The following is a 144,179-nucleotide window of genomic DNA, read 5'->3' as shown; positions in this document are numbered from 1 at the left end:
GTAGTCTGTTAAAATAAATCAAAAAAGTAATCCCATTTACAATAGCCACAAATAAAACTAAATAACTGGGAATTGACCAAAGAAGTGAAAGATCTCTATAATAAAGACTATAAAACACTCATGAAAGAAATTTGAAGAGGACACACAAAAAAACGGAAAGATAGTCCATGTTCATGGACTGGAAGAATCAATATTGTTAAAATGTCCACAACACTCAGTGCAATCTACAAATTCAATGCAATCTCTATTAAAATCCCAATGACATTCTTCACAGAAATAGAAAAAACAATCCTAAAATTAACACTGGACCACAGAAGACCCTGAATAGCTGAAGCTAGCCTGAGCAAAAAGAACAAAACTGGAGGAATCACTTTACCTGACTTCAAATTATGCTACAGAGCTATAGTAACCAAAACAGCATGGTACTGGCATAAAAACAGACACATAGACCAATAGAACAGAAAAGAGAACCTGGAAACAAATCCACACACCTACAGTAAACTTATTTTCGACAAAGGTACCAAAAATATACACTGGAGAAATGACAGTCTCTTCAATAAATAGTGCTGGGAAAACTGGATATCCACATGCAGAAGAATGAAATTAGATTCCTATCTCTCACCATATACAAAAATAAAATCAAAATGGGTTAAAGACTTAAATTTAAGACCTCAAACTATGAAACTACTAGAAGAAAACACTGGGGAAACTCTCCAAGACATTGATATGGGCACAAATTTCTTGACTACTACCCAACAAGGGCAGGTAACCAAAGCAAAAATGGACAGATGGGATCACATCAAGTTAAAAAGCTTCTGCACAGCAAAGGAAGCACTCAACAAAATGAAGAGACAACAACCCACAGAATGAGAGAAAATATTTGCAAACTACCCATCTGATATGATTTAGCTCTGTGTCCCCACCCAAATCTCATCTTGAATTGTAATTCCCATGTGTTGAGGGAGGGAGGTGATTTGATCATGGGGCAGGGGTTCCCCCATACTGTTCTCGTGATAGTGAGTGACTTCTTACGAGATCTGATGGTTTTATAAGGTGGTTTTCCCTGCTCTTGCTTGCTGTTTCTCACCTGCCACCATGTAAGATGTGCCTGCTTCCCCTTCTGCCATGATTGTAAGTTTCCTGCAGCCTCCTCAGCCATCTGGAACTGTAAGTCAATTAAGCCTCTTTCCTTTATAAATTACCCAGTCTCAGGGAAGTCCTTTATAGCAGGGTGAAAATGGGCTAATACACCATCTAATAAGGGATTAATAACCAGAATATATATGGAGCTGAAACAACTCTATAGGAAAAACTTCTAATTATCCAATTAAAAAATGGGCAAAAGACTGGAATAGACATTTCTCAAAAGAAGACATACGTATGGCAAACAGGCATATGAAAAGGTGCTCAACATCACTGATCATCAGAGAAATGCAAATCAAAACTACAATGAATATCATCTCACTCAGTTTACATGACTTTTAACCAAAAATCGGGCAAATACAAATGCTGGCAAGGATGCGGAGAAAAGGAAACCTTCGTACACGGTTGGTGGAAATGTAAGTTAGTACAACCACCATGGAGAACAGTTTGGAGGTTACTCAGAAAAATGAAAATTGAGCTACTATATGATCTAGCAGTCCCACTCCTGGATATATACCTATAAGAAAGCAAATCAGTATATTGAGGAGATATCTGCACCCCTATGTTTGTTGCAGCATTGTTCACAATAGCCAAGACTTAGAAGGAACCTAAGTGTCCTTCGACAGATGAATGAAGAAAATGTGATACTTATACACAATGGAGTACTAGTCAGCCATAAAAAAAAAGGGATCCTGTCATTTGCAACAACATGGATGGAACTGGAGGTCATTATGTTAAGTGAAATAATCCAGGCGCAGAAAGAAAACATCGCATTTTCTCACTTATTTGTGGGATCTAAAAATCAAAACAATTGAACTCATGGAGCTAGAGAGTAGACGGATGGTTCCCAGAGGCTGGGAAGGGTAGTGGGGGCTGGTGGGGAGGTGACGATGGTTAATGGGTTAAAAAATGTTAAAAAGAATGAATAAGACCTAATATTTGATAGCACAACAGGGTGACAATAGTCAATAATAATTTAATTGAAAATAACTAAAAGGATATAATTGGATTGTTTATAACACCAAGAATAAATGCTTGGGGGGGATGGATACCCAATTTTCCACGATGTGATTATGATACATTGCATGCTTGTACCAAAATGTCTCATGTATCCCATAAATATATATACCTACTATGTATCCACAAAAATTAAAAAAAAAATAATAGTGTGTTAACAAGGCTGCCTCATAAGACTGATTAAACAGAATAAAAATAGGTCTTGGAGTGAATGCAAGACCCTGAGACACTGACCCATCGACTTTTATCTTGTGTTAAAACATGATTTCACTGCTGTGGAAGGCCACTGAGACATTTAGGTGAGGGTTTCTAAGGATCTGAACCAGAAAAATTGGGGGAGCAGAGAGAGATATCTCCAACATCATAGAATTAGAGCCTTGCCATCACCTTGCCCTGCCCGCTGGCCTGCACTGCTCCTCTTCATCCGAGGAGGATTCCACCCGGCTCAGCTTCCTCCAGGTGGACCATGCAGGCTGCTCCTAGTGGCAGGAATTGGACTAAGACATGGTTCGAGGCCGGCGATGGGTAGGGATGGGGATCTTATTTATTTTAGTATCCCTTACACTTATCATGGGCCTTTTTCCTCCCTACGAGGACTTGGTGAGTCCATGCTGAATGGACAGGCATGATCCTCTGCTTCGTCATGGCTCTCGCTCCCAGGGCTGCAAGGCTGACAGACGAGGCTGGGGCAGATGTGGGCAGCTCTCACAGAACAGCTCCCACTGTCTCCTCCAACCCCTCCACAGCTGGCTAGGGAGGCTGAGAAAGGCGAGAACGCCAAACCAAAGTGAAATGGCTGCTCTTGTCCTCTTCCCGCTCTCTCTCCACCCACACTGTCTCTGTCTCCTCGGTTTCTTTGCAGCTCAGATGAGTGGCAGTAGGAAGAGGATCTTGCTTCCAACATGAAACCATTTTCACAGGCACAGCTGGTGCTGTGCTTTGCCCCCTCCTAATGTTGCTCCAGGAGCAAAGTGATTTCAGCTGTGGTATTAGAAACAGGCTGTTGAGTAGTAACAGCACATTAATCTTGAGCATGTGCAGAGGTACAAGTGGCAGTTGTGAGCTGAGACGTCTTATTTGTATAGAATTGAGGTTTGTGACAGCTTCCTCCCTCCATCACTCTTCACTCACCTTTGACATGTAGAGCAATGTGGGGCTGTGTTCAACAGCTTGGCAACTATGACAGACTCTATAAGACATAGGGTAGTGCAGGGTGGCAATGGTGTCTTGGAATCATCAAATCATGGACCCACAAGACTGTGATTTGATGAGGCTTTGGGTATGGGTCTATCCTGGAGCCACCTTTTATGGTGTGGCCCTGAAACCCAAAAGTAGAAAAACTCAGGAAGGGCATGGCACACACAGCACCAGGGCAAGGAGAATCCAGGGTTTCTGACCCCCCCACCGAGTGCTTCCCCCACCACCACTAGAATTTCTTCCCAGCACCTGTTGTAGTCTAGAATCTTTTCACCTGAAATCTATCTGCAGGAGGGATAGAGCCCAGCAAGTCAGCTCTTCCTGGGGCTGGGCTGCAATGAGTTTCCAGGAATCCAGGTCCAGAGGACTGGCCTGCTGTGGAGCATCTTGCGTGCAGCCTGTCCATGGGGCCTCACTCACTGGCTGGCAGGACCCCTTCTGTCTATTAACCCTATTCCCTCCTCACCTCTCCTCCAGTTCCCTCCTCTCCTCTCTGCCTTCAAGAAAGGACACAGCTCCACTCCTGATGGGCAGGACCGGGGCCCTGCCTCAAAAAGCAACCACTCTTAGAGCTGCAGGGAGCCTCAGAGATGATCCAGTCCAGTGATATGGGAGGTCACTGAAGCCCAGGGAGACCAGTATAAAAGCCACACAGCTCGGTAGCATCCAGGCTGAGATCAGAACCCAGGACTACTGACTCAAGTCTTAAAGGCCTTCCCTCCCTACCCCACAACCTCATGGAGAAGACATAGCATACTCTAGGCAGGGTTCCTCAGAGCAGGACCTATGGACCAGTTGGCTTCAGAATCCTCTGGGAAACTGTTTAGAACTCAGGTTTCTAAGGTCAATTTCAGACCAACTAGATCAGAACTGGTGAGGTGGGGGTCCAGGAAACCACTTCTTATCTACCACTTTCTTGGAGAACCATTGGGGCATATGTCACAAGTAGTGGTGAGTGGTGTTGCAAATAATTAGTTACTAATAATACTTAAAGCATCCAATTTGGGGAGTGATTTACTTTTTGAATAGAACAGATATAATAGCCTGGCTCTCACACACTTGAATAATGATCAGCTTCTTTGACCAGAAAAGGGAATGGCACGTGCCCCAAAGTCTGACTTTTCAATGCACCTGTAAATGTGTCTTGCCAGTGACCTGATACTTTGTGTTTAGGCCTCCCTTAAGTGAATATTTAGTGGGAGAAACTTGAGTGCACCAGCTTTGGAGACACGCAAATCTGGGTTTGGATCTAAGCTCTACCATTCACAAGCTGTTGATCAAATCTCTTGACTTTTCTCAGTTTCAGTTTCCTCATGTAAATTGGAAAGAATAGATCCTACCCCTTAGGGTTTCTATGAAGGTTAAATTAAAACATACTATTGTATGTGTTTTGGAACAAAATTAATGTGTAGGCATCCACAGCTCTCCTGTGGCCTGTGGCAGGGCATTTGGGCATTGCTTTCCCCCTTTCCTCTCTGAAGAGAAAGAACCCACATGGCTGGATTCTGGAAAGGAAGAACTGCATTCCCAGGGGTCTGTGCTTAACACAGTGCTTTCTTCTCAGTAAGCGCTCAATAAACAGAAGTGACAACATTATTCCCAGCCACTGCAATCTTGACCACCTCTCACCTTTCCACAGCAGCCTTCAGTGAAGCTGGGATCCTCTCTGCCCACCCCCCACCTTCCATCACAGAAGATTCTCCCCAGTCCTGAATCCACTTTAGTGAGAACACAGGTAGGGCAGGGTGTCAGGTGGAGGCCGGCTTCGGAATAGATAAGACACACCCCTGGCCTTTGAGAAGCTTATTTTTCAGGGGAGAAGGGCTGCTAGGCCCAAACACTTATGCATCATTACTTTAACGCAATTCCACGTCACTCACTGGTACATCGTCCGCTCTTCTCTAGTATGGATGGTAAAGAGATAGCAATTCCAGCAGCGTGTTTGTGGATTCCAGTGGGTTGGCAAATTTGATTCCCACAAATATTTCTCTTCTCCATTCGTGCCCCTCCAGCCTCATCTTACTCCAGAAGTGTGGTTACCTCCCGATCTAAGCCACTTAATGGGCAGCTCTTTGGCAATTCCAATGTATCGATGTAGGCGAGTGTTCACTGATAATGACTCACAGTGAGAAAAAAATTTTCCTATTCACTGCACATGGGCCTGGTTAAGGCCTTGTAGCGTCTGTGATATCTCTAGAGAACATAAGCCAGGCTGGGGGCCTTTCTCAGTATGTCAACTCCTCATAAATAATGGGTGGAGGCCCAGTGGGGGGCACTGTCCTTATTAACCCACTTCCCATTGTCACTCATGGCACAATAAAGAAACATATTCCAAACTAAGAAACTGAAATAATGAGAGATCTAAATATGAGATCGATATTCCTCAAAGCACTTGGGAAGAGAGAGGCAACAATGGCCTTGTGATTGGACCAAGAGATTGGGGAGTGCCTTGGTCATACGTAAGCCCCCAGTTTTGGTTTCTGACTGCAGACCTCAGAGAGAAGCCTTTTAAAAAGCAGGTGCCCCTTCTGCTCCCCATATTTTGCAGACAGTGCCTTTGACTCCTATCTGCAGCCCTCCCTCCACCTGTCAGCAAAGGAGTTCATTAGCACTTGCTTGCAAGACCCACATCAAAGATGGCTCTAGCTGCAGTTTGTAGGAATCAGGTTGCCTTTAATTATCCATGCCCTCAGGGTGGGTCCTTGGGACGTGGACAATTTTTTAAACTGCAGTTTATCTAGAAATGGCTGGATGACTACAGAAGACCTGTGAAATTATTAAAAACAATTTTGGTGATGGAAGTAGTGTTGGGATGAGGTTAAAGAAATGTTGAATTTTTAATCAGTCTTAGCTTATTTTTTTTTTTAATCCCTTGGATGTACAGAGACTCATAAGTAGGGGCGACTCAGATATGCACCTGATAACGGCAGGGAGTTGGATTTGGATTCACGTCTTGCAGAACTAACTTGTACATTTAACAGGAGACAGGGCCACCCTACTTCCAAGCAGTAAAACGACTTCACACGGGGCTTAATTAAGTTGTACTTTTTTTTTTTTTTTCTTGAGATGCCGTCTCACTCTGTCGCCCAGGCTAGAATGCAGTGGCGCGGTCTTGGCTCACTGCAACCTCCTCCTCCTGGGTTCAAGTGATGTGGTGGCTCAAGCCTGTAAGTTGTACATTTTTGTTGACATTTCCTCCTCCAAGAACCAACTATATGGCTGACCTGGCCCAGCCTGCCCCTGCTGTGTCTGGAGGGAGAGTTGGGGACACATTTCAGAGGAGCCAAAGCCCCCATCCACTTACCCCCACGCCTTTTCTAATAACATGTCACAAATGCCCCCTGGAGAACTCGCCCTTCTGTCCTCAGCAGCCTCCATCAGGTTAAAACTTCACAAACTCCAGGAAGCTTCCCTGCTGGTCCCCTACGCCTTGGAAGTCTGGGTTAGGTACCTCTCTTTGGTGTTTCCTTAGCACACTGAGTTCACTTTTAATGGTTTTATTTAACAAACACTTGCACTGCATAACACTTGCTAAGCACTTTTAGAAATGTTTACTCATTGAGGGGGGCGGTTCCAAGATGGCTGAATAGGAACAGCTCCGGTCTAGGGCTCCCAGCGTGAGCGACGCAGAAGATGGGTGATTTCTGCATTTCCAACTGAGCTTGGAAGAGAGTAGTGGTTCTCCCAGCACGGAGCTTGAGATCTGAGAACAGACAGACTGCCACCTCAAGTGGGTCCCTGACCCCCAAGTAGCTTAAGTGGGAGGCACCCCCAAATAGGGGCAGACTGACACCCCACAGGGCCGGGTACCCCTCTGAGACTAAAATTCCAGAGGAATGATCAGGCAGCGACATTTGCTGTTCACCAATATTCGCTGTTCTGCAGCCTCTGCTGCTGATACCCAGGCAAACAGGGTCTGGAGTGGACCACCAGCAAACTCCAACAGACCCGCAGCTGAGGATCCTGACTGTTAAAAGGAAAATTAACACACAGAAAGGACATCCACACCAAAACCCCAACTGTACATCACCATCATCAAAGACCAAAGGTAGATAAAACCACAAAGATGGGGAAAAAACAGAGCAGAAAAAAATGAAAATTCTAAAAATCAGAGTGCCTCTCCTCCTCCAAAGGAACGCAGCTTCTCACCAGCAATGGGACAAAGCTGGAAGGAGAATGACTTAGAAGAGTTGAGAGAAGAAGGCTTCAGATGATCAAACTTCTCAGAGCTAAAGGAGGAAGTTGGAACCCAACGCAAAGAAGTTAAAAACCTTGAAAAAAGATTAGACGAATGGCTAACTAGAATAGCCAATGCAGAGAAGTCCTTAAAGGACCTGATGCAGCTGAAAACCATGGCACAAGAACTCCGTGATGAATGCACAAGCTTCAGTAGCTGATTCGATCAAGTGGAAGAAAGGGTATCAGTGATGGAAGATCAAATCAATGAAATGAAGCAAGAAGAGAAGATTAGAGCAAAAAAGAATAAAAAGAAACGAACAAAGCCTCCAAGAAATATGGGACTATGTGAAAAGACCAAATCTACGTCTGATTGGTGTACCTGAAAGTGATGGGGAGAATGGAACCAAGTTGGAAAACACTCTGCAGGATATTATCCAGGAGAACTTCCCCAACCTAGCAAGGCAGGCCAACATTCAAATTCAGGAAATACAGAGAATGCCACAAAGATACTCCTCGAGAAGAGCAACTCCAAGACACATAATTGTCAGATTCACCAAAGTTGAAATGAAGGAAAAACTGTTAAGGGCAGCCAGAGAGAAAGGACGGGTTACCCACAAAGGGAAGCCCATCAGACTGAAAGCTGATATCTCGGCAGAAACTCTACAAGCCAGAAGAGAGTGGGGGCCAATATTCAACATTCTTAAAGAAAAGAATTTTCAACCCAGAATTTCATATCCAGCCAAACTAAGCTTCATAAGTGAAGGACAAATAAAATCCTTCACAGACAAGCAAATGCTGAGAGACTTTGTCACCACCAGGCCTGCCCTAAAAGAGCTCCTGAAGGAAGCACTAAACATGGAAAGGAACAACCGGTACCAGCCCCTGCAAAAACATGCCAAATTGTAAAGACCATCAGGGCTAGGAAGAAACGGCATCAACTAACGAGCAAAATAACCAGCTAACATCATAATGACAGGATCAAATTCACACATAACAATATTAACCTTAAATGTAAATGGACTAAATGCTCCAATTAAAAGACACAGACTGGCAAATTGGATAAAGAGTCAAGACCCATCAGTGTGCTGTATTCAGGAAACCCATCTCAAGTGCAGAGACACACATAGGCTCAAAATAAAGGGATGGAGGAAGATCTACCAAGCAAACGGAAAACAAAAAAAGGCAGGGGTTGCAATCCTAGTCTCTGATAAAACAGACTTTAAACCAACAAAGATCAAAAGAGACAAAGAAGGCCATTACATAATGGTAAAGGGATCAATTCAACAAGAAGAGCTAACTATCTTAAATATATATGCACCCAATACAGGAGCACCCAGATTCATAAAGCAAGTCCTGAGTGACCTACAAAGAGACTTAGACTCCAACACATTAATAATGGGAGACTTTAACACCCCACTGTCAACATTAGACAGATCAACGAGACAGAAAGTTAACAAGGATATCCAGGAATTGAACTCAGCTCTGCACCAAGCAGACCTAATAGACATCTACAGAACTCTCCACCCCAAATCAACAGAATATACATTCTTCTCAGCACCACACCACACTTATTCCAAAATTGACCACATAGTTGGAAGTAAAGCACTCCTCAGCAAATGTAAAACAACAGAAATTATAACAAACTGTCTCTCAGACCACAGTGCAATCAAACTAGAATTCAGGATTAAGAAACTCAAAACTGCTCAACTACATGGAAACTGAACAACCTGCTCCTGAATGACTACTGGGTACATAATGAAATGTAGGCAGAAATAAAGATGTTCTTTGAAACCAACGAGAACAAAGACACAACACACCAGAATCTCTGGGACACATTTAAAACAGTGTGTAGAGGGAAATTTATAGCACTAAATGCCCACAAGAGAAAGCAGGAAAGATCTAAAATTGACACCCTAACATTACAATTAAAAGAACTAGAGAAGCAAGAGCAAACACATTCAAAAGCTAGCAGAAGGCAAGAAATAACTAAGATCAGAGCAGAACTGAAGGAAATAGAGACACAAAAAACCCTTCAAAAAATTAATGAATCCAGGAGCTGGTTTTTTGAGAAGATCAACAAAATTGATAGACTGCTAGCAAGACTAATAAAGAAGAAAAGAGAGAAGAATCAAATAGACGCAATAAAAAATGATAAAGGGGTATCACCACCAATCCCACAGAAATACTAACTACCATCAGAGAATACTATAAACACCTCTACTCAAATAAACTAGAAAATCTAGAAGAAATGGATAAATTCCTCGACACATACAGTCTCCCAAGGCTAAACCAGGAAGAAGTTGAATCTCTGAATAGACCAATAACAGGCTCTGAAATTGAGGCAATAATTAATAGCTTATCAACCAAATGAAGTCCAGGACCAGACTGATTCACAGCTGAATTCTACCAGAGGTACAAGGAGGAGCTGGCACCATTCCTTCTGAAACTATTCCAATCAACAGAAAAAGAGGGAATCCTCCCTAACTCATTTTATGAGGCCAGCATCATCCTGATACTAAAGTCTGGCAGAGACACAACCAAAAAAGAGAATTTTAGACCAATATCCCTGATGAACATCGATGCAAAAATCTTCAATAAAATATTGGCAAACCAAATCCAGCAGCACATCAAAAAGCTTATCCGCCATGATCAAGTGGGCTTCGTCCCTGGGATGCAAGGCTGGTTCAACATACACGAATCAATAAATGTAATCCAGCATATAAACAGAACCAATAGCAAAAACCACAAGATTATCTCAATAGATGCAGAAAAGGCCTTTGACAAAATTCAACAGCCCTTCATGCTAAAAACTCTCAATAAATTAGGTATTGATGGGATGTATCTCAAAATAATAAGAGCTATTTATGACAAACCCACAGCCAATATCATACTGAATGGGCAAAAACTGGAAGCATTCCCTTTGAAAACTGGCACAAGACAGGGATGCCCTCTCTCACCGCTCCTATTCAACATAGTGTTGGAAGTTCTGGCCCGGGTGATCAGGCAGGAAAAAAGAAGTAAAGGGTATTCAATTAGGAAAAGAGGAAGTCAAATTGTCCCTGTTTGCAGATGACATGATTGTATATCTAGAAAACCGCATTGTCTCAGCCCAAAATCTCCTTAAGCTGATAAGCAACTTCAGCAAAGTCTCAGAACACAAAATCAATGTGCAAAAATCGCAAGCATTCTTATACACCAATAATAGACAAACACAGAGCCAAATCATGAGTGAACTCCCATTCAGAATTGCTTCAAAGAGAATAAAATACCTAGGAATCCAACTTACAAGGGATGTAAAGGACCTCTTGAAGGAGAACTACAAACCACTGCTCAATGAAATAAAAGAGGATACAAACAAATGGAAGAACATTCCATGCTCATGGGTAGGAAGAATCAATATCGTGAAAATGGCCAGACTGCCCAAGGTAATTTATAGATTCAATGCCATCCCCATCAAGCTACCAATGACTTTCTTCACAGAATTGGAAAAAACTGTTTTAAAGTTCATATGGAACCAAAAAAGAGCCCCCATTGCCAAGTCAATCCTAAGCCAAAAGAACAAAGCTGGAGGCATCACACTACCTGACTTCAAACTATACTACAAGGCTACAGTAACCAAAACAGCATGGTACTTGTACCAAAACAGAGATATAGACCAATGGAACAGAACAGAGCCCTCAAAAATAATACCACACATCTACAGCTATCTGACCTTTGACAAACCTGACAAAAACAAGAAATGGGGAAAGGATTCCCTATTTAACAAATGGTGCTGGGAAAACTGGGTAGCCGTATGTAAAAAGCTGAAACTGGATCCCTTCCTTACACCTTATACAAAAATTAATTCAAGATGGATTAAAGACTTAAATGTTAGACCTAAAACCATAAAAATGCTAGAAGAAAACCTAGGCAATACCGTTCAGGACATAGGCATGGGCAAGGACTTCATGTCTAAAACACCAAAAGCAATGGCAACAAAAGCCAAAATTGACAAATGGGATCTAATTAAACTAAAGAGCTTCTGCACAGCAAAAGAAACTACCATCAGAGTGAACAGGCAACCTACAGAATGGGAGAACATTTTTGCAATCTACTCATCTGACAAAGGGCTAATATCCAGAATCTACAAAGAACTCAAACAAATTTACAAGAAAAAAATCAAACAATCCCATCAACAAGTGGGCGAAGGATATGAACAGACACTTCTCAAAAGAAGACATTTATGCAGCCAAAAGACGCATGAAAAAATGCTCATCATCACTGGCCATCAGAGAAATGCAAATCAAAACCACAATGAGATACTATCTCACACCAGTTAGAATGGCCATCATTAAAAAGTCAGGAAACAACAGGTGCTGGAGAGGACGTGGAGAAATACGAACACTTTTACACTGTTGGTGGGACTGTAAACTGGTTCAACCATTGTGGAAGACAGTGTGGCGATTCCTCAGAGATCTAGAACTAGAAATACCATTTGACCCAGCCATCCCATTACTGGGTATATACCCAAAGGATTATAAATCATGCTACTATAAAGACACATGCACACATATGTTTATTGTGGCACTATTCACAATAGCAAAGACCTGGAACCAACCCAAATGTCCAACAATGATAGATTGGATTAAGAAAATGTGGCACATATACACCATGGAATACCATGCAGCCATAAAAAATGATGAGTTCATGTCCTTTGTAGGGACATGGATGAAGCTGGAAACCATCATTCTCAGCAAACTATCTCAAGGGACAAAAAACCAAACATCGCATGTTCTCACTCATAGGTGGGAATTGAACAATGAGAACACTTGGACACAGGAAGGGGGATATCACACACCAGAGCCTGTTGTGGGGTGGCGGGAGAGGGGAGGGATAGCATTAGGAGATATACCTAATGTAAATGATGAGTTAATGGGTGCAGCACACCAACATGGCACATGTATACATATGTAACAAACCTGCACATTGTGCACATGTACCCTAGAACTTAAAGTATAGTAAAAAAAATTATTCCAAAAATAAACAAATAAATAAACAAACCTAGCCTGCATTAAAAGAGCTGTAGCCTTCTGTGTAATTAAAGCCTTTAATAAATCAATTATTCTTTCTGAAAAAAAAAAGAAATGTTTACTCATTGAATCCTCATAACAAACAATGAGGTAGTTGCTATTATTATGCCTGTTTTATAGATGAGAAGACAAAGGCACACAGAAGCTAGGCAACTTGTCCAAGGTCACACAGCTTGTAAGTAGCAGGGCCAGAATTCAAACCGACCTATCTTGTCATAGATTCTGAGCTCTTAACCACTATGCCATACCATATCTACCATGGCGCCTAATGTTTTATAAAATACTCCTTTTATAAATTTTTCTCCCTCACAACCCTATGAGCCCTGCGAGGGCTGGTTTCAGTACCAAGTGCACAGTAGATTCTCCAAAGCTTCTGGGAATAACATGCCCCATGTGAAGTCCTACCCTGAGTCAGGAAGGAGCACACAGCAGCCGGTCATTTTCCCTTGGCACCAAGAAGGGAGCTGTTATGGATTGAACTGTATCTCCCCAAGATTCATGTGTTGAAATTCCAAGCCCTAGTACCTTAGAATGTGGCCATACTTGCAGACAAGGCTTTTATAAAACTAATAAAGTTAACTGAGATCATTATTGTGAGCCTTAATCAAATATGATCTGTCTTTATAAAAAGAGAAAATTTGGACCCAGACAGACACACATAGAGGAAAGTTGATGTGAAGGCACACAGGGAGAAGACGGCCATCTACAAGCCAAAGAGAGAGGTCTGAAACAGATCATTCCTCACAGGCCCCAGAAGGAATCTCCCAACACCTCAATTTCGGACATCTAGCCTTCAGAACTATGAAACAATCAATTTCAGTTGTTTAAGCCACCAAGTTTGTGTGGTACTTTGTTACTGCAGCCTTAGCAAACTAATACAAGGACTTAAAATGAGTAGAGGGGCGGTAGCCTCAGGTCAGGATCAGCAAGGTTGTCTGGTGGTAAGGACTGTCCTCCTTATCTTGTGCTGACTTGCCTGGCTCCTGCCTGCTGCCCTCTCCCCTCCCCCATCTGTAGGCTCAGCTCCATTCCTGTCCTGGGAAGAGAGAGCACAGGGACTCCTGAGATGGCCTCTCAACAGTGCTGCTGCTGGGCTTTCTCTGTCTATGTGCCTCCGTCACAGGCACTGGACTCTTGCCAGACGATGTGTTGTCCTTCAAAGGATAGCAGCTTCCGAACACCCTGGGTTCAAACTCCAGGGCCGGCACTTACTATCTATGCAAACACGGGGAAAGTTTTCGGGTCAGCCTGAGCCTCAGTTTCTTTTCTGATAAATGAGCATAACCCTACTTGCTCATAATGGTCAGGTACTGTTTCTCAACTGCACATTCCCATCAGCACTTTCAGTTCCTCTGAGGACACCACCTCTTTCCTATTGGAAACATTTTTGACAGGGTTATAAATGAAGGTGACCTGCCCTCCCCCAGCCAAAGGGGCCAAGAACCTTAAGTTAGGTCAACTGGACTCCCTTTTCCTGGACTTTGAATCTGGACTACAGTCACACATGGATGGAAATGACCAATGGATGGTGGCAGGTGGGTGCATGCCTGCTCCCTTTTGCCTGGTCTGAGCCCTGCCTGGATGTGTGGACTCTGTGAATGCCTTCTTCTCCCTGCCCAGTCGTCACCTCTGGACTTTGACCCAAGCCGACTTGGCACTGGGCCTCTTTGGTCTGGTTAGGTCTGACACCTTGTTTCCCGTGAACTTGTATCACTTTTCGTCTATACCACCAACCCCAAGGAGTGACCCTTACTGTGGATCCCTCTGCTCCCTGACTTGCTCTTGCTCCAGACCTCCAGTAGCCAGCATCCTGTTTTCTAGGCCTTCTCTATCCTCTCTTCCAGGAAGTATGTCCTGCTGTGTTCTCTGAGTTCAAGGATATATGAACCGAGGGGCCCAGGGGTCAGGGGAGAGGCTGAGCAGAGGAAAACTATTGGTGCCACGATTATGTGTCTTATACATTCAAAGAAAATACAACTTAAAAGGAAAAAAACTCCCCTACATTAAAAAAAAGTTTGAAACTGTCATCTTGGACCTTTCTGAAGCCATCAGATTGTTTCTGTAGCCCTCTAGCATTCAAGAGTTCTGGTTTGTTCAGAAGTCAGTTTACTTAATATTTCCTTAGTGCCTACTCTGGAAACTTTAAGCCCTACTACCTTGCAATGTGACCTTACTTGAAGATAAGTCTTCTGTGCCAGGCACTGTGTGGGGTGCTGGGGATTCCAGATAAGGAAACCGAGCCTTTGTCCTCAAAATGCTCAGGAGCTAGCATATTGCTCCTCAAATTTAGTGTGCATACAAATCACCCAGGGATCTTTTTAAAATGCAGATTTGTGTTGTGCAGATCTGAGTTATGGCCTGAAATTCTGCATTTCTAACAAGTTCTTAGATGATACTATTGCAAGGTTTTATAGTATTGTTCTCAAATGGAATCAGGAGCCCCAGGCTATTTCGGCCCATGCTTCAAACAATCTCAGTGCCTAGGCCGTGATGAAATCAGAGTCTCTCCTGGAAGGATCCAAGAATCTGTAATTTAAAAATAATCCTAATGATTCCAATTAAGAACAGATTCTCAATCTGTAGCCAAGATTAAGAACCACTGACCTATAGGAAGAGACAGACTATATTAGTTTTCCAGAGATAAAGTGACAAATTGCCACAAATGTAGTGACTTAAAACATCACAAATTTATTATGTTATAGTTCTGGAGCTCAGCAGTTCAGAATGGGTCTCACTAATTCACGCTCATTAAAATCATGCTGTTAGCAGGTCTGCATTCCCTTCTGAAGTCTCTATGGGAGAATCCATTTTCTTGCCTTTTTCAGCTTCTAGAGGCTACTGCATTCTTGGCTCATGGCCCCTTCCATCTACTCTGATGGAGCCTTTATCACATTGCATCACTCTGACTCTCCCACCTTTATTTTTGATTTATAAGGACCCCGGTGATTACATTCGAACCACCCAGATAATACAGGATAATCTCCGATCTGAAGATCAGCTGATCAGTAATGTAGTATAGCATGTTTACACATTCTGGGGATTAGGATGGGGACATCTTTGGTAAGGGTGGGGGCTATTCTGCCTACCACAGATATTGAATAAGTAGCACAATGTGGTTCTGCCTTGAAGAAGATATGTACAGGTGCTGTGGCTCTTCCCCAATATTGGGAAAGGGAGAGGAAGAGGGATGAGGAAGGACTTTCTGGAGGGCACGCAGTGATGGACATACTGGCTCTAGAAAACTGGTTGTCAAATTTCCAGGAATGCTACCTAAAATAACCATTTGTGGCTTGAAATCAGCCATGGGAGGAAGATTTATGGCATGGAAATTGACAAATGTGACAAATCGGGTTTTTTTTTCCCTTTCCCAGAGAGCCACTTGTTAAAAATTTATCAGCACACCACTGACGAGGTGGCCCCAGAACTGAGTCCTAAAAGAGTAAACATTAGCCAGATGGATAAGCCATTCACCTCTGAAATATGTCTGCCAGCACCAAATATAATGTAAGCTGCCACTGGACATATTCCAAATTTCAGTATCTCTAACACAGGGCTTTTCAGACCTTAATGGGCATGTGAATTACCTGGAGATCTTGTTAAAATGCAGATCTGATTCAAGAGGTCTGGGGCGGGGTCTGGTAATCACAAACTCCAAGGTGATGCCCATGATGCTGGTCCAAATACCACACTTGCTTGGAGCAGCAAGGCTCTAGAGCACTGGTCTCTAAAAGTGATCATAAAACAATTCATTTGGATTAAGACGAGAAGATTCTAAAATTTTTATTTACCATATTTTATCTACCAAAAATGCCACTAATTACCATTTTTTAATGTACATTAGGAAAAATGTTTAAAAGCTCCCAATTAAATTATGGCATGCTATGGTTGTAAAATGCATTCTAATTTCAGAGGTATTAAAACTAAAAAAAGAATGTCTTTGAATCAATAAAATTCAATGTTTATATTTTTATAATTACAAAAAATAAGAAAGAAATTGTACTTACCAATATTTAATATATGACCTGACACCTGAGCCCCTGCTTGTTCTATGTGTTGGATGGTTCCGAACCATGTATGATCTAGAGGGACACAGAGGCAGAAGTGGGAGACCTACACCCAGAAGGGTTAACATGGTGCTCTTTTCTATCAATGCATTTTTTCATATTCCCATAATTTTTAATTTTTATTGAGTTAGAGATTATGTGATTTAGCTGTAACTAAACTACTCTTCATAAAATGGAAAAATGGCTTAAAAGAATCCCTGTTGTTTGAGCTTAACACCAATAATAATAAGCCTGAGTGAACGATAGGAAAGAGGTAGAACTGACATTTCTACCCCAATATGAGCTCAGCATCTTTCACATTATGCAGTAAAAAAATGACGATCCAATCAAATCTGACAAGACACTGGCCAAAAAAAAATTAGAAATTATCAGAAACACCTTTTGAAATGTGAGTTTATTTTTCTTAGAGATGAATGTCACCCAAAGGACCTTGAAGAATGAGTTAATTATGGCAGTGCATGTATGTGGTTTATAAATAAATAAACACACATTGGGGAGTGGGTCTGCTCATCGTAGTCACCCTGGGGCCCATGGTAAGATGCTCGTGGAGCTGCCACCCGCTCTATGCTCTCACACCAGCAATTAAATGCTCCAGTCTGAAAGTTTCACTTTTTTTGTTTGTTTGTTTACAAGTTATTGGCCCAAACTAAACATATGGGCCCAAACACAAGGAGAACAGGAGTTGCCATCTTGGCAAACAGTATTAATAACCACGACTCCTGATTCTCACCAGGTCCCCTTTCTCCACCAATCGTGCTGTCTTCTGCCCATTTGGGGTCATGATTGTTGCAAAGCACAGACAGCCCTTGATTCTCCATGCCAGAGGAAGCTGCCTGGGTAAGCCTGTTTGGCCCAGAAAAATCTCGTCCAGGCTTTGAAATGCATTAAAATCTGAAGTTTTCTAATATTCAGAGAAATTGCTAAGCTCTAACCAGATAATAAAGCCAAACTATGAAGAAATAATCTACAAGGGTTTGAACATTTGCCCAACTCTCCCAGGTCAGCAGGTCAGCCCTATTCTGTGCTAGGAAATGTCAACATCCCCTGCTAACCTTATGCCAAGAACTGAACTAAGGAGGTCTTTTCTCATCCTTCCCATTGTGGCTGTAGTGAGCATGAAGAGTAAACAAAGCTGGTCATTATCACATGGAAGGATTATGCCAAGGAGAACCTGGAAAATAAGAACCTGAAAGCAAGGCTCATTCAGAAAAGTTCCCAGTGCTGATCATGCATCTGAAGAGAATCCAGAGTTACAGAGAACATTTTCCACCTACCAAGGTTATATATACATCTTGATTTTTTAAAAGAGCACCAAGTGGTGTAATAAGCACGATGAGAGAAATGATTTCTTGGTGACTCCGTAGGAATATGTCTGAGCTGACTTTTGCATGATGCAAACCTCATTCACATCTAATACTGAATAAATGAATGGAAAACAAAAGGCAGTGTTTAATTAGGGTGTAATTATTCATCCTTAGTGGGCTCCCAGCACCATGTCCTGTTTTCATTACAGGAACATCATCTCTTCATTAGCAGCAGAAGCTGTGTCCCAATTTTACCTGCCTGGGGGCCAGTACAGTTTAGAAGGATCAGCAGCTGTGGGAAATCACCGCCATATGTCCCAGGAGGAGATAGCAGGATGGGCAAGGAGAGGTGGGTTCTTGGAGTATCTACAGTGAGGCTACAGAGTGGCAGCCTCTGCAGCAGATGAACAAGGAAGCCTTTGCTGTGAGGAGTTGTGCTGTGCTGAGAATGCACCCAACTTGGCCTATTGAATTAGTACCACATCTGGTATTTTAAAATATTTTTAAAATCTAATATGAAACTTTTTCAGGGCTTAGCAACCACCTCTGAAAAGTCCTCCCAGAAACCGCCAAGGCTGAGTTAGGTGTCTCACTCCCGCACATGCTGTGTCCTTATCCCTATTATAGCACTGTCATTGTAAGAGTGTTTGTGTAAGCATAGTTGCTCCTGCTGTCTGCCCTAGGCCATGAGCTCCCTGAGAATGGAGACTGTGTCTTGTTCAGTGCCATACCCTTGGCGTGTGAGAAGTATAACACATACTTGGTATATTTGATTGAAAGGAGGGGTGAATTGAGTGAGTCTTTTTAAGCCCTCAATTGAAAACCCTTTGAAATATCATGGAGTACATAGTGCTGGGCTGTGTAGGCTTTGCTTATAGCAGGGATTCTTAGTTTGGATCCTTTGCACCCTGTGGAAGGGCAGTGCGGTTCATGAATGGGATTCAGGGTGGGATGTCTAAATTTGATGAAGTCAAATACAATATTTTATGTGTTTGTTCATATTTCTGAAGAGGGCACCCATAGCTTTTATCAGCTTTTCAAAGTGATTCATGATCCCCAAAGCATAAGAAATTCATATGCTTGTGTAATGTTTGGGCCTTGGCCCTGGTGGAAGAAAAGGAATGGTAGTGAATTCTCGTTTTGCAGGGCAGCATCAACCATCTGCTGGAGAGACTGGGTGGTAGATAGTCACTCCCAATCCCTTAGCCTCTGCAGATCATGTGTCACTCTGCTCAATGTTTCCTAAACACAGTGAGATAAAAGTATGTCTGAATTTGAGTAACAGCCTTGAAGTACGACCATTTTGGATTTTAGAAGGCGATTTGGCTGGAAAAGAGCCATCTGAATGCAACAATTCCAAAGAAGCAATCAGGGATGTTGAGCCCAAGGCAGACAGGAACGTTGTCTTGTGATACATTAAGAATTGTGTGCAGGAGTCTCTGGACGGTAGAACTGGGATCAATAGATGAACGTTTCCAGGAGTCAATTTCTACTCTTACAGAGAAAGAAATTTCTTCCAGCTAGACTGCTTTAAAATGGAATTGTGTGTCTTGGGAAGTAGTGAGTTCCTTGTCACTAGGGAAATTCAAGCAAAGGCTGAATGAACAGACATCAGGGATACAGTGTGGGTAAAAATTCTAAGGTTTTGAGTTTGCATTTCAGTTTCTGCTTTTCAAGTAATTCAGTTCATTTTGAAAGGCAGTTCACATTTATTAATTTGGTCCTGTAAGAGATCCCCTTTCACCAACCTCACCCATAGTTTCTACCCTTTTGTCTCCAAGTTGAAATCAAGGAAGGGCTTCTGTAGGCAAGTGGACTCAAAACACACTAATGAGATTCTGAGCAAAATCCCTCTGGATTATGTAGTGAAATATACTCTTCTAAAATATAAAACAGATAACGCAAAATAGCTTTTATTCTTTGTTTTCTTGAACATCCCAGAAGCAACCACTCTTGAAGATTGAGCTGTCGGAGTCAAAGGCTCTGAAATTAATGGAATGCAATTTTCTGCCATTTGTGATAAATTTCTGGCCCTTTTATGCATATGAAAGTCAGGCATGAACAGAAGCAAAACTACTAAACAGGAGGTTATTTTGACAAGCTTCCTCCAGCCATCCCTCTATTGTCTTTTTCCGATCACAGCTTTTTGTTTTGCACTGAATAACAATAAAATAAAAAACGAGAACAAGTGAGAGAGGAAACCAATGATGCAATTTTAATATTCAGCCAACATTGCAAGCAGAATAAAAATGTTCTTCATTTTGAGACAAAGGAAGAATAATTTGGTTAAGGGCAAAAAGTATTGTAGCACTTTATAGACAGCAGGTATTGGGAATACTGTAACTTTTCTGAGCCACACAAAGGGGTTCATCTAGAATGTTACTTTCACTTCCCATACCTCCTTAGGCATTGTTGACTAACAAGTCTGGTTCAGATCCTAGTTTCTTGGAGGCTTTGTTGAGGAAATTTCTCTTTCAGACTGGAGCGCTGTCCCTTAAGCCTAGAGGAATCCTATTCTTGCTTTTGAACTTGGCTTTATACTTCCTTTTCCCTCCGCCTGGGACTTCTGACTCCCACGCCCATCTTGTTCAGAGCACCTGAACGAAAGCAGCCCACCCCCACTCTCATGGCCAGATACCATCAAGAACATCCCTTTTTCATTTTCTTCATAACACTTTTCATTATCTGATACTATCTTGTGTACTTATTTATTTACTTCCTTAATCGAAATGTGATCTCTGTAAAATCAGGGTCCTTGTCTGTCCAGTTCCTAACTCACTCCCAGCACCAGGAATCACACACTACTTACCTTTCCTTGGACCTGGAGCTAGGGTCAGTGCTCTCATGCCTCTTTGCCACTCTCAGCCTATTTTTCTCCTCCTGCCCTGCAAGAATTGTTCAACTGCTTTGAAGCACAGGCTATCAGATTAGACACCAGGTGTTCTCCCTTTTTGCAATTATCTACAATCCTCCCAAACACCCCCACTTGCTGATTATTTCATCACCTGGTTTACCTGTCATGGATCTTGGTGACTTCTATAGCCATCTAAACATCCCTGGCCTTTCAGTCCCTTGGCCTGCTCACTGTCCAGTACTGTCCTCCTCCTCCTTAGCTGCTGGCTTCCATTCAGCTTTGCCTACGGTGTCATTATGCCCACAATCAGCACCTCCAAGCCACTCACTGTTACCCATTCACTCTCCATTCCTCTGCTCATGCCCACCTCCCTCTTTACCCAGCATACGCTCCCACATCCATCAATATAATCACTGCCCTGCATCATTATCATCAACTCTGTTGCCCCTGTCTCATTCTTGGCAAAATTCCAATCCTGATTAAATCTAACTCTCTGCCTGCTCTTCACCTACAATCATGTCTGGAAAAAATACACACCCACATTGATTTGTCTCACTTTAAATTCATGACCACAGACCGCAAGTGAGCCCTTGGTGCTGTCGGGCAATGCTCCTACATTCACTCAGTTAATTCACTCTCCTGCTCTCCAAGAGGACTATCGCTTACTTTCTCCTCTCTCCTTAAACCCCCGTACCTGTGATGCTCTTCTCACTCTCAGCTGATGGTCTAGCATATTATTTCACTGAGAAAATAGAAACTCCCACTGCCATATCCATCAACCTGCTGATACATTGAATCCACACAGGCTGCCTTCCTCTTGTTGCAAGGAACAAAGTGTCCATGTCTCCATCAAAGACCCAAACCTTCGCCTGGGCAATGGATTTCTCCCTTCTCCTATTCAAGGCCATCGATCCTGAACTAACTCCTCTTTCTTTTGCCTCATTACTTTGCCCTTCCTGTTGGATCATCCTTATCAGCATACAAACATGCTGTATCATCTGCCATATTAAAAACAAAGTTATCCCTAGACCCCACAATTGTCTCCAGTAACTGCCTGGCAGCACTGAGAGTTGCCCCTTTATAGCAAAACTCCTTGAAAAACTTGACTTTATGCTTGCTATCTCTACAACCTCACCTACTACTCTCTCTTGCATGCTCTCTAGTCACATTTTTCTCCCAATCTCTCTGTGGATAGAGTCATCATCAAGGTTCCCCCATGGTCTCTATGTTGTCATATTCAGTGGTTAACTCTCAGGTTCCCTGTTACTAAACCTCTTAGCTGCTTTGGGTATGACTGGTCCTTCTTGAAACAATCATTCTACTTGGCTGCCAGGCACCAAACTCTCCTGCTCTCCCACCTAATGGGCTGCTCCTTCATAGTTATTTTGTGGATCCTCTTCTCCAGCATTTAAATTGTGCCGGTGCCAGGCTCTGTTTGTAGACCTTTTCTTCTCTCTCTCTCTCTCTCTCTCTCTCTCTCTCTCTCTCTCTCTCTCTCTCTCTCTCTGTGTGTGTGTGTGTGTGTGTGTGTGTGTGTGTGTGTCTTAGTCCTTTTGGGCTACTATAACAGAACATCATTAACTAGATCACTTATAAACAACAATAATTTGTTTCTCATAGTTCTAGAGGCTGGGAAGTCCAAGATCATGGGCTGGCAGATTCAGTGCTGGATGAGGGCTGATTTTTCATAGATGGCACCTTCTTGCTACAACCTAATATGATAAAAAGGTCTAGCTCTCTGGAACCTTTTCTATAAGGGCACTAATTCCATTCATGAAAGTGAAGCCCTTATGACCTCATCGCCTCTCAAAGGCCCCACCTCTTCACCTTGGGGTTAGGATTTCAACGTATGAATTTGGTGCGTGGTGGGAGGAGACACAAACATTCAGACCGTAGCACCCTGGATGAGCTCATTCAGTCTTACAGATTTAAAGATCACCTCCCAGATTTTTGGCTTCAGCCCTGACCTCTTCCCTGAATTCCAAACTTGAATATAACTTGTATCTCTGCATGGATGTCTAATAGACATCTCACACTTGACACATACAAACTGGATGCATGATTTCCATGCCACCTTCACTCCCACCAAAACCTCTCTTCCCCAGCAATCTCTAGCTCAGTGATTGGTGCCACACAATTCATCCACTTTCTCAGATCAAAAACCTGTGAGTCATTGTTGATTCCTTTGTCTCACATACACCCCACATCTAACCTATTGGCAAATTCTTTTCAGTTCTGTCTTTAAAATATACACTCAAATCCACTAAATCTCACCACCTCTACCACCACCATCTGATCCTGCCCACTATCATCTGTCTTGGATTATTGTAGCAGTCTCCTAGTTGGTCTCTTCACTTCCACCCTTGGCCCCCTAAAAAGTATTCTCCACACAGCCAGAATGATCCTTTAAAATGTAAATCAGACCCCTCCCAGAGTTTTCCATCTCTCTTAGAATAAAATCCTAAGTCCTCACTGAGGTCTACAAGGCTCTATACCAACTCTGTCCAATAGAGCTTTCTGCAGTGGCATCCAATATCTGTGCTGTCCAATATGGTAGCCACTGGCCATGTGTGGCTATGAGCACTTAAAATGAGGCTACACCAACTGAGAAATTAAATTTCAAATTGTAACCCATTCTAATTAATTTAAATTTAAATAGTCACATGTGGCAACTCCCACACTGGACAACACAGCCTACATAACCTCTCCGACTTTGCCTTCTACCCCTTTCCCTTCTCTCACTTGGCTCAAGCCACATTGGTCATCCAGATGCTCCTTGAACATTTCAAGCACATTCTCATCTCATAGCCTTTGAATTTGTTCTTCTCTCTATCTAGAATTCACTTCCTCTAGGTATTCAAATGTATCACTCCTTCACTTTATTCTGGTCAAAGGCCAAAAATTTTGCCCTGTCTCTGTCTCAGGGAATGTTACCATTGTTACCAATGATACCAATGATACCATTGGTACCAATGATACCAATGATACCATTGGTACCATTGGTACCATTGGTATCATTGGATACCAATAAAGGCATCACCTGTTACTCTCTCTTTCCTTTGCTTATGTTTTTGTTGTTGTTGACAGTTATTGCTACCTGATTGATATGGTTTGGCTCTGTGTCCCCACCCAAATCTCATCTTGAATTGTAATCCCTCTGTGTCAAGGGAGGAAACTGTAATCCCCATGTGTTGAGGGAAGGAGGTGATTGGATCATGGGGGCGATTTCCCCCATGCTGTTCTTGTGATAGTGAGTGAGTTCCCTCAAAATCTCATGGTTTTACAAGTGTTTGACAGTTCCTTCTTCACACACTCATGCTCTCTCACCACCTTGTGAAGAAGGTGCCTGCTTCCCCTTCCGCCATGATTGTAAGTTTACTGAGGCCTCCAAAGCCATGTGGAAGTGTGAGTCAATTAAACCTCCTTTGTTTATCAATTACCCATTCCTGGGTAGTATCTTTATAGCAGTGTGAGAATGAACTAATACACTGACATCATATTATACACTTGTTTTTTTGTTCATTATCCACCTCTCTCATTGGTTTATAAGCTTCATGAAGACAGGGAGCCTGTTTTTGCTCAGTGCTATATCTCCTGTGCTTAGTTGGTGATTCAGTTATTAGTTGAATGAATGAATTAATGAGACAGGCTCTGGCCAAGGGTAAACACCTTTGCAAAGCACTGTGGGGATACAAAAGAAACCCCAGGGCAGGGACAGCCATCTAGAAGTTCACAAGAGATGACTTAACATTAGCAACAAGAATTTATGTCATGTGAAAGGGTCTGTATGAAAGGCTAGAGGCTCAATGCCAGGAGATCAAGTGTGTTGTCAGGGGGTAGACTTTGAGAGTGGTGTGGATGGGCAGGTCTGCAAAGGTTGACATTGGAGAACAAGAGGTAATGAAAGAGAAGACTTCCTGAAGAAGAGCATGCGAGGGACATGATTTGCCTGAAGAGATTCGAGCAGGGTCCCCAGGCCAGGAGAACACCTCGAGCAAGGACTTGGAGGCCACAGGCTGAACAGGAAGCCTTCTTCTGTACATACATGAGGCCTCCCTGAACAGACCCACAGATTCTCCTGGCTTACTTCGTAACACTGTCCAGCATCCACACTAGTGAAGGTTTGACCTGTTCACATAACATTTTACAAATGGTGTGGTATTTTTTTAAAGTTCTTGTGGGCCAGGCAGGTTGGTTTCACACCTGTAATCTCAGCACTTTGGGAGACCGAAGCAGGCAGATCACCTGAGGTCAGGAGTTTGAGACCAGCCTGGCCAACATGGTGAAACCCTGTCTCTACTAAAAATATAAAAATTAGCTGGGTGTGGTGGCATGCACCTGTAATCCCAGCTACTCGGGAGGCTGAAGCAGGAGAATCGCTTGAACCTGGGAGGCAGAGGTTGAAGTGAACCGAGATTGCACCACTGCACTCCAGTCTGGGTGAAAGAACGAGAATCTGTCTCAAAATAAATAAATAAACTTTCATTGTTTTGGCTGCATCCCCATCCCTTCTCCCATGGCTTTTAATTTAAAATCACCCCTGACTGATGAGGAGCAGGGAGCTCTTTTGGGCCTTGGATCTAAGTTGTTTTCCCCAGTTCAACAGATATTTTATCTCATTTTTATTTCCATGTCTGCTTCTGCTTTAGAATCGGGAGATGTGACTCATTGGCCCCCTCAGCAACCTCAACACCCCCAGAATCAGTTCAAAATGTCACCTTTTCTGAACCTTCCTTGATTCTCAGCATATTCATGGGTTCCTCCTCTGGCTTCTGCAGCTCTTTGCACACACTTGACATGAGCTTAAGACACTGTCTCTGGACTATCACGGTACCAGACAGGAAACTTGTAGCATCTGACCTGTCTGTTCCTTGCTGGCTCCCCCAACTCTCAGCGCAGAACAGGTGCCTAATAAGCGTTTAGTCAATCCGTGATGAACAGATAGCCACAGCTACTGAGACAGGGGCAGCAGAAAGGCATTGGCAGAGCCCCAAGCCAGCTTGGTAGTGATCATGAAAGGCCTATCCCATAGGATGGCTGTTATAATATCCCAAAGAGATATCTCTGTCCCCAAGGCTCCAAGCCACATCTCCAAGAAGCCTGGGCTTAAAACAGAATTTTCTGGGGCCCAGGCCCTGTCTTGGGAAAATGTAGGTTTTTCCCTCCTGTCCCCATCCCCACTCTAATGACTGCCCGTGTCTGGCTGCTGTCTAGGTTATCCCATTCGGTTACCAACTTTGGAGAGCAGAAATTAGAAGCTGCTATTAAAAACCAACCACTTTGGATCCTAATAAAAAAATGCACCAACTATAAAAAGACATTCTCAAATAACTGCACAATTTCAGTGTGGACAGGGTAATATTAGAGAATTATTGTTTTGCTGGTTTTGTCAGGGGTGATGAGTACTTGTATATAGGTAAGGCCACGTATATTTAGAGTCATACTCATTTAAAGTTTTTATCAGAAGTATGTGCAGAAGAATAGACAAGTGAAATGATATAATGTCTGGAATTTGTTTTAAAATACTTTAGGAAAATAAAGAGGTGAGAAAGACATGAAACAAGATAGGGATAATGTTGACAATTTTTGAATCTAAGCGACAGTTATATGGGATTTCATTTTATTATTCTGTGTATATTTGAAAATATTTTATTAAAAAAAAGTCATCCTCTTGGTCTCTCCCATCTTGAGGCTGTAAACAAACAGCAGCCTCTCAGGCCCCAGAGCGTCACCCCCTCATGGAGAGCCCTGTGTTCTTTTTGTCTGAATGTGATTGTTTCTATGTATCAGTTCGATTAGAACCCACAGATCTACTAGTGTGACAGCTTTATTAATACAGTCAGATTCAGCTTTAAAAAAAAAAGATGGATGATGTCAACAAGCTTTGAAGAATAATAAGGTGTTCTGCAAAGTCAAAGGGATTAGGGGAGCCCAGAGCAGGCCTGCCCCCTAGACTAGAGCATGACCTTCATCACAGTGAGAAAATTTTCCTGCCACAGAAATAGCCACACGAACCAGGGGCGATGAAAGCAAAAGCACCAGGCCCTGGGCTTTGCCGGCTGCGAGCAGAATTTGCCCCCTACCGGGGCTAGTGCTAGAGCACAGACCACCCAGCAGTGGGAGTAATTAAACTAGCAAAGGTCACTGATTCATAATTTATGTCCCAAGGGCTCAGTTTAACCATCAGCCCCTCCTCGCCCACTAGGCCCACCTCAGCTTCGAAGTGAAGGGGACCATCTGAAGGTTTCTAGGGCACAGCAACACCTGTTTACCTTACCTAGAGGCAGACTGCTCTCTGGAGCTGAGGGCAATTTCTGTTCTCTTGTGGTTCAGTTGGTGACCCGTAATGGGGGATTTTATCAAGGTCATACTTTTAGATTAGAGGCCACTCGGTAAGGACTTATCAAGTTCAAATAATAATCACAGAGCTATCAGTTATTGAGCATTTACTGTATGCTAGGCCTTTTACGAGTACTATCACATTCAATTCTCCTGGCAATTCTAACAGGTGCTTGTATTATCCCCATTCTACAGTTGATGAAATGGAGGTTTGGAAGCACTGTATACAGAGAGAGAGAATAAATTACACAGACACGATTTACGTCCACCTTTTTCTAACTCCAAGACCCATACTCCTAACTTCCTCTGTGTCTTGCCAATTGGAATTGTGTTGGGCTAAAAATGAGGGTCATCCAACTTTCTGAGTGAGAGTTGACTGTGGTCTTCTCTTAAGTTTAAAGACTAGCTGTGGCTAGAAAGAAGGGAAGCTCTCTTTCTTGCCCCAAAATCCTTTATTCTTGCTCAAGCCACTCAGCCACAGAGCACACCAGAAACATCCCCCAAAGGTAAGCTCTGAACATCCTCAAGTGTCTGTGGTGGTTGCCCTGGGACCTGACCAGCTTTGTGTTGGCCCCACCCCTAGCAGTCCCTGACATTCTGGGTTGGCAGGTGGAGTCTCAGCTCCTGTCTCTGGTGCGGGTGGCCTTTAGCTTTTGTTTCTCTGGTATTGCACAAGTGACCTCTTGGCTGCTGCTGCAGAGCTTGTGGTAAATGTCAGGATGCCTCGTTCCTGCTGCTCAGTTGGGGACCTCTGAGAACTAGCTCCAGCCCCTGCCCGACAGGGCCAGGACCCAAGCAAGATGCCTGCGATGTGGCACCTGCTCTTTCTGTCTAGAGTGTGACGATTCTTGGATATCCAAAAACTATTTATATGAAAGGTAATTCATTCCTCAGTCATTCTTAAGGTTCTTTTTCAATTGCCAGCCTGCCATGGCATCCGAGGAGAAATGAAGAAGAGGATTTTGTCTTCACTTGGGTGGGAGCAGCAAGAGAGGTAGCAATGCCCTGGAAGAACATGGAGGAGGCAGCAGGAGTAGTCAGCTGCTCCCCGGCGAACGGGAGGGAGTGAGGCCACTGGTTCAAGAAAGAGGATTTCCAGAGCATGGAGTCAATCAGGCAGCGCCTGCCTGGAGGTTCTCTGGAGGCGCCGAGTACCAGAACCGCAGAGGTCAGAGAAAGGAGAGCAAGAGGTCAGAGAAAGGAGAGCAAGGCCTCCCAGGAGGGTGGCCCCTGGTGCAGGAGATTGAGCTCTATGGGAAGATCTTGAAGCTTTACCTGGTAGATCTTTACAGCAGTTGTTCTCACCCTGCGGCCCAGGTTTTAGGAATTCCAGGTGAGAAGGAAGACATGCCCCTCTCCTCCTCTGTGGTCAGCAAACCTTCTCTTTGCTTTGAGACACTTTGTGGTTTTTCCCTCCTCTCCTTGCAAGCAGGAATTGATCTACCTAAAAATGATTCCCCAACTCCCAAACTTTGAAACTCCTATCTCAGCTAATTCACCCAGTTAAACTATCTTGAGCACCTACTAGGTAACAGACAATATAGCAAGGACTGGGAATACCAAAGTGAACAAAACAGTACTTGTGGTCTAGTCCCCGACATATCTGTCTAGGAGATGGAGAAGTAAATTAGCAATTACCGTAAAACCTGAGGGCAGTGACAACAGCAGAAATGGAGGTCTCAGGGGGCAGCTAACCCAGATTAGGAAGATGGGACCCTCTCCTAAAGGAGATGCTCAAAACAAGGCAAGGCTCAATGTCGGTATCTCTGGGCCTAGCCTGTGTGGGAATGAGAGGCTCTTCAGAATTGAGGGAAGTCACCGAGGTACTTTCTTGTCTGCATGAGGGTGACAGAGGAAAGCATTGTCGAAGTTCCGCTCACAAACCCGAAGGCAGAGTGAAGCCACTGTGAGCCTCCCAGGACACCTCACTCACCAGCTCAGTTAACAATTAGAATGGCTTTCAGAGAAAACAATGGACTTCCATTTGCTGTGCTGTTTGGCTCTAGCAGTTTAATCCAATGAATAATGAAAAGCCTTTGCCATCCTCCCTACCGCCCCCCACCCTAGGTTAGCACAGCTGTGAGGAAAGTGATTGGTTTTTGTCAATTTTCATGCGCAAGAATCATAAAGAATTGGATAAGAGGCAAGCCAGGCCATCCAATCCAATCCAATCCCTACTGGGGCTGAGGCATTCATGCTCTGTGCTGTCCGTGGCTTCCCTGAGCCATGGAGCTGTGACGCTGCGGTCATGCCCATGCCTGTTCTCCTTGCAAGCATCCTGTGCATACAAGCCCCACTTCAGCAACCTCCTGCCCCTGAGCCCTCCTCCTGAAGCCACAGGCTTCACTATTGCCCCTCCTTCCTTGTCCTCCTTCCCTCATGGGCCTCTTCTGCCCACCCTCTTCCCCAGGCTGGGGAGGTTGGGCCCCATCAGCCACAGCTGACTTCTGCTCACCAGGTCAGTGGGCAACTCTACAGCCCACCATGTAGACGCCTACTCAGGAACAGAGGCCTCAGTGAGCTTCTGGCCTCCCCTACATAATTTTCTCAGCAGTTTTTAAACTCTCCATCTTACAAAGGCTGCTGAGGTGTCCGAAAAGCTCAACAGCCACCTGGGAGGAGGAGAGCCTGTCAGAGAACCTGTCAGGTGCTTCCAGGAGCAAGGCTGAAAAATCCCCCTTTTTTCAGAGGTGTGTGTCTGAATGTGGTCTATGTATGTGTGTCTAAGAGTGTGTGTGTAGGGAAAATAATTACTCAGAATGAAACGAAATATGTTCCCATCAAGCTTAGCTGCTGTTCCCACCAGCAGCCTAAACAAACACAGCATCACCCTCCCACAGCTCTGTTACCTAGCCCTGGCACTGGGCTGTCTCCCCACTGCCGGAGAAAATTCCATTATTACCAGGGCATTAGACAAAGTCTCTAGGGTGACAGATCACTGCTGCATACCCTGAAGGGTAAGTTGCCACCCCCCACCTCCCCTGGCTACTGCCGCCGCCCTTATTTAACTTTCTTTCTTTCTTCTTATTTTTTTAGAGACAGGTCTTGCTCTGTCACTTAGGCTAGAGTACAGTGGTGAGATCATAGCTCATTGCAACCTTGAACTCCTGACCTCAGGTGATCCTCCTGCCTTAGCCTCTTAAAGCGCTGAGATTACAGGCAGGAGCCACTGCTCCCAGCCCCTTGTTAACTTCCTGGTGCCCAGGTCAAGGCCAGCCTCTCCCTCCTCTTCATTGGCACCCCTTGGTTCTCTGCCCTCTCCCAGCTACCTGGGCACTTTGCTAATTTGGGAGGCTTGAGAGTCGAAATCCAATGTCTGACAGCCTCACCTGGGGCCCTCCTGTCTCCCACTACCAGCTCTGTGGTTGGGAGGGAGGGGTGTGAGAAGAATGTGTGTGAACTGGGGAGAAAAGAGCAGAGAGAGGTAGAAAGGGCAGGGAAGGAGTGGGAAGCAAACTTTGCCTACCTCATTAGCAGCACTAATTGTGCAGTAATGACTTGGTGTTATTATCAGAAATTTATCCTGGAAAACAGTCAGCTGCCCCAGAAGACACATGCATGCTTTACAGCGGTGGCTTGACATGAGAAAAATCAGCAATTTCTTTAAAAAAATTTGTGAATACATTTTTCTCCTCAATCAACACTTTTGGTAAGCAATTTATTCTAAAAAAGAAACTTTTCATGACCCCAACTCTGGAGAGCTTGCAGAGGAATATTGACTGGGTGCTTCCTGGCTTCCTGTGGCTTCACTGGAATCTCCTTGAGGGCTGGGGTTGGGCCTCCCTCTGCCTTGGCCTCTGAGGCTGGAACAAGCCCAGCTCTTGATAACAACCCAGCTGAGTAAGATGAGCATCAGAGCAGTGAACTGGGATTCCTGAGGGTCCAGGGTCCTCTCTCGCCCCTTGTCCTTTGCTCACTCCTTCCTGTGAAATGCTTATTTTTGCCTGAGCTCCCTGTGTCACAGGTATCCTGCAGCCTAGAATGAATGTGCTCCCCCATTCCTTCCAGTTCCAGACGAACTACTCTTACTCTACTCACAACTCTGCTCTTCCAAGAAGCCTTCCCTGACTTGGCCCGTGGAACTGTCCTCTGGGATTCCTCCTGCACTCACACACTCACTTTGCATCGCATTACACTCACACATTCAGCCTTCTTCAAAGTGATAGACATTTGCTGTGTGTGGATCAGGTGTGAGGCGCTGAGGGTATAAAGATCAATGAGAGATAGATGCAGCCCAGCAGCTCATGGCCTAGTAATAGTCAAGAGTATGGTTTGTTAAACTCTGTGACAAAGAAAACCATTGGGTGCCATGGCTGTCAAGAAAGGGAATATCTGAGTCAGCTCTGGAAATCAGAGAACAGGATATTCTGAGTGCTTCGTTCATATCAACTCATTTAAACCACCCAGTAAACTAATGAGAGAGGTACTACTATTATCATCTCCATTTTATGGATAAGAAAACAGAGGCGCAGAAAGGTTTAGTAACTTGCCCAAGGTCACACAGCTACTATGTCATTCATTCAATCGGATGGCAGATCCAAAATTTGAAACAAGCAATCTAGCTGCAAAGCCTACACATTTTTTTTTTCCTCCAACTTTTGTTTTAGGTTCGAGGGGTACATACACTGGTTTATTGCGTGGGTAAATTGAGTGCCTCAGGGGTTTAGTGTACAGATGATTTTATCACCCAGTTAATCAGCATAATACCCGATGTGTTGTTTTTCACTTGTCACCCTCCTCCCACTCTTTACCCTCAAATAGACCCCCGTGTCTATTGTTCCCTTCTTTGTGTCCATGTGTATTCAATGTTCGGTTTCCACTTATAAGTGAGAACACGTGGTATTTGGTTTTCTCTTCCTGTGATAATTCGCTTAGGATTATGGCCTCCAGTTCCATCCATGTTGCTACAAAGGCCATGATCTCATTTTGTATAGCTGTGTAGTATTCCATGGTATATATGTTCCATATTTTCTTTATCCAGTCCACTGTTGATGGGAATCTAGGTTGATTCCATGTGTTCGCTTTGTGAATAGTGCATACACATGCATGTGTCTTTACAGTAGAACAATTTATATTTCTTTGGGTATATACCCAGTAATGGAATTGCTGTGTCAAATGGCAGTTCTATTTTAAGTTCTTCGAGAAATCTCCAGACTGTTTTCCACAGTGGCTAAAGTAATTTATGTTCCTACCAGCAGTGTATAAATGTTCCCTTTTCTCTGCAACCTCACCAGCATCTGTTACTTTTTGACTTTTTAATGATTGTCATTCTGACTCGCGAGAGATGGTATCTCATTGTGGTTTTTATTTGCATTTCCCTAATGATTAGTAATATTGAGTGCTTTTTTCATATGCCTGTTGGCCACCTGTATGTCTTTTGAGAAGGGTCTGTTCATATTCTTTGCCCATTTTTTAATGAGATCGTTTTTTGCTCGTTGATTTATTTGAATTCCTTATGAATTCTGGATACTAGACCTTTGTCAGATGCATAATTTGCAAATATTTTCTCCCATTCTGTAGGTTTTCTGCTCATTCTATTGATAGTTTCTTTTACTGTGCAGAAACTCTTTAGTTTAATTAGGGTCCCAGTTGCCAATTTTTGTTTTTGTTGCAATTGCTTTTGGAGCATTTGTCATGAAGTGTTTGCCAGGGCCAATGTCTAGAATGGGTATTGCCTAGACTTTCTTTCGGGTCTTTACAGTTTTAGGTTTTACATTTAAGTCTTTAATCTACCTTGAGTTGATTTTTGTAAATGGTGAAAGAGAAGGGTCCAGTTTCAATCTTCTGCATAAAGCTAGCCAGTTATCCCAGTACCATTTATTGAATAGGGAGTCCTTTCCCCATTGCTTGTTTATCTTGGCTTTGTCAAACATCAGATGGTTGTAGGTGTGCAGCTTTATTTCTGGGTTCTCTAACCTGATCCGTTGGTCTTTGTGTCTGTTTTTGTACCAGTACCATGCTGTTTTAATTACTGTGGCCTTGTAGTATAGCTTCGTTGGGCAGTGTGATGCCTCCAACTTCGTACTCTTTGCTTATGATTGATCTGGCTATTCAGGCTCTTTTTTTGGTTCCAAATGAATTTTATATATATTTTTAATTCTGTGAGAAATGTCATTAGTAGTTTGATAGGAATAGCATTGAATCTGTAAATGGCTTTAGGCAGTGTGACCATTTTAACAATATTAATTCTTCCTATCCAGGGGCATGAAATGTTTTTCCATTTGTTTGTGTCAACTCTGATTTCTTTGTGCAGTATTTTGTAATTCTCCTTGTAAAGATCTTTCACCTCCCTGGTTAGCTCTGTTCCTAGGTATTTTACTGTTTTTATGGCTATTGTGAATGTGATTGCATTCCTGATTTGACTCTCTGGTTAGATGTTATTTGTGTACAGAAATGCTACTAATTTTGGTACATTGATCTTGTATCCTGAAACTGTTAAAATTGTTTATCAGATATAGGTGCCTTTGGGCAGAGACTATGAGGTTTTCTAGGTATCGTATCATATTGTCTGTGAAGAGAGATAGTTTGACTTCCCATCTTTTTATTTTGATGCCTTTTATTTCACTCTCTCGCCTGATTGTTCTGGCTAGGACTTCCAGTACTATGTTGAATAAGAGTGATGTGTATGGGCATCCTTGTCTTGTCCTGGTTCTCAACGGGAATGCTTCCAGCTTTTGCCCATTCAGTATAATGTTCAAAGCCTACAGTCTTAACCTGCATGTGCCACTGCATCCAGTAGGAACAAGCTGGGTGATGAGGAAAAGAGGGAAGGTGTTTGGGGCAGAGGGACAAGCAGTCACAAAGTTCTAGACTCTAGAATGGAAGAGAAGAGGAACTGCAGGAACAAAATGAGCAAAAGTGCAGAAGGTGGGGTGGAGAGTGAGGACAAGGGACAGGGATTACCACTCTGTGACCACCGCATAGGTGGCCCGCAGAGGATATCCAGGAGTGTCTAGAGAGAAGGCTACATAGGTGGACAAAGGCCAGATCTGGAAGGGCTTTGTTTGCCATACTGGAGGGTTTCAACTTCATCTCAAAGGCCCCAAGAATTCTATGAAGGATTTTAACGGAGAGGGTGACATATTCATATTATCCCATAACATAACTGCCATGATCTGGAAGAGCGCTATTGGGTGCTGGAGCTAGGGCAAGGACAGTGATTCCAAGGATGAGGGTATCTTTATGTATGTTATCTCATTACATACAACAAGGGGGACAAGGGTTCAAAACACTTGAGAAATAGAAACAACAGAATTCAGTCATGGATGAATGCAGATGAATAAGGGAGAGGGAAGCATCAAAGAAGCCTCTGAGATTTTTAGTTTGAGCCACTAATTTGGTTTGGTTATAGCCTTCTTTAAGGAGAGAGGTGGAGCAGGTTTGTGAAGGAAAATATAATTTCTGTCTTATATGTATTGGATTCAGAAGGTCTAGGGTCAAGTTGTTCAGAACAGGAATTTATAAATGCACATGGAGAAGCAAGGAGAGATAGATGAGTCAGAGATGCAGAATTGGAAATCCTTAGGGTGGGCGCTGGAGTGAGACTGCATGGGTTTAAATTCTGGCTCTATCATTTGGTACCTGCAAATTGAAGGCAATAATAGAATTGTTGTGAGGATTAAATTATGCAATCCATATTAAGCAAGCAGCATGGATCCCGGAAAAGAGTAAGTGCTCAGTAAATGTTTACCATTACTATTAATGTTGGCATTGTTTGGTATCTGAAGCCCTGTAAATGGATAAGACCATTCAGAGAACACTGAGATAGGAGAAAGAAAAGCTGAGAGCTGAACTCTGGAGAAAGCAGAGGGTTGACAGGAGGCAAAGGAGAAAGTAAAAGAAACAGAAAGGGAGGGAAATCCAGGGAGAATCATGTCAGAAGAGAATTTCACAGTTCATGTGGGTTGTGCAACTGCGCATCAAGGAGGTCAAAGAACTCATTTTCAGACAATTTCACACACAGCCTCTTTACACAACTGATGGTGTGCACTCCCTCAGGACAGAGCCCATATGCTCAGGGCTCTGTATGTGGTGTGGCTGAAGGCCATTGTATACAGGAAACAGCACAGGATTGCATCCCATGTGCCTGGCACAGACTGGGTCTTAGTAGGACCTCAATAAATGTTGAATGAGTGAACGAGTGGCATGAAAAGACAGACTTGAGCTCTGGCTCGGCCACTCGCTAGCTGTGAATCCTGAGCCAGTTATTTCTAGCCTCTCTGGGACCTCACCAGTGAAATGAGAATAATACTGTCCAATCTTGGGGTTGTTGTATGAAATGAGATAACATACGTAAGACTGTTGTGTAAACTGTGCCATGCTTTACAAAGGTAGAGAAGTATTAATAAAGGTTGGGGGCTGACTCATTAAAACCATTACTATGGCTCTAGCAAACAGCAGAAATGTATATAAGGCTTGGGGGCTGGGATAGAAAAGGATTTTTATTCTACCAAATGGATGGAAGCTGGAATTTGGTAAACAGATTTGTTCTCTCCAGGGACTCCAACACCTCAGTTCTGTAGGAGGCTTCAGTCCACTGACCCAAAGCATGCTCTGTTGATTCTTCCTACCTGAATTCTGTTGAAATCAAGAATTAAGACTTCCTAGTTTTGACAGGGCATTTTCAGGTTTGTTGTTTTAATTAGTTTTGGCATTTTATCTGGTTTCCTTTCATTAGTGGAACAGCCAGAGACCTAAGATTGCAAACTCTCTCCAGGCTCTTTGGGGAGAGCTCCAATCTTTGGAGTCCTGGTCTTACAAGAATCTTGGCTTGGCCCTTTCCTGGAAGCAGGGCTCTGACCACAGGACACAGTCCAGGCACAGAGACACCCCAAGCTGCTCTCTGAGGAGTCCTACCTCTGTCAAGAGTGAAGCAACCAAGCACGTATGGAGCCATGAAGCTGTCTGGCCCCAACCCCGTATTTTATCAATGACACCATCTTTCCTCTAGACCAGTAACTGGGTCCAAGAGGCAACTGAAATGGCTAAGGTCAAAGAGCCAAGAGCATTGCAAAGAGGCACAGGAAAAAATCTTTCACTGCATTGTAATTTATTTCTAAATTTTTATTTATTGTAAAGGCAATTTTAAAATATTGTAACCTTTTGTAAGAAAATAAGAAAAAGTATTCACATCCCCACCATCTTTCTGCAGCATGGTGAAGAAGGAAGGAGCACTGATCTGCTGTCTGAAGGCCTGAATTCCAGTTCTCTGCCATCTCCTCGCTTGTGGACTAGGAACCAGTCACTTAATCTCCTCATCTACTAGATGGACAATTAGGATCCACCCATTGTGCCTCTCAGTATTTTTGTAAGAATTAAATGAGATAAATTCCTTCTGGACAATTTGCAGAGACTTGCCCCATGGAAGAATACAGGTTAACCTCTGAATAGTGTACCTGCTAAATTTTCCTCTACATTCTGAAAAAAGGAAGAAAGGGGACAGGAACCATCATTTATTTAACACTTGCCATGGATCAGTCACAGTACCTTCACCATTTAACCCAACTCATGTAATCCTTGCCTTGTACACTGTGAAGCAGGCCCTATATGTCCCGTTTTACAAATGAGGAAGCTGAAGTTCAGAGAGCTAAAGTATAGCACCTAAAGCAATCCAGTTGGTAAATAACAGACCCAGGATTTGAATGCAGATCTGTCCAACTCCAAAGCCGTGCTGTTTCTTCTGTACAAGGTCAGTAAGAAGAGGACTATTTGGCTCCCTTCCTAGCCCTTCCACTCTGACATCATCTTCACTTCTCAGTAATGAAGACAGACCTCGACCCACCATGGTTAGGCCTAGCTCTAAAGTTGTTTGAAGGATGATACTGCCTTCTGACCTTCAACCTGTCTCTGCTTCCCCGAACTCCAGCCTGCTTTTGTCCACAAAGCCAGGCTGGATGCAGAAAACATTGTCCAGTCTTCCCAAGTCTGATGTGGAATATTGTGTGCTTGAGCAGAGAGCACAGAACAGAGATGAGACTGCTGAAATAGGGGAGGAATGGGAGAGAGGCAAATATACCCTGGTTCGGGATGTTTGAACTGCCAAGCATATTTCTTGGAATAAAAGCAAGTATGGACGCTTTCAAAAAGCACCTAGGCATTGACCTTGAGCTCTGCAACGTCTTCTGCATCTTCTCAGGTAAGGAGGAATCCCTGAAAACTCTGATGATGGCTTGGGACAGCATGATTTGCAGAAGTCATCCAGCTTTGGCTAGATTTGCTACCTTGGCATGGGGGCTGGGGGAAAGAGTGTCATCTGCAGGAAATACTGATAAAGCTGTTCTGGCTGAAACCCCATAGGGAATCCATAGTACAGTTTATTCCAAATAATGATATGAAGTTATACCCTCAAATACAGGACCTCAACTTGATTCTCCATTGGCAGTAGACTAGGTTCAACTGATGTTTGTTTTTTTGAGTAAATTAACACTTCTGCAGAAGGCAGCTACATGCCTCAGTAAGCAGAGGATGGGGGAGGTGGGGAGAAGAGACCAGGGGCCCTCAGGGTTGGGTCAGAGCCTCCTTAGCTTCTATCCACGTGGCAAAGCTGTAGGTGTGCTTGTGTGTCTATTCCTCTGTGTCTCTCCCTGCACGTCAGACAATCCAGCTACAATCGTCAGACTGCTCCCTTTACATTTCTGCTGGGGACTTGGAGGGAGGAGGGAATGGGGAAAGGGCTCCCTATTTAGAAATTGCATTGAGATGGAAAGACAATATGACACATCGGCTCATGTCAAAGGAGCTCATTCTTCCCGCCTACAGCATTAGCAATTTCCTACCAAGGTTCAATTTTTTTAAAGAAATTATTATTTGGTTTTAATTTATTTTATTTGCAACATAACTCAACAAGACATTGCTGCTCAGAGCAGAGTGGGAGCCTGCCCAAGGGCAGGGACTTAAGTTGGGGGCAGGAGATGAGCACACTGGCTATTTCCGAAGAGAGGAGGGCATAGGAGTGGGAGGCCTCTTGTTTCTGTCTCAAACCTCCTCTCATTCTGCCTCCCATTCCACCCCAGCTCCTCTTCCTGCATCTGAGAAGTCTGGTCTGGAGGTGCCCAGACTCGGGATGCTCCATGCATGGCTGTAGGCGCAATGAGAACGATGGGGGAGGGGGAGCTGAAAGTGAGTTGGCCTCTGTAAAACCACCCTCAGCTTCAGAGCCAGGAAAGGCTGCCTCCCTCCTCCCTTTGCCCCAGCCTCCTCTTTTCTCCCTCATGTAAAATCCTAGAGTGCTGTTGCTGGAAGGAGCCTCAAAGAGCTCCTAATCCAACTTCAGATAGGCACACTGAGCCCCAGATAGGGGATGTGACAGCCTCATGGCTGCTTTGGTGCACCAGCCCTCAATCCCAGCCCTCCAGGCCCTGTCCAATGTACTTATTTGCCACCACTCCATGCTTAACTGTCTCTGCTCCTGCTTCTCTCCTCCCCACCCCTAAACCCAAACTCAGAATGGGATTTCTCTGAGAGATAGAATTGAAGGGCAACAATTCCACTTCTTTCCACCTCTTTCCCTCTCTGGGTTTGAGTGGGGCCCTGGATCCTCCCTACCAGCTCTTGGTGGGACCCTGGGACTCTGAATTTTATCTCTTCATACGGGAAGAGGCAAAGGTGTGTTTGGGGGTTGGGTTTGCAGGGCAAAGGGGTTTGAGAGACAAAAAAGTTTCCATCGTTACATGAAGAATTTTTCTGCTTTGTGGCTTGTTATGTGACCACAGTGGTATCAGCAATTGACCTGGGGGCAGGGGGAGGTAGCGGGCTAAAGAGGACAACTAGGGTGAGGCTTTATCTTAATGTCTCCTTCTGAATGTGTGTTTCTTTACCTGTACATCTGTCTCCCTGTCTGTTTCTCCGTTCTCTATTTCCTATAACTGTCTCTCTGTATCTCTGTCTCATCCTCTGTCTCTCATTTGTATCTGTCTCTTGCCTCTATTTCTGTCTCTGTTTCTTTCTCTCTGTCTCTCTCATCTCTGTCTCTCTCACACCTAACTCCTACAATCCAACTTCAATAGCTATTGACTGACCCAGGGGCCCTAACCTGTTTCTGCAGCCCTATCAGGGCAGCAGCTCCTTCACACTGCTAGATTGAGAAATGCCAGGTCCAGAGCTGGGGCGCCAGAGACGCTGCAGAAGCGCCTGCCGAGTGTGGAGGCTGAATCCGGGAACAATGAGAAATTATCTGTTATTTCTCGGCTCCTGCCACCTGCTCTGCTCCAAACAAGCTCCTTTGCCTTCAGTTTAGATGCAAATTCCCCCACTCGATGTAAGCAAAATATTGATTTCCCTGCATCACAGGTCTGGGCCCTTGGAATGGTCCTGTGTTTTTTCATTCTCTGCAAAGGCAAAACAAGGCGCTTTGTTCTGTGAATTTCCCCCAGGAACTCGCGAAGGGGAGGGAGAAATAGCAGGGGAGTGACAGAGTTGCCATAAACACGGGCAAAGAGCAGTTCTCCATTTGTATTTTACATAAACACAAACCTGCCACTTGGGAAACTGCTAATAAGCGTGTAGCCAGAGGCTCTTCTGGGTGCTGAGATCTGCATCGGGTGATGGAAAAGAAGTTAATGGGGCCTCTAGGCTCCTCAGGTGGGTTTTCAGAAGCACCAGGAAGGCGAATAGGGATGCCAGAGCCCCACTTGTTCTTGGAACAGCAACCAAACACCTCCAGCAGGAAGGCAGCCAGGATTGCACAGTATCGCCTGCGTCGTGTCTGCTTGGTCCCTGCCTGAGTTCCTAGCCTTCTGCTATCACAGGCACAGGGGTCAGGGTGGAAGCTGCAAACCTTCAACAATTGCCTCTCCCTCGTCCCCTAAGCTTATGCCCACGCGATGGTAGCACCAACTGGGTCGTCAGCACCGTGGACAGAGCCAGGGAGCGCCTCACGGTGGAAAAGCCGCCTGGCTGGGCCAGGGTCCTCACAGGCCTTGCCTTAGCCCTTGGTGCCCAAGGCACTAGCTGCTAGGGGATCGCAAGTCCAAGGGCCGGTTGGCACAGATGACGCGCAGTGGAGACCGCCAGGAGCTAAGGCTCCGAATCTCCTCCCTCCGGAACGTGAGTCACTGCCCGAGTCACTTCCAATAAGCGTGTTAATTAAGAGGCAAGACCCTTCTCCCTCGCCAGCCACTCGGGCATACACCAACCCAGCAGCTTCCAGGGGCTGCAGCTAAAGTTTCCTTCCCAGCTCCGGGAGAGCAAATGGACCTGAGTCTGGGGCTTCAGGCGAGCCCCACACAGAAGGGGCCCCACCGCCGACAGGTGTAGATCAAGAGACTCCCGAGATAGGCCCCTGCAGGGCGCTGGTCCCCCGGCCTCCCTGACCATGGCTCACAGACTTCCAGCGCTGAGTGAGGCAGCTCGAAGCCTCTCAGCCAATCTGTTCCTGGGCCTCACTCCACAGTTTCTGAGGGGATCTCTACTTTAAGTCTAGCCTCAATCCTCCCGTTGAGCTTTCTGTCTTTCTTGTTATGCTTAGCAGAAAGATACATGATCTCTGGTGCTGTTTCACCGAAGCAAGGAGGTGGGTCGGCGGAACTGAGCGCCCTGCGCCCTCTTGAAATGAACCCCCCATTCCTGTTCGCCAGAAACTTTCCCCTCCCGTTGCCATGGAGAGAGACGGCCGCTGCCTCCCGTCGCCATAGCAACATGCGGGTACCGCGGACCGCAGGATTGCGGAGCTCGGAAAGTCTTGCAGTTCGCATCGCCCGCCTGTCTTGGGGTCTTCTACCTCCGAAGCTGGGACTCGGGGGCCAGTCTAACTGCTCCCGTCAGGAACCTCGGCCAAGGTCCTCCCAGACCCTGCCTGACCGTCGCTCTTTCTGTTACGGGGTTATCTATTTCCCTGTCATTCGTGTGGCATGTGGCAGTTTACCCAGTGTTTTCACAAACACGATCTTTCTATCCCCAGAGAGTCCGTGAAGTACTTAAAATCATTACACCTCCTTTACGGAGAGGAAAATTGAGGCTCAGAGACGCCCAAGGTCACACCAGGCAGTGAATGCGGAGTGGGAACCCGGACTCTTTCCTGGCCTTGCACCCTCCGAGATTCGGGACGGCCCGGCTTCCCGCCTCGAAGCCCCCACCCCCCCGGACTCAGGCCAGTCCCTGAGTGTAGAGGGGGCGGCCGCGAGGCGCCAGACTTGCCAGCTGCCGCGGGATGCCACGTGAGGGGCGGGGACCCTGCGGGGAAGTGATTAAAAGCAGAGCGGAGCCGCAGGGGGCCGCTGCAGGGAGGGTCTTCTTGGGGCCGTCGTGCCCCGCCCCAGTGCGGCCGGGGCGCGGGTTCGAGCTGCTGCTCGGCAAGCCTGGGTGTCTAGGGCATGAGCGGAGTGTGGGGGGCCGGCGGGCCTCGGTGCCAGGAGGCGCTCGCGGTCCTCGCCTCGCTGTGCCGGGCCCGGCCGCCCCCTCTCGGGCTGGACGTGGAGACTTGTCGGAGCTTCGAGCTGCAGCCCCCAGAGCGGAGTCCCAGCGCGGCAGGCGCAGGTAACGGGAGACCCAGGGCCCCCTCCCTTCCTGGATATCCGTCCTGCGGTCTCCCTTCCCCAAAACCCCGGTCCCAGGAGCCCCAGAACCTAGAGAGAACTCCCCAGCTCGGGATTCTGGATTGGGAGCCAGCCTCGTCCAGCCCTCTGGCCCATCGCTTGCACAGCCAGGAGAGACCCGAAGGGGAGCGGGGGTGGGGGTAGAAGCCCCCGGCCCTCCTGTATTACTACTGCGGAATGCGGGGGACCCCGCAGACAGCCAGGCTCCCAGGACGGGGCATCCTCGGGGCTTCAGTTTCCCTCGCATCTCCAAGCTCGCTCTGCGGGCGATTTGCCAGGAGAGGGGTCCATGGAGAGAGCGGAAGACGAGGGGCGCCCGGCTGAGGAATAGAGCTTGCCTCCTAGCGAGTGTCGAGGTCCCCGGGTCCGTGCGTCGGTCTGTCCGTCCGTTTGTGTGTTCTCGCTGTGAACGCGGGCGGACCCCCAGTCTCTCCGGGAGAAACTTGGGTCTGCGGCTGGCACGAGGTCTTTGTGTCCGGGTGTCTCTCCGGCTGCGAGTGGTTTTCCGCGTCTCCGCTGGGGGGCGGGGGACAGGGGGCGGGGTGGGGGAGGGTATGAGGGTGTTGCGGCGTCCTTCCCCCACCCCTCTCGCCCCTATAACTCGCTCCCTCCGTCCCTCTCGGACTCGGACTCGGGGCCGGTGCGCGACTGAGCTGGCGCCTCTAGCCGACTTTGCCAAGAGGGCGCCTCCTGCCCGAGCCGCGCTGACCCTGCGCGGGACGCAGCCCCAGGCGGCTGCCTATCCGAGGCGGGAGCCCGAGCTGAGTCGAGCTCGCCGGAGCGGGTGAGTCCCGAGCCCGATCCCCGCCGGGCTGGACCCTGGCGCGCAGCTGCGGCGTCTCCCGGGAGTCGCGGCAGGGGGAATGGCGTGTCGCGCCCTGGCGGCGGGAGCTGCGGGAGGGTCGGCGACGTGGCGGCCGGCCCAGGGTATTTACCTGCTGCACCAGTGCCGGGCAGCCACTCTCGCCGGCTGCCGCGGGGCTTCTTTGTCCCGATATCTGGAGGGTCCGGGGCGGGAGGGAGTACTGGGTCGCGTCCCCTCCATGGGGGAGGGGCTGGGGGAGTGAGAGGCCTGGAGATAATGCGGAGTGGGGGTGGGGAGATCCTGCAAGGACCAGGGGGCAGGGGTTCCAGGAGGCTCTGCAGGCTCCATCCCTCCTTATTCCCCCACCCCGACCCCAGTAGCGCTGGGCCTAGGAGCACTCGCGAGTTGCTCAGTGGCTCCGCACCGCTGGCGCGGGAAGGGGAGAAAGGGGCTGCCAGAGGCGGGAATTTGGTCCCCAGGCGCTGCTCCAGGGACGAGAAGCCAGGGACCGGCGGTTCTGGGAGCAGGTACAGGTGGGGTAAACTCCCCAGCGGCTGCAGGTCCCAGGGTCCTGTTTTCTTTCACTTGAGGTTAAAGGTCGTATATAGAGGTAGATACCCGTGAGGAGCAGTTCGGGGGAGGGGGCGGTGAGCCAAGGGGAGGCTTGTGTGTGTGAGGGGGCTGTATCCAGCCTTGGGGTGAGCGGAGCCCACCTGAGCCCTGTGAGGGTCGTAGGAGGCGCTGCTGTCCCTAGTTGTGGCAATGTTTAGTCAATGGTTTGATCACTGCAGCAGAAGGGACTGAGGTTAGACATAAAGAACTTTTAGACGGTGGTACAGAGATGGAGGTTGGGGAAGTTGATTCCCTGCCTTGGAGATTCGCAGAACACATTAGGCCTAGCAAGTTATTATTATAAGACTCCGGTTCTCTGGTGCCATCCCCTCCTACACCACGCATACACACCAGACACAGAATTTTCCCTATCAGGGAGTCTCTTCCTGCCTCTCCCTACTCCCCAGCTCCCTTCCATCTTTTCCACCAATGATCCATCTCCAGTGGAGCCTTAATGCTGGTCCTGACCCTCAGAGCCTAGAGGTTGAGAACATACCTGTGGAGTTCCATCTGGGATGGAAGCTGACTCTCCTGTCTGTTCAGGGCAGAAATGCTGGGGGTGACGGTGGAAGTTGCTGGAAGTGGGGCAGGGCTGTATGTGTGCAGCACATCTTGGTAGGGGGAGGCACAGGTGTTCTGACTCCACAGAGATACCCATAATCTGGAATGACAGGTGCCTGGATGGCCAGGTTGAGGGTGAGAAAAGCCTGAGGGGTGAGAGTCGGCAGGCCCAGATGAATTACTATGCCTTCTCTGCAGGCTGCATCAGAAGATGAGTTCGAGTTGTTAGCTCAGGAAAACTTTAACTTTGGCTGCTGAGTCACAACTCCCAGGAAGCCCAGGGTCCAAGCTGGGAGGCTGAAAGGGATATGGGGAGGCAGGAGCAGACCCTTTGATCATAGCAAGAGAAAGATAGTGGTTGAGAGTGGCCTTGGGATTTTGAGAATTTAGGTGACCAGAGGGTCTGGGGAGATGCCATAGAGTTCAGGACCAGGCCCCAGCTGTTCCGCCTCCCAGCCTGCTCTCTGGGTCCAGATTCTCCAACCAGCACAATGCTAGAGCTTTTCATTTGTTGCAGTTTTATGAAAAATGCAAGTGGCTAGAGCATGCCCAGCTCTGTTTACCATTTTATGTTTTCCCTTGACTTCTTCCTGTTCTAAGTCTCTAGCTTACAGATTTCTAGTAACACCCTGAGATTGAGATTCAGACTCCACTGTCATTTGCTGAGACTCCTCTATAGGCTAGAGTCTGTGCTAGGAATTGCACAGGAAGTCTCAGTTAATCAGACCCTGACTTGGAAACACCTGTACACAAACTGTCCAAACTAAAAGCAAGTTTCCCCTTTTTCTTTAAAAACTCTGAAGCCATAGGCCTGCTATTCTCCTTAATACACCCCAAGTGAACACTAACAAGCAGTTCTCCACTTTTCATTGTGTCATTTGCCTTGTGGAAATGAATGAACTTTTTCCATAAGCCAAGTTGCAGAGGTTTAGGTATGGTCAGCATGGGTTCTGGACTTAAGGTAGCAAGCAGAGGTCCAGAAGTGCTCCAGAAAATGCAGAAACCTGACAGGAGACCTCAAGCTTCCCTGTTTTTCTTAGGCCGGCAGCCGGGAGTGGTTAACTCCAGTTTACTTGTGGCCATGAAATTTATGTGATGTTTGTCCTTCTCACTGGAAGGATGAAATTCTGCAGATTTTGCCCTTTTTGAGGAAAGGTACAATGCACAATCCTTTAGAACCCAAGGAGATGATATTCTGACTAGTGTGTTTTGAGCTTTAGAGTTCTAGAAGCAGGGTCCAGTATCTAGGAGTTGTAGAGCCCTTAGATTTATAGTTCTAGAAGTTTTCTTCTCCCTCTGACTTTGATGAGAACGTCAAGTAGGGATGGTGGTTTCGGTATGTGTCATCCCTCTAAGCTCTGTACAAAAGACATGTTCTCTTCTAACTGTCTGAAGTTTATCTTCCCTGTCCACAGAGTTAGGGGTATAACATGTGGCTGCAAATAGTGAGGAGTGGCATTGAGGCATCTGGATCAAACCAGGTTTCTTTATGGTCTGTATAGGGTTGTCTGGAGTGGGGAAAGCAAGCTAAGACAAAGTCCCGACTAAACTGGGTGGCACACTTTCTATTCTTGCTTAGGAAAAGAAGCCTCTAAGGACTGAGTCACACTTAGGAACTGAAATCAGAGGAGTCTCTGAAAGTAGAAATAAACAGGGGCATCCAGATCTGGACCCTCCAAGTATAATGACACAACCTCATCCCTCCCTTCTTTCTTCTAGGAGCACTGAACTCTTTCTTGCTCCCCGAGGACCCAGGCAGACCCCTCCTCTCACTAGTTGCAGGTACAAACAGGGAGAGAAGCATAGAGGGAAAAGAATTTCTGGCTGTCTGCCCTCCACCTCCATCACTCCAGCCTTGATCCCACATTCAGAAGGGCCACATGCCCTGACCCCTCAGGCAGAAAGGTACAGTTACCATCCACCAAACTAATAATATTAATAATTGTTAAATTAGTGCCAATGTTCTGTTAGCTGTAACACTCCACATTAGTCTCCGATTTAGCTCTGAATCCCCTAATGATGGTGGAAGTGAGCGCCCAGTCATAAAGCTTGGTGCGGCCGTAATTAGCTTGGCATTGTCTCTCCTCATCACAGCTTTTTCAGGAGCATTAATTCCTTCTCTGTTTGGACTCTGCTAATTATCCCCATTGGTAGCTCAGGCTGGATCTCTGAAAGAAGGAAAGGAAGCAAAAGCCCTCTGCTCCCCTCCCCCCAGCCCTGAATTTTAATTACACCGGTTCTCCTAATAAACTTACAAGCCCTGGCAGAGCTTATTATTAATGGGCCATGTCTGAGCCTCAGTACAGAATAGCTCTGTTCTCCCAACACACACACACACACACACACACAATCTCTCTCTCTCTCTCTCTCTCTCAGATATTCCTCAGGTACACCTTTTCCAGAGGCCACTGGTTACTTGCCTGGTGGCTGGTGGGCAACCTGAAGTGTCAGCTTTCCAGGGAAGAAGATGTGGCAGGTGGTCACCAGGCTGGTCATAATCTGAGTCTCTGGGGCTCTGTCCAGGTTCATAGGGTCAGGCCAAAAAGTGGGAGTATCCCTCCCATCCTCTCCTGAGTACAACTAAGAAATGCCTGCCCCCACTCCAACTTCTCTGTCCAGCCTGGGACTCCACAGCTCAATCTGTAGTCCTCCCAGATACCTGATTCAAGAGCCCAGATTTGGGCATCAGAAAGTCCTAGATTCAAATCCCAGCTCTTCTCTTTAATGCACTGTACCCTTGAACAAGTTACCTGGTTAACATCTCTATGCTTAGTTTCTTTATCTTTAAGGGTGTATACCAATTTCTTAGGGAGGCTAGAAAGGTTAAATTAGATAATGTAAAGGGCCTAATGCTCTCTATGTATTAATAAATAAATAAATAAATAAATAATATTATTAGTATTTTATGAGTGGTTCTGCCCAGAATCTCTTCTCTTCCCAGGCTAAACACTCTTCTTCCAAGCTGCTGGGCCTCTGCGTCACTTGCTCCCTGGCCTCTGGGCTGTGCTTTGTCTATGTCTCTGTCTGTGTTTGCATGAGAGCTCCTTGGCCGAGGCAGCTCCTGCTCTCCCCAGCCTGAGCACTGACCATTTCTGAGGGTCCACCACCAATTCCAGGCCCTGAAGCCAGCCTTCTTTGGCTTTGGGGTGAGTGGGGAAAATGGTTCTTTCTTTTTGCTTCCCCTTCCCAGTTTATCCCTTCAATTACAATCTGTTAGCAAGAACGCCTGTTACTGTTACAAAATGGATTTTTCTGACGTGGGAGCCCATTAGAAAAATGGGAACAATAGCAAGCAATAAGAATTGCTGATGAATTCTAACACTAGGGGTGGAGAAGAGGGGAGGGGGCACTAGGGCTGTCTTTGGAGAAAGAAGTGTCAGTGGGGGAAGATAAGAAAGCCCTGAGCTGCTAATTAATAACCCAGCATTTTCTGGAAGAGGAGGGAGACCATGGGCCATCACCCCAACCAGACAGTCTCATTTAAGGTGACAAGCAGATCCTACCCTGATGGCCTTGAAGGGGATCTCAACTTCCCAGGAGAGAAGAGGGGCCTGACGTCCCTCAGATTCTTTGTCCTCTGATCGGGAGTCTCCCTTCCCTGCCTCAAAGACTTAGCTTAGCTTTGTGTCTGTTCTGTATACACAGTCAACTGTTATCCTCCACCAAAAAACAAAACATGAAGAATAACAGCAGCTTACATTTTGGGGACATTCACTGTGTACCAGGGCCTGTGCTCAAAGTCTTAGCTTATTTAATATTTACAATGATTCTGCAAAGTAGGAATAATTCAAATCCTGACTAAATAAAAGAGAAAACTCAGATTTGGACAGGTTAAATAACTTGCTCAAGGTCACGCAATTAGAAAGCAATGAAGATGATACATGCTGTGCTGTCAGTCATTCTGGCACTGCCGCCCACCTGAGATGTCCATCCTGTGTCTGAGCACCTGTGAGTTCAGTTTCACAGCCAGGGCTAGAAGCCATGTGCCCCTGTACAAGGCTATGTCACTGGGGTGTGATCCCAAAGCCTAGTTCCATAGCTGTTTTCTCTCCCATGGGACTGCTGGAGAGTTGGCTACTATGGTCTACCAAATCAGGTGCCCATGAAATACTAGAGCTCCTCTGATGCCTGAATGAAAACATTTCACAATGAATATTGAGCAATAGGCTTCTTTTCCCCAAATTTCAAGAAATTTTTCAAGAACATAGGATGTTCTCAATTATAGGTTTTTCTTCCATGATCTTCTTCTTACTTCTTTGGAATTCATTGCTGTTCACCAGCTGGCTGGTGATGGTAACAACAAAACAACTGAGGAGGCAGCAAGCAAATGAGTATTAGCAGGAAAAGCCTGGAGATGTGTGATCTGAACCATAGTTTGTGTTACGTCTCAAGATACAGACAGACCTGGCTATGTCCAAAACCATTATATTATTTCTGCTAGTAAGATTGTTCTTGGTTTGTAAAGACAAGGTTAAAGCTATCTCTGTTGATTAATGTTCAATGGTTTTCAGGTGTTCTGCCCATTAAACAAATTTCAAAACTAAGGACTGTTTCAAATTGGGCTGGGCATAACTAATTCTAATAAAAATAGGTAATATTTATTATATTGCTTATTACATCTTAGGCACTATCCTCAACAGTTTTGGTCTCATTTAAACCTCACAATGACCCTATAAGGTAGATACTATTATTACCTCCAATTTATAGATGAGGAAACTGAGGCTGAGAAGTGTTACATAGTTTGCCAAGGTCACAGTTTAAAACTAGTAGAGGTAGACTGTTAGTGAGGCCAGTCTGACTTCAGGGCAATGCTTCCTTCTCTCTAAGCTGAAGAGGAAGTAAAGAAGAAGACAGGGAAGAAGAATCCAAATACCTAGGAAGTACTTTCTCTTTTTCAGTGCTGGGCTGAGCCCTCTCTCCCTTACTGGAGGCTTACTTCTAGCTTTTCCTGAAGTGAATGTGTGGTGTAAATTGGAAGAGCACTGGATCAGGACTCAGAAACTGGGAGAGTTGCCCATCAAAGTTCTAGCTGCCTCAAGGGGTCAAATTTCAAACAAGATGTGAATGGGAAAAGGGTTTTGAAGGCTATTTGTGCACCTGTGATTTCCTAGGGGACATGTCCCAGTGGGTTGGCCCCAGCAAGCCCAGAGTGGGAAGGCACACAGCTTAGGTTATCTGGGCCTTTATGCAGCCCTTAGGCTGTACAGAAGCCTACAGCCCTTTCTAATCTCAATGTAACTTAAACTAGGAGATGAGGGATGTCTGAGTTCAAGGCCACATACAGTGATTTTAAATGAGCTGAATCTTCTACAGTCACCTCCTCCCTGCTGCCTGCTTCTGGTCTTACTAGCCTTGCTCACCAACCTTGCATCTCCTGTGAAGATGAACCCACTCAGTGTTTGAGACCTAATTCTCCTTGCACTGCCTGCCAGTGAGATGTCAAAAGCCCAGGCTCCTCTAGTCCTGCAATAAGATTCTTCAGGCATAGGACTGGCCTCCTGGTCTCATATAACCAGTATTGAGCGCTGGGTGCTGATTCCAAAAAACCATGCCCTCTGCCTCCCCTAATCACAGCTCTGAGGGAACAGCAGCTGGGGGTCACATGGAGAGGCAATCTAAATAGCAACCACACCGAGGAAAACCTCATTGTCCTGCCCCACCCCCTTCTCCTACCTCTCTTTTCATTTACGAATTCAATTATTTGTCAGGCTGAACATTTAAATGCACTCTATGCTCTCTAGATTCCCCCTACTCCCCTTCTCATTAAAATTCTAATTATTACCAGAACAAGTAAGATGTATGATCAAAGGAAAGCAAAGCCCTAGAAACACCTTTTGTTTTGAGGTGACTCATATTGCAGAGAATGCATCCAGAACAGCTATAACAGAGAACAGATGTGAAGGGCTAGAGATGGCCAGATATGTAGAATAAGGACACATATAGCTGTGGTGACTTTCCCGGTGAGCCCACTAGGATAAAGACCTGAAGAAAGAGTCTCCAAATTATTTAGATCATGAACTCATAACAGGTAAAAAAAAAAACTTAGTACCTCCAATATATGTTTTTTTGTTCCCAAGTTACATACATGTTCCACAGAGGTGATACTTCAGAACCAGACTGGCTGGGTTGCAGCCCAGTTTCACCACTCACTAGTTGTGTGACCTGGGAAATCTATTTAACCTTCTGTGCCTCAGTTTCCACATCTGCAAAATGAGGATAATAATCATACCTTTTTCATTGGAGAGGATTAAATGAGTGAATAGATATAAAGCTCTTTGAACCTTAGACATAGTAATGTTGAATAAATTGCCTAAATCTAATAACATGCTATTATTCCTATCAACCTGTATATTAAAAATTTGATTTCTTTTAAAGATTATAAATATTAAAATGGCTTGGTTTTTTTCTCTTGTGTCCACCTGCCCCGAGCTTCACCCCATTGGAGACACCACCACATTGGAGACCTTTAGTATAGAAGTTGACTTAGAATGAGCTTTCCCGGTGTCTGGCAGTCTCCAGGTGAAGGATTACCTCCATCTCCTTTGGCCAGGGAAAGGCTCTAATGTCCCTGTGCAGGGAGCCAGGCGTTGGGAAGGCTTGGGAAGGGGGTGGTGGTAGGTGGCTCAGGACTTGAGGATTCTCTGCTATTATTACCTATTCTCGGATGTGATAACTGATCTAGGCAAGTAACTTGCAGCAAAGGAATCAAAAGGCAGTGCTGGCTTCCCAGAGAGAGTGGCTGATATCCTCAACTCCTTCTTGGCCCCTGATGTGGGATCTCTTTCCCTGGAGCCTATGTGCTGTGGGAGTACCTGGATCCCCTTAGCAGGGGCCTGGGCATTCAAGCCTCGCTCAGAACTTGGCACATGGCAAGTACTCAGTAAATGTTGCTTGAACTTAATTGAAATGAGAGCTAATTACAGCCTTCTCATACATCATTCTTTCAGTCACTCATTCATTCCATGTGCCAGTTTCTATGTGAGGCCCTGAATCAGACAAAGAGGAAAAACACGTGTCATAGTAGCCTACAGTTTAACCAGAGACAGACAGGTCAGGGCAGAGGAAAGAGCGCCAGCCTGGGTGGTGGACATCTGGACCCTAGTCCAGGTTCTGTGTCTGACCAACCTGTGACTCCAAGCAAGTCCCTTCTGTGGACCACTGCTGCCATCTTTAAAGGCACAGCCTGGCCTCAGTACTTGTGGGGTCATTTCTTACCTTAAATAGTAAGATTTTTAAGGCATTTGGACAGGCTAATACAGAGGCTTCAAACTTACAAGATTTCAGGGGCCAGACAGGGAACAGGAAGTGGAGGGTTGAGCTGGTGAGGACATATCCTTACAAAGAGAGTCACCAGTTCCCACCATGTGGGAGCCCATGTTCAATTACCAAGTCATTGGTCTTTTCCAGTGAATTCAGAAGTCTAGGGTGATGATGATGATGGAGTTTCTTAACGTTTCAATCATTAAGCAAGCCAAACAAAACTCTTCTGCTAGTTTGTCCACAGTAACCTTTTTGCAAACCCTGCAAAGTATGCCCTTGGTTCAGAGCCTTCTAACTTCTCTACTCCGAGCAAGAAGAGGCCTTGGGCTCAAAGGTTCATTCCCAAATTTGGAGAGAGAAGTGGGATGGGAGGTCTGCTTAATAATTTCTCACAAAGAGGGGCATCCCTCATAGGGGCATACCCCTTTCTTGGGATAATGGGCATCCCTGGGGTCAGGGGTGGGCTGGGGGTGGGGGAGTGAGAGCCCACCTCCAAACCAATCACAACATTTAAAATACCAGTTTTACAGCAAAGCTCTTGAATAGCCACAGGAATGGAGGAGGACAGCTCTAGGAATCATTTGTACACGAATACCTTGGAGATATTGTAGGTTCAGTTACAGACTACTGCAATAAAGCACATATCAAAATAAAGCAAGTCACACAAATTTTTTGGTTTCCCAGTGCATATAAAAGTTATATATATATACACACACACACACATGCACATAAGTTATATATAACTTATATGTATATATACACATATAAGTTATATATAACTTATACATATATACATATGTATGTATGTATATATAGATATATATAACTTTTAAACTATGCTACTTTTATACTATATATGTATATATACACACATAACTTTTATACTATACTACTTTTATACTATATATACATATATGTATCTAAAACTTTTATACATATAAGTATATGTAATTTATATATATACACATGTAAACATATATATAACTTTGTGTAATTCTATTGTACACTTAATAGACTAAAGTATATTTTATAAAAAGAAATAGAATTATTAGAATAGCACAATAGAATTAAATAAAATATATATAGTATAAAATATACTGTAGTCTATTAAGTGTATACAGTATATACATATATGTATATATACATATATGTGAATATATACGTATACACACAGTATAAAATATACTGTAATATACTGTAAATATAATGGCATCAAGAATGGTGAATCCTATTCATATGGTTTTCAATTTACTTTGCCCAGATCCATCAGAGGAATCACTATCCATGGCAGCTAAAGCCTTACAAAACGTATACATTGTAATATATATACCTATATATACACACATATACAGTGTAAAATATACTGTAGCCTATTAAGTATGCAATAGAATTACACCCAAAAACAATATATACACCTTAATTTTAAAAGCTTGATTGCTAAAAAATGCTAAATTGCTAAAAATGAGCCTTCAGTAAGTCTTAATCTCTTTTTGCTGGTGGAGGGTCTTGCTTCAATGTTGATGGCTGCTGACTGATCAGTTTGGTGGTTGCTGGTGGCTGGAGTGGCTGTGGCAATTTCTTAAAATAAGACAACAGTGAGTTTGCTGCGTCGATGGACTTTTCCTTTCACTAAAGATATCTCTGTAGCATGCACCACTGTCTGATAGCATTTTATCCATAGTAGAACTTCTTTCACAATTGGAATCAATCCTCTCAACCCCTGCCACTGCTTTATCAACTAAGGTTATGTAATATTCTAAGTCCTTTGTCGTCATTTCAGCAATGTTCACAGCATCCTTACCTGGAGTATATTTTTTCTCAAGAAGATAAAATATTTACTCATCCACAATTTATTTACTCATCCACAAGAAGCAACTCCTCATCCATTCTTCAGGCTCCACTTCTAATTCTGGTTCTCTTGCTATTTCCACCACATCTGCAGTTACTTCCTTCACTGAGGTCTTGAACCCCTCAAAGCCATTCACGATGTTTGGAATCAACTTCTTTTAAATTTCAGTTAATGTTGATATCTTGACCTTTTCCCCTGAATTATGAATGTTCTTAATGGCATCAAGAATGGTGAATCCTATTCAGACAGTTTTCAATTTACTTTGCCCAGATCCATCAGAGGAATCACTATCTATGACAGCTAAAGCCTAAGATTTGAAAGTTGAAATTACTCCTTGATCCATGGGCTGCAGAATGGACGTTGTTTTAGCTGGCGTGAAAACAACATTTATCTCCTTGTACATCTGCATCAGAGCCTTTGGGTGACTAGGTGCATAGTCAATGAGCAGTAATATTTTGAAAGGAATCATTTCTTCTGAGCAGTAAGTCTCAACAGTGGGCTTAAAATATTCAGTAAACCATTCTTAAACAGATATGCTATTATCCAGGTTTTGTTTTTCCATTTTTAGAGCATAGGCAGAGTAGATTGAGCATAATTCTTAAGGGCCGTAGGATTTTTGGAATGGTAAATAAGCACTGGGTTCATCTTAAAGTCATCAGCTGTGTTAGCCCCTAAAAAGAGAGTCAGCCTGTCCTTTGAAATTTTGAAGCCAGGCATTGACTTCCCCTTTCTAGCTGTGAAAGCCCTAGACGGCATCTTCTTCCAATATAAGGCTATTTCTTCTACTCTGAAAATCTGTTGTTTAGTGTAGTCACCTTCATCAATTATCTTAATTAGATCTTCTGAATCACTTACTGCAGTTTCTACATCAGCACTTGCTGCTTCATCTTTGAACTTTTGCATTATGGAGAGGACTTCTTTCCTTAAACCTCAAGAACCAACCTCTGCTAGATTCAAACTTTTCTTCTGCAGCTTCCTCTCCTCTTTCAGTCTTCATAGAATGAAAGAAAGGTACTGTCTTGCTCTGGATTAGGCTTTGGCTTAAGAGAATGTTGGGGCTGGTTTGATCTTCTGTCCAGACCACTAAAGCTCTCTCCACATCAGCAATAAGACTGTTTTGCTTTCTTATCATTTGTGTGTTTGCTGGAGTAACACTTCTGATTTCCTTTAAGATATTTTTCTTTGCATTCACAACTTGGCTGTGAGGCACAAAATGACTCGCTTTTGGCCTCTCTTGGCTTTTGATATGCCATCCTCACTAAGCTTCATTATTTCTAGCTTTTGATTTAAAATGAGAGTCATGTGACACTTTCTTTGACCTGAACACTTAGAAGTCAAAGTAAGGTTATTAATTGGCCTAATTTCAATATTGTTGTGCCTCAGCAAATAGAGAGGCCCAAGGAGAGGAATGGCCAGCCAGGGGAGCAGCCAGAACACACACAACATTTATCAATTAGGTTGGCCATCTTACATGGATGCAGCTCAGGACGCCTCAAAACAATGACGATAGGAATATCCAAGATCACTGATCACAGATCATGTGACAGACAGACACAAAATGTGCACATGCTGTTGGAAAACTGGCACCGAAAGACTTGTTCAAGGCAGGGTGGCCACAAATCTTCAATTTGTAAAAAATACAGGATCTGTGAAGCACAATAAAGTGAAGCATAGCAAAATGAAGTGTGCCTGTATTTAGCTTTGAAGTGCACTGTGTAGATCAGATTCCAACTTAATAGAAGTATTTATTGAGCCTACTATGCACAGAGTTCTGGGAGTACAGAAGAACATAATCCTTGCCCTTAAAGAGATTATGCTCAATCTCATTCACTTGAAGTCAACTCAATGTTTATTGAGTTCCTGTCTTGGGCTCAGTGGGGATGGGATAAAGAAGAAAAGAGGATGAGTTAGCCAGCCTCTGCCCCGCAAGGTATCACAGCCTGTTAAGGAAGTGGGCTGTAGACAAAAATGACTCTAAGTCTGGCCATAGTAGCAGCTTTAATAGAAACTCAAACAGCATCTCAACATGAATCCTTCACGAATTTGCACATTTGCTTAGGCTGATATTTAAATTATTTTCCTTTCCCTGTGCACGTGCCAATAGCCAGTAGAGACGACAGCCCAGGTGCTCCCCAAGCTGACTGGGGGGATAGGGGTGGGGGCGGGAGAGAGGATGATGCTGGAAGAATCAGATTGAGGTGAACACAAGGCTGTAGATACTCCACCAAGTGGACAATCAAGAGTCAACCCTGAAACCACCTCTCCCTCTGACCTGGCAGCTTTCTCATGACCATTCTTCTCTCTTCTTCCGTCTTTGTCCCTTCCGTGTGCCCCCTCCTCCAACACCCTCACCCGCTTCTCCCCGCCTCTGTCTGTCTGTCCCTCCCTGCCTGGCTCATGCCGAGGGCAGGCACCTCTGTCAGCCTCCTCGCAGTTGTAGTTATTGTGTGTGGCGTGGCCCTGGTGGCAGTTTTTCTCTTTCTCTTTTGGAAGCTGTGCTGGATGCCCTGGAGGAACAAGGAGGCCTCCAGTCCCTCTTCTGCTAATCCCCCCTTGGAAGCCCTCCAGAGCCCCAGCTTCAGAGGCAACATGGCGGACAAGCTGAAGGACCCCAGCACCCTGGGCTTCCTGGAGGCGGCCGTGAAGATCAGCCACACGTCCCCAGATATCCCAGCTGAGGTGCAGATGTCGGTCAAGGAGCACATCATGCGTCACACGCGGCTGCAGCGGCAAACTACAGAGCCAGCGTCATCCACCAGGTGAGGAGTGGACCACTCCCTTCCCTGACCCCCACACCTCCACACTCCCTTAATACATATATGGGATTCCAGCCTGTGGGGATCACAGACCAGAAATAATAACACATATCCTTTGATTGAGAAATACGTCAGATGATGTGAGCCATGATGGGTGATCAATGAGGAGGTGGGCACCAGGAAAGACTTCATGAAAGGGAAACCTTTGAGGCGGATTGCTGTATATGTGGTGTGCACTTGGGGTGTGTGTGGGTGTGAGGGGAATGGAACAGTGGAATAGGGGAGTGTTGGATGTTTGGAAGGAAAGGCTTCAGGCAGAAGGAAGAGAACAGTAAAGGCCTAGAGATGTAAGAGTTCATGGTGTGTTTAGGGATATGTCAGTAAAGCCTGAAAGCTACAGTCTGCAGTGCATGGCAGATAAGGCAAGGGAATCTTAATAGTTTGAGAATCAGGATTCCTTTAAAGCCTTTCAGAGTTCCCTGCATGACAACAACTGTAAATACATACAGCATCCTTTAACTGAAAATAGCAACAAGAGAAACATAACGACAAAAACCTACCCGAAATTCAGAAGCACTTTTAAAAGATGTGGTGCAAGCATGCGTAAGGCATTGTATTTACTCAAAACTTAGGGCTCTGATGGACTCCTAGGTCCCTGCAATGGCTCTCCAGGCCCTCAGGGGACCAACCAAAGAGAATGAGGACTGGTCTTCAGACTGGAGGCCAGGAATGAACATGCTAGGGGGTCACACTGACAGTTTGTCATATGGCCTTGGGCAAGTTCCTCACCTTCCCTTAGACTCACTTTTTCCAACTGTAAAATAAGGCTGATGACTTTTATATGGCAGTTGTGAGGAGCCAATGGAAGAATCAATGTGATCGATAAGGAGAGCTAACACATATATTGCTTATGATTATGCTTGGCTCTATTCTAAGCACTTTACATGTAATCAATTCATTTCACAGCAATCCTATGCAGTTGTTACTTTTATTATCCTCGTTTTTATGGCACAGAGAGGTTAAATAACTTTCCCAAGATCTCAGCTAGAAAGTGACAGAGCCAAAATTAACCTATGCAGGCTAACTCCAAAGCCCATGCTTTTACCACTCTGCTGCCTGCCGTATAGCAAATGCTTAACAAATGGTGATGGTGATGATGGTGATGAAGTGCGTGCCACATTGAGGATAAGAAGGGATGGTCCTTCTCTTAAGGGATCTCATGATTTAATAAGGAAACCAGAGTCATGTCTACTAGGAAGTAAACCTAGAAAGCAGGTAACAGAAAAGCAGGAAAAAGTGATTATGATAGCAATGGCTAACGTTTATTGAGCTTACTATATATCAGGCACCATTCCAACTACTTTACATATATTAAGACATGTAATGCTCACCACAACCTTGCACACAAAGTGTGTGCAGAGCAAAAGTGGGGTCAAGAAGAGGAAGGAAAAGGGGGCTCAACAAGGGATACGATGAGCCAGGGCCTCCAGGCTCGTGTTTGCCTTCATCCCGCTTCCCCTGAGCCCTGACCACACTCCCTCTGCCCCCTCCTGCCCTCTACCAGGCACACATCCTTCAAGCGCCACCTGCCAAGGCAGATGCATGTCTCCAGTGTAGACTATGGCAATGAGCTTCCACCAGCAGCAGAGCAGCCCACCAGCATTGGCCGCATCAAGCCTGAGCTCTACAAGCAGAAGTCGGTGGATGGGGAGGATGCCAAGTCTGAGGCCACCAAGAGCTGCGGGAAGATCAACTTCAGCCTACGCTACGATTACGAGACCGAGACCCTGATTGTGCATATCCTGAAGGCTTTTGACCTCCCTGCCAAGGACTTTTGTGGAAGCTCTGACCCTTATGTCAAGATCTACCTCCTGCCTGACCGCAAATGCAAGCTGCAGACCCGGGTGCACCGCAAGACCCTGAACCCCACCTTTGATGAGAACTTCCACTTCCCTGTGCCCTACGAGGAGCTGGCTGACCGCAAGCTGCATCTCAGTGTCTTCGACTTTGACCGCTTCTCCCGCCATGACATGATTGGTGAGGTCATCCTGGACAACCTCTTTGAGGCCTCTGACCTGTCTCGGGAAACCTCCATCTGGAAGGATATCCAATATGCCACAAGTGTAAGTACAGCCCTGTTCCTTGGCTTCTTGAGGATTTGTGGTTCTGGGTTGGGTGGGACATGTCCCCAAACCCTCACTTCCTAGAGACAAATGGGCCTTTGCCATTTGGGATGTGAAGAGGGACTCTGGAAACTGCCCAGTGGCCCAGTCTACCCTTGCACTCTGCCCCAGGTTGGGATGGCAGAGAGCAGAGTCCCCATGTAGCTAGGAAGGGAAGGGAATTTTTATCTATGGCTTCTGGTTGCATGTTCTGGGGTGGTTCTTTCTACTGAGAGTACTGATGTGCATTAGAAACTTGGCATAGGCAATTGAAACAGGCCATATCAATCAGACTGAACTAGGCTATGCTGCAGCAGCAAACAGTCCAAGGATTTTGTGGCTTTAGACAACCAAAGTTTATGCCTTGTTCATGTTTCATGTGCTTTGCAGCTGGACTGGGGACTCTACTCCACCTTGTTACCTGGGGACCCAAGCCAACAGAGGCTGCATTTAGACACGGGCCCCCACAGTTAAACATCAGGAGGAAGAGGAAGTGGCAAATCATGCACTGTTTATTAAAACTTCCACGCAGAAGTGACACATGTCACTTCCACTCCCATTAGAACAAGACACGTGGTAACTCCTAATATCAAGGGAGAAGGGGCAAAGTAATCCTACCGAGTGCCCAGAAGGAGAGCTGGACATATGTAATGAACAGCACGAATGACGACACACAGCAGAGTCCCTTTGCTTGGGCATTGTTTTCCCAGTCAGGTACGGGAGATGGGGGAGGCCAGCCCAAAAGGAGACCTGACTAACCCCTACACAGGAAGTGGGTGCTGTGCTGTTTGCAACCAGCTGGAATTAACCAGGGAAGGTTTCAAGGAGCTGGGGCTCAAGTTGGCTTTTAAGAGAAGGGAGCACAGGTTTGGCACAGAGAACTGGAGAGGACACATCTGGAGCCCTTCGGTCTGGCATAGCCCTTCGCTCCAGTCCCCTGGGTTGAGGAAGCTGTGTAGCTGCATCCTGCAGGTATAGCTAGTGTCCTCTCTCTAAGCACCCCCAGGCAGCTGAAAGCTCAGTGGGGGCGTTCCCTCCAAGCTCCAGTGGCCTTGCATCTGCTGTCTTGAGTGCTAACAGGTTGAGCGGCAACCTGGATATTTCCTCCACTATATCCCTGAGGAGGGGCAACCCCACTCTGTCTGCAGACTCCCGCTTGGATAGTCAATACTCAATATCTCTGTGTTGAGCCTGTGAAGAGAGGGGCTGGGAAAATCAGCCCTGCTCTGGTGTGCAAAGGGTATAAATCTTGATTTGTTCAAAGAGAGAAAGCTTAGTGGGCTCTGCTTACGCCCCAGGAAGGGTCTGGGGGACACCCTATTCTCATAGCTTGTGCTGACTTTGACCAGTCCAGCCCAATGGCTCAGTACCTCCCCCACCTTTGCTTTCCTGAAATGTCATCCCTAAGAAGAACATAAGTAGCTGGCTGGCCAGCAGGCAGACGGGGTGGGCAGACAGGGCGGATTGGAACAGCAGCTCTGTGGCAGCCCCAGGCCCGAGTGCTCCACTCCATAAATCACTCTGAAGTTTACATTTGGTGCAGCTCTTCCCTGTGGTCTCCTTAGGCTGTGGCTTCATTATGATAACTGGACAGGTAGAGAAAAGCAGCTCAGTCCTCCTCACAGTGAGGTTGCCACCCAGGGAGAGGGGTGAGGGCCAGGGGCTGCAGGAAGCAGAGCTCAGCCCAGCCCTTCTAGGAGCCTCCTTTGCTCCTTGCCAGAGCCCACCATCTGGTGTCTTTGGCTCCAGGCATGAATGGAAGCCTCATGCCTGGGGCAGGCAGTCTGTGCCCAAGCACACTCCTCACCTGGATGCACCTTTCCATATCCGAGAACCCCGTGGCTGTCCTGCCCTTGTCCCATCCCCACTTCCCCCGCCTGGCTTCTGAAAAGGGCAGATCAACCAAAGAGCATAGGACAAATCACCATCATCCTCATCATCCTCAGCTAGTATCATTATAGCCCTCCTCCATCTCCTCCTCCTAAGAACACTGTGCCAGGCATGGGGTTGAGGGTGGGGCTGGGGTAGAAAACAGCTTCTTTGACCCACAGAAACTTGTCATGTAATTACAGAGACAGGAAAAGTCCATGCAGTAGCTGGTAGTGCAAAGCAGCAAATACGATCCTCTGTGTATGGTTGCAGGATCCTTAGAGTTAGGACAGCTGGTGAAGGTCTCCTTGATGAGGAGAACTAAATCAGGTGGGGAAGGACGGTTATAAATAACTCGACAGGACAAGAGGAAGGGGGAGCATTCCAGCCAGTTGCAGAGGGAGTCCAGTTGCAGGAGTTTCCCAAGCTGCAGAGCCCCACCCATGCTCAGACAGCCTGTCTTACCGTTTGTCTGAGCTGGATGTTCCTTCTCAAGTGAGTCCCCTGCCACCCTCCAACCCACAGCCCCACCAGCAGGTAGAGTTCTCAGGAGCAGGCTCATTACCCTGCCAGGTAAGGACTCAAGCAAAAGAGGGGGAAGAGGTGCAAGAAGGCTGATGCTTGTACCTGTATGTGGTGCTGTCAAATTTTAATTATTTGGGGGCCAAGGAGACCCAAGTCATCACAGTCACCAGGAATGACAGAGCACTGAGTGTATATGAATTCCTATACCAGCACAATGGGGGACAGTACTGATGAGCTGAGCGCAGCCAACAGCCAGCTCCCATCTCTCCCATGTGTCTGATTCCATTCCCAGAGCTGCCCTTTGGACCGGAGCTCAGGAATGCGGCAGCTTCTGAAAAACACCTGACATTTCTGCCTCTTGCCTTTGCCAACAAGGTTCTCCATGTCAGGCAGATCTGTTCCCACCTCTCTGCCTGGTGCAAACCAATCCACCTTTCAGAGCCTACCTGCCGTCATCCTCCATGTGGCCTCCTGGTCTCACAGCAGCTGCCTCTCCCGTGTGTACTCTGTATCCCCGAGTTATATCCTGAGTCATATTCTATCTTGTAAAGTCCTCCCAATGGCTCAGGAGTGGCTTGTGACCCACATTTGACTTTCTCTTGTATTTCCCTCAGGGCTGAGTGTAAGAACCCAGTACTTTCTTGTTAAATGACCAGTGGCTTACTTAATTCAATTAAAACTATATATGGGTACCCAAGGAAAAGACTATTAAAGAAGCAGTTGGAATTGAATGGAGTTAACCTAGGAAGGCTTCTTGGAGGAGAAGCAGCTCAAGTAGTATTTAGAAAATGGCTTAGAGCCAGGCTTGGTGGGGAGAGACCCAGCCTGTGCATGCGTTCAGAGGTGAATGGGATGGTTTGTGTCTGGGGTAACCAGCCAGATCAGGTAGTCTGGACCAAAGCAGAGAGCCTGTGACCCGCATGCTGAGCAGAAGGAAAGGCACCGTGAGAAAGGGGACTTGGAGGCTGCTCTGTGCTCACCAAAGTGATGTGAATGCTGCCTGTGTTGCTCCTTGAGTTTGTGCAGGACAGTCGGATTCGGCCCTGGCAGGTGGCACCAGGCAGGTCCCTTGTTCCCACCCCCACCCTGGTGCTTGACTTGAAGTACCAAAGCCTGAAACATTTGCATTGTTTTCTCACAGCCACAGAACCCTGAGCTCAAGGCTAGTGGAGGGGAGGTACACATCCGAGGAGTCTAGCTAGCTCTTTGTTAATTGCAAATCTTAAGCCTCAAGGGACACTCACCTCCCCAGCCCAGATTGTTCCAGAGGGAAGTCTGGGCAGCACAGCAGCTAATATGCCCCACTGGCTGGAGAGCCAGAGCAAACCAGGCCTGCAGGGCAGTCAGAGGCCTCGTGCATTGCATGGAATTAAGAAACTCAGGCCTGGGATGGAAATTTTGGGAGTTCACTGCACCCATTCCAGCCCTGGGAAGCACTGCCCTGCTGTTTCCCCCATCTCTTCTTCTGCCTGGCTTGCCCAAGGGCCCCTGATAGTCTCCTGGGCATTCCCAGAGGTTTGCCACTGTCTCTCCAACCAGAGCTTCAACTGGCTAAAATCACCATGCTCTTCCCTCCTAGCGTCTTCTGCCCCCAGTCTCATTATTTCTAAATAAAGCTGTAGATTTATCATTATAATAGAGCTGCCGTCACCCGGGTTTGCTAACATCTCTAATCTTGTAGTTATTGCTTCAGAGGACTCAGACCCCACCGCACGCAACTATTCCTGTCGCTATTCCCTCTCCTTCACTGTGGCAGGAGACGAAGGCTGTAATTGGGTCCATAAATATGTGCTGTGCTTGGTCATGCTAATGGATTCGGCCATCTTCCTGCCTTACCAGGTCCCTACTAGTTTAGAGTATGCGTGTGTGTGTGTGCATGTGTGTTGTTTTTGCACTAGGATAGAGTGTGTGTGTGTGCATGCATGTGTATGTGCATGGGCGTGCATTTGTGTGTGTGTGTGTTTTAGGGGTGATGAAGTGTTCCATATACTTCCAGAGAGCCTGGACTGAGGGTATGCAGGGAGGAAGGGAGGCCTTAAATGGTAGAATAGCCTCTGGCCTGGAAATGAGCAGAGTTGTGCAGAAGGAATGCAGGCTTTATTGTCAACCCAACCTGAATTGCATTCTTGCTTCCTTACTTTCTAGCTTCAAAACCTTGGGACATTATCTAAACTGTGCCTCAGGTTTGACATCAGCAAGATGGGGATTAATAATGGCTTCTAGTCCTATTGTTATTATATGTAGTAAATGAAACAGAGTACACAGCCACCCAGGACAGCACTGTCACAGAGCAGCTTGCTGAGCCCTATTCCTTTGGTGCCCTTCCTGCTGGCTTAGCCCATGTGTCACTTCTGTACCACTCCCAGGCCTGACCTTCCCCTTCAGTCCAGGTCACCTGTTCTGACTGGTTGTTGGATATTATTATTCATTTTTTATTTCTTGTCTTGGCTATGCCATGTGTTTTCTGTGTGACCTTGAAAAAGTGACTTTCCATCTCTGGGCTGCATTTTCCTCAGTATTAAACCATCTCTAGAATCCTGTAATTCTCAGCTTCTCCCATAGAGAAGTTCTTGGCTCTCATGCTTTCACAGAACAGAGCTACCCATTCTCCAGGAGTGTGGTCTCCATAGCAGAGGCCGAAACCCCACAGTGATAAGCCACTGGGCAGAATTTCCAGACATCCCCACTCTTTCCTTAAATGTCAGTAAGAGTCAGGCCTCTCTTCAAGCCCGTGGGGAATGTCCTCTAGGAGGTTTCTGCCACAGGGGAGGCCCCATCAACAACCCTTCCTCCTCTTTTTCCCATGAGCCACATTCCTATGCCGGCACTCAGCTCCCTCCCTTCCATCTCCTTTCTGATCCCCATTTACTGGGATGCGCCGGTCATTACTTATTGAGCTCCTGCTAGCTACCAAGGGCATAACCTGCTTTGCCATGTTTCATCCTCACCACAACACTTATGGTCATCCCCTATATGTAAATAAACAAAAGAAGGTTTGAGGTTAGGTGACTTACCCATTGTCACCCAAACAGAAATAATAAAGCCAAGATTTGAACTCATGATCCTTGCACCGCCAGAGGGAAGCATGGTTACATTGTTTCTTGGGACAGAAAATAAACACTGAAATTGTGCAGCTCATCAGGGGATCCAGAAGAGTGTTTTGTTCTGTTTTTTCTTTGTAGACTGGTTAGGTTCTCTCACTCATCTCAAAATCTGGTCATTTCCGGGAGTGGGTTTGGTGCTGACATTGGATTCCTTTACCCTTTCCCCCATTTCCTTTCTGTGAGCAGTGGGTTTGACATTGTTTATTTTTAGTTTAATAGCTATTCATTGAATGCTGACTATGTGCCGGTCAGTGCATCATTGGGCGCTTGTTGAATGCAGAGCCATGGGCTGGGCTATGGAAAGGAAGGTAAAGCAAGAGCCCTCCATATCAGGGTGCCCAGGCTGACAAGGACTGTAGGAGATGCCCTGTGCCCCCAAGTCCCCAAGCCCCTCATACACAAGGCACACACCTGGGGACAGACCAGTTCAGGATGCTTACAACACAATTATGCAAGCTGCTGCACTGCAAGAGATGTGCAGAGGTGTTAGGAGACATGAAGAAAAGAAATCAGAGTCAGATGAGATTGCTCTAGAAAAGCTGCTTCTAGAAAAGAAAAGTTTTAGGCCAGGCTATGTTGATGACAGTGAAGGACAGAGCATGATAAAAGAGGAAGTCAGAGGAGGGCGAGTATATTCCTCTGTTCTCTTTGGACTTGGGGAAGGATCTAGAGAGAATTTCTCTCACATAAGATTGGGTTTCTTTTCTTTGTATAATAACTACTTGCAGAGTAATTACTATGTACCAGGCACCAGGCTGGGAATATGACTTCAACTCCAGTCCTGCCCTCAAGACCTCTCAGTCTGATGGGGGAGGCAGGAAACCAGTTTTGTTGTCTTGGGGACATGCAGGTCCCTCACTGGCCCAGCATGTTGGGGGAAGGCAGGCCTCCTGAAATGAAATTGCTTGCTTGCCTGAAAAAAATTTCAGTTGCATCCTCTTCTCACGCCCACACACTCAAGTCGAATGAGATCCCAGAGTGGCCACAAAAGGCTTTTTCAAGTAGAGCCAAAGAATCAGCTAATTGATCCACTGTGACTCATTAAATCACCCGGGGGTGAAGCCTCCCAAAGCCTCATTGACTAGCAGTTTGATGCAATGCCTTCAAAGTGTCCATCTTGGATCTCAGGTTTCTAGGTCTGTCCTGGGCAGGAGTAAGAGGTAAGCATATTGAATCTTCATCCACTAAGCAGGTCTTCAACGAGCCCTCAAAGAACATACTTGGGTCCTAGAACAACTAACTGGGTATTGAAGGGGCAAACATAGTCCTTGCTTTCAAGGAATTCACAGTTGAACAGAGGTTTCGGAGCAAGTAAAAAGCTAATGAAAGGAACACAATTATTTGCATTACATTAAAAGAAAAAAGGGGAGATAGAGGTGAGTATTGAAGCGAGGAGAGTGAGTGAGTGGGATGAGGGATACAGATGGCAGAAGGAGAATTCAGGAACAAGAACCAAGCTTTGGGGAACGCCCACAGCCAGGATGAAGGAGAAAGAGGGTCAGGCAGCAAAGAGCACCTAGCAGGAGCAGATCAAGAGAAAGGGAACAGAGGAAGTCAAAGGAGGAATCACTCGGGAATTATTCATTCAGCAATGACCTGTTTGAGCATCTGCTAAGTGCCAGGCGTGGTCCTAGATGCTGAGGATGAGGCAGTCAACAAAATCCCTGCTCTTGTGGAGCTTATGCTCTAGTGGAGGAAGGCAAATGACTAAGATAAATAGTATGTCTGAGAGTCATAAATGGCATGGAGAAGATGAAGCAGGGAAGCGTGATAGGAAAGTTGGGTTGGGGAGGGTGGGTTGAAGGGAGGACAGCAGGGCAAAACAGGGTGGGCAGGAGAGACCTCCCTGAGAGGGTGCCTTTTGAGTAGACCTGAAATATGGGAGAGAACCCTGCAGATATTTGCAGGAAGAGAGGTCCAGGCAGAGAGAAAAGACCGTGCAGTGGGATGGCATCTGGCATGATCAAAGAACAGGAAAGAGGCCAGGCACAGTGGCTCACTCCTGTACTCCTAGCACTTCGGGAGGCCGAGGCAGGAGGATCATGTGAGGCCAGGATTTTGAGACCAGCCCCTGGCAAAACAAGGAGACCTCGTCTCTACAAAAAATTAAAAAAAAAAAAAAAAAAAAAAAAAAAGCCAGGTGTTGTGGTGCATGCCTGTAATTCCAGCAACTCAGAGGCTGAGGTGGGACAATCGCTTGAGCCTGGGAGATCAAGGCTGCAGTGAGCCATGATTACACCACTGCACTGTGATCCATCAGACTGGCCAACAGAGCAAGACTCTGTCAAGAAAGAAAGAAAAAGAAAGAAAGAAAGAAAAAGAAAGAAAGAAAGAAGAAAGAAAGAAAGAAGAAAGAAAGAAAAAAGAAAGAAAGAAAGAGAAAAACAAAGAACAGCAAGAGGACCAGTGTGGCAGAAGCAGAAACAGGGCTGGGGAGGGGAAAGAGTGAAAGATGAAGTGGGAGAGGTAAGAGGCAGGAGAGGTTAATATGGTTCCACAACCAAAAGTTTAAAAGGATCACTGCAGCTGATGGGCGGGGACTAGACTACTGTACACAGTCAGAGGAAAGGCAGGGAAGTCAGTGGGGATGTGTCTTAAAAAAGAGATGAAAATAGGTTGAACAAGTATGGTGGTAGATATGTAAGATGTGGCTAGTCTCTGAATATATTTTGAAAGCACAGCCAGCAGTATTTGATGACAGACTGGGTGGAGGGTCTAAGGTGTAGAGAAAGAGAAGAATCAAGATTTTCAGTGCGAGCAACTTGGGATGCTGAGTTGGGAAATCTTGGAGGAAGAACCCATATGGGGAGGAAGATTAGGAGCTCAGATTTGGACATGTCATATTTGAGATACCTTTTGGACATCCAAGTGGCGATGCTACATAGGAAGCTGGATATAAAAAGTCTGGAGTCCAGGAGTGAGGTCTTGGCTAAAGAAACAGATTTTGGAGATGTCAGCATATAAATGGTGTCAAGAGGCATGAAACTAATTGAGATCCCAGTGGAATAAGTTTAGATAGAAGGAGGAAAGGAACAGGATTTAACCATGAGGTACTCTAACAATTTATGTGGGGCTGTGAAGAAAACCCAGCAAAGGAGACTAACAGCAGGGGAAAAGAGGAAAGCCAGGAGGGTACAGTGTCTCAGGAAACAAAGGAAGTGTTTCCAGAAGGATGGGGGTAAGGCTCAGCTGTATTAGATGCTATTACCAATCAAGTAAGATGCAGACTGAGAACTGGCCAGTTTGTTCAGCATCAAGGAGCTTATCATCGGCCTTGACAAGGGCCGCTTTGGTGGAACCCGAGTGGGGAAGATCAACTGTGGAACGGGGACACGGGCCATGTTATTCTGGGGGAATTTTCTGGAGGGTGCAACTCTTGAAATGGGTTTTTAAAGGTCTAGGAAGGTTGGTTTGGCAGTATGCCAACAGGCTGGTTCCATATATGGGCCATAGCTTAGGGAAAAGTTGGGGCTGGGACAGGGAGGTAGAGTGAGCAGCCCTGACTGAGAGCAACTCAGAACAATTCAGGCCAAGACCACCCTTTCCATCAGAAATTTGCAGAAAGGCTCAGTATCTGTAGAATTCTGCCTTAAATTCCCAAGTGTCTGGACTCCCACATGCAGGTCCAAGCCAGGATGGAAGCAGAGAGGGAGAGTTTTCTGAAAGAGGCCAGCAGGGCAAATCAGGGTTACACAGAAGCCCCAGTGTGTGTAAAGGTATGCCTGAGTCTGGGGGCCTGGGTGGCCTGCCCAAACCCATGAAGACTGCTCCCCAGGCCAAACCCTGCAGCCGGAGCACTGTGAATAATGCATGAAGATGGCCAGTCCTGTGGCCCTCTTTGAGCAGTCCAAGTGAGCCCAGCAGTGGCCCTCCCAGCTGCCTGGCCCCCACCCACCTGAGTCAGAAGCCACCGGGTCCTTGGTAGGGCTGCAAGGCTCCCTTGTGTGTTTGCCGCTCAACGGGAGCTGTGCAGCTCCCCGGTTGTCTTTGCTGGATGTTCATTTGCCCCCATGCTCCCCTGGGCCTGGTCTCATCATCCTTGTTATTCTTTGGCACCCCCTCCCTTGGGCCAATGGCTGGAAATGTCCAGTGCATCCTACTCACAGTTTATTCCTTCCACTCCTGCCAATGCAGAGATGGGTGGGACCTCTCCTTTGTACCTCTCACCAAAGAGGGGAGGAGGTGAAGAGCTGGGTTGCCTCCCTGGAAGGATTTCTTGGTCAGATGGGAACATCAAGCAAGGAGCAGCTTTTCCTGCTCCAGAATAGTAACAGCAGCCCTAACCTCAGACCTCATGTCCTATAGTGACTAGGAGGAAATTGGGGGTTGGAGGGTGCAGGGAGGGGTCCCTCCATGCTCAAAGCTCAGATACTGAGAATGTGCCTCACTGTGTCCAGCCCCAGGTTCTAAAGCCAACAGGACCTTGACTTTTCTGGGACTGCCCAAGGGGCCAAGGCTCCTCTAGAGAAGGATTGCTGAAAATCCACCAAGAACCCAGAAAGGAAAGAGGAGAGGTGTGGGTTCCACCCTCCAACCCACGGGCAGCCTTCACTAGGGCCTCCATGGTCAATCCAGGAGTCAAGTCACACACTCCCACAGCTGAGCAGCAGCAGGCCCCTTCCACCACAGGTGAGGACTCCAAGTCCACAAACTGTTCCTGCTGCAGAAGTGACCCTTCCACACACTCTCACTTGAGCCAAAATTAGGACCTGTAGCTGTTCTTGGCTCCAGGGGGCTAAAGGTTTCCCATGTGATGCTGGAAAACAAAGCTAATGGTCCAGACAGGGCTCTGACCTGCAGTAAGCAGAGCTACTCAGCTCTGCTGGCCTTGGGTGTTCTTATTTAAGTTGTTTCTAAACTTGGCCTTTCACAAAAGATCCTTCTCTGCTGCTTCAGAAGGAATGGCCTTACAAAGCTGCCGGAGGCCCAGACAGTGGAGACAGTTCCACTTTCACTCTTGATGAGTTCCCTAGCCTCCAGACAGCCCCACTGCCCACTCAGGCCAGCTTCCTGTAGGGTACGGCTCTCACTGGCAACCAGACCGCAGCCCTGTCTTCCCTCCCTCCCTCTGCTCGCAGCCTGCTTCAGCACAGAGCTGGTGGGCAAGCCGAACCTGCCCCCGGCCAAATGTGCCCCTCATTAGTATGCTGTGCCTCTGGATGGAATAAATATCTAATCTTTCCCTTACAAGAGGATGAATGGGAAATCATTAGGCAACAAGCTCATGCATCAACAAAAAGCGATTTCTCCAACACAGATGTACTTCCCATGCTTCCCCCCACCTTGCTCCCAGAGCATATGCACTTGCTTAGTGCTTCCACCACCTAATAACACACAGTGACATTTTCTCCTGGAGAGAGACTATTTGGTCGCAAGGAAAGCAACAGCCAAAATCCCCTCTGGGTACTGTCACAGACTTTTGAACTCCAGGATTCATCCAGGAGGAAGGGAATGCAGTTTTCTAGATCAGCAGCAATTCAGAGAGACTAGGGTCATGGGGTGTAACTATGACCAGAATAGCAACCAACTCGGGAGAATTGGAGCAGTCCCTGAGGGACTTCACATTTTCCCGCGGACCATGGTGTTATGACTCCATATTTTCATGGACTTGGGGGTGGTCAGAGCTAGAAAGAGCCTCGGAGATGACCTGGCTCAACCTCCTCCTGCCATAGATGAGCAATTTCAGACCAAAGAAGTCTCACACCTTGCTTGGGGTGGTTGGGAGTCAATGCAAATCTGGGCTCCAAATCAGGTTTCATGAGACCCAGCCCATGCCCTTCCTACTGCCTTCCTAGTCTCTGGGTTTTTATAGGAAATTCTCTTGCCTTGTTTTTACTCTTTCCTTCCCAGGCCCCTGCCTACTCACTGCCTTCATCCTGTGCCTGTGAGCCTCTCTACACTGTAGGGAAGAGGTGAAAGACAGAATTTGGAGTTAAAGGCATTAAATGTCAAAGGGCACAGAGCAAAGACCCCCTCCCCTCTCCCAAAAGTTAGTCTTTTCCATGCAAGGAAGATCTAAGACCAGAAACAGGCAAACCAACAAGCAACATCAGCAGGAAAACCAGGGAAAAAAGAGGCCATTTATCAAAGTGTTTTGATCCTGAGCCAATTAACCCCCACCCAAAATCTCCCCATGGTACATAAATATTTCTATCTTAGAGGAGGAAGGAGACAAGGTGAGCTGTAGAATATAGGTCAGCCTTGTCCAGTTGCTAGCATATGTTTATGGTGTTTTAGTGTCAGCAGCAATACAGAAAAATTTGGTCTCTACAGCAGCCATCCTCCCCCTCCCTCCAGCCCCCACGCCACTGCCAACCCTGAGCCCATCTGGCCCTCATTCATCCTCATCAGCCGTCCACTGTAGCCACATTTTCCTCTCATGTCTGAATTGACACCTACTCATTCTCCATGAATATTTAATATCTTCCTTTCTGGATAAAGTCCCTGAGACCTTGAGGGCCTCTCTAGGGCTGCACTGAAATCTGAGTAGAGAGCTTTCCATGGAGTCCACTTGGCCTTGGGATGAGGGAATTAGAGTAGAGAGACAGCCCCTGGGACAGGATGAGCCACAGCAAGATGTTCATCCATGTCTGGCCAGCACAGGCTGGCATTGCCCTCCATCTTGATGGCCTGAAAAACACCAATAATTGCTTCAAAAGACTGTCATTTTAGAGTCCTACCCTGCTGATCGTCTGGATTTGAGACAACTTGGAGTTCACCAACATCCTTGACCATGGGTCGGGTTTCCCTAGGAGCTATTTTATGTTTTCTTCACAAAACCTGTGTCTGATGTACTTGAGGTGGGAGGGAACAGAGGTGAGATCAGGAATGGGTGCAAAAACAGGCCTCAGATGACAATTTATGTGCAGAATTCCAACTGCACGTTAAGCAGGGTGTCCACCAGAGCTTCTTGGCCTCCTGCGTGCCAGGCTGTAAGTGCATTGTTTATTCATTCATCACCCCTGCCTTGCAGGGTAGGTACTGGTGTTATCCCCAGTTTCCAGACGAAGCAACTCAGGCAATCTGCTCAAGGTCACCAGGCCAGTGAGCAGCAGTCCACCTGGGCCAGCCGGTTGCATGTGCTCCGAGCCCTCCCCCATGTTGCCACTCAGGAACTGGCTAACAGGGGCTCTCTCCATGCGTCCTGCCTCTTCCTGGGTTGGGGAGAGCATATATGATCATAGTCCCTTCTGCCACCAACGTTCCACCTCTTCTGAAATGTCATCCTCCTCTTGGTCTCCGATGGCTCTTCCTTCATTGACCCAGTCATGGAACACGGGCCTAGCTCCACCACACTCCAAGCAACACAAAGTGAGGAGCAGCACTTAACTGCAGGTCTGTTGTGATGGAAAGTGCCACTTCCCAGTGGCACAGCAGACTGCTGGTGGGCATCTGCCCCCAGCTCCCCACCACTCCCATCATTCTGTCGTCTTCCCTCTCCCTTCCCCACAAGTTCTAGGCCTCAAATCCAAACAACCACACGTCCCTCTTTAAATTGCCTAACTTCTGTCCAGCCCCAGCCCCATCCCCAGGTGTAGCTCAGTTCCGGCCCCATCTTCTCACATTTAAAACCCAACAAGATTTCTAACTGAATAACTGGCCATCATTTCCAGGAGCAGTGGGGACCCTAAGATTGTTGTATTGCCTTTACCAGGCTCCACCCTCCATAGAAGGCTTTTATGGTTTCAAATGGCATTTGCTTTCTCTGTTTCCTAAGAATTGCTATGGCCATTGGCATTTCTGTGGGGCTTGTAAAGCCATTTTCCTATATATGCAGAGAGGGGCCCCTCCTTAGGGCTTGGGTGGAGTTGCCACCTGAGATAGGAAGGGGGAAGCCACTTCTATCTCAACCCTCCCAGTTCTGCAAGTCTCCTGAGAATGAACCAGTCCTTCCATTCAAAATGAGGCCTTCCATTCAAAATGAGAAGGAGGCCCCAGCCAGGTGGAAGAATTGGATGGGGTCTCAGCCAGAAAAGAGACAGAGTGTTAGAGGTAAATGTCCATAAAAGAGAGGATGCCAATCCACAGGGACAGGCAGAGAGCTGCCAGGGAAAGAGCTGGGGAGGGGCCTGTGCAAGTGTCCTGGCCACCTGGGGCTGGAGACCCTGAGGCAGTGTTGTTTGCTTTGTCTGTGGTTATTTCCTTTTGCTCACCCTTAGTATTTGAAGAAGTTCTTTTTTATATTACCAGGCTCTTTCAGGGATGTGATGGGAACCAGGAGCAGGGTTGGGTCTACACTTGAGTTGGAGCTTTAAAGAGAATGCAGGGACAGAACATGAGGGAGCACCTAGAACCAGAAAGAAAACCCAAAAGGAAAGACGGAGAATGTCCAGGGGGAGAGACAGAGGGTCCAGCTTCAGCCACCCTGGCCACCTGCCAGCCTTCTCCAGGGCTCCTCTCTGCTGCCCTCAAAAGGCTTTGCACTTTGTTTGAATAAAAGAGGTCACTGCTTTGTAGAAGGAGAGGGGAGAGGACAGCCTGTTGCGCCACCCCTGCACCCACATGCACGGGAACAGCACTGGCCTGGGGCTCTTTCCCAGGGTGAGTCCATCCCTCCTCGAGCCTTTGGTTGACTCACATCTCTGTAGTGACACATTGGACCATGTGCTAGGAACAGTCCAACTTCCAGAGAGAAAAAAACAGCTCTGGTGGTGTGTCATGACAACATGATAAGCATTTCCCTTCTTGAGAAGTTGGGGACAGGGCTAGCTTTGTGACTTGAGGCACCTGCTTGAAAATGCCTCCTCCACATTGTCAGAGCCATCTCCAGCTGAGTCACTCCTGCAGGGCCCTGTGAGACACTGCCGGGAGCCCTGCCCAGCCCCTCCCAGGATCAATACATCAGAGGAACTAGCTGAAAGTCAGCTGGAAGCAAAAAGGCAGGAAGGAGAGCACGCGGAACAGCCAAGCTCAGAGTGCCTCGAGGGCCCTGGAGAAAAGGAGGTGTGAGTCAGGATTCTAACGCTGACAAGCTGTGCTGGGCGGGCAGGGCCCGGACAGGCATTTTGAAAGTAGGGGATTAGGGCTCAAGGTGACTTTGATGGGGGAAATTATGAGAACCAACCTTTCTTGGTGCTGCTGGGCCTTTTTGGTAGGTTTGTGGAGAAAAAGAGGCCAGGGGGAAAGGCTGGCAGTGAAGGCCTTTGTAACTCCAATTCCTGCTGAAAGGGCATTTTTAGTGAATCCTATCCAAGTGCAGGCAGCCATCCAGCTCTTTTTAGGGAGTGGGTGTTCCCTAGGAAAGTATTCCCCCAACCCTATTTGGAGAATTTTTACCAGAGAAACTCTGGCTGCGCTCATCTCTGCCTCCTGCAAGAGATAGGGAAGTAGAATCTCAGCAGAGCCCTCTGCCACCCACCCTGAGTCTGGCCAGACCCCAGGCAGCCCCATGTGTGTGTGTGCATATGCTCAGGTGCGCGCACACACACACACACACACACACACACACGAATGCACATGCTGTGTCCATCACACACCAGGGAAGCAGCAAAGGGCTCATTCCTGTTCCATCTTGTTTGATTGGCTTTCTGTCAACCCTCCTCCCCCTAGAGGACTCCAGTCCCCAAGAGAGGGACATTTTTTGGTTCCGCTAAGAAATTCTGTTTGGAAAAGAATTTCGAGGAGACCTTGCAGCCTGAAGATGATGCGCTTAGGAATAACCTTAAGTGTGATTATAGTAAAACCCAAACCACTTCCATGTCAGGTTGCATCTCTCATGTGTTGAGAAGGGAGAACAAAGATTTCATTCACAGGGAAGCTGAGGTCCTGATAATGGTGTAGCACCTTCAAGGCCACGCAGTCAGCTCTGCGCTGTCAGTCAGGATCCATGAGACCCTGCAAGGGGCATGGATCCAACGGCAGACTCGGTTCCAGGCCCCAAGAGCCTGCAGGTAAGCAAGAGTTGGAGTCAGGAGGCTGTGCCTTGAAGGTGGCTCCACTGTGTGGCCTGTCAAACCACTTCACCTCTCGCTTTCCCCCTTAGCCAAATGTGGACAAGAATCTCTACCACAGGGCTGTGACTAGGGTGCAATACAATTTCAATGAGACAAGGGCCTTCCTAGGTTCTTGCCGTGGTTTATTGCTCTTGAATCTAACAACAACAATAACTAATGTGTTTATAAATAAATTTCCAAAGACATGTTCTCATTTAACCTCAATATAGGAAGATATCAGTATTTCCATTTTATAGATGGGGAAACTGAGGCAATTCCTTGAAGTCACACAGTTTTAAAATGATAGAGCAGAGAACCAAAGCTGATATCATTTTCCTTACACACTATATAACTAACATATTTTACCCTTCTTTGCCTCAAGGTAAAGTTTTACATTCTTATTTTAGATAATTTAGAAAATACAGAAAGCCACAAAAAATACGTTTCACTATAAGCCCATTCTCCCAAGAATACTGCAACTCCCATTTCGATGAGCCCCAGAGTCCTCCTGTTGCTTAGAAAACAATGTGAATGCAGTGAAGGGAGAGGACTACCATGGAGGCTGTGAGGGGTTGATGCACTGGCTGGGTTGGGCCTGCAAATGTTCAGGATTAAGGCATTTTGGAGGAATGCTGGAAAGAAGGGAAGATGTGGAGTGAAGAACAGGAGGGAGGAGAGTGTGAGGTGTGCAGGGCCAAGGCTCCAAGGAGGGATAGTGAGGACAGGCCTGAAGATCTGGCAGGCCCCAAGCCAGCCTTCTCACCAAAGACCAAGGCCACTGCCCATCTCGTATCAGCAAGTCCCTGAGCATTCTGAGATGTTAGGAGTAGGAGGGGCCATGGTCTTCTCAGATGATGAGGTTGAGATCCTAGAAGACTCTCTGGAGAGTCCTACAACCTCACAGGGACTGCCAACCTCCCCCTGGGGGCCTTGGTGGCTATGGAGACATCGCCTGTCCCTCTCTGGCCAGTTAGCTGCCCAGTGGGCAGGGCGGTAGGGACAGCTTCAATGAAGGCCCTGCCTCTAGGCACGGACAGCGTGAGGTTTGATGCAGCTCTGTTCTCCAGCCAGGGCAGCATCAGCAGCTCCTTCAAGCCACACAACCCTGAGTGTCTTTCCAGTGATGTAGGAGGGAGTCCTAGCCAGCCACACCCTCTTTACCAATCCCTGAGTGCAGGTGCCCCAGGGGCAGGGACCCCATCTTGTTACTAATAACAACAATATTGGTAACAAGTCACCTTGCCTTTATATAGCACTATTGAATTTACAGAGCCTTTTTGCACACATTGTCTCATTTAATCCTCAGCAGGTAGGAGGAATTATCCTAATTCTGTAGATAGAGAAAATTAAGCTAAGAGAGACTAAGTGAATTATCTGAGGTTGCACAGCAAGTAATAAAAACATTTATTTATTTTGCTTGTCACTTTGTGTTGCTCCAGAAAAGATTTAGCTAGCTCATAGGACATGCGACAAGATTAAAAATAAGTTTAAAACATCATTAAAGAGTAGCAAAAAAATAAGTGAAAGAATGTGAAATTCTGGAGTCCAGCGAGTCCCCTACACAATGTGCACGCCCTGCCCTCCAAACCTGCCACACGATTGACTTGAAGCATTCTGGCAGATAACACAATAGGGGAAAGATAGTCACAGAATTCAGTGTCCATTAAGTAAAGACAAATCAGAGGCTTAGGAAACACAAAGCTATTCCTGGTTCTAGGACAAGAGGAAATTTTCTACCGAGGGCATCACATAGTGAACACCATCACAAGGAGAGATCATAGTGTGGTCTTTGAATTCTGAGACCTCATCAACACCTCTGTGCCTTTGGTTTTTCAGCTGCAAAGTGGGGGTAATTATAAAACCTAGCTCACAAATTTGTTGTGACAAATACATGAGAATCTTTAAAAGAGATTTTTTTTTTTTTTTTTTTGAGACAGAGTCTTTCTCTGTCGCCCAGGCTGGAGTGCAGTGGTGTGATCTCGGCTTGCTGCAAGTTCCGCCTCCCAGGTTCATGCCATTCTCCTGCCTCAGCCTCCCGAGTAGCTGGGACTACAGGTGCCCGCCACCATGCCTGGCTAATTTTTTGTATTTTTAGTAGAGACAGCGTTCCACTGTGCTAGCCAGGATGGTCTCGATCTCCTGACCTCGTGATCCGCCCGCCTCCGCCTCCCAAAGTGCTGGGATTACAGGCGTAAGCCACCGTGCCCGGCCTGAGAGAGGTTTTTAAAAACAAGTTACTGAGAGAATGTGTAAAGCCCCGTCAAACCCTGCTCAGTCAGAGCTCTAGAAGCATTGGGTGAACAATTCTCAGGGACAACCTTTCAGAAAACCAAGCTGGCTTGGCATGGTGGCTGAGGTAGACCCTGGGGTCTGGCTGCCTGGGTTCAAGCCATATCTCCCCACTCTTTAACGTAATATCTCCATGCTTGTTCTCTCATCTGTAAAGTGTGGGTAAAAATAACCCTTTTCCATAAGGTTGTTGTGAGGATTAAAGAAGAGAATTCACACAAATCTCAGCCAAGTGTCCATCGGCACACAGCAAGTGCTCAATGAATGCCAGCTATGTGTAGTATCTTTAAAGTTCTTCCTTATCGTCATCCAGTGTTAGAGGTAGGTAGTTCCTGGAATTTGGGACTGTCCATGTGCCCTGGAGCCCTGAACCCTGGCCTTGCATCCAGTAGGTACTCAATTTATACTTGTGGGATGGAATTGGAAAGTAAGAGAAAGGGATTCCAGCTTAGCCTGGGAGCTGGAAAACTCCAAGTAGAATCACCAGGGGCACACAGCCCTTCCAAGCCTCTGTTTTCTGATATGTGAAATGAACAGGGGTCTGTAATCTCTTGGGACCCTTGAGTTCTCACAGTGATCACCAGAGAGGGCTTTACACTTCAACTACTAACTGCAGAAGGGGCTTGGCTGGGAATTCTTTAAAGAGAGACGTCAGGCCGACCCGATTCCCACCTTTATCTCTAGGAAGGACTGGGCTGGGACTGAGTTGCTGGATGCCCTGCAGAACAATGGTGTGCACGGAGGGCAGTGATCACAGAGACATAGGAGCCATCCCAGGTCCAGGAATCTGTGATTTCCCGCTGCTGGACCTGGAAGAAAGGGGCCTGGGTATGCCTGGGAATGGGCTATTTCCACTCCCGTTTGGGACCCTGCCCCCTTGAGGAAGCGTTGCCTCAGCTGACACCAACAGGAGGTGGCTCTGTCTGGTGTGAGAGGAGAGGCAGATGGGGGTGGGGGAGGATGGAAGAGGTGAGAGAGGAAATGCTGACTGCTGTGTGGGAAGCCAGAGAAAGCTGGGCATCGCCTGGGAGAAGGAACCTGAGCCGCGGGGACAGCCGGGGAGCAGCAGGCCCCTCTGCAGCAGCAGCAGGAGCCCCAGGGACACCCCGCCGGAGGGCCTGGCATGGCCTGTGGGCTGTGGCCTCCCCAGATGCCAGGCAGCACCATTCCTGAGCAGGGAGGTTTCCAGGTTCATACAGTGCAAAGAGGCAGTTTCTCCAAGCCAAAGGGAGGATCTGCAAACTTCTGCTGTGGCACTCAGGCGACCCCTGGCACCAGGGCCGTCCAGTGCCTCGGCTTCTCCCTGGGCCTCCCTCCTCCCAGCCTGAGCCTCACTCTGTTTCTGCCACTCTGCACTTGGTGCCTGGAAGGGAGGAAATAACTATTAGTGTCACCTGCTTACCAATGAGAGACATTAGCTGGCTCTGGCAGAACATGCGGCCTGTAATTTTTGGAGGAGTTACAATAATGGAGCTAATTTGGCACTTCATCATCGTGCTCCTGGGTGAGCAGGGGGAAGGGAGGCCTGGGGCCTGGTTTATAGCAACCTCCCAGCAAAGAGCTGTGTACTTCCTGGGGAATCTCTGGGATCCTGGCCCCATGCTCCCTCCTTCCTCTCCCCCTCTCCCACACCGCTTGCTTCTCCTTCCAGTGAGGCATTGTCAGGATGCAGTTTGGAGATGGCTGAAGCCAACCCACTAGCGGCCAGAGGCAGCTCCACAGCAGGATGGAATAGGAAGGGGCCCGAAAGTGTCTGAAGAGTTTGCTCTGCACTAGATCCCTGCGAGGTGTCTTCAGTGCATACACTCATTGGGCTTCACGGTTCACCCTATTTTACTAATGAGGAGGCGAGGTCATCTGGTACAATGCTCTCATTTTACGGCTGAGGATGCACAGCTCAGGGAGTCACAGTGACTTGCCCCATATCATTCTACTGATTCGCAGCAGAACCGGGATTTGAACCCAGGCCTCTGAGAGCCAGCTTAATTTTTCCCTTCAGTTCTCTTACTGGGAACATCTGAACTGGAGCCTGAGAAGACACAGGATGTCCTCCCCAATCCTACTGATTGAAGGCGCTGCTGGGTAGGGAAGCCCAGGGCTGGGAGGGAAGAAAGAGCCAGCAAATCAGCTCAGCTTCCATGGGGCCCTGCAGGCAGGAGCTGGGGCCTCTGAAATCCAGGCTAGAAGATGTGTGATTCCCACCCTCTACCCAGGAACAACTCCAAGGCAGCTGCCTCTTCCTCCAACTTTTGCTGACTTAGACATCCATGGGGCACACCTGGCCCCTCAGCCCACCAGGCAGGCAGTGGGGACTGCACACCCAGTGGGCTTAGTGCCACCACCTGCCTCCATGTGGCAGGAGAATGAAAGGCTTACAAACAGATTGTATTCTTGCTATATGCACGTCTCGGTTTTCCTACTAGCAGCTGGCCATGCTCTCCCCATGGTTTCCTCTTATGCCTGTAAATCAGGGCGAAAGGCACCTGCCTCACAGGTAGCCACCTCAAGCATGACAATACTGCCCATCATCAGAAAGGGTCAGAGACGTTCAGTGAGTTTTACAGTCACACAGCTGCAAAGCAGCAGAGCAGGGATTCGAACCCCAGGTTCTGTGCCCAACTCCGTGCATCGCTCCTTGGAACTGTTTATACTAAAACTCCTGTAGCAGACTCATGGTTCTTCCCTTCTGGAATCATGAATCAGGAGTTCTTCACTGATGATTAGTCGTGGGTCTAGATGAAGGCCACCAAAATGCCTAAAACATTATGAGGCCAAGGGAAGGTTCTTGGTTTTGGTGAAGAGAAGGTGGAGTCAAAACTGATACAGTCTTAGAAGGCATAACCTCTAAATTATGATGTAATAGTAGGTGGGAACTAGGAGGGAAGGCATAGATGCCCCAGGAACTGGGTCAGCCATTTGGGAGGACTTCCTGAGTTCCGGGCAGGGGTGGAACACTGGAAAAGAGGCATTGATTGTTAAGCTGAATGTGGTCTTGCTGGGAAGCTGGGACTGGATAAGTTGGCTGATCACTTGGGGCCTCTTGCTTCCTAGTGGCATGTGATGGGAGTTGCTTTGCTCTGATCCTTAAATATCCTGCACCAAGGGAATGAATTTTGAGATCTGACACCTTCAACTCTCCCAAGAAGCCTGTAGAGATCACAGACCATCTCCTCACCCCTCCTCAAGACCTAAGGAAGCAAGGAAATAACAGTGAGGAATATAACTACACCTTTACAGGAGACAGGGGAAACACTTCACTGGCTCAAAACTTTTTCATATATGGGTTTCCTCCTCCCAGTCCTGGTGGCTGCGCCCCAGAGACCTCAGGTACAAAGATCTGTGCAGAGAGGGCCCGGGGTTCTTCCGCTGAACTGCCACATTGGGGACAAGAGTTTTGGCCCAGGGGTTCTGCCCCTGCTGGCCTAGCTTCTCCCCCTCCCTCCTTCCCCTGAGGCAGTGTCTGCTGCAGCAGTTTGGCACTTGGTGAGAGAATGACTTAACAGGTGACTTTCATGAGAAATGATGGGCTGAGGCCAGGGTGCTGCACTAGCAGGTTTAAGTGAGCAGGATGTATCCTCTCATAGTCTGTAATGCAGGGTGACACCATCCATTCATCTTCTTTCAAGAGAGGCAGGTGGGGGCAGGCAGAAGGGAGGTAAATATTCTAAGTCTCAGAGCTTCCTCTCTCATGCTTCTTGCTTCCAGAACACCAAGAAATTTCACCTTCAAAACCTACACGGTCCTCGGCAGCCCTAACCCTCAATAACCAGGGACAGAAGGTGGGGTGGAGTGGGGTGGAGCATGGACAGTCCCAGAGGAGGCTGGGTGGGATAGAGGAGAAGAGCAACACCTTCAGAGTCAACACACCTGAGTCCAAAGCCAAGCTTAGCACATGAGACCCTAGGCAAGTTATTTAACCTCTATGAGTTTCAGTACAATGTAGAGATAATTATGCGCTCCTCCCAGGCATAGACTATGAGTAAAATGAATGTAATATGTGTTAAGAGCTGGGTGCAGTGGCTCATGCCTGCAATCCCAGCACTTTGGGAGGCCGAGGCGGGCAGATCATGAGGTCGGGAGTTTGAGACCAGCCTGGCCAATATGATGAAACCCCGTCTCTACCAAAAATACAAAAATTAGCCCGGCATGGTGGCATGCACCTGTAATCCCAGCTACTCGGGAGGCTGAGGCAGGAGAATTGCTTGAATCCAGGAAGCCGAGGTTGCAGTGAGCCGAGATCGCACCACTGCAGTCCAGCCTGGGCAACAGAGCGAGACACTCAAAAAAAAAAAAAAAAGTGTTAAGTACCCAACATAGTGCCTACAAACTAGTAGATGCTCCATAACTATTAGTCTCCTCCTCTCTTGACTTTGGCTTTAATCACCAAAATAAATAGATTCAAAGAAGTGGAAGAAACTTCAAAATCCTGTCCAGAGTATGCGTGTTCAATTGGTTCTTCCAACTAGACAAAAGCAATGGTTGTCAGTTCCTGAGACTTCCCTGGGGCTTGTTAAACACAGATTATTGGCCCTGCCTTCTGGTGAGGGTAGGGCCCAAGAATTTGTGTTTCTGATTAGTTCCAAGTGATGCTGATCTTATTGGTCAGGAACACATCCTTGGAGATCTATGGCAATAAGGAATATTTACAGAGTGGTGTCAGATATCTTTGAAACACTGTCTTTGCTTAATACCTAATTTTCTTAAACCCTGCAAATTTGGACAAGGCAGCTTCTTTCTAAAATACAGCTACCCAGTGTGCCATGTGGTGCACAGGAAAAAGGCAAAGGGAAGTAAGTGGTGAGGGCCAGGACCAGTCCAGCAGCCCACATGGCTTCAATCCTTCAGAACCCTTGCTTGTGCCTAAAAAAAGAGAAGAGGCCTTTTATGCCTTAACTTTTGCTTGGCCTGATATTTAATGACTTCAGTTGCATTAGGACATGTTCCATGTCACAGAGATTCTAATAGGGTCTGACCTGGGGCAACCTCAGAATCTCTCGCCTTATATCACGAACTGAGGCTATGTAACACTCACCTGGGAAGCCTGTCAATAATGCAAACATCCAGGCCCCCCCTCCAGAGATGATGACTCAGTAGATCTTGGGCGCAGCTCAGGAATCAAGTCTCCACCTCCCAAGCTTCTAATGCAGGGAATATTCAGCCCACCCCCTGAGGAACACCTATGAGGCTCCACCCTGACACCATCTCAATAACCACAGCTACCCTCCTGGGGAGACCAGAGGCTTAGGTTAAGCAAGGGCCTACTCTTGTCCCCCTTTCATTTTGCCACCTTAACCAGGTGAGCCCCACAAAGCTGAGTTGCTCATTAATTCAACAAATACTTGTCAGCATCTGTTATACACCAGGCACTGTGCTCAGTACTGAGAATACAGTGGTGAGTAAAATATGGGGTTGAGATTAGGGTGAGGCGAGTGAAGTACCCAGGGGGCAGAATGGAAGGGGACACTCACTCTTGGATACATGCATGAACCTGACAGTGAGCACTTCCTTCACTTTTGTACCTGGGCACCTGCTTTGCCTCACCCTTGTCCTGGCCCTGGCAAAACAGACCCAGATCTGTCCTTCGGGAACACAGTTGGCAGCAGAGGGAGGCGCTGGAGGAAGTGGCCTGAGATGAGTGGATCTCTGCCATGTGAAGAGCTGGGGAAAGAACGGTCAATCAGAGGAAGAGAAAGTGCAAAGTCATGGGGCAGGAAGAGCCTGGGGCATTTGAGGAAGCCTGTGAGGAGAGCCCTGGCACGGGGGAGGCTGAAGAGTCAGCCCCGTTTGTGGAGGGCCCTGTAGATCTTGATAAGTGCTTTTGTTTTTATTCCTAGTGAAAGGGGATGCCATTGGAGGTTTTAAACAAGGAGTGGTACAATCCATTTTCCATCTGGGGAAGAGCACTCTGGCTGTTGTGTGGAGAATGGGGCGGGAGAGCAAGGGAAGCAGGGAAGGCAGATAGGAGGCGGCTGTATGCTGGCAGGGGGGTAGGCTTTGGCCTCCGTGTGGCACTGGAGATGGAGAGAGGTGGGTGGACTTGAGATGGAATTTGGAGTTAGAATTATCAGGGCTTGATGATGATCTAAATCCAAAAGAGGAAGGCAGATGTCCACAAAGATGTCTCATTTCTGGCTTGAGCAACTGGGTGGATGGATGGGCCAGGTTGGGGAAAATTAGAGGAGAATGTAAACAGAAAAGGGCAACTTTGAGCCTCTGAGAAGTTTTAGATTTCCAGCCACATGGCCATGTCATTTGGGATATATGAGTCTGGAGTCTAGAAGAGATGTCTGCGGAGGGGCCATAAACTCAGGAGCCATGAGTGAGGAGATGGATATTAACATTATGGCTGAGTGAGGAGAGGAAAAGCTTGACAAACTTCACTGTTTAGAGGCAGGGATGGGAGAAGAGGCTGGCACAGGAGACCTGAAAGAGGCAGCCAGAGAGGTGGGAGAAGAACCGGAAGGAAGTGGAGTTGTCAAGAGCAGGGCAGTCAACTCTGTGAAAGGCTGGAAAGAGCTTCTCTACGGAGCACCTTGCCGTGGCAAGACCCAGAGATTCTGGAGTGTGGGGAGCAGGAGGTGGGGAAAGATCTTAATCTTCAGGGTGACTGTCCCCAAAGAGATGATGGCAAGACCCAGAGATTCTGGAGTGTGGGGAGCAGGAGGTGGGGAAAGATCTTAATCTTCAGGGTGACTGTCCCCAAAGAGATGATGACGCTAAAGCCACTGTCACGCAGTGCAGGCATGTGCCTTTGGCTGAGACCAAAGCCCTGCCTATTTGGCATCCCCCTCAGGGCACTTGTTTGCAAGAAACATTCCTCAGCTGCCCCAGGAGACTCATCAGGAAACCAGGACCAAGGTATCTTCCCTCCTGCTGAGAGTCCCAGCCCCCACAGCCCTGCGAGGGGCAGAGAGCAGATCTCTCACCATGGAGATGTCTGCCCTCTCCCCAGGAGAAACTGGCAGCTGTTTGACAGCCACTCAGCAAGACAACTTGTGACAAGAAATTAAGATGGATTTTCATCATTAACTTCATTAATGTACCCTTTACTACCCCCACCACCCCTGTGGTTAATGAAGATGACAGTGGAAGGACCAGATCTGAAGTGAGGTCTTCGGCTCTGGGCTCTCAGGCACAAGCACTCTACGGCACAGACTTCCTGGCTTGACCAGGCATTGCTGCCATCTCTTCTAAAACTTCTCCAAACTCCACTCCTCTCAAGCTCCTTTCCACCCTCGCAGCCCCTCTTCTTCTCCACCCTCCTTTTAAAAAGTCATTAGGAAGAGATCTGCACCTCCCAGTGTGTTCTGACTCACGGATATTTGCCCAAAAGTAATGGTGCATGTGAAATACTAAGCCTCTTTTCAAGGGCAGGTTCACGAAGCGGAGGCTGAGAAAAAGTTTCCTAAATAAGACCATCTGTTTCTCTGAAGATGCTCAGATGCTGAAACATTTGCTTCCCGCTGATGTGCTTTAGTCTCAATGGGTCCCTAGGACAAACCCAGACTCAAGGATCTCACCCACGTCCTCCGTGCACCGCTGCTCCACACCGGCTTGGGGGTGCCCGCTTCTCCATGGGGCAGTCTTTAGCTCTGTGTCCACACTGCAGGGTGAAGCTGGAGTATACTGAGTTCGTATAAGGAGCCTCAATTCTGGTTGATCATTTATTCATAATGCTGCAAGGCCCTTGGGGCAGAGAAGCACTTGAGAGTAAAAGCAGGCATGGAACTCAGAACAAACAGAACCTGCCCCAGCACCCAGCAGGAAGCCCTGAGCGTCACAACAGACACATCCCACCCTGCCACCCCAGACACCCCCAGCATTCTTGCTGAAGCCCTAGGAGCCCGGGCCTGAGGCGGAGCAGGGAATCAACTCACGTCACCCAGGCCGGTGTTCACAGCAGGGGCCCCCTCTCGGCATCCCAGGAAGGAGTGCCCACTCCCACAGCTCCTCTCTCCCAGGCGAGAGCTGAGCCAGCTGTGGGAATGTGGGGCAGGCAGAGCGTCAGTCTCCACTCTCCTCCTGCAGCCCCTCACCCGGCAGTTTAGCACATCCTACTGGGTTCCTCTTGGAAGTCCTGACTTTGCCTTGGGGCAGTTGTAAGATTTCTCCCTTGGCCTTTACCACCCAAGGGCAATGGGAGCACAACCCCAGGCCAGACCAAGGGAGTCAGAGGAGGTGACCCAAGAGGGGGTGATGGGACAGCTGGCCTGGAAAGATAAGAGTTGTCCAGGATGGTCAGAGGGATGGAGAGGTTATTTCAGGTGGTACAAAGAACAAGATGAAGTCATGAAGGTGGGAAAGATCTTGGAGCATTTAGTGAGGAGGTGTCATCAAGAGGCAGGATGGTGTCATGGCTGAAAGTGGGGGCTCTCAAGCTTCCGTCCACATCCTGGCTGTGCCATTTAGTAGCTGTGTGCCCTTGGGCCACTTGCATAACCTCTCCGTACTTCAGTGTCCCCAGGTAAAAAGTGGTAATAATAATAGTAGCCATCTCACAAGGCTTTTGTGAAGATTATATGACATCATACATATAAGCACTTAGGGCAGGACAGCACATAGTAAACACTCAATGTTATGGTTATTATGGCTGGAGTGTAGGGCACCTGGGGCAGAACAGTGGAAGGTGAGGCTGGCTAGAAAGGCGAGGGCCACCCGGTGAAGAAGCTTGAATGCCATGTGATTCTGTGGATTAGTGATTTTTCGAGCCAACTCCTAAAAGTTCCAAGGAGGGAGCCCGAGGGGTTGAAGGTACTCTGGGTGCCCTGTTTCTGAGCCACTCTTCAGCTGCTGTATATGATTGGGCTTTTGGATGATACTTCATTTGAAGAAGAGGCTTTCCAACTACAAAACAAGTGTGAAATGAGAAGCCACTGAAGAATTCTGAGCAGGAGACCAACCACCTGGTTACAGCAAGGAGGATGGATTGGAGGGGGTCACAGGGGGAGTTAGAAAACTGCAGGGATCTGGCAGAGATGGTGCAGGCCAGAGCTGAGGTAGTGCAGCGAGGATGGGAGGAGAGGGCCTCAGAGTTTGGGGACACTCAGAAGGGAGAAGCTGTGCAGCTTGGGAACTGAGTAGCTGTGGAGGCCGTAGCATCTGAACTCATGCTCACTTTCTCCCGGCCCCTGCCACCCATTCTTTACAAGCTGCTGAAGTCCCAAACTGCTGCAAGTCCTCAAAGGGCTCTGCTTTTCACAGGAAGCAAAATCCAAGCACTCCCAAGTCCTCCCTTAACCTCCCTCTTACCCTTTGCTTACTCTGGTATCACAGCCACCATCCGATTCCCCCAGCCAGACCCACAGCACTCTTTGCTAGCCTCTCTGCTGAGAGCTCTCCTTCCACTCTTGGCTGCTCCTCCCCATCTTTCAGGACCACTATGAGTAAAGCGGCCGCACACCCACTCACTACCCTTGGTCAGGTCCCTGGCTCCCTCGCTGCCCTTGGGTACCATCTTGCTTAGTGTACTTTTGTCTTCCTCCCTTAGAATACAAGTTTCTGGAGGGCTGGGACTTTGTCTTATCATTACTGTCTCTCCAGATCCTCCAACATTTAGTGGGTGTGTGACAAATGAATGACACACATGAAAATGGTCTCTGGTGTGGGTGTCTGGGTTGAAGGTGACACAGTGGACTGAGTAGGAAGTAAAGAAGGAAGGGCAGGGGTAGAGCCAGTCTCCCATTGTCTGCAGAATCAAGGACAAACTCTCAAGTGTGGGCTACGAGGCAGGCAAGGCTGGCCCTTGCCTGGGGCCCTGTTTCTAGCCTCATCTGGGAGCTCTCCGCCCCTGTCATCACCATGCTCTCAGCCACAGGGAACCTCTCATGCGCCCCGAACACTCCCTGCCCCTTCTGTGTCTTTAGGCACTGTTGATCCCTCTCCAGAGAAAAAAAGCAAAAGCCCTTGCTTACTTTTTTCTGCCAGAAATCTACTTTTACTCACCTTTCTAGATCCTATCAAATATCACCCTCTTTGGGAAGCCTAGCTTGAAATCTGGGGCTGAGTTCCTTCTTCCTTGCTCTGCACGCCCACATCTTGTCCACACCTCTATTACTGCACCGATCAAACCAAACAGTACTACCTACTGACATGCCTTTCTCTTCCCTGCCCCTGTTCCAAGACCGTGAGATCTTTATAACAGTAGTAATAATTATAATAGTTGCCAATACTTACTAAGCACCTACTCTGTGCCAGCCGCTGTGCTAAGTAAGCACTTTGCACAAATTACCTCATTTAATCTCTGTGGCAACCCTAAGAGGTGGGTCCTATATTCATCCCACTGTACAGGTTAGGAAGCCAAGATTATGAAAGGTTAAGTAAGCCATACTACTCTCTTAGGAGTACTTAAGCTTTCATAGTCTTAAGAGCTGGAAGCTGGATCTGCCTGACCCCAAATCCACATTCTCAACCATTTGTTCATTAGCCAGTATTTGCTGAGCACTTACTACACATCAGGCACTGGGCTACACATGAGAGGTATAAGGATGAATAAAACCAGACCCCATTTGTGCCTTCAAAGAGCATACAATCTGGTGAGAAACACAGGCATTCATCATGTAGTCCCCAGATCAACTTAAAAGTTAGAGTTGTAGTGTGTGCTACGAAGAGGAGGCCTGTGTTGCTATGGGAGGAGATATCACAGGGGCTGGCTCAGCTCCAGGTATCTGGCTTCCACATCTGACTCATCTCTGTACCCCCAATACAGAGCCCCAGGCCTACAATGCAGGGTTGCTCAGTGAATGTTTCTTTAGCCATTGGAGTCCAATTGGCTTCTACCTCATCTCTCTTCCAACCCCCCCTACCCTCCCACAACCCCTGGGGAACTTAACAGCACTTCCTGCCCAGTGCTTCTGAGATCTTTTTAGGTCTCCTATGGCTTTCCTGAAAGTATAGCGGATGCTTCTCTGCTGATGATGAGAGATTCAGACAAGCCACTTAATGACTAAGAGACTAGAAGTGTTCTGTAAGAAATGGGGAAGCATTGTTCTTGCTTTGCTTAGCCTGCATTCCCAAGATGGACTCAGAGGCACTGACGCCACTCGCTGCTTATTCAGGAGGAAACATGACTGGCCTTGGAGAAGAACAAAACATTTGAGGGGCAATGGGAACTAAAAAAATGGGAGCATTTGGATTTCAAAACAAAATTGCTAGATTCCCTGAGGCAGGCGATAGACACCACTTAAGCATCCTTGGGTCGTCTCAGTTGGTGATGGCTGATAGATTTTCCAGTTGGAATCTTGGGTTCTCATGGCTGACAGGGACCTTGAGGATAGAGCATCTCATCTAGAACAACCCCTTCATTTTATAGCCCAAGGACCAGAGATGGGAAACGATTTGCTCAAGGTCTCACAGCTAATTGGGGGGCAGAGGGTCTAAAGTCCAGGTCTCCTGCTTCATGGTTCACTGCTCTTTCATGGGCAGCCCACAAACAGGATCTCTTTTTCTACGCCCAGGACTATGTGACTGCATCAAGGAGAGAGAAGTGCTTTAATCAGTTGTTGCAGATGGGCCTCTGAGAAGCCAGGGAGCACAGTGTTGTGCTATAGATAGGTGAGCCTTTAAGAATCTTACTCTCCAGATGCCGTGTGCACTGCAGCCAAGGAGAATGCTACTAATATGGGCAGCGACATCAGGTGGACAAGTTGCACTAAAGGACAGATTTCTCCAGAAGCCAACATCCTGGCTTCCCCTCCCCTGCCAGCAGGTCCACCTCCTGCAAGCACTAGCCAAGACTTTCAGCCAGTTGCTACTGAGCTCAGATCTACCCTATCAGCTCCTAGGTTGGAAGTCTAGAGGGCTACGCTGGTTTCTGCTGCTTTCTGGACAGCAGTGACCTCTCCTGCACCAGAGAGCTCATTACCAGTCAGGGGCCCTGAGGCAGCCTTTCCTGACAGCAGGTGAAGATGAAAGCAATAATGTGCTAGCTGTTCTGAAGCCCCTGGTCACCCCTTGTTTTATTGAAGTCCAATGTCTCAAACACCTCTAACGAGGATAAAAGGCTGGTAAGCCATGTGGGATCTGACTGAAACCTCCTGAGACAGGGTAGTGCAGAGAGAGGACCTGGTGAGGGCCGAGCTGGGGCCTGGCTTTCCAGAGAGAGAGAGTGACTGCCAGGAGATGCTGACCCTCTCTGTTTGCTTAGCTCTCATCTCTTATTTACTCAAAATTAACCTGTTTATTTTCCCTTATTAAATAATCCAGTCCTCCGCTGCTTGTGTGTGCAGGGGAACAGTGAACCAAGAGCTGCTGACTTGCCACCAGGCACAGTGAGGGCCAGCCACTCCCCCGTGCGAAGCCTGGAGCCAGGCTTTTGTCTTCTGGCCCTGGTTTCCTCCCTGCCTCCAGGTCGTAGTGGGATCTTGAGCCAGTCCTTTCACCTGGCTGTGCCCACGGATGGAGGGTGCAGTTCACTTTTGGGTGCACGGGCCACACCACACTGCAGACCCAGCACCTGCATGTCGCCAGCTGCCACGGTCCTATGAGAAAGAGCAGGGGTCCTGCAAAAACCAGGGAGGTCCGCGGGTCACTGCTCCCCTGGAGGGAGCCATCCTGACAGCAGTTCATAGAGCCTGGGGCAATGCTGTTTACCCCAAGGGACCCCTCATATCCCCAGGCAAGCCTCCCAGGTCCATAACAAATCAACTCAGACTCCCCAAAAAGAGACAGCCTGTGAAAGCGCAGGCAACTCCACATCTGTAGGACTTGGTGGTGGGGAAATGGTGACAGCGGCCTTTTGTTTGCTCCCTCTCAGAGGGGCCACAGGAGCTTCCAGAATTCTTCCCAGGGCCCTAACTTGATCATAACACTGCGTGAAGAACCACTCCTTCCAGAGTTCTTTTACTAAAATGTGAGCACCCCTTTCTGCAAGCATTTCTGTAGCTGCTTTTGTGTCCTGCTGGGCATGCTGAAGCACAAGCAGGTGCAAGGCAAGGACCCTGTCCCAAAAGGGGCTCTCGTCACTAGATGCTGGGGGGCACAGCTGCAGGGCAAAGGGGACTTGGTGACTCCTGTGAGCTGTTCGAGGACAGAAAGCCCTGCAGGGGTGTTGGGGAGAGATGCTTACTGTGGTCTGGACCCTGGGCAAGGGTCCATGGGGGTGTGGTGTGGGGGCGTGATGTAGGTATAGGAGTATCCAAGCAAAGAGGAGAAGGGGAGGCATTTTGACAAAAAGGACCAACAATATACCAGCCATGTGGAGCAGAGGGTTGGCACAGAGAAGGGAGAGAGCAGCAGGTGAGGAGGTAGGACAGGGCCCAGTTGCTGAAAGCCCCAAGTGCAAGCTAAGAAGATGAGCCTTGATCCCAGAAGCCAAACAAGGGGAACCACTGAAGGTGTTTGAGCAGTGGCACAGATATATGAAAATCTGGCACCAAAGCACTCACTAGTCGCACAGCCTTGGGCCAGTTATTTAACTTCACCAAACGCTAATTTTCTCCTGTGTGCAATAGGGATGATGAGAGAGAGAGAGCACCTACCTCGCAGGGCTGAGGTAAGACTCACCGAGATAATCTAGCAAAGTACTTAGCAGAGGCCTGGCACACAGTCCACGTGCAATGGGTTGGTTCCTAGTACTGTGCTCACTGAATCTAAAGAGTTTCAGTAACTTGGGGCTTGAAGGGTTATTAAGGGAAGTAAAGGGGCTTCTCTTTATACCTCAGTGCCTCTGTGAGACATGGAATATTTAGCCAGACGTGATGCTGATCTGCCCCCTGCCGCAGGACCCATGCCAGGGCACAGGGCACTTGCTATGTGTCTCTCTCTTGACTAGGGGACTAGGGAGCCAGGAGATGCACCTGAGTGAGAAGGGGACTCCAGCACCTTCTTTTAACTGGTTACGCCCCACTAGACCATCTGCATGTCTAGGGTGGGGACTGCATACTCTCCGCAAAGCATGGTGCCTCTGGCAGGCACTCTGTAAATACGAATGGAAACACAAATGAACAAGTGGATGGAGTGTAAGCCAAGGTGCAGAAGGGTGAGGGTTCCCTTGAGCAGCTTCCTAGGTGAGTTGGAAGGGCACTGCTCAAAAGCGGAGTGCAAGGACCACTCTCTCGAGAGTCACAAGTCCAAGCAGTTGGCAAGGCTTGTAAACCTGAGCAAGTTATTCGTCCATGAAATGGAGGGGAAAATGCCAACAAGCCTGCCTCGCAGAGTTGCTGAGAGCCTCACAGCTGGAAGTGATCTTCATGGAGGTGCTTCACAGGGGCTGGTGTGGGATGGCTGGCTCTGTGGAGGTCACGGGGTTCTGTGTGCAGGAGGGGTGGCTGTCTCCACAGTGTGCCCAGCCCTGGCCCCAGCCAGGCCCTTCCTGGGAAGCTGGGGGTATTCACCTTCTGCTGTTCCTAGAATTTGATTTGGGGGGTGACTTTATTTCGGGGGCCTGGACAAAAAGACAAATCTAGGGCTAGGAAAAAGTGGGCGGTGTCAGGGCCGCCTAGAGGAGAGTGCGGTGAGCGCAGGCTCTGGAGGTAGGGGGAGATAGGGCTTTGGCTTATTCTCCAGGGGGGAACAGGGCTGTAGGAGTCTCCAGGAGAGGGTGGCTCTTTGCAAGGAGAATGGACAAAAACCCTGGTGTCACCCTCGACTCTTCTCTTTCCCAGAAGTCATTATCTCCTTAGAGAGGTCTTCTCTAGCTAAACATTCAACAACTGTAGCCTCCTGCTGGTCATTTTATATTCCACTTCTCTGCCTTTTGTTCTCCTTGATACTTTTGACTATCTAACTTATATACTTACCTCATTTATTGTCCTTCGCCCTAATAAAATGTAAGCTCCACTCGTAAAGATGGCAACAATAGACACTGGGGACTACTAGAGTCGGGAGGGAGGGAGGGGGCAAGGTTTGAAAAACTAACTGTTGGGTGCTATGCTCACTACCTGGGTGGCAGGATCATCTGTACCCCAAACCTCAGCATCATGCAATATACCCATGTTACAAACCTCTATATGTACCCTCTGAATCTGAACCTAAAATAAAAGGTGGAATTTTAAGTTGAAATTTATCTTTTAAGTTCCACGAAGGCAGGGATTTTTGTCTGTTTTGTTCTCTCCTATATCCTTAGCACTCAGATCAACACTTAGCACATAACAGGTGCTCAACAAATAGTTGTTAACTGACTGAATTACTGAATGGATGGATGGATGGAGCGCCTCATCTGAAATCACCCTAAACGCTGACCTCTTCCTCCTGAAACCTGACTCTGGAAGCCCTATGGGAGGAAATGTCTCCATATCTTGGAGTCCCTCCTCAAACTTGTGGGAGGAGGCTTCACCATGACAGCGCCCTCCTTCATCAAATGGAGGAAGCAACCTGGCAAGGCACTGTTTAATGCCACAGATGGGTGTGCTTACTGTCTTTGAGGTTGTCCTATTCTCTCAGAAACTCCCAGGAATCCCTGGCCATGACAATTCTGGGGTCAGGAGAGGCAGCAGAGCATGTGCTCTGGTGCTGGGTTTATTTTTAAAGGATGACCACATTTAAGGAGAAAAGAGAAAGTGGACCTGAGGCCTGGCATCAAACACTTGCCATCAGATGGGATGGAAAGTGTTTGTCTCCTTGGTTGGCTGTGATTGACAAAGAACAACTGCACTGAGGGGCAGAAGCAGAAAAGAATCATGGACCTGCTGGGAGAGGGGACAGCTGAAGTCTAGAGCATGTGTCTTGTCCAGGACGCTGTCATGACCACATGCCTGGATGGGCAGGAAGTCAAGGGGGTCAGTGACTGAGAAGGGTGGGCTGGAGGAGAACAGGAAGAGACCACAAAGGGGCTGGTGGTTTGAGGCTGCAGCCAAGGGACGCATGGAGAGCAAGTCAGGCCAAAAGCAGAACAGCAAGGACCAGGGTCAGAATGTGGTTGACATTGAGAGGGAATATTGGAAGGGGAAAATTGTACTGAAGAGGCAATATTGTTTCCATTGCCTTTTATACCCTGTTACTTGCAGCATGGAGGCCAGTCCCTTAGTCTTAAAAACACAGCACTGTGTCTCCAGGAGCCTCCTGCTGACCCCAGAGCACCCCAGCAGATGCTGCACAGGACATGAGGCCCATGGTCTGCAAGCCCCTCATCTGCCCTCTTGTGTGCTTCTTTGCAGGAAAGCGTGGACTTGGGAGAGATCATGTTCTCCCTCTGCTACCTGCCCACAGCAGGCAGGCTCACCCTCACAGTGATCAAGTGTCGGAACCTCAAGGCGATGGACATCACAGGCTATTCAGGTACCTCTCTTAACCCAAGTGGGCTGCCAGCAGCCCAGACATTAGGATTTGGAAGGGTGTTCGGGGAGAAGGAGAAAGAATCGTCAGCATTCTTAGAATAGAAGCACCAGCTCTGGACACAAACTGCCTGGATTCGAATTCCAGTTCTGCCACTTCTTTGCTGTGTAAATGATTTGGTTTTCTAGTCTGAAAAGTGGGAGTAATAATATCTTACATGGGTTGCTTTCAGGAGAAATGAGTTAATTCATGTAAATGTTCAGAATGGTGCCTTACACATATAAGCACTCAGTAGATATCATCTGTTGCTGTCATTCTTTCTCTTAGAAGAGATAACAAGAAGTAAATATATAGGATTTAAAAATTAAGGATAAGTTTTCTTATTTATGTGAGGCCCCAGGACTTCCGGAAGGGTTATGTCAGGTTTGAGTGTGTAAATATTTGCCGGTCTATGCAGGCTTATGGCAGCAATTCTGTGCACTGAGCCAAGGAAACAAATCCACTGAAAAGCAAAATGCATTTGTATTTGAGGCTTTGCTGCAGGCCTCCTGGCCTCAGCCTCAGCACCAAGAGAGCTGCTAGGTACAGCAGGAACATAGAAATATAGTCTTATTCTAGCAACAGAGGAAATGCTTGTTTGGGGGCAGCTGCACAGAGACCTGCAGGATGGGCGTAGTGTCAGAGGTTTGAGTCTTTCCCCACAATTCTGCAAGTTGTGGAAGGAGGTATTTGAGTTTGGAAATAACAGAGGAGTAGCTTGAGTCTTGGGAGCCTCCTTCCCTCATCAGCTCAGACTGCTCTGAGGAGTGAAATGGGGTGAAGCCTCTTGGTCTGGGCTGCACTCAGAATTGCAAATGTGGAAAAAAGCTCAGTTTGTTTCCCTAGATCCCCTGTCCTCCTGCTCAAGAGACTCTCGATGATTCAGATTACCAACGTAAAACCACTCAGGAGGTGCTTCTGAACTTACCTGGGAATATATTAAAGATTTTTCCTCATATTTGCTTTGTATTCTTTATTTATTTGCTGGAAACCCCCTAAGTTGTGGAAGAAGGTATTTGAGTTTGGAAATAACAGAGGAGTAGCTTGAGTCTTGGGTATAATCAGTTGCTGGAAAGAGGTGATGGCCCACCCGAAAACACCTGGGCTCAGGTGTAACCTGGTGCAGCTGGAAGAAGAGGAGGTATCAGGCCTTGAAAACTGAAGTTTCAGGACAAGGTGGTCAGGAAACCCTAGAGTAACATGTGTTTGTTGCAGCTCTGAGTCCCTCAGAGCTACCCACACACATCAGGATGTGGGGAAGAGATTAACGGACCTCTTCTGGCCTAGGAAAAGCTTAGGCAGCAGCAAGTCAGCTTCCCCTAAAATACAGCCAATGTAGATTTCATTTTAATACCAAAATAAGTGCATAACAGGGAATAAAATTCACTGAAGACTCTCAAGGCTGCTGAGGGAAATAGGATTTTGCTGCCTAAGTCCCCACACTATCTTCTCTGGTGTAATTAAATTGATGTGCTGGAGAGAAAGCCTATGGTGAAGCTGCTGAGGTCATCACAATAGCTGCTCTGAATCAGAGGGTTTGGGGTGTGAGATGTTGTTCATGCTAAGTTCTAACCTCCCTTTCACAATTGCCCCTCTTTTTGACCTGGGTTTGGAACCTGTTATTAAACCTTGGCTTGATTCTGAAGATCCAGGGGTCTTCTTTTCATTACAGGTTTCTGTCTATTTTGTTCATTGATGTAAGCAAGTATCTGGAACAGTGGATAAAACACAGTAAGCATTCAATAAATAGATATCGAATGAATGGATGGTTTAATTTACAGCATGAGGAACCTGGCCCAAGGGTGAAGCAGTGGGGGTGTACTTGCTAGGAGCCTCTCGAACTAGATCTCCTGTTCCTGAGGATGAATTTGAGGTTTCCCTCAGCCCAGACTTATTCGATGTTGGACTAAGCTAGGGATTGAATGGAGCTTATTAATTGCCTATTCTTGAATTGTGTGGCATTGATGTCTAAAACCCAGGATCTTCCTATTCTCAGTGATCTAAACTAGCCCTGGATCAATTCTCTAAGCCTATCTGCTAGAACCATGACACTAAAAATAGCACAAAATAATAATAAGGACCAGTATGCTACAAAGGGGTGGTGAGCGCATTCTAAATGCTGGATTTTGATTGCTCCCATGACAATGAGGCTGAAATACACTGCTGGTCTTTGTGTCCCCTCCCTCAGCTGCATAGAGCATCATAGGCTGTTAGAGAGGAAAGGACCTCCAAGATCATCTGGGGCCAGGATTCCACTAGAAACCGCAGACTTTTGCCCCAGAAAAGCCTAGGGAACGGTCATCTGTCTGCTTGGCTTCATGGATGCTGGTGAAAGTGCTGGTTCCTGCAAGGGAAATATGTCCACTGAATTTTATAAATTTCATATCAGCCAGGCACAGTGGCTCATGCCTGTAATCCCACCTACTCGGGAGGGTGAGGTGGAAGAATCACTTGAGCCCAGAAGTTCAAGACCAGACTGGGCAAAACAGCAAGACCTTGTCTCTTAAAAAAAAATGGATATGCCTTGTAGGGATGAACAGAGTTGGGGAAGGTTGCTAAGACATTTGCTCAGTGGCCCATGGGACAAGTGGCTCTGCCTCTATTTTTCCAAGCCTCATGATATGGAAATCTGCCCTGATGTGGGAGTGTATGGAAATAGGTAGAGCAGGGGAATGAGGCAGCACCTGAGCAACCTCAAGTCTGGAGCCACTTTGCAAGGAAAGGTACATCCTTATGGATTTTGCAAGCTGCTGTGTTAAAGACACGTATTGGGGCTAGCTCTGCCCATCTGTCTACCTGAACCTGAATAATGTCCTGGGGCATATCCATAGAGAATGGAATCTGTGGAAACCAGAGCCTCATGCCGGTTCTCAAAACCCTTACTTCCTTTTTACTGAAAATCCCTAAGAGAGGGTCCTTTCAAATGTGTAATTAGAGACAGCAGGTTGATTAAGCACCTCATGGTCTCTCCATAAACCCAACCTCATGTCCCCATAGTTAAGGCATAGCTACTGCTGCCACATGGATTAGTCGGCAGCTCATTTAGGTGTCTACAAAAATGCCTTTCAGGCTTGGAGTTTCTGATCAGGTGTCACAGTTCTCCCTAATTTCCACCAGGGATGTGTGCCTCATCTGCCATCTAAATGATGCCAGGGAGTACAGGGCCCTAGTGGGTGCTCGATGTCCAAGAGATAGAACCATATGCCTATGAATCACAGAGCTGGGGCACAGCTGCTTGGCTGGCACCTCCTGACGGATTCACAGGAGCCCTGGCTTCTGGGCAACAAGGTGTCTCAGCACATCAGCGTCTCAAAAGCTATTATTACCTGTGAGCCGCCCTCCCATTTCTTGAGCTGTGCAGCATAAATAACAATTATGATGGTGGCCGAGACACCTGTGCTATGAGATACACTAGGTTTCACTTCACTTGGGTGAGTAGAAAATTTCAGGGTAGAAAGATGACCATGAAATACCCATTCAGAAAACTAAAGAAAACAAAAGGATGGAAGGCACAAGGAAGTTCAATAAAAGCATCTCTTTGCAGGATGGAGAGAATCCAAGATCCCACTGAGAAAGGAAATGTCAACCAGCTGCCCTGAGTCTCCCCGGGCCACAGCTCCCTCATTCTCCACTGCCCAGAAGTGGGCAGGAAATGGCTTCCAGGGAAGCAGAGAGCAGGGCCGCTTCACGCCTTCTAGATGCCAAATGGAAATGGGATTATTGAGACAATGGGACCCAAAATTATGTTGTCAGGTGGGGAGGACATGAACAGCATTGTGATTGTTGCTGTTCATTTCACTGTGACACATTGTGTCTCCCTGGCCATTGTTGAGTCCTATTTTTACCCCGCCCCAAAACCTTTATCCTTTGGTTTATAATTCTGGTAAAACAAAAAAGCCACTCAAAGAATAGTACTCCACATAGGTAAAAGAAATAGTGTTATTGTTCAGCCTCATCACCTTTTTGAGTCAGCCAGCGATTGACGAGCTGAGATTTAGGGCTGTGAACTGCATACCTATCGGCAGGTGTCATGTCTGATATGGGGCCAGCTTCCCCATTAGTAAAAGTCCATTAGGCGCTCTCCCAAGAATACTGAGGTAGCTAAAGACTCTGCATTTATTAAGCACAGAGTGTCCTCAGAGACAGGTGTGCTACATAAATACAAGGTGGTTTAATTATTTTAACAACCCACTGATACCATCTGATGAGCAGCAGTAGGTCTAGGGCTTCGGTCCCTTTGCTGCAAATGATGTTTGCAGACATCTGTTTAACATACTCCATTCCCTTTTCTCTGTCCCCATTGGCACAGATCCCTATGTGAAAGTGTCCTTGCTCTGTGATGGGCGGAGGCTGAAGAAGAAGAAAACAACCATAAAGAAAAACACTCTCAATCCTGTCTACAATGAGGCCATCATCTTTGACATTCCCCCGGAAAACATGGATCAAGTCAGCCTGCTCATCTCAGTCATGGATTATGATCGGTAGGTAGGCGTCCTAGAGGGACGTAATTCCACCCCTCACTCCCACTCCAGCACCAGCACAGGGCTTCTTGACCTTAGACCTTGTGATTCAGGGCTCAGCTTTAGGGTTCAGGCCTCAAATCTATCTGTACCCAAGAAGGGTGAGGAGTTTGAGGAAGAGCATAGATTCTCCCTTAGCAAAGGTTCAAAGTTCTTTTCCCAACTGGCCTATCTCTGTCAGGGGCAGCTCTGTCCATCAGTTGCCCTGAATTCACCCCTTGCTATTCCCATTCTTCCATCTGGCACCAAGTCCTATTATCTGGCCTTTGAAATGCCCCTCTATCCTATTTCTGCTCTTGCTACTACTGTCACCCTGGGATGGCTGTGCAGCCTCCTAGCTGACCCCTGCCTCCATCAATTCCTGCCCCAATTCGGTCAACATATAAGGACACATCTTCCTAAATGACAGCTTTCTTCCTGAACCTGCCCTTCTCAAGAACCATCAATGGCTCCTGTGATCCAGGCTTTTCCCTTGAACTCTGATGGCCTTCCCTAATCTGGACCCAGCATATCCGTCCAATCGGATCTCCCCTTCCTCAGATATTTTTCGTCTCTTCCACACATCCTGCTCTTCCATCTAGGCTGGCTCAAAAACATTTTTCAACTACTCTGGTTCCCATAACTTCTTCTCTCCACTTGTCACTTTAGCTAAAGGAGAAAGAAACCATGCAATAAAGCCTCAATACAGGACTTTTAGCCCAAGTTCTCAGGCATAGTATTGGCGAACATACTTAAGAGATAATTGATGTTCTTACCGAGTGAATAAATCACATTCCAGCCACTGGGGTTTTGGAGAAATGGTGCTCAGAGACTGTCGATTTATTTGCAAATACTGATGTCTCAGTGAGGTTGTAATGTGTTGGCGGGGTCAAATAAGTGAAGAGACTTAGACTGTCTCACCTCCCATACTCAGGCTATCTGCCCACCACTTCTTGAGATTCCAAACAAGTTTATAATCTTTACTCATCTGCCTGTGTCCAGTATCCACTGAAGGGGACTAGGCAAAGGCTTCACCACCACTGACACCCAGAAGCCCTGCCAAGCATCTGTTTTCAGAGCTCAGAGCTCTGAGTTAGACCCATCGGGCAGAGTCCTACCACCCCCCACGCTGGACCTCCTTTTCTGAGGGCATGTCTGGTAGCCAGTGCTGGGACTTTTGTTTCTCCCTCAGAGTGGGCCACAATGAGATCATAGGAGTCTGTCGTGTGGGGATCACTGCTGAAGGCCTGGGCAGGGACCACTGGAACGAGATGCTGGCATACCCCCGGAAGCCCATCGCACACTGGCACTCCTTGGTGGAGGTAAAGAAATCCTTCAAAGAGGTGGGTGAGGTCACCTGGCCCTTGGCATGTTTGCTGCATGGCAGTGTGGGCTGGAGAATGGCAGTCAGCTGCAGTGACACCCTCGGCCTTTTGTGGAAAGGTGGGCATGAGGGCCACATGCTTCTTACCCAGTGTGTAATAGGCCAAAAGGAAATGGAGGAGGAAGGTGGAGGCTGCCAACACAAAGCCCCTGGTGTTGGGCATTTTGAAAGCAACACTGAGTTCTTAATGGAAAGCAAGAACTTTGAAGAAGACTTCCCAGCAGACCACTGTGCCAGGTCTGAAATGCTTTCACAAAGCCCTTGGCCAAGTCTGACCTTTAGGAGAAAGCCCCAAGGGGGTGAGATCAGAGCTTGGCAAGACATCCTACCCCTGTCAGAACAGTAAGTTCCCTGAGGCTCAAGCAAGGCAGTCACTTGGCAGTTTTCACTGCTTGGATAGAGATGCCAAAGAGCAGATTCCTCCTCTTACGAATGTTGGTTCTTGCCCTTGTTGGGGAAGGGAGCATGGCCTCAAGGTGTCACGCTTTCTGGCTAAAGCTGTGGAGCTGGGTTGCGTTGGGTTCTAACAGAGACGTAATGGAGACAGCACTGGGCTGGGAGTCCGAAGACTTGGGCTGCAATCTTGGCCCCTCCTGACTTGCTGTATAATCTTGACCCTGTCACTTCTCCCTCAACTGCAAAGAAAATATCCCTTTGAGTAATATCTGCAAACTTCTCCACCCTCCACTGAATCCCACCGACTTAGGATCCTGTATTCTATCACCCTGGTGGTCCCCAGGCCTGCTTTTTCTCAAATGGATTGGAAGTGTGTGGGTGACCAAACAAGGCTTAAACCTCACTCACAATATCTCATACCTCGGTCTGTATCCTAGAAAGCTGGGTGAATATTCTGTCATCTTAACAGGCTTCAAACCTAACAAGTCTAGAGAGCTGTATAAATTGGAAATTCTACTAATACAAAATAAAGCTTTATCCCTTTCACTGCATGGCCCCTCAGCTTAAAATTGGAGTCACCTTCAAAACAGAGTCATCCCCTCCCCACACTCTATGATGCAGAGAAGTGAGGTCTGCAAACTCATAGAACCTGCCGGCTCCCTGCCCTCTCATGGAGGACAAGCCCATTTCCACCTGTTTCTGGCAGGCTGAGGTGTCTCAGGAGAGCCTGAGAGCCAAGGGGATTGGACCCATGGAAACATAGGTGATAAGGACCTCAGTTGTTGGGGGACGGGGGACAGGCTAATTGAATCACCTCCCCAGACAGGCAGCATGGTGCTCTGTGGAGCTCCTGCCCTGTGACCTTTGGGGCGGCATCAAGCGATAAAAAGAAGCAAAGTTTCTGGCAACTGAGGCTTCATATTTCTGTCTTGTGGGTGCCTTGATTGTCCCATAGCTGTGGAGCTTTAATGAGTGAGGCCAGTCCCTCATCTCTCAGCTCCCCCAGGGGAGCCCCTGCCCCTCTTTTCCAGAAAGACCTTTCTGCAGAGTGTGGGTGAGGAGCCCACAATACAGGAGGCACTGCTGGGCAGAACGCTAGACAACCTGCAGACAGCATCCAGCACCTCACTGAAGGCTGTGTTGGTTCAACCCAGGGAGAGGTTATGACAGCCCCATCCACCCCACCACCCCTCCTCCCCCGCTTATCATCCTTTGGAGATATTTAAGAATAGAACAAGTATACTAAACTGTTTAGGGTGGCTTAGGGGAAGGGCATGGAATGAGAGCTAAGAGGCCTCTGGTCGGCTGTAGGGCCTTAGAAAACTCACTGCCCAGCCGGGCACAGTGGCTCATGCCTGTAATCCCAGCACTTTGGGAGGCCGAGGTGGATGGATCATGAGGTCAGGAGATTGAGACCATCCTGGCTAACACGGTGAAACCCCGTCTCTACTAAAAATACAAAAAATTAGCCAGGTGTGGTAGCGGGCACCTGTAGTGCCAGCTACTCGGGAGGCTGAGGCAGGAGAATAGCGTGAACCCGGGAGGGGGAGCTTGCAGTGAGCTGAGATCGCGCCACTGCACTCCAGCCTGGACGACAGAGCGAGACTCCATCTCAAAAAAAAAAAAGAAAAGAAAACTCACTGCCCCACTCTGGTCTTTGGGTTCCTTGGTAAAATGAGGGGATAAGCCCTTCCCATCTTCTTTTCTAGGAAACTCTGACACTAAACAATGGCTGGGCCCATGAGCCCCCATCTTGTGCTGTGACTGCCTTTCTAATCTTCAATCTGCAATAACCCATCCCTGTTACCAGGCTGGGCCTGCCTGTGGAAAATGGAAAGTGACAGAGCAGCGGCTACAGCTGGGGGTGGGGTGTTGAGTACCACAGATGGGCCAGGACTTGGCCCCAGAATCACTCTCTTTCATGATGAATATAACCTAATTAAGCCAAATAATTGATTCCAAGTCCCTGTTTCTTTGAGAACTCTAACTCACTGGTTCAGACTACAAAAGAAAGATAAAATAGAATCAAGCCCTTGAAAATGAATATTTGATGAGACAGTAATGGGAAAGTAACAGTATATGGAAAACAAAAAGAGAATAAATTGATATCCTTTGGGTTTACTTTTTTCCTGACCTTGCAGGCCAAGCTCCCAGGAATGCCCCCTCCCCCACGCACGATCCTGCCATTTTCTGCTCAGCTGATCATTCTCTATATCAAGAAGCTAAAAATGACACTCGTCTCAGCAACCTGGGATTTCCATAGTTCACGTTTATTTAAAATTGTCACTGACACATTTAGCGCCCACAGTTTAAATATCTTTATTAAAATGCGTGTAAACCCCCACAGGGCTGACATTAAGTAAGCACCTTGTGTCCACGCGATGCATTGTGCTTGGAGGCAATCCTCCCGCTCATCCTCAGAGCTCACATCCTCCCTTCTTTTCGTTCCCGTTCTGAATATTGAGCAAGAACTTTGCTCCTGAAATTTGTATCTCCCATTTGTATAATCATAAAGAAATCTCCTCCAGCTCCTGGGAAGATAAATGGCATCATATCTGCAAAGCGCTCTGTATTTATCTTGCACCTTTCTTAAGGGATTTTCAAGTGCTGTGATCATTTCTTTTTTATTAATGAGAACAGAGGGCATTATACTTGCTCACTTGTTTGGGGCTCAAAATAAGGCTGAGGGGAACAAATTAACTGAAAAAGTGTCTTTCCCTGCTGGGATTCTTTCATAAATAAAAATTCATTGAGCCATCACAAGTGGCCTTTCCCAGCTGCAGCACCAGCCCCCTTCCCTCTCAGCCCAGAGCCACGTGTCATCGTTGTTACCACACACAGAGTTGACCAGCGCTCTTCTCCAAGGCATTTTATTACGGGGGCCGGGTTCAGATCATCTGCCAGAGATGTTAAATCTCTGTTGGAACGTGACCCATTTCAGAGCAACAAAAGACCTTACTGGAACACAGGCATTCTGAAACAATAATCTCCCTGTGTGCTGGGGACAGGTATGCTGCCATTTCAGAGCCACTGTAAGCCTCCTGGAATCATTTGCCTTTCCATTGTCCACAAACCCCATCTCCTCCCTTTGTTTATCTTCACAGGAAAACTCAGACTAGCAGGGGAGCCAGTGTTCCTTCTTCATTTGTTCTAGATAAACAGTTATGCTCCCTGCGACTACTCTTTGGGCTGTTACATAAAGGAAGAAAGACACTCTGTGTAGCCCTTTTATGTTTTCTCCTCTGACCTGGCCTATCAGTCAGGTTGTTTAAGTGGCATGCTTACTCAGGGAAGAAGCCAGTGATTATAATGTACCTTTCACCAACAGTAAAGGTTGTAACAGAAAAGTAGAACTCCTAAAATGAAGGTCTGTTAAATAAGAGCATTAGTAATCATCTGTTGTCACCTTCTGGTTAAGAAACACTTGAGTCAGAAGCCACAGTGGCCTCAACAACCAGGCATTTATTTATCTAAAATATTTCACCAGGGAAACCCTCGGTTGTGATTTCATTCACGTGGATGCTGCAAGCAGAGAGACTGCCACCTGGAGTTAGGAGTAAGTACCTGGTGTGGACCCAAAGATGTTAGGTTGCTTATTACCTTTTGTCTCCTTCTTCCCCTAGTGTGGCCAAATGCTGAGATAGCAGCAGGATGGAGTGGAAAGAACACTTGGTTGGGTGTTAGGAGACCTGGTTTCGGGTCCTGGCTCTGCCCCTAGCTAGCTGTGTCTTGACTTCTCTGTCTTCGTTTTCTTATTTGCAAGAACAAGAAGGTTAGACTGGATCAGCTTCCAAGCCTGCCTCCAGTGCTGACATGCTAAGATTGCTTAGGTCTAGGTCACATAATGGTGGTCATCGGTACCTGATTGTCTGGCCTTTGGTTAGTCGTAAAGATCTTCAGCTGGCCTGAACAGGGAGTCCTAAGAAGCCCATGAAGAACCGAGCCCAGAGAAGGGTAACAGAAGCTTTCCTTAGAATTGAAAGCATTAAGGTAGTTTAGTAGGTCTGGGTCCTTCCTGAACTTCGTGGGTTTCCCATCTACTCCGTAGGTGATGCTGGATAGAAAGTGATCTATTCCTCAGGTGGCTCGGCCCTTCTAGGAATGGCTGTATTGAGGGAGAACCACATCCTCCCCCGACCCCAAACCTCCATGTATGCATGATGCATAGTAGCAGCTTCTACTCAGCCCCCTCACTCCACAGTGGAGACCCTCAACACTCATGAGAAGCAGAAGGGGCTGCACTTCCAGGTCAGGAAGGCCATCTTGACCACCTACCTACCTCTTAACTCTGGAGCTCTGTCCTGCAGACACCCAGGACAGTACTGGGTCTCTTCAGCCCACTCCAAGGATGGGTGAGCAGTGGACACTAACTCACTTTGAAGTTATTAACATAAAGCCCCCAGGCAGGTCAAGAATATTCATGGGGTCAGATCTTTGCTCAGTAAACATTGCTGTGGTTATGACTGCTGCAGCGATGACTGGTTAAAGAAGGATTGAATGGCTCAAGTCCACCCAGCCTCAGCCCTGTCCTTCACTCCATTACGCCTCATTACATCACCCCTTTCACAGAAGGTTTAGAGTCGGGCTGATAGGAGGCAGTCTGTGAGCTAGGAGAACTGGGGAGGAGAAAGGGGTTGCAGAAGCCCAGAAGGGTCTGCTCACACCTCTACCTCTCCACAAGTCAGGTGCAAATGCCCATAAGGAAGAATGAAAAACAAAGGAGACAGCTCAAAGCTAAAGCAGTATCAGATTTTTAGCTGTACTGTCAGCTCCCAGACAAATTGCTAATAATGCATGACCATGGGTTCTTGGCAGTAAGGACATATTCCGCACACTGCCTCTTTCGCTGCTAACATAATATGATTTTCAGTGTGAAAAATGGCTGAAGCACACAGAAATGGCCCAGTCAGAGCACCTCATTCTCACACACACACACACACACACACACACAGAGAGAGAGAGAGAGAGAGAGAGAGAGAGAGAGTTAAGAAAGCTTTAATTATCTCTGCAGTTAAGAAAGCTTTAATTATCTCTGCAGTAGGTCTTTTTGAAAATCAGGTATTCCAAACTAGAAGCTCTAAGCTATTTCCCTTATGTTTTCGCATGGCTGACAGCAAAATTCAAGAAAGCTTATGAGAAGCTGGGAAAGGTGAATTCAGTGCATTGGGCCAGTTCAGTTTTGCAAGTTGAAATGTAAATTCCTTTAGCAATTAATAAACAGATTGTTCTCCTCTTTGCAGTGGCAGGGCCGAGCTGCTAGCTTCGACAGTGAGAGCTCGTGCCCATCTCCGAAACCACCTCCGACACCATGAGATGTGCGGCCAAATAACACAAATGGGACTCAGCAATGTTCTCTTTGCACTTGTTCAACCGTCTAAACAGTGTTGTGCAGTCGCAGCGGCGGCAGCAGCGGCAGCCGTCCGTCACTCCAGAGTCTTACCTGCTCCTGTGTAGGTCAAGGCTGAGACACTTGTCATGTGGTCAGATCTGTCTTAGTCTTTTCTGTCTCCCAAGGTGATGTTTTTGTGGTTTTTCACTTTTTATGGGTCTGCTGGTAAGAAAAGAAAAGAAAAAAAAAAGAGTAGGAAAAGACAAAGGGTGGAAAGCCCAGAAGTTGGTTCTAGAAAATACAAGGTACAGTTTTTTGGAAAGAGGTGGATTGAGTTTCTGAAATGCTGTGTCTCCAGCAAGCTCCACAACCCTGGAAAAGGAGGAGGCATGGTGGGACTGCGGCTGCATTTTCAGTGCCCTGCAGGAATGGGGTGAATCCATGGAAGAGCCTTTGTGAGGTGAATTACTAGTCTTTGAAGCTCTTCTCTGGCAGGACATAAACCACGTTGGGACCCTCAGTCCCGTGTTGAAATCACAAGACCTCTGAGGCGCTTGTGAGCCTTCAGCTGATGTGCAGGGTTCCTCGCTCCCCTTCCTCGCTGGCTTTCCCCATGAATTGAAAACGTCTTGATTCCTCATGGGAACTTAGTCACTTTCTTTAGGAATGATTCCGCTGAAACTAAACACGCCATATGTTTTCTGATGCGCCACAGTTAATGATCACATTTGTTTGAAAACAGGATCTTTGTCCTCAGAAATAACCTTGATTGTAAAGTAAGAGAGAAACATATGTTCTGGAATGATTTCTGCATTATACATAGCTTTATAATTCCATGAAGTATCAAGCTGCTGTTTAAAATGCCTAAACAGATTAAAGAAAAACCTAGATTAAGTGTTCTTTTCCAAATGGGGAGTTTTGAAATCCAAATAGCAGTTTGAGTCCATCTTTCTATGAAGAGTATGTTTTTGATTGAAACCGAGTCAGCGTAAGCCTATTTCAGCCCCTTTGGCTCTTTGACAATATTCATCTTAAACTTTAGTTCTATAAATTACTAAGTACTTCAGTGTTGTTTGTTTCAGTGGTTGTGAGGGTTTCTTGTTTCCTTTAGATCTTTACCTTAGGCCAAACTCAGTTTAGGAAAAAGAAATTGTTTGAACTATTCTGTGTTGTAATAGCACATTTCTGTTGAGTTAATAGTGGTCTTCCCACCAACCCCTAAAACCAGGTTGATTTGCTCAATCTCAGTTTGTATAACCCCAGTAAGCGCATGGAGGTGAGTTTCTGCTTCGACTTGTGGCGACACAGTGCCAGTTTCCAGAGCTGTGTGTACTACTTGCAAGAGGCAAGTCTGCTGAAGAACCCCTTCTTTTAACAGTGGAAAATCAAGAACAGAAAATCTGTTCACACACCTGTGTCTTATTCTTTATATATGTTACATGGTAGAGGAGCAGCGACCAATAAAATATCCCTCATTTTAAACCAAGTTGTCAGATTTATCTGCTGATAGAACTCTGCATAGTATCTTCTAGCCCTAAAAATGACCAGGTTGGGCATGAGTTAACAGGATATTGTGGCAAAAGGAATTTTCTGCTTAGAAAAGTAAATGTAGATAAACCTAAACTCCACCCTGTACTGAGCCTTAGGCTAGGGACTCACGTGTAAAGTTGACTTTTCTCCCCAGATATCTTGTCGTTGACAGGCCTTCCTAGTCTGGTAGTCCTGCATTTGGGTGTTCTCCTGAGAGTGAGAAAAAACCCAAGGTCATGACAAGATTCCTGGCAGGTGACAGACTTCATTATGATTCTGAATCTAGACTGACCCCATCAAGATAGTGGTTTCCGTCAGTGAACAGATGCTGAAGGCCTTGCAATTACAAAGGAGACAACTGAGTTCCCTGGGTCATAAGGAGTCCAGAAATTAGTGTGAGAAGGTCCTTCTGGAAGTGAACTCAAAATTCATGTCCAGCTGTCATCGTTAAACCCTTAGGCAGGTGAGTATAACCCATTCTAACCCCTTGGAGAAGGGAGTGTGATCAATGTGAATCACAATAGTATTGCTCATCTGAGACATTCCTCTTATATCCAAGCAGCTATCTCCCATGAGTGAACATCCCAGTGGTTTCAGAAAATCATTTCCTGAATAGATTCTAGCCAGCCCCCACACCACCCTGGCCAACTGCAACCGCTGCTGCTCTAGCAGTCTGGGTCAATTCCTACAGGCTTGGGAGCCCACCCCAGGGAGGCTTTTATCTCCTGCAGCCTCATCCCCAGCACCCTCAAGGTAGACTAGTCCTCAGCCTGAATCATGAATGAAACCTGAACATCTGCCAACTTCATTATCTAGCCCAGTATCTCTTCCCTCACAGAGAAGAAAAAAATGAAATACAAAGTTGATCCATTTGTTGGCTTTCTCTGGCCAGAGAAACCTCTCGGGTTGTTGCGGTGAGCTTTGATGAAGTTGTGATAACCAGGGCCATTTGCACATAGGTTTTTTTAAAAAACATGAAAAGTTCCCTTCTCCTTTATTTAGCAGTGTTTCCGGGCTGAAAGACGCCCTCCTCCCCCTCTGCGCTTACCCAGGACGTTAATTAATTGCATTGTCATTTAAAATATTATGTTGTTAATTACTCGTTTGTGTCTTCCCACCCGTGTCACAGCCTGGAGTTTTTATTCAATTAAATCTCTGTCTCTTGCCCATTTCTCTTGTCATTTTATGTTCCTGGGGTTTAGCAGTCAACATACGCACAGGATATCTCAAAGCTTTTCTTTTCAATCTTTGCTTCACAGGGATAACCACTTCCCTTCTATCAGAGGTAGAGCAGAAGGGCTTGTTTGTTTTTTGTTCTGTCCAAAGAATACCTGTGTACCTCATCAGGCTGGAATCCACCTGTGTTTTGTCAGGCTTGTGGCTCAGAGATCATTTGGCGCACAGGGCTCCGCTGTTCCCTCAGCTGTTCAGCTCAACAAGCAGCCCCTGCAGATGCTGAAGCTCCCCTAGGGAAGTGGGCCACACACATCTGGGAAGTACGATGCTGTCACCCACCAGTAGAGAATACTGCTAACCATCGTAAAACACAATTTGGCAAAGCCATGGGAAAATACTATTGCAGCCTTAAAATTTTTTTTTAAAAAAAGAACATTCTAATGTAATAGAATATCTCTCTGCTCGCCTGCAGCTTTTAATTAATTTAGAGAGCAGTCCGTAGAGAGGGGAGTGGAAGGGACCGTCCATTCCTGCACATCTGCATCTGAATGAGGGGTGCTCCACCATGAGAGGCCCAGTGAGCTGAACTGCTGAGAGCAGCACTCTACTGCCTGAAGAGGCAGCCTCCCCTTGCCAGTGGCTTCCCATCAGGTCACCCAGCAGCCAGCAGGATGCGGCAATGTGCTGGTCACATCTAGAGCTGATAAACCAAAGGGGTCATTGTGTTTGTTAGTATGGGCTGGGCTATGCTGCAATTACAACCTGCAGATTGCAGTAGCTGAAAACCACAAAAGCCTATTTCTCATCCATGATAGGCACCCATCACAGGTCAGCTAGGAGCCTTGCTCAGCTATCACAGGTCAGCTAGGAGCCTTGCTCAGCTATCACAGGTCAGCTAGGAGCTTTGCTCATTGTATTTATTCAGGGGGACTCAGGAGGACAGAGCAGCTGACATCTCAAACACTGCTAGTTGCCACCCATAAGGGAGAAGAGCACTTGGAAGGTCTCCTACTGGCCTAAATGTTCTAGTAACACATCACTTTTCTTCACAGTCCATTGCCAGAACTACTGATAGAGTCTCACAAAAAAGGCTCGAGTTCCCCAGGGAAAGAAAAACTGGAAATACTGAGTTAGCAGCACCTGGGAAGAGTAAACAGGCCTGTGGAGACTGACAGCTACTGAACGATGGATTCAGAAACACTAACACAGGCATCCATGTGTTCTATTCATTGTCAAATGACTTGCCCACAGAAAGCTTTTAGTCTAGTACAATGGCACTGAGTAACAATAGTTCAAGGTAGAAAATGGAAATGCAGTTAGGGAGGTGAAGTAAAAGGCTATGGAGGTCCAACAAAGAACATCCCAGCTCAGCAGAATGACTGGCAGCTTCAGGTGCGAAGTGGCTCTGATCTAGGCGTTGAGGCTGAGTGGGATTTGGAAGTGTGGAAGTTGTGGGGAGGAGGCATATTGCAAACTGAGGGGCCCACACAAGTGAAGGTCCAGAGCCAGAATTCCTAGGGCTGCCACTACCCTGAATCTAGGGGAGACAGTGAATCCCCTGAGTTCAAGTGCTACCCTGCTTGCACTAGTCAGCCCAGGCAGAGTGCAGGACTTCTGCCCATGGAGCCCTGCTGTCCCCAGTCCTGGCCCCAACCCACCAGACTCTAGACCTGGCCGCTGCGTAGCTCTTGCCAACTGCCTCCACTGGGAACTGGACCTGCTGCCCCATCCTCCATTGGTGGCTTGGCACCTGCTCCTCTGACTTTGAGACTCAGTCTAGCGGCCTCATCCCATCCACTTAACCAGCCTTTCCTCCCTGGGCTATTTATCAGCCAGAAGCCACTTGGGACTTTATGATCTGTACCACATCCTGCTCTCCTTCAGGGTGGGCCCTATCCAGAGGTCTGATTCCTTAGTAGAAGGAACAGGACCAGCCTCTCCCCAGCTTTCCCTTGGCTGGTTCATAGCAGCAAGCCCATGTGGAGAGACTGGAGGTGAAGAGATGGGCAGGCAGTTGTGGCAGTCCTCTCAGGAGGGAGTGTAGGACTGACCCAGACACAGGCAGAGTACCTGTACAACATGTGGTGGTCACAGCCAGATGTGGCGGTTGACACCTGTAATCCCAGCACTTTCAGAAGCCAAGGTGGGAGGATTGCTTGAGCCCAGGAGTTTGAGACCAGCCTGGGCAACATAGCAAGACCCCATCTCTATCTTTAAAAAATTTGATGGTCACAGAGGGAAAACCCAACACCACTGACAGCTGAGCTCATCTGAAAGACAGGGAGAGGAAAGGGGGTTTCCCAAGTGTTGGATGTTTTTATACCTTGGAAACTAAGTGTTCTATGCCTTCCACAGGAACCAGAAATTCAGCAGAGCAAGAAAAAGTGATGAGTCGCATTTGGGCCAAACTGAGTTTGAGATGCTGGAGGGATGTCTAGCAGACAGCTGCAGTTCAAGACGCAGCCTGGCAGCGAGGTCAGGTGTGAGATGTTAGTTTATAGAAACCTTACACCACAAAGCTATGTGAAGACAGGAGGCTGACGCTGCCAAGTGAGTACAACTAAGCGAGTACAACTAGATGAGGGAGCCTAAAAAGAGGTTCTTCAGGAACCATCAGCATTTAGAGGTCAAGGGAAAAGAAAGTGACATGAATCACGATGGAGAGGTGCCCAAGCAAGGCTGATTGATGCAAATGCTGATGAACAAAAACAGATCAATCAAGGGCTTCCTAAAATGATTCTTCATAACAAGCGAATCCAAGTGGCTTCAATATAACTCGATTCACCAAAGTCCATTTTCACCTATGTTTGCAGGGCCCCAACTCTTTTTTTGTCTCCCATCAGCTCGGCCCTTGATGTTTTGAAAAGAACTATGTAAAATATACATCACATAAAATTTACCATTTTTAATTGTACGGTTCAAAAGCATTAAGTACATTCACATTGTTGTGCTAACATCAATGCCATCCATCCACACAGGTCTTTTCATCTTGCAAAACTAAAACTCTCTACCAATTAAACACTAACACCCCATTCCTCCCTTCCCCCAGCCCCTGGCCACCACCATCCTACTTTCTGTCTTTATGAATTTGACTCCTCTAAGTACTTCATATGAGTGCAATACACAGACTTTTTCTTTCATGGCTGGCTTATTTTACTTAGCATCATGTCCTCAACAGATGTTGTAGTATATGTCAGAATTTCCTTCTGTTCTAAGGCAGAATAATATTCCATTGTATGGATATGCCACATGTTGTTTATCCATTCACTCACCAATGGCTATTTGGGTGGGTTCCATGTTTTAGCTTTTATGAATGATGCTACTATATGCACACTATAGGTGTGCAAACATCTCTTTGAGACCCTGCTTTCAATTCTTTTAGGTGTATACCCAGAAATAGAATTGCTGGACTATACAGTAATTCTGTTTTTAATTTTTTTGAGGAACCACCATACTGTTTTCCATAGCAGCTGCACTATTTTTTTACATTCCCATCAGCACTGCACAAGAATTCCAGTATCTCCACATCTTCACCAACCCTTGCTTTTATGATAGTAGCCATCCTAATGGGTGTGAAGTAGTATCTCATTGTGGTTTTGATTTGCATTTTCCTAATGGTTAGTGATGTTGACCATCTTTTCATGTGCTTAGTGGCCACTTGTGTGTCTTCTTTGGAAAAAATGTTGACTTAAGCCCTTTGCCCATTTCGAACTGGGTTGTTTTTGTTGCTATTGTTGAGTTGTAGGAGTTTCTCTAAATATTCTGGACATTAATCTTTTATCAGATATGTGATTTGAAAACATTATCTCCTATTCTATGGGCTGCATTTTAACACTGTTGACCATGTTCTTTGAGGCACAAAAGCTTTTAATTCTGATGAAGTCCAATTTGTCTTTTTTCTTCTGTTGCTTGTGCCTTTGTATCCAGTAAATCATCACCAAATTCAATGTCATGAAGATTTCCTCTGTTTTCTTCTAAGAGTTGTATAGGTTTAGCTCTTTACATTTAGGCCTTTGATCCATTTTGAGTTAGTTTTTCCATATACTCTAAGGTAAGGGTCCAACTTTATTATTTTGCTTGTGGGTATCCAGTTTTCCCATCATCATTTGTTGAAAAGACTGTCCTTTCTCCCATTGAATGGTCCTGATACTCTTGTCAAAAATCATTTGACCATATATGCAAGGGTTTATTACTAAACTCTCTGTTCTAATTATTTGGTCTATATGTTTGTCTTCATGCCAGTTCCATACTGTTTTGATTACTGTAGCTTCGAAGTAAGCTTTGAAATCAGGAGGAATGAGTCCTTCAACTTTGTTCTTTTTCAAGATTGTTTTGGCTATATAGGGTTCCCTGAGATTCCATATGAATTTTGGAATGAATTTTTCAATTTCTTTAAAAAACATCATTGGGATTTTAATAGAAATTGCCTTGAATCTGTGGGTTACTTTGGGTAACATTGGCAGGAACCCAACTCTTGAAGACACTATAATCACTCCACAAGGTGCCATTTGCTGACATTCTGTCCATAAATCCACCTCTGCTCTGAGAACCCTCCTGATATACACATGTTGTGATCCTTGGTACAGAACCAAGTACATGTGGAAGTCAAACCTAGCTAACCAGACCTTTTACACTAAACTCAACTCTTACCAATTCCCTGTGAAAGTCATCTCCCACAACTGCAAGTGTCCTGGCCCAATTCCCAACCCGACAACAGAACTCAATCCTGAAGCCCAGCTTCTCTCTCCTGCCCTACCTCAGCCCCAGAATGCTCAAGAACTTCAACTGGGCTTTCTCACATTATGGCAGGCTCACCTCTTTTTCTACATACACGTGGGTATTTACTCATCTAGTCACTCAAAACACATGTGTTGAGCATCTAATGTATATCAGGTATCATGTTAGAGATGAGGACATGCAAATTTAATAATAATAATAACTAACATATACTAAGCAGTTACTATATGCCAGGCATTGTTCTAAGTGCTTTACATGCAAAATCTCATCTAATTCTCCCTCCAGCCCTAAGAGGGTAAAGAGCTTGCCCAAGATCATGAAACTGAACCCAGGTAATTAAATCCCAGAGCTCACATGCTTAAGCATGATGCTAAACTGCCTTCTAATAAAACATAGCTCTTTAAGGAGCTCACAATTCAGAGGAGGAGACAAACGAAGAAATAGAAAATTACTCTGTAATATGGTAAAAGCAAACCTTGAGAAATACCTGAGATTTAAGACATCCTAGAGAAGGATTACCTAACCCAGACAACTATGCATATCCCTTCATGGTGTACCCCTAAGTGTACCTTCTGAAACCCCAGCCTCATCCCTTCCAGGAGAGGGTCCCGTGATGGCCTCTTTGAGAACCATCAGTCATCCATACTAATTTGATCCCCCATATCAATTACTCCTCCAGGAGCAGCTAAAGAGTTGTGGGATCTGCCTATCAAACCCAACCCTAGCCAGTAACCCCAAATGACAATGATGCAAATGATGGACAATGCAAGGAAGAATGAAGTCAGTATAACTTCACATCTCTACTGAAAAGCAGTGTTGAGCTTCAAAAAGGCAGGAGAGCTCATCACGCTGTTACAATATGCAGCTCCAGACAAAACCTGAGCCATGAGACTTGACGAAAAGGGAAATTTGGTGATGAGCTGATGAGCTGCCACAGGAGAGGGCAGACAATACGGAGGGTTCAGAGGAACCATGCAAACTCAGGCACTCCCACAGGCTAGCTCAGCTCTCCTGCCTCCTTGCGTCTCTTTCCTTTCAGTACCAGAGTTGTGAATCACCTCCTGCAGCAATCTCACCTGAGGGCGACCAACTCACAGTAAATTAGTACTGGGGAAAGGAATGGAGGAGATATGTGACTCTTTTCCCTGAGGTGGCTCTTTTTTCCACACAGTTTGGGGAAGTTTGGTGACACATCAGAGATTATCCAGAGATACACAGAGCACCAATGTGGGCAGATGCCCCAGGCTTTCGTGAGCCATGTAGCATTTCTGCTTTTCTCTGTGGCTTCACCTTACAGTCTGTACCTAAGCTAGGCCTGTGGGAACATTTCAGGCTGGAGCAATAAGGAATGAAACCTGGGGCTAGAAATTCTGTTTGTGGAAATGTGAGTCCCTGAGATGACAGAGGACTTGCTAATCACAGTTGAAAGGGCTATGGCCCTTTGTACCATGGTCTTTCATCTCTCTGGAAAAATTACCAACAATGACACACAGCAGTTAAAATGGATTGTGAAATCAAAGAGCCAGATAAACTTCACACATTGTCTTCCTTAAATTACTAAGAACTTTCTTTGCCGAATGATCCAAATATACCTGACTTACTGTGCAGAGAGATTCCTCATCTGCCTCCTAGATGCTAACCTGTAGCTGTCCTCCTGCACCTGGCTCTCCCTCTCCCTGACAAGGAAGTAAGGGCCAGAGGGGAGTGTGAAATTGTATTCTTCAGTTTATTTAATCCCTGTGGCTACCTAGCATGTGAAGATAGATTTGCCTCTTTGACACCAATACATTTGGTAAGCTCAAGAGCCTAGAGGCAGAAGACCTGGGTTAAATTCTGGCTCCTCAAGCCTCCCCAGTCTGCCCTGGATGGATCACTTATCCTCTCTGAGCCTCACTTCCCTCATCTGTAAAACAGGGGGATGACAACTTTCATGGCAGTGGTCAGGCTCGGCTTCTGACCCCATTGTGAGAGCATCCTGCAGCCCAGCTGCCTGGACAGTCTCCTCTTTCTCTGAAGGCCCCTGCTCAGCCTTTACAACCGGGTAACTTGTGCTGCTCTTAAGCCTGGAGAGGGTGGCAGGAAGCACAGAGGGGGGGGTGTAAGGAATAAATCAAGTGGCTGGGTAATTAATTTAGAATAACTTAAGCACTGAACATGGAAGAGAAACAAAAGTAATGACATTTAATGAATGTGTCAGTTGATATCTCACTCATTCCAGCTGTCTTTTAAAATGTCAAATATCCCCTTCCTTTTCCTTGCAGCTGGAAGGTACATGCTAAAAACAACAATTCTGTCCCAGTAGGTTAGCACAGGCACATAATTCAGAAGCAGGATATCCTAGAGGCTGTAGGAACAGGAGACTATGCCCATCACCCTAGACAGCTGGACGCTGCAGCTGCTCCTTGCGCCCCACACCAGGCCACTCTCCTAGCTCTTCAGCTACCTTCTTGCTATCAACCATAAAAAAACACACAAGACGTCGATGCCAAGAGAAAGACAGTCAGTGTGCTTTAGGGTCCTTTCCCCTGTTTGTGTCTCTTCAAAATTCTCAGGGCTTGAAAGTTTTCGAGAGAAAACCTTAGCTGAACTCCAGGGAGAGAGAAAGCCAGGAGACGGTTGCTCCAGAGAACTCCAGGCTCAGGCATTTCCATTCTGAGCTGATTGGCCCTTGGCTCAGTCTTCTATAAATACCAGACACTGCTTCAGAGACAAACCAGGGGAACAAGCCAGCTGGATTTTCACTTTGGGGGAAAATGTCAAGCCAAGCGGCACCAAACACTTTTCATCTCAAACTCCAACCCTTACCCCCTAAAGGGAGCTTCCTCACTTTCAGCCACAGCTGAGCAGCCGCCTCTTCAACCTCACAGCGTGCTGAGCTACAAGGAGGAAGAGCCGCTAAAGAGCAAGCAAAAAACTGGCCAGTGGTCAGACAACCCAGAAGCAGAAGTGACCTCGGCAGTCCGAAAAGTTCCAGCAACCCGAGCTTATTGACCAGAGAGCAGCTTCTGGCTTGAGGAGCAGAGAGGGCCGTGGTCTTCTAGGCCATCTGGGGAGAGGCGCAGAGTGAGCTAGTGTGGGACAACTATGAACAGCTCAGCTTTGGCCAAGCACAGCCGTTCAGGGAAGACACAGTGACAGGTCAGAGCAGAGGCCACCCTTCCACTGTCCAGTTTAGAGCCAGGTTGTGCCTGGAGTCCATACCAGCCCCTCAGGCAAAGGCGGAGCTCCACTGCCTCAGTGCTCCCTTACTGAAGGAGCAGAGCCCAACCATGCCGACGCTCACCCCTGCTGACCTGCTCACCAATGCTCAAAGTCAATGGCTTATTAAAGGACGTGTTTCCAACCCATATTCTCCTCGGCTGCCAAAGTGCCTCCGGCAGCCAATCAGCCCCTCCCTCCTGGAGGTTCTCTCCTTTTCTGACTCTGGGATCCTGCATGAGATCCAGCTTTGCTGCCATCCTGACTGTTCTGCACACCTCCTCACAGTGAGAAGGCTCCTCCAGCCCTCCACCCTCTCCCAGCACACTCTTACCCCCCTCACCTCCACCTCCACTTCACCCACTGCCTCCACGCCAGGGCTGATCTGCGTCCCCAGCTACCATTATTCTTCTGAGCACCAGGCCCAAATTGTCACCTGCCGTTAGACAAGGCCCTGAGATATCCTGCCGCAACCTAAACCCAACATATCCTTCAGAGCCGCTCCTCAGCCTCTGCAGACTTCAGCAGCATTGTCCCATCAGTTTAACCCTTGACTCCCCTCTCTCCCTCAATCCGCCAGCGTGTCCTATTTACTTATTTTGTGTTGTCTCCTTCTTCTTATCTCACTGCCCCACTCTCTCTGGGCCCTCACTACTTCCCACTACTGTTATCTCTCCTACTAGAATTTCAACTTCTCACCCTCCTCTATGCCAATTGAGAGATTAAAAACTCTAATACCTTCTGGGGCTAAGCAGGTGTAAATGTGTGAGGCTGTAAAACAAACGTAGAGTTGTAGGTTGTGGGAACTGGAAGGTGAAAGCTCTATTTAAAGACATTCAAATGCAAATTAAAAAAAAAAAAAAAAAAGGCTGGGCACAGTGGCTCATGCCTGTAATCCCAGTACTTTGGGAGGCCAAGGTGGGTGGATCACTTGAGGTCAGGAGTTCAAGATCAGCCTGACCAACATGGTGAAATCACGTCTCTACTAAAAATACAAAAAAAAAAAAAAAAAAAAAAAGAAGCCGGATGTGGTGGCGGGCGCCTGTAGTCCCAGCTACTTGGGAGGCTGAGGCAGGAGAATCGCTTGAACCCAGGAGGTGGAGGTTACAATGAGCCGAGATTGTGCCATTGTACAACAGCCTGGGCAACAAGAGCAAAACTCCGTCTGAAAAAAAAAATTTAATTTAAAAATTTTCTTGAAAAGCTAACACTGTTGGCCAAACTAATCAGATTCAGCCCCTGGACAACTACTTCTGAACCCCTAAAAAGCTGTTCTCCACTTCCCTAGTAATTTATTCATCCTAAAACCTTTGCCAGGCATCCCACTATTACTCATAATTTTTTACTAACTCCCCTTTTGCCCTCAGAAGGAGAAAGGAATGATTAATGTTTGCATAGAGCTTTAAAAATTACCAAGCACTTTGCCTTACATGAAACTGACAATGCATTAATCTGGTGTTCAGAACACTTCATGGGTCTTCAGCACCCGTTTCTATGGCCAAATGCAACACCCTCCTCTCACCATGCTTTGTTTATACTCTGTATCTTCAGGATACCCTCCCTAGTCTCAGGAAACCTAATCCCACTTACTCTTGGGGCCTAACTACAGCCTCTCCTGAAAAGCCTTCCAGAAGAGCCCTGCAGGGGATAGTGCTTTTCCCTCCCATACCTTGAGCCGGTGCTGGGCGCACTCCCTTATTAGAAGCTGGTGTCCTATTTCTTTCGTGCCCTTTCTCGCCTGGCTCCCTCCCGCTGCCCTGCACATCCAGGTGCCCCATCATGGGGAGCCTGTCAGAGAGGAGGCACCTACAGCCAAGAGGGGAGGACACATGAGCCAAAACCAGAGTCAAGTACCCAGATTCAGAATACCCAGCATGAGATTCAGAAAACAGTTAACATAGTAACCCCACAAACATGGTCTGTGATGGACGATGCAAGAAAGAAGTCTTGGTGTGATTTAACAGAGGATGCTCTCCATCAGCGTCTCAAACTTTACTGTGCATTTGAGCCACCTAGAAAGCTTGTTAAAAATGTAACTTGCTACCCACAGAAGTTCTGATGCACTAGATTGGAGCCTAGGAATCTGCACTTCAACAAGCTGGCTGGTGTTTCTGATGCATAACAAAGTCCAGGCACATGCATCAGGAACACTAAGCCCAGAATTAGAGATTTGGCTTTACCTGGCATGGGATGGTTGTTCCTAAGTTGAGAAGACCCTGACCCAGACACAGCTCACAGGGGGATTGTGTTCCCCTGTGATGGGACTTGCGTGTCTACTTAGGTCTGTTCATGAACAGTTTCGGGGTGTGACTATTTCCCTCTCTGGCATTTGGCTGGCAGCCCCATGAGCAACACACTGCCGGACTTGCACAGGAGGGGGTGTTAGCAAAGGCACCCCCTCTGCGAGCCTTGCCCAGTGCCCTGAAGGTCACCCCACACCAGTGCTACTGTAATTCAGTCCCCACTACAGCAGGGTGAAACATCTGCTTCCCATGACCACAGAGCAAAAGCAGAAGCAGACAGGTTGATCATGACTGAGAGCATCTGTTTTAAACCAGGCTAACTGCAGGTTGGGCAGAAGCAGGGCAGGAGGCAGTGGTGGAGCGCTGCCCTGGCCCGGGCACCTCTTCACACCCCTCTCCCTAACCCAATCTTTTCTTTCCTATAGTCAGCAACACTTTCCTAAGCACTGAAGGACAGATACAGGAGAATGTTAGGAAATAGACTCTAGATTATTGGGGTCTCATCAGGGCAGCAGGTAAGGGTAAAGGTGGGTGTCTCAGGGGGCACTAGTCCTAGCCATTGGGTCTGAGGATGAAAGATTAAGTGAGCCTCAATTTCACTGCCCATGAGAAAATGTCTTGAGTTGCCCCACAGCAGTGACCTTTCTCCCAAGCTCCCAACTTCCTGCTGAAGAACTCCATGTAGAAGACTGCAGTGGGCTCACACTCAGTGCATCTGCTATCAACTGACACTCCTTCCTTCTGGCCACCAGTCCCCTCCGGGTCCCCTCTCGTTAATATTCTTATCCCCAGGCCCAGACGCTCTGACTCATCTTTTCTTCCTTCCTTCTTCCTTTCCTTCCCTTTCTCTTTCTCTTTCTCTTTCTCTTTTTATTTTTTTGAGACAGTATCTGGCTCTGTTGCCCAGTCTGGAGTGCAGTAGAAAGGACATGGCCCACTGCAGCCTCTACCTCCTGGGCTCAAGCTATCCTCCCACCTCAGCCTCCTGAGTAGTTGGGACCACAGATGTCCACCACCGTGCCCAGCTAATTTTTTAAAACAATTTTGTTGAGATGGGGGTCTCACTATGTTACCCAGGCTGGTCTTGAACTCCCCTGCTCAAGCGATCCTCCCACCTTGGCCTCCCAAAGTGCTGGGATTACAGGCATGAGCCACCATGCCCAACCTTGATTCATTTTTCTATTCCTCACTCACTTCAGCCCCAATCACTCACTGAATTCTGTCCATTTCACCCACAGAACATCTCATACCTGTCCCCACCTTTCAGAAACCACACCTGCCTTAGTTCAGGACTTCGCTTCTGTGCCGGGCATCCAGGAATTTACTAAGGGGTCTTCAGACATCTGCTCTTCTACCTCCCTAGCCCTTTGGTTCCCAGCCTGGCACTCTTAAATATCTAGGGGTCTTCAGTATTTAAAAGAACTACTGGAAACTATACATTTACCCCAATAAAGCACCACAGACTATTGATAAATGTAATGTGTTAAATGTCCAAAATCAAACTGCCAGATCTATGGGGGTAAATTAATGAAAGGGATTTCCTGGTAATGAAAGGTTAGGACCCACTGCCAATCTACTTCACACAGCCCCGGTTAGCTATCTCTCTGAAACAAAGGTCTAATGTCACCTCTCTTAAGACCTCAGTTCCTTCAAATTCCCTGCTGTGGCATTTGAGTCCAGCCATCATTGGGCCCTACATGGTCACTTTCTCTCTCTACCCAGGCTACATTTTCCAAATACCCATGCACTTTCACTTTTCCATGACTTTGCTAATGCCTCTTCCTCGTCCTAGAATGTTCTTCCCTCCCTCCTTTGCTCCTTGAAATCTTTCTTATCCTTCACGTTCTTGCTCAAACATCCCTCCTCTATCTTTCCTGAGTTCTGCGTCTCTCAGGTCATAACTATGAGCTCCTTGTTTGTCCTTGTAAGTCCAGTGTTTGTATCTTCTTTCTAGCACATATTTTATTCCAATGTATGTTACAGTAGGATCTCCCTCATCAGAGTAGAGGCTGCCTGAGAGCTGATGCCCATGGATGGCCCCACTTTGTCCACACTTTGCATAGTCCCTGACACATATTAAGCGCTTGATAAGTGTTTGTTGGATAAACAGACATGTGAGTGAATGAGTAGACAGGTTCTTTTGCAGGATAAAATCCATATCATCACAATGACCCACAATGCTCCCACTGCCCCTGTGGTCTCAAGTGGCCACATAGGACCAGAATGGTCACTATCTTCCAATAATACTAATACTAATCACAGCAGCTGTCATCTGTTACATGATTATGATGTGCCAGTCACCATGCCAAATTCTTTACATACATTATCTAATTGAGTTCTGACATCAACCTTTTGAGGTAGGTAATATTAATATCACCTCATTATATGGAAGAGAACATAAGGAAGAGAAGTAAAGTAACTTGCCCAAGGCCAAGGGAAGGAACTGAGAGTCAAGCCTAGATGAACCTGGTGTTATTTGCTTTATTTTGCCTGTGAAGGGCATGGGCACCACCTCAGCCTGTGCCCACTGACTAAGCCAACAGCACAGATGACAGGTTTCTCTCTTGCCAGGGAGACTGTGAGTTCCACAGGGCAGATTGGGCCCAGGCCACAAAGGACAGACCACTGACTGGGCTTGCCCTTCCCTGGCCAAAGTGCAGGTGCTACCCGGGCCTGTGCCACTGACAGTCCCCAGACCGCAAGTGCTTCCTCTTCCCTACACCAGCCTTCCTCCCTCTGCGAGGCAGTACCTGGTGTCGAGCACCTCTGATGATGGATGCTTTCAATATTTTGGTCAGTCCCACTAAGAAGGTTTGAATATAAACTGGGCTAGCAGGAAAAGGTAATTAGGCAGTGCTTTCCTGATGAGGGAAGAGGATCAGCAGGTGTCAGATCAGGGATCAGAGTCCTGGTGTGCATTTAATCAAGTATTGCTGTTCTGTTCACATGTTGGATGGCAAAGCTTGAAAAAGTCTTAACCCACCTCTTTCTTCCTAACTCCCAGTAGAGGTGGAGGAAGGAGCCCAACGGTGCCCTACCCCCAAAATCAGCAAAACAAAACAAAACTGAAACACAAAACAGAGCTGTCAGCATCCCACGCCTCCTTCTTCTGCATTCTCAGCCCTTGATTATAAAAAAATAACCAAAAAAGAACAGAGAGAGCCCTGGGGACAAGGCTCTAGACAGACCCATGGCAGACAAAAGGATTGGAGGAAAGGGAAGGAATGCTTAAAAAGCAGTTAGGCAGTAGCTTGGAGTCATCTTATTTAAATTCTAAACAAGACCAGTATTCTGAGATAACAAAAGCCACTGTGTTTAATTAAGGGCATAAATGGTAGAAATATGAGACAGGAGCTTTTACGAGCTGTTAATGAGATGGATGAGAAACCTCTAAAAATAAACCACAGCAAGTTTAAAGGGTAATTAGGGGTTCAAAAATAAACAGAGGGTGTCAATTTAAGAGAAGTTCCCTGTGAGGGCTCCTCCAATGAGTCCTCAGTAGGTAGGGCAGGCCAAAAAGAGAGCCCCCCAAGGAGTCAGGAGGCAGGTATCCTCTTCTAACTTGGCCTTTGCTCCTTCCTAAACTTTGAAGAATCCTAATGAGCTCCCCGGCCCCATCACCACCCACAACAAGCAAATAAAGCCACTGTGAGGCAGCCTATGCCTTATTTAACATGTAGTCCCAAAAGAGGCCTGAGCAAATATTAGGGGGTGAGAAACCTTAAGAGCAAAGTTATAAAAATCAATCCAGTTCCTGCATTTGAGTTGATAGCCAAGATTTGTGCCTACGTGTGTGGGTGCATGGACACACAAACACACAAACCACACACTCGCACACACAAACAAACCCCCACTTATCAATTGAGAGCTCCACTCAAGGCCATTGCACATGAATAGGGAGTAGGTGTTTGCTAACCCTTGAGGTGAAGTTCTTGCATGCCTCCTACCTCCTGCCTCCCACCTCCACAATCTTTTTCCCCTTCCCAGTTACTGCTTAAAATGCTAGCACATTAGGAAGCTGTTCTGTGGTCAGGTAAGTTGGGGAAGTTCTTCCCATAATATGCCCTTCTAGGAGATGCATGTTCATACATTTAATGGTCTAAGAACTGTGATCAGGAAATCTCTTTTTGTTTGTTTAACTCAGCATTTCCCGAATCCTTTGCCCATGTAATCCTTTTCCCACAAAGTACCATTTACCATCCCTCCCCACTACCTACCCACAAGTGGCAAAATTTGGGGGCATTAAACACTCCCTCAAAGGACCAGGAATTGTCCATAGGGAGGGATAACTGTAGCACAGGCCTCTTGCTTCTCCGTGGATGGGGCAGGTCAGTGGTTTCCCTCAAAGGGGCTAAAGACCAGCAGGGCTAGTTATGGGGTGGGGGAAAAGGAGACCCACAAAGGGAAACAAGGAGCTCTGGGATAAGCATCCTTCCTTTAATTCATTTACTCTCCTGCCAACTTCTGTGCATATATCAGGTAATACTGGTCTTTATGATTAAAAAGTGGTGCCCACCTCTGGAGAGAATTCTGGTCCAGATTCTGGTCCAGTGCATATAGCTCTGCCCTGCGAATTCTGAGTCCCTTCTGCTCCTAATGGGAGCTGAAAAGTGAACTCAGTCAGAAGACCTGTGCAACCCAAGCAAAGTATTATAACTGAATCCATTTTTATCACCTTTGTTCATTTGTAAAATTAGGACAATAACAACAGCTACTTTACAAAGTTGTTTAGAAGAGTAAATAATATATGCCAACATTTAATATCTTGTGTTATACTATGCAATATGAAGTATTTGTAATGATCAGAATACAATATTTTCTCTTTCCCTCTACACCTCCTTGGGTGATTTCCTCCACTCCCAGGTCATGATTCTACCAAAATGTAGATGGATCTGAAAAACATATTTCCACCTAGATCTGTCTCCTGAATGCTAGATTTCTGCCACAGGTTGGGATTTATTGTAAGAAAGCAGAAATCCAATGAAATTCAAGAACAGAAAAGTAAAATATTGCCAGATATGAGAGGTTCTAAAATCAGGAGAAACCCATTAAGAACAGAAGCAACAACTCTATTTCTCCCTCTCAGGAGTCACCAGTCTCCAGGTGTCTGCTCCATTCTCCCCTGGCACCCCACCTCATTCCTGTCTACTCATCATGCCCCCAGTGTATAGGACCCAACCGAAGAGCTCACTCCAAGTGATAATAGACCCAATGTCTCCTTGTTCAAAATTCGGGAGAAAGAGTCTGCTTTGATGAGCCTATCCATTCAACCCTGACAATGTAAGTCATAGGATTTGCTGCCCTGAGTTAGGTGTCCATCCCACGTCCATGTGGCATATAATGCGGTCCCTTCCAGCATCACTGAATAAGACAAATAATGAAAGCCTGTCAGTTTCATTCTATTGCTTGCCTGGCACACATAACCTTTTCCTTATTCGGACATTTTCAAAGGTGCTTTCGTCTAATTGATCACATTTACAACTATAAATCATACATCCTCTCCCCCTAGGAAATAACTTGAAGTCATATTCTGCTCCTCATTCAGAGGCAGTGAGTGTCTCAAGGCCATCTCAAAGGTTGCCTGCCTGCCTCAGAATCCACAATATTCAGGTTATATCCATTCCTCTCCTAGTTCTGTGAGACGCTGTCCAAAGGTGACTTCTCATCTTCCTACAATCTATGAACTAAATGGTAAACTTAACCTCTGCCATACCCCAATAGTCAACAATGGAACAAAAATGGGAAGATAGCAGAAAACAATCATTTACTTAGAAGAGGAAAGAAAGAGATCTCTAGGATAAGAGCCATACAGTGGCTACTTGTCTAAGCAAATATTTAATCCTGAAGCTACAGGGAACCCTGACTGACACTGTAAGGCCAATGTCCTTGGAAGCCTGCATATTCTTAATAGTTGAAATAAGTCCTGAGGACCAGGCCCATCAATTTTCTGTTGTTCAGAACCAAGGATTAGGTTCTTCAATCTGACTATCCTTCTCTTAATGGCCGATGCCACTTAGTACAAAAGGGACGTAGACAAAAAGTGCTAGCTATTTCTTTCCTAATCTGTCTTTCCTTATCCATACTTCAATCCTAGCTGTTAGACTTGCCTCCCAGTGGGAAGGGATCTTCTTGTTTTGTAGGGAAGGCAGAGTAAAAAATGCCTTGGAGAAGCTTGTGGGAGTGTCATGTTCCCCAGCAACTCCTTCTAGATAATCCTTTTCCAATGGCCTAAATATCCATCTTTGTCAATCACAGCTTTAGCTTTGGCACTAGAAACTCAATGAGACAGAAAATTAGGACTAGACCACAGTTTGGCAAGGCCCATTAGTTTCTGGATTTGAATCTAAGTAATCAGAGAGCTCCAGTTACAGACAAAATGGGCTTCCTGCCCCAGGATTACATAATCACCTTGCTTTTCTTATTTGCTGATAGACAGGCATTCTGGATAAAAACGTGTCTCTTTGCTGCTGGCCTTAATCTAAGATTCTAAGCAATAAATAATCTGCTTCATTATTCTTACATTCAGTCATCAAGCCTCCCAGAGCTCCACCTTTTGTATGGTTATGTCCTGGGTCTCAAGTGATTGCAGGTGACACTTAACTAGTTTTTCACCAAAAATCACAGCCTGCAAAATTCTCATCTTGTAATTTATTTTTACATTATATCTCCTCCCAATGATACCATAACTGTCCCATATTTTAAGGCTCTGTCACTTGAAACCCCACTCCTGGTACCAATTTCTATTCTAATTGCAGGCTTTCTGGTCATATACTAAAAAGGATTAAAGTTTAAAATTTAAATATTTAACATTTAAACACACACACACAGAAAGAGAGAATTCACAAGAAACAAGAACAGCCAGGCTCAAGGAAATCAGAACTGAAAGTGAGAACATAAACCAGGCATCTTTTCTTTCTCTGTCTCTTTCTCATGGGCAGTGACATATTCTCTCAGTTCTTCATCAATTTGTGTCTGTTCCATTCTTTTTTCTTTTCAGGTCTTTCAGGAAGACAATGGCCCTTTCAGCAACTTACATATGGGCCCAATGGCTATCACAGCCCCTGAGTTTGTAAGACCTTCCAATACCAATGTCCATCAGTTACTGGCAGTAGTCAGTGGCTTGGTTGGTTGAAACTCTCCAAAAACAAAATCTGATTGACATAACTCATTTGTTTGAGCCACATGTGATGGTTAATACTGAGTGTCAACTTGATTGGATTGAAGAATACAAAGTATTGGTCCTGGGTGTATCTGTGAGGGTGTTGCCAAAAGAGATTAACATTTGAGTCACTGGGCTGGGGAAGGCAGATCCACCCTTAATCTGGTGAGCACAACCTGATCAGCTGCCAGTGAATATAAAGCAGGCAGAAAACCGTGAAAAAGAGAGACTGGCCTAGCCTCCCAGCCTATGTCTTTCTCCCATGCTGGATGCCTCCTGCCCTCAAATATCAGACTCCAAGTTCTTTGGTTTTGGGACTCAGACTGGCTCTCCTTGCTCCTCAGCTTACAGACAGCCTATTGTGGGACCTTGTGATCATGTAAGTTAATACTTAATAAACTCCCACATATATATATATATGTATATCATATGTATCATATATATCCTATTAGTTTGTATTTATATATATAAACTAATTTTATATATATCCTATTAGTTCTGTCCCTGTAAGAGAACCCTGACTAATACAGATTTTGGTATTCGGAGTGGTTCTAGAGGAACAGAATATTAAGGATGGAGTTATTTCATTGATTTTGGGGTTTCTGGAGTCAGCTGCTTAATATGATTAGACCCAAAAATGCTAAGGACTCTACTTCTAATAGTATGGAAAACACTGATAGTCCTTGGCATGAACTATTTAGACAGTTATGCAAAATAAATGCATTTGACACTCCTGATTCACTGCTCATGAGAGACTAGTTTAGTAACTCTGTACATAATACCTTTGACCATATGTGGAGAAACAAGGAACATAATGAAGCTGGTTGGTTTCTTCTAAGTTCAGTGGGCAAAGTGATGAAAGAAAATGATGAACTCAGGGATTCTGTCTCCTGGAATCAGAAGCAGATACTGAACCTCAAATCTGCTAAGATTGCCCTTAGTGAGAGTCTTATATCCTATAGAGAAAGAGCTGAAATTGTGGAAAAACAGACACAAGCTCTTATTATGTGAGTTCCTGACCTGCAACAAAAGGTGCATGCACAGCTTCACCAGGTGTCTACTGTTAAAGTGAGGGCATTGATTGGAAAAGAATGGGACCGTGCAACTTGGAATGGGGATGTGTGGGAGGACCCTGATGAAGCTGGGGACACTGAGTTTGTAAACTCCGATGAAACTTTTTTGCCAAAAGGAACAGCTTCCCCATCCCCAGTAGTGGCAACATCGCCTCCCTGACTCATGCTGCCATCAGCCTTTCCACCTCTGTCTGAGGAGATAAATAAACCCTGTGCTGCCTGAGGCAACAGTGATGGCCTCCCCTGAGGCAATTGCCAGGCAAGATAATGTTGATTCTCCTCAGGAGGCACCCCCAACACCCCTGTTTCCTTCTAAACCCATAACTAAAATCTCAGTGGGCCGCTAGAGGTGAAGTTGATAGTGTGACCCATGAGGAGGTTCACTACACTTGAAAAGAACTCCTTAAGTTCTCTAATCTCTATAAACAGAAATCTGGAGAACAGGCATGAGAATGGATATTAAGGATGTGGGACAATGGTGGAAGGAACATAGAGTTTGATCAGGCTGCATTTATTGATTTGGGCCCACTAAGTAGGGACTCTGCTTTTAATGTTGCACCTCGGGGAGTTAAAAAAGTTCTAATAGTTTATTTGCTTGGTTAGCTGAAATATGGATTAAATGATGGCCCACCATGAGTGAGCTGGAAATGCCTGATCTTTCTTGGTTTAATGTACAGGGAGGGATCCCAAGGCTTAGTAACATTGGGATGGTGGAGTGGATTAGCCACTTTAGACCTACTCATCCCAGTTGGGAGGGTCCAGAAGATATACCCTTGACCAATGCCTTGTGAAATTGATTTGTGAGGGCAGCACCTGGATCTTTGAAGAGCCCGGTAATTGCTCTTCTCTGTATGTCAGATTGAATGGTGGGAACTTCAGTTACCCAACTACGAAATGTAAATACAATCCTGAGGTGGCAGGGGCCAAGTGGCAGCACTCAACCATAAAAGGCAAGGTGGGTGTAGCTACTGTAATGGACAGCAGAGGCAAAGTGGCAATTAGAATAGTCTGACTCATGCAGAGCTCTGGCATTGGATACTTAACAACTGTGTTCCTATAGGTGAAATTGATAGGAAGCCTACTGCATTCCTACTTAATTTATACAAGCAGAAAACTTCTAGGTCAAATGGATAAAAAACTAACATGAATTATAAAAACAGAGAATCATGGCCCCTCAATCAGTTTCCAGACTTTCCAGCCAGTTTACAGACCCAGAACCCCTTGAATGAAAGGGAGGCCAGGTCCCCTTGAGAAAAGAACCCACTACTGACAATTTATACAGTAACTCTCTCTCCCATCCTTCCCCAAGGAGACCTCCAGCCTTTTACCAGAATAACTGTGCAATGGGGAAAGAGAAATTATCAGACATTTCGGGGACTACTGGACACTGGCTCTGAGTTGGTGTTGATTCCAGGGGACCAAAAATGTCATTGTGGTCCTCCTGTTAAAGTAGGGGCTTATGGAGGTCAGGTAATTAATGGAGTTTTAGCTCATGTCCAACTTACAGTGGGTCCAGTGGGTCCCCAGATTCATCCTGTGGTCATTTCCCCAGTGCCAGAATGCATAATTGGCATAGACATACTTAGCAGCTGGCAGAACCCCCACATTGGCTCCCTGACTGGTAGGGTGAGGGCTATTATGGTGAGAAAGATCAAATGGAAGCCATTAAAGCTGCCTCTACCTAGAAAAATAGTAAATCAAAAACAATATCGCATCCCTGGAGGGATTGCAGAGATCAGTGCCACCATCAAGGACTTGAAAGACACACAGGTGGTGATTCCCGCTACATCCCTGTTCAGATTCAGGGATCTCCCATTCAGTTTGTGCAGAAGACAGATGGATCTTGGAGAATGACAGTAGATTATTGTAAGCTTAACCAAGTGATGACTCCAGTTGCAGCTGCTGTACCAGGTGTACACATTTCCTGGTACCTGGTATACAGCCATTGACTTGGCAAATGCCTTTTTCTCCATTCCTGCCCATAAGGCCTGCCAGAAGCAATTTGCCTTCAGCTGGCAAGGCCAGCAATACACCTTTACTGGCCTACCTCAGGAATATGTCAACTGTCCAGCTTTGTGTCATAATCTTATTCGGAGACACCTTGATTGCTTTTCGCTTCTGCAAGATATCACACTGGTCCATTACATTGATGACATTATGCTGATTGGATCCAGTGAGCAAGAAGTAGCAAACACACTGGACTTATTTGTGAGACATTTGCATGCCAGAGGATGAGATAAATCTGACGAATATTCAGGGACCTTCTACCTCAGTAAAATTTCTAGGGGTCCAGTGGTGTGGGGCCTGTAGAGATATTCCTTCTAAGGTGAAAGATAAGTTGCTGCATTCGGCCCCTCCTACAACAAAGAAAGAGGCACCACGCCTAGTGGGCCTATTTAGATTTTGGAGGCAACACATTCCTCATTTGGGTGTGTTACTCTAGCCCATTTATCAAGTGACCCAAAAGGCTGCCTGTTTTGAGTGGGGTCCAGAACAGGAGAAGGCTCTGCAACAGGTCCAGGCTGCTGTCCAAGCTGCTCTGCCACTTGGGCCATATGATCCAGCGGACCCAATGGTGCTTGAGGTGTCAGTGGCAGATAGGGATGCTGTTTGGAGTCTTTGACAGACCCCCATGGGTGAATCACTGCGGAGGCCTCTAGGATTTTGGAGCAAGGCTCTGCCATCTTCTGCAGATAACTACTCTCCTTTTGAGAGACAGCTCTTAGCCTGTTACTGGGCTTTGGTGGAAACTGAACATTTGACTACAGGGCAAGTCACCATGCGACCTGAACTTCCTATCATGAACTGGGTGCTTTCTGACCCATCTAGCCATAAAGTGGGTCATGCGCAGCAGCATTCCATCATCAAATGGAAGTGGTTTATACATGATCAGGTTTAAGCAGGTCCTGAAGGCACAAGTAGGTTACATGAGGAAGTGGCTCAAATGCCCATGGTCTCCACTCCTGCCACCCTGCCTTCCCTAGCCTGCACCAATGGCCTCATGGGGAGTTCCCTATGATCAGTGGACAGAGGAAGAGAACATTAGGGCCTGGTTCACAGATGGTTCTCCACGATATGCAGGCACCACCCGAAAGTGGACAGCTGCAGCAGTACAGCCCCTTTCTAGGACATCCCTGAAGCACAGCGGTGAAGGGGAATATCCCAGTGGGCAGAACTTCAATCAGTGCACCTGGTTGTGCACATTGCAAGGAAGGAGAAATGGCCAGATGTGCGATTATATACGGATTCACAGGTTGTAGCCAATGGTTTGGCTGGATGGTCAGGGACTTGGAAGAAGCATAATTGGAAAATTGGTGACAAAGAAATTAGGAGGACAGATATGTGGATGGACCTCTTTGAGTGGTCAAAAACTGTGAAGATATTTGTATCCCATGTGAGTGCTCACCAACGGGGTGACCTCAGCAGAGGAGGATTTTAATAATCAAGTGGATTGGATGACCCATTCTGTGGACACCACTCAGCCTCTTTCCCCAGACACACCTGTCATTGCCCAATGGGCCCATGAACAAAGTGGCCATGGTGACAGGGATGGAGGTTACACATGGGCTCAGCAGCATGGACTTCCACTCACCAAGGCTGACCTGGCTACGGCCACTGCTGAGTGCACAATTTGCCAGCAGCAAAGACCAACGCTGAGCCCTCAATATGGCACCATTTCTTGGGGTGATCAGCCAGCTACCTTGTGGCAGGTTGATTATATTGGACCTCTTCCATCATGGAAAGGGCAGAGGTTTGTCCTCACTGGAAGAGACACTTACTCTGGATATGGGTTTGCCTATCCTGCACACAATGCTTCTGCCAAGACTACCATCCGCGGACTCATGGAATGCCTTATCCACCATCATGGTATTCCACACAGCATTGCCTCTGACCAAAGCACTCACTTTGTGGCTACAGAAGTGCAGCAGTGGGCTCATGCTCATGGAATTCACTGTTCATACCATGTTCCCCATCATCCTGAAGCAGCTGGGTTGACAGAATGGTGGAATGGCCTTTTGAAGTCACAGTACAATGCCAACTAGGTGACAATACTCTTCAGGGCTGAGCCAAAGTTCTCTAGAAGGCCGTGTCTGCTCTGAATCAGCGTCCAATATATGGTACTTCTCCCATAGCCAGGATTCACAGGTCCAGGAATCAAGGGCTGCTAGTGGAAGTGGCACCACTCACCATCACCCCTAGTGATCCAATAGTAAAATTTTTGCTTCCTGTTCCTACAACATTTAGTTCTGCTGGCCTAGAGCTCTTAGTTCCAGAGGGAGGAACGCTGCCACCAGGAGACACAACAATTCCATTAAACTGGAAGTTAAGATTGCCACCTGAGGCCAGGTGCGGTGGCTCATGCCTGTAATCCTAGCACTTTGGGAGGCTGAGGCGGGCGGATCATGAGGTCAGGAGATTGAGACCATCCCGGCTAATATGGTGAAACCCTGTCTCTACTAAAAATACAAAAAAATTAGCCGGGCGTTGGGTGGGTGCCTGTAGTCCCAGCTACTCAGGAGGCTGAGGCAGGAGAATGGTATGAACCCGGGAGGCAGAACTTGCAGTGAGCCGAGATTGCGCCACTGCACTCCAGCCTGGATGACAGAGCAAGACTCCATCAAAAAAAAAAAAAAAAAAGATTGCCACCTGAACACTTTGGACTCCTCCTACCTTTTAGTTAAGAGGCTAAGAAAGGTGCTGGCTGGGGTGATTGACCCGGACTATCAAGATGAAATCAGTCTACTACTCCACAACAGAGGTGAGGAAGAGTATGAATGGAATACAGCAGATCCATTAGGGCGTCTGTTAGTATTACCATGCCCTGTGATTAAGGTCAATGGGAAACTACAACAGCTCAATCCAGGCAGGACTGCAAATGGCCCAGACCCCTCAGGAATGAACATTTGGGTCTCTCCACCAGGAAAAAAACCATGACCTGCCGAGGTGATTGCTGAAGGCAAAGGGAATACAGAATGGGTAGTAGAAGAAGGTAGTCAGTAATACCAGCTATGACCACGTGACCAGCTGCAGAAATAGGGACTGTGATTGTCATGAGTATTTCCTTCTTCTTTTGCTAAAAACATGTTTGTGCATGTATACACTTGTGCTAAGAAAATATATTTTATTTCCTTTTCCTTTTTCGTGTGACGTAAGATTTATTGACTTCATATCAGCATTTAAGTATTGTTAACTTTATGTAATAGTATTTGGGTTGGGGATTGGTGCATTTCTGGTTGTAAAAAGGATAGTTGTATTAAGTTAGATGCAGTTATGACATTATTGTCTTTATTTGCAGATTATGAATGATCTCAGGAGATGTGTATGGGCTCAAGTTGACAAGAGGTGAACTTGTGCTGGTTAATACTGAGTGTTAACTTGAATGGATTGAAGGATACAAAATATTGGTCCTGGGTGTATCTGTGAGGGTGCTGGCAAAGGAGATTAACATTTGAGTCAGTGGGCTGGGGAAGGCAGACCCACCCTTAATCTGGTGGACACAATCTAATCAGCTGCCAGCAAACATAAAGCGGGAAGAAAACCATAAAAAGGAGAGACTGGCCTAGCCTCCCAGCCTACATCTTTCTCCCATGCTGGATGCTTCCTGCCCTCAAACGTCAGACTCCAAGTTCTTTGGTTTTGGGACTCGGACTGGCTCTCCTTGCTCCTCAGCTTACAGTCTATTGTGGGACCTTGTGATCATGTAAGTCAATACTTAATCAACTCCTATATATATCCTACTAATTCTGTCTCTCTAGAGAACCCTGACTAATACACCATATCATACATGAAAAATTACTGGCTAGCCAGTGTATTCACTGCCATTGTGTCTGACATTGATTCCATGTCCAGTCAGCATCCGTGGACATGTAAGAACCATGCAGTCTGTAATTCTGTCCCTTCCTAGAGTTATGAGCAGCCAAGCATCCTGAAACATACATAGCAGAATATCCATATATTATACATATCTCTACTTGGAATCCATAGTCCCTGAAAAAGAGTCACAACCCGAACTGAGATTATAATCTTTCCATACCCCAACTCTTCTCCTTCCATGATCCCAATCTCAGTGAATGGCATCACCATCCATATGGTTCTCCAAACTAGAAATGAGGGTGCTACCCTCCACTATGTTTTCTACTCTATTCCCCACATCTAATTAAACATCAAAGTTTACTGATTTTTACTGCCAAATATCTCTTGAATTCATCTACCTGTCTTGAAACCACCAGAATTAGATTATGCTATTATAATCTCATCACTAGTTAATCCCAATAGCCTTCTAACCAATCTCCCTCATTCCATCTTTCTCCTTCCAAAACATTCCCCATATGATATTCAGACACATCTGATCATGTCTCTCTCTGCTTAAAACCTTTCAGTAGTGTTCCAATGTTCAAAACCCTCCATAATTTAGCCTTCACTTACCTCTCCAGTCTTTCCACTTGACTTCACTCTGAGATAGAGCTAGGCTGAGCAATTTACAGTTCCCAGAAGCCACATTTTCCAGTTTTTCTTTCAGCTCACCTTTGTTCGTGCTCTGCACCTCTCAGGAAGCCTTCCCTGACCTCTCTTAGTCTATATAATATGTGTTTTCTGTGCACTCTCATAAGGGATTTAGCATTATCATAGTTCTTATCACTCTGTATTGTAAGTGCCTATTTCTTTATCTGTATATACTCCAAGACGTTAAATTTCTTAAAGGCAGGGACTGAGTCTTTTTGATCATTGTACTTGACACATATTCAATACAGGTTTGTTGAATAAAAGAGACACATTTATCTGTAAGCACTTCTTTGTTATTACAATAATTGCTAGCTTTTATTCAGGGTCTTCTGTTTTGTAAAGGATATTCACAAGTTGTGTCTCATTGGATCATCCCAGCAAACCTGACATAAAGTCTTCCCAGCTCAGACACAATGCCAAGAAAGAAAGAAAGAGGAATGTCACTCTTATTTACCTAAGAAATGTAATTCAAATATATTAAGTGACTTGCCTATTGGCAAGTGTCTAGTACTGACTCCTATTGGGGAAATCCCTAAGCAACACAGCTGGGGAGCAGGTATCTATCTCTGTCAGAAAAGAAATCACAAGAATGAGCATGTTCTAAAGAAAAATGTGCTATGAGTAGTGACATTTGAGACAGGAGATGCTGAAGCTGATAGGAAGACAATGGGGAATCTATTCCAGGAGTTTGCAACTGCCACTTAGATACAAGGGAATGGATGACTTGGTCGTCTGGCAAGTAGAGTGGATATTATGATCCTTAAATGATGATTTATGATGTTCCCTAATAGCAGTGCATATGGCTGGGCTAAGCAAGGATTAGATACAATACAACAGGCTCAGTAAGCTACTAAATATTGGCCAGGGAAAGGTTAGGTACGGGGTGGCCTGATTTTCCATAGAACAACATGGTGAGGTAGGCCAAGTAGAAATCAAGGGTCAGGGAGGGTGTAGAATATAGAATGGGCTTAGCTGCTGCTGCCTATGAGGGATGAGGTCTGCCACTCCATATGGCCCTGTTCCAGCTGTATTCCAATTACCATTCAGAGCCTACTCTCTTGATGATCAATAAGAGCACTATTTGTTACTGCTGTCATTTTTATTATTAGTTTAGCACTAAGACATTAGAGCACTTTAACAACAACAACAAAATGCTTCACATGTAGGGAAAAAACTTAGGAAAAAAAGACCTGGCTCAATTAAATAAGATTATGTCCAGAAAATCTAAGCCATTGACAGATCCACAGTAACAGATGCACATCTCCATTTGTAGTACCAGTCATACAGAAGGGAAAAGAAAAAAGTGACACAAAAAACAAATAGCTACAACAAACAGCTTTGCCGCTGGGCAGATCTCAGACAGTCAGGAGTTCCTTTGCTGGTTCCAGTACTTGTAGTTGAATTAAAGCTCCCTAAATGCTGACAAAGTCATTCTAGCAGCTAAACACGTGTTTGCATAATTGAGCTAACCAAAAGTAAATTAAGGATCTGTGTTTCTGGGATCCACTGTTGAAATGCACTGTGGTATGGCCTAGTGTGAAAAAAAATCATTAATCCCAGGAGCTGATAAGGCAAGGATTTTACCCGATGACTGAGAACTACAATTTTTAACAGGAAGTAATTTCTTCCAGCTGTCTGCCTTGCGGAGTTACAGAATTTCCAGCTATTTCAAACGTCTTAGCCCTTGCCCTGCTAAATTGGGCTCAGCCCAGCCCCAATTCCAAGAATGTAAATTTAATTTAAGACATACATAATTTGAAGATGGCTGGGTGCAGTGGTGCATGCCTGAAATCCCAGCACTTTGGAGGCAGAGGCAGGCAGATCGCTTGAGCTCAGAAGTTTGAGACCAACCTGGGCAACATGGCGAAACCCTGGCTTTACAAAAAATTAATTAGGTGGGTGTGGTGGCATGCACCTGTAGTCCCAGCTACTCTGGAGTCTAAGGTGGGAGGATCAACCTGAACCCTGGAAGTGGAGGTTGCAGTGAGCTGAGATTGCACCACTGCACTCCAGCCTAGGCGACAGAGCAAGACCCTATCTCAAAATATAGATAGATAGATAGATAGATAGATAGATAGATAGATAGATAGATATAGACATATATGTATTAGTTCCCCGTTTTCCCGTCATCCTTTAATCTGGTGGGGATTAATTTGAGAATGCAAGCCCTAGTATGGAAAAATGGGCCTCACATTGTGCTCAAAGTCACTTTCATTTTAGTCTTACCTGGGCCACTATTATATCCCTCACATCCAATCTACAAGCGCTGTTGGCTCTATCTCTAAACTATCTCCATTTCCAGCTCCAACCCAACTCCTACCATTGCAGGGTTTTTGGGGTGTCACTCTTCTGGCCGGAAACCTCTGTGATCAGTGTTACCTTTGCCCAAGTTTTGCTCAGACCCACTGGACTCATTCCACCCACTCAGCCTGGCACACTGCACTCAGCTCATGATACCAGCCTGGATCCCACACCTGCCAAGGGGGAGCCAGGCATGGAGCAGTGAGGAGTATGTAAGCAAGCAAGCATGGGGTCTGGCACTGCACACAAGCAGGCATGCCAGCTGCTACAGGGGGACAGGCAGCTCCAGGTGATAGTATGGGTGCAGACTCTCTGCAGGGCTGCAGCTGGATCAGGTGCACAGCAAGCAGCTTCCACAACTGCCACTGGGGAACACAGCGACACCCAGAAGCTTGGAGATTCCAGGAACCACAAGGCCCCAAAGAGTGAGTCACAGCTGTGGCTCGGGGATTTCCCACGTCTGGGCTCCCCATAGGGCTGCAGCTCTTCTCTCCTTCTCTTTACCTGCAATGTGGTGAGCAAGGGGCATGTTTCAGCCCTGTTTGTGTTATAGCCCTTTCAGCCTTGCCATTCAGCAGGTCCCAAGTTCTTGTCTTGAGTCCAGGAAGAATGAAGTACATGGACAAGTGGATGGTAAGCAAAGCAAAGAGAAGCTTTATTGAGTGACTGAATGGTTCAGAGAAGGCCCTGAAGTGGTAGCTCCTCTCTGCAGCTGGTCATCCTGACATCTGCTCAGCTTTGGCTGAGCCCAGGGCTTTTATGAGCCTCAGTGGGGAGGAAGTGCGTGCTGATTGGTCCCTGGGCACCCATGGGCAGGCCCAGAAGAGGCACCACAAGCTCCCACTCTGGTCTGTGGACTGGCAGCCTGGCCCCCACCCAGCCTTCAGGCCCTCTCTGGCCTGAAGGGGCAGGGCTCCCACTTGTCCCCAGCTCCTGCTGGCTCCATGGAGTGGGCAGCCCCAGCCACACCTCCCTGCTGCAGCTGGCATGATGGCAGTGGCAACTCCAGACAGGCTGCCACTGCCATGACTACCACTTTAAGTCACCGTCATCTCTTTCCTCTCTTTGGCTTACTGTAAGGGCTCCTAACTGGTCTCTGCTTCCACTCTTTCCCCCGCAGTGCATTCTCCACACAACAGACAGGTCCTTTCCTTTGTAATTTTTAATATGCATTTTAAAAATATATATAAAAGTATAGTATAATAAAGCCCCAATTATTTAATTATTTTCTGAAATAAAGCAAATCCTAGTCATCATAACACATCACCCATTGCCACTTCCACATTGCCACTTCCACATCTCAAACTAATACAGACTTTCTTATTTCTTATTTGTCTTTTTGTCACTCTCAGTATATGCTTAACAGACTTTCTTTTAGCCCCAAGGCATGCTATTATTACACTTAACAAAATAAATGATAATTATATAATATAACCTATCTAATACCAAGCCCATATTCAAATTTCCTAGGTCGTCTCAAAGATCTCTTTTTACAATTAGTTTGTTTCAATAAGGATCCAAACTAAATCTAAACATAGTGTTTGCTTATGTCCATTAAGCCTCTTTCATTCAATAGTAGTCCTCCTTTCTTTCTTTTCATGTCATTGATTATCCTCTTTAAAATATAAATTGATCAGATCATTCCCTGCTTCAACCCTCCTGCCCCCCAACAGCTTGCCTTTGCAGTTAGAATAAAACCCATAACCCTTACCATGCTGATATTATTTGGCTCTGTGTCCCACCCAAATCTTATCTTGAATTGTTATCCCCAGGTGTTGAGGGGAGACCTGGTGGGAGGTGTTGGGTCAGGGGGGCAGTTTCCCCAATGCTGTTTTGTGATAGTGAGTTCTTACACCATCTGATGGTTTTATAAGTGTTTGGTACTTCCTCTTGCTCACTTCTTCTGTCTCCTACTGCCCTGTGAAGAGATCCCTTCCACCATGAAGAAATTTCTGAAGAAAAGAAGCTTAATTGACTAACAGTTTCACAGGCTATACAGGTAGCATGGCTGAGGAGACCTCAGGAAACTTACAATCATGGCAGAAGGCCAACGGGAAGCAGGCAAGTCTCATGTGGCCACCAGGAGAAAGAGCAAAGAGAGAAGTGCTACACACTTTTAAGCAACAAGATCTCATGAGAACTTACTATCACAAGAACAGCAAGGAGGAAATCTGCCCCCATGATCAAATCACCTCCCACCAGGCCCCTCCTCCACCACTGGGGATTAAAATTCAATGTGAGATTTGGGTGGGGACACAGAGGGAAATCATATCAATGTGCATACATGGGAGTCTTCAGAATGGAGGATTTCTTTGGAAGGAGTTATTGCTATCTTATGAGAGTCAACTTCTTCTACCCAAGAGAAAGGGTTAAAAATGGGGAAGGAGGGTGTTATCTCCTTCAATCCTGGAGTGAGAGGGCTTTAGAGGACCATTTAGAGAGCATCCTGTGTGTTCTCTCAAGTTGGTGAGATGGGAGGAGTGTTAGATATTGAACTTGGGCTTGACTCACTGAAAAAACTTAAGTGGTTAGTCTGGGAAAACAGGAAAGAGGGTGTTATATTGGTCCCAGTCTGCATTTTCAGAGCCTGTTATGAAGACAGATGCTTGAATATATTCTATGAACAAATATGGACCATGCAAGAAAAATCAGAGAGCCGTTGTCTTCGGTTCTGCTCAATGTGGGCACCTAGAAGATGCAGTAATTCCAGCAAGAAGAAGCTGAAAGTAGAGGTCTATTCTTCCTAGGGGCTAACAAAGAATAGCAAATAAACTCTCACAATTAAGATGCATCCACCTGGCTTTAACCATCTAGCAGGCCCAAACAACATAAAATCTCCCAGGCCAGTCTAGCAAGGACTGCCCCATCCCCTTACCACCACCAGCACCCCCTCACACACACTACCCCTTTGAAAGAAGCAATATATCAGCCAGTGAAGGGGTGGGTTGCCCCTCCACACCTGTGGGTGTTTCTCGTTAGGTGGAACGAGAGACTTGGAAAAGAAAAAGACACAGAGACAAAGTATAGAGAAAGAAATAAGGGGGCCCAGGGGACCAGTGTTCAGCATACGGAGGATCCCGCCAGCCTCTGAGTTCCCTTAGTATTTATTGATCCTTCTTGGGTGTTTCTCGGAGAGGGGGATGTGGCAGGGTCATAGGATAATAGTGGAGAGAAGGTCAGCGGATAAACGTGAACAAAGGTCTCTGCATCATAGACAAGGTAAAGAATTAAATGCTGTGCTTTAGATATGCATACACATAAACATCTCGATGCCTTAAAGAGCAGTATTGCTGCCCGCCTGTCCCACCTCCAGCCCTAAGGCAGTTTTCCCCTATCTCAGTAGATGGAACATACAATCGGGTTTTATACCGAGACATTCCATTGCCCAGGGATGGGCAGGAGACAGATGTCTTCCTCTTGTCTCAACTGCAAAGAGGCGTTCCTTCCTCTTATACTAATCCTCCTCAGCACAGACCCTTTACGGGTGTCAGGCTGGGGGATGGTCAGGTCTTTCCCTTCCCACGAGGCCATATTTCAGACTGTCACATGGGGAGAAACCTTGGATAATACCTGGCTTTCCTAGGCAGAGGTCCCTGCGGCCTTCCTTCTGCAGTGTTTGTGTCCCTGGGTACTTGAGATTAGGGAGTGGTGATGACTCTTAAAAGAGCATGCTGCCTTCAAGCATCTGTTTAACAAAGCACATCTTGCACAGCCTTTAATCCATTTAACCCTGAGTGGACACAGCACATGTTTCAGAGAGCACAGGGTTGGGGGTAAGGTTACAGATTAACAGCATCTCAAGGCAGAAGAATTTCTCTTAATACAGAACAAAATAGAGTCTCCCATGTCTACTTCTTTCTACACAGACACAGTAACAATCTGATCTCTCTTTCTTTTCCCCACAAGCCAGCAAGAGGGAAGATGGGAGAGAAGATAAAATAAGAGAGAAAAAAAACTATCTTCCCTTCCTACAGTCAGGATGCCATCAACTATAGGCCATAATTCAAAGGTGCTAACTCAACTTTTGGATAAAATAGAAGCACTTAATCATTGTTTTCCATCAGACATTCCAGTTTTTAAACTGAGGCTGTCTTTACAACTTAAAGTGACCAAAGGATTGTCTATCACCTAGGAGTGGGCAGAACAATCATGGAATCTACCCACATTTCCAGTATAGGAACAGATCACGACCACTGAGTATACTTCAAATAGACGGTGGATAACAAAATAAGTTATACTTTGAGCCTACAAATCATGCATTTAGCGTGTCAGCTTGTTATCTGTCTCCCTTCACTGGCAGGCAAGTCTCACAAGAGTGTGGACTTTGTCATCCTAACATTGTATCCTTAGAACCAAGAAGAAAGTCTGGCATGTATTAGTAATAAATATTATCTAAGATTGATCAATGAGCTCATCTTTAGGTTCTCCAAGTTTCATGTCTTCAAATAACTGTCCTTCTGCTTTGGGGCTCATTTAAAGTGTCTAAGATAGCTGTATTAGATAGGATAAGCTAACTGTCATGACAACAACTCAAAATATCATTGGGTTAACAGAAAACAACTTTATTTCTTGCTCATGAAAAGTCTAATGAGAATATTTCTGGGCAACTCTCCTCCAACCAGTGACTCAGGGATCCAGGCTCCTTCCATCTTGTAATGCTATCATTTTTAACATGCAGTCTCTAAGTCTTGGAAGGGGAAAAGAGTGGAGTAAGGCACAGCTGATAATTCATCTCCTCAGCTTATAAATGGCACACATTATTTCTGCTTACATTCTTTTGCCCAGTGCTAGTCCTATGGGTGCAGATGAAGACAGTGGATTGAGGAGCATGGTATATGACTAGACAACTGCATCCTAACAATACCTCTACACTGTGGAAGGAGAGCTTGCATCTTTGGTGATCAGCTACCACTGCTGCCACAGTAGCCACCTGGAAGGACTGATTAAAGGCCTGCCTTACTTGTACAAATGAGCCCTCCTCCCACATAAAGGAGCCCAGACCATGAAGCCTTGCTAGATATCTGGGCTTGACTAACCCCAGAATCACCTCTCTGGTGCCAGCTGTTACTTAGTCCAGCTTCCTCTCAGCTCTACTATCTGTTGAAATCCTGCTATTTCATCACGAATCTTAGAACTGAATATCTGCCTGCCACATCAGTAAAGACATCCATACCTAGTTCTGTGGGGGTAAAAAGACCACATCCACCCCCATAGCAGGGTCAGCTGCCAAGCACCAGTTCCATCCAGTGAGGTCCCTCTGCTCTTACCCATGTTGCTGTGAGGAAACACCCAAAACTCTAAGAGCCCTAAATACCTCTTTCTCTTTACAGATGGAGAACTGGCACCTGGAGCTGGTGGATGGTGGACGTCCAAGATCACATTGTCAGTGGCAGAGCTAGAATCAGAGCCCACACTTCTGGCCACACTTCACATCACACTACACATCGAAGGCTGCCACCTCCTCAATCCCCCAATCACTTGCTGTTTTACTCAAACTGAGCTTCCATTGTCCTCCTATCCTGAGAGCCTTCCCAGCCCTTCTACTCAGCCTTACCTCCTTCACTTGACCCCCAAGACACGCCTTCCCTGGCAGTCTTCTCCTACCTGCTGGCATGGTACCCAATCCACCCTTTCTCCTTGGGTCTCATTTGGATGTTTTGTTCCATGCTGAGCATCTCCCTGGCCCCACCTTTATGGATGAGGAAAGTTAACACCCAGAAGGCTGAGGTGACCTGCGGAGCTCACACTGCCAGTTGTGCAGTTTGAAGAAGGCACATCCACACACACCTCTTTTGCATCTCCCAGACACTCTTGGCCTGGGAGCCCTTTTCATGCAGCCATCAGTCCTCAGTGAGCTGAGAGCATCTTCAGCTCAAACCTGATCCCCATCACCCCAGCCCTGCTCTCTTCCCATCCAGGGCTCCTACCTGTGTTGAGGGGAACCTGGAAATGCCCAGGAGTTAACATTGGCCAGTTTATGGAGGGACAAACCTCAACCAAAGAGGGATGGGAACTAACTGAATGCTTCTCTTTCTTTCCTCCAGATAGACAATTCTGAGAGCTTGTCAGATGGCTTCTCAGGCAGTCCTATGCAACCACGCAATCAGCGAGTAGCTCACTTGCCAGTGTGTCTTTGAGTGAGCTCTCTCTCCATCCTGCTTCACCCCCTCTGACTTTCACTCATGCAGTCTCCCAGGAAATCCTCACATTTCAGCCTTTGTCTCAGGCTTTTCTGTCCAGGGACCCCAGCCTCACACAGAGATAGAGCAGGGGAGCCATAGGAATGCCTGGCTGCCCAGTTGGGTCCCATGAGAGGGTGTTTGTCTTGGTTAATTTACCATCCCCTACATCTTGTCTTTAGTCTTGTTGGTTCAGAAACTTAACTTTTTCAGGAGCAAAAGGGGTAGCTCCTGTTACCCAAGCCACAGGACACCAGTCTATTTAGTTACCCTAAAAAACAACTGTCAAACAAGACAGAGTCTTCTTGAGTGCACCTAATGGGGCATCTTCTCTCTGTAGCTGAGAAATTCAACAGGCCACATGGGCAGAATGTGCCTTGGTGAGCAGTGAAGCTCAAGAAGTTCTAGGGGATTTTCATCATCCTGGGACACCTCTCGGCTGAGGCCCTGTTAGTTCATCAGAAGAGCCTTGTGGAGGAGAGAGTGGTGAGTTGGCTTGGCCAAGAGCTCTCCATGTTTGCCCTGTCACAGTCCTATTTTTCTGCTTCTATGTCATTACTATTTTTTTATTATTATTGTAAAGAGGGCACTATTTGGAAAAATTATTAATGTGTTTTTCTCTTTTGCCTTTCAGAGAATATGACCTTTTCCCTCAATTGGCCCCAAGCATTCCTCTGCCTTAGTAGAGATTAAATTGCATAGGCAGAATAATGCAAAAAGAAATAAAGAGCTAATATTCTGCTATTGACATTTAAAATGAGATTTCTCTGCAAGGCACTAATTTTTAGATTCAGGCTATTGTCTTGAGAGAGGTGGAATTGCCAATTGACTAAAATGAGAAAATTAGAGGCAAAATATCTGGGCTGAGTCCAGGTTCTGCCATTTACCAGTTGTGTGACCTTGAACAAGTTACTGAATTTCTCTAGGACTTAGTCTCCTTATCTGTAAAATGGGGTAATAATAGCACTGACCTCTGGGGATTGCTGTGAGAAGTTAATGAGCTAATACATGCAAAATATAGTATTATTGAATTCTTTCTAGATGTCAAGCACTATAACACTTAGAAGCAGTTAGGAAGTATCTGGAACATAGCAAGTATTCCATAAACAGAGGCTATCATCTTCAAAACTCCTTTATCTTCCCCTTTAGTGTTGCAGGAACCAGCTTTTAGAGTGCCCGTGCAGCCATGAAGCTCTGTCTATGGTAGGTGGAGGATAGAACCCAGTGAGGAAAGCCTTCTTTCAGTCCTGAGGGATAATGGGGAAAGGAAGTGAGAAAAAGAGAGGGAAAAGAGAACAGTCTGCCATCACACACGATCACACATACCACACATACACACAGCACACGTGCACAATATATGCCACACATACACCACACCACACCACACTACACATACAACCTACTACACATGCCATATATGTACCACACATCACATAGTACACATAGACACCATATGCTACACATACACACCATACACTACACATACACACACTGCACATACACATGCCACACACCATATATCACACATACACACACTGCACATACACACCATATACCATACATACAAATGCCATGTACACCACACATGCACACACCACACACCACACATACACAATATATGCCACACATACACACACCCCACACATACTGCACCACACTTACTACATATCACACACACCATATACCATATATATACGACACACCACACACACACACATCATACACATACATACATGTACATACACACCACATACATATTATACACACACACACACCTCTCAAGCCACCTACCACACACACACCACAGTTGGAACTGAGCTTCTGAAATATCCAGGAAATGAAAAGGGCTAAGAACACAGAGACCTCATGTGGCAGAGCACAAATATAAGGGCCCAGTAGCCTGTTAGGCAGAACCAGGCTGTAATTTGCTTCTCTCCGTTCCAGAGGCTTTGCCTTCCTGGAGTTACACCACAGAGAAGACCATGAGCAGACCAGTAGGGTTACAGAGCTCCGCCCCACCGAGAACGCTAATGGAGAGCTGAGTCTGCCAGGGAGGACTGTGGGGTCCTGGCCATGCTGAGAGTCCAAATCACAAATCCCTCTAGCTGCCAGCTTCAGCCATGCAAGCAGTGACCGGGCTAGGGACAAGAGATAGAGCCCTGGAGACTCCAGGAACCAGTGGCACCATCGCATGCTTCCAAGGGGGCAGTAGGGAATGGGGGGTGAGGGGCCAGAAGACATTGAAAGCTGGGAGACCAGGTATTTTTACACAGATTGAATACTTCCTAGATGTATTGTTTACATTGTCTTGAATTGAACTGAATCTAGAGTTTTCTTCAAGCTACCCAAAGGCTGGAGACAAAAATAAAGATTCCAATCTCAGACACTTGGAAGACTGAGGCCTGAGGATCTCTTGAGGCTAGGAGTTCAAGGGCCAGTGTCTCTAAAAATGAAAAATAAAAATAAATAGATCACAGTTCCCTCTGGAAGGCCAAGGTATGGTATAAGTTTTATGACCTTGACACTGTATTTATTGTTGCTGTTACTTGTGGATATTATCACTCACTTCCAGGAATTGCCCTCTCCACCCACAGGGCAGTCCCGACAAACAAAACATCTTTTTATTAAGCGGTCCTGCCACCTCTGTTCTCCACTCTCCCAACCCCAAAGAGGATTGGTCCAGAGTGGACACCTGGCTCAAGCTGGATCCCTAAGAATCTCAGCCTTGGGAATTGGAGATTTTGATCTGAGGAAGATGAGCTGTTAGTTGCTCAGACAAGCTCATGGAAAATTTCCAGAGCAGTGATTCCCAAATTACTACAGGAGCTTCGTGGTGAGCTTCAAACTAATCCAAAATGCAAATCCTCATATGAAAATTATCATGTGCAAATGATTTTTATACATAGTCATAAATTTTTATATATCATGAGGGACTATTTCCTAATAATGTACTAAATGGTCATTAGGGGTTTCTAAAATCTATAATTCACCAATTAAAATGATTGTTATAAGAGTGTCCTGATGCAAAGGAGTAAGAATGATAAAATGGACTTTGGGGACTTGGGGGAAAGGGTGGGAGGTGGGTGAGGAATAAAAGACTACACACTGGGCACAGTGTACACTGCTTAGTTGACGGGTGCACCAAAATCTCAGAAATCACCGCTAAAGAACTTACTCATGTAACAAAACACCACCTGTTCCCAAAAATCTATTGAAATTTTTTTTAATGAAAAAAAAAATAGAGTGTCCAACGAACTCTAACTCTGTATTCTGCTATGGACGCTGCCTGCCAGGCCAAGGCCCTCAACGTTGGGGTGCTGTCACAGTGCACAGGCACACGGGGAGCTGGAATTCCTGCAATTGGGGGTAAAAACGGGACTTTATTTTCAGTGCTTCACCATTGTTGCTTTGAATTGGCTGTGGGTTTTGATAGCTTGCTTACATTGGTCATTAATTATAAATTATTATAAATTTGGTTTCATGCTTCTTCAGCTTTAGAATTACCAGTTTGTTGTGCATAGTGATCTTTTGGGCCTACAATTTTTCAATAATTAGACTTTGAAACTATCCATTACAGTTCAAATAACAATCATCACACCCTTTACATGCATATGTATGCATATTCCCCTTTGCAACATAGTACAGTGATCATTCATGTAATAGGACTTTATCATCTGGAAACTGGAAATAATTAAAAGGTTTCAAAGTTTTGCCCTTCTTCAGTGGGTCACAGTGAAAAGTTTGGGACCTTTATCCTAGAAGAAGGACCCACAAATATCTCATGTTAGGCCCCTAAAGATGCCCTGATTCTTGCCCTTTCAGACAGCTTAGTCAAGCTCTCTTTGATTCCATGAGTATATACAATAAATTGTTCTTTTGACTTTAAAGAGCTTGAGTTGATTTTGGATATTCGTATCAAAAGAACCTTAACTAATAAAGTTCTTATATTTTAGGTAAGGACAAAAATATGAATGTCTTTAGTCTTTTCCCTTCCCTCCGCATTCTAAAGAAAATTCCTCGACTCTATTTTTGGGATTAGGCTATGGGTGAAATGGAGAGGGTAAAAGCTAATCAGGTTAACGTTACAAGACCCATGGCAACTAGGGAAAAAGAGACTCAGAAGGCAAGAGGAGTTGAACTAGACAGGAGTGTAAAAGGAGCCAGGTGGGTCAGAGTATTCTGGAAAAAGAGTGAGGAGAACTTTGGGGGGAACAGCCGCCATAATGAGTGGGGTGATAGATGGGTACAGAGGACTTTGAGAATGTTTTACTATGTGCAGAGACCAGCCCAAAGTGGCCAGCACTGCTCAGGTTTGAACCCAACCCATCTTCTTCAGTGTACACGTATTTTTCCTATACAGGTGTAATAATTAGAACCTAATCACTAGGTTACTACTCACTAAACTACAGTCACATTTTAGTCCTACCTCCTTGAGATTCCACTTAAGGTGTTTTGGGTATTCCCAAATTCTTAAATCTCATATTACAGACAATCTCTTGGTTTATTCCCATGGACATATGATTACATCTGCTGAAAGGTTTTTTTTTGGTTGTTTCTTTGTTTGGGAGACAGAGTCTTACTCTGTCGCCCAGGATGGAGTGCAGCAGCCCAATCTCAGCTCACTGCAACCTCCGCCTCCTGGGTTCAAGCAATTCTTCTGCCTCAGCCTCCTGAGTATCTGGGATTACAGGCACACACCACCACACCTGGCTAATTTTTTGTATTTTAGTACAGATGGGGTTTCACCATGTTGCCCAGGCTGGTCTCAAACTCCTGAGCTCAGACAATCAGCCCACCTTGGC

The 144,179-nt window shown here is 46.4% G+C and overlaps 1 protein-coding gene across 4 annotated transcripts; it reads left to right on the top strand.

The window, feature by feature from the left end:
- Positions 1–41,375: 41,375 nt before the first annotated feature.
- SYT6 (synaptotagmin 6) lies at positions 41,376–104,759 on the top strand. 4 transcript variants are annotated; one of them, XM_031003877.3, is made up of 7 exons: positions 41,376–41,638; positions 55,195–55,543; positions 57,105–57,663; positions 91,513–91,633; positions 95,979–96,150; positions 97,361–97,511; positions 103,189–104,759. In XM_031003877.3, exons 1-7 carry the CDS (start codon positions 41,476–41,478, stop codon positions 103,258–103,260), a joined length of 1,587 nt encoding a protein of 528 aa, XP_030859737.1. In that variant the 5' UTR covers positions 41,376–41,475; the 3' UTR covers positions 103,261–104,759. The 4 variants fall into 4 exon arrangements, with proteins under 4 accessions (XP_030859737.1, XP_055212234.1, XP_055212242.1 ...); XM_055356259.2 differs by having other exon boundaries at positions 41,575–41,638; positions 55,278–55,543; XM_055356267.2 differs by having other exon boundaries at positions 41,576–42,481; positions 55,278–55,543.
- The last annotated feature ends 39,420 nt before the right edge of the window (positions 104,760–144,179 follow it).

This window comes from Gorilla gorilla, chromosome 1 (genome assembly GCF_029281585.2).
Source record: "Gorilla gorilla gorilla isolate KB3781 chromosome 1, NHGRI_mGorGor1-v2.1_pri, whole genome shotgun sequence".
Taxonomy (NCBI): Eukaryota; Metazoa; Chordata; class Mammalia; order Primates; family Hominidae; genus Gorilla; species Gorilla gorilla.
This window is presented reverse-complemented; position numbering and strand designations above follow the sequence as displayed.

Excerpts from the sequence above, each read along its gene's own strand:
- SYT6 (XM_031003877.3), top strand. The coding sequence starts at position 41,476 with ATGAGCGGAGTGTGGGGGGCCGGCGGGCCTCGGTGCCAGGAGGCGCTC. Across the intron at positions 57,664-91,512 it reads ATATCCAATATGCCACAAGT|GAAAGCGTGGACTTGGGAGA; the intron begins GTAAGTACAGCC and ends GCTTCTTTGCAG. Across the intron at positions 96,151-97,360 it reads TCAGTCATGGATTATGATCG|AGTGGGCCACAATGAGATCA; the intron begins GTAGGTAGGCGT and ends TTTCTCCCTCAG.